This window comes from Molothrus aeneus, chromosome 2 (genome assembly GCF_037042795.1).
Source record: "Molothrus aeneus isolate 106 chromosome 2, BPBGC_Maene_1.0, whole genome shotgun sequence".
Taxonomy (NCBI): Eukaryota; Metazoa; Chordata; class Aves; order Passeriformes; family Icteridae; genus Molothrus; species Molothrus aeneus.
Window position 1 is genome coordinate 116,261,006 of NC_089647.1, and position 143,277 is coordinate 116,404,282.

General features: G+C 46.5%; 4 protein-coding genes across 6 annotated transcripts; 2 read left to right on the forward strand and 2 right to left on the reverse strand.

Moving 5' to 3' along the window:
* Positions 1-18,882: 18,882 nt before the first annotated feature.
* On the reverse strand, positions 18,883-36,952 carry KCNE1 (potassium voltage-gated channel subfamily E regulatory subunit 1). Its single transcript, XM_066545574.1, has 2 exons — positions 36,925-36,952; positions 18,883-19,537 (listed from the first exon to the last, which is right to left on the reverse strand). Exon 2 carries the CDS (start codon positions 19,497-19,499, stop codon positions 19,119-19,121), a length of 381 nt encoding a protein of 126 aa, XP_066401671.1. The 5' UTR covers positions 19,500-19,537; positions 36,925-36,952; the 3' UTR covers positions 18,883-19,118.
* Positions 36,953-43,825: 6,873 nt separating this feature from the next.
* RCAN1 (regulator of calcineurin 1) lies at positions 43,826-92,155 on the reverse strand. Of its 3 annotated transcripts, XR_010783224.1 has the most exons (5): positions 91,894-92,155; positions 54,505-54,678; positions 49,618-49,777; positions 46,436-47,179; positions 46,295-46,393 (listed from the first exon to the last, which is right to left on the reverse strand). XR_010783224.1 is itself a non-coding variant. In XM_066545573.1 (4 exons), the coding sequence occupies exons 1-4, from the start codon at positions 92,152-92,154 to the stop codon at positions 46,076-46,078; spliced, it is 759 nt and encodes a 252-aa protein (XP_066401670.1). In that variant the 5' UTR covers position 92,155; the 3' UTR covers positions 43,826-46,075. The 3 variants fall into 3 exon arrangements, 2 of the variants coding, with proteins under 2 accessions (XP_066401670.1, XP_066401669.1); XM_066545573.1 differs by lacking the exons at positions 46,295-46,393; positions 46,436-47,179 and adding an exon at positions 43,826-46,239; XM_066545572.1 differs by having other exon boundaries at positions 46,287-47,179.
* A 15,723-nt stretch (positions 92,156-107,878) lies between these two features.
* LOC136571426 (collagen, type I, alpha 1a-like) lies at positions 107,879-110,566 on the forward strand. The gene has a single exon (XM_066571803.1). It carries the CDS (start codon positions 107,879-107,881, stop codon positions 110,564-110,566), a length of 2,688 nt encoding a protein of 895 aa, XP_066427900.1.
* LOC136571350 (chloride intracellular channel protein 6-like) lies at positions 110,261-139,120 on the forward strand. Its single transcript, XM_066571723.1, has 6 exons — positions 110,261-110,503; positions 130,208-130,317; positions 130,927-131,052; positions 132,835-132,941; positions 134,500-134,681; positions 137,810-139,120. Exons 2-6 carry the CDS (start codon positions 130,262-130,264, stop codon positions 137,969-137,971), a joined length of 633 nt encoding a protein of 210 aa, XP_066427820.1. The 5' UTR covers positions 110,261-110,503; positions 130,208-130,261; the 3' UTR covers positions 137,972-139,120.
* The last annotated feature ends 4,157 nt before the right edge of the window (positions 139,121-143,277 follow it).

Below are 143,277 nucleotides of genomic sequence, written 5' to 3' on the forward strand. Positions count from 1 at the left end.
TCGCTGTGTTTGGATGCACCAGAGGCATCACAGAATTGTGGAACAGCCTGAGCTGGACAGGAGTCATGGGGATCATTGTATCCCACTCCCAGGAATTCCCTGAGCTGGGAAGGAGCCATCAGGACCATTGAATCCCCTTCCCTTCCTTGCCCAGACCCCCAGGAATTCCCTGAGCTGGAAAGGAGCCATCAGGATCATTGAATTCAGCTCCCAGGGATTCCCAGAGCCGGGAAAGAGCCATCAGAATCACTGAATTCAATTCCCAGGAATTCCCTGCGCTGGGAAAGAGCCACCAGGATCACTGAATCCAGCTCCCAGGGATTCCCAGAGCCAGGAAGGAACCATCAGGATCCTTGAATCCCCCTCCCTTCCCTGCCCAGACCCCCAGGAGCTGCCCCTGTCCCTGCTCAGGGCACACCTCCAGCCCTGCTTCACCTTCTGGAGAAAGGATGGGCAAAGAAAGTAGCCAGGAATAGGAAAGAGGATGCTGGATGAGGCGAGCTCGCTATCTGAGCTCCCATCTCCTGCCCCAAGCCCTTCCAGCCTGTTCTGCCAGCCAGGCAGGGGTGTTTGACCAGCTCAGTTCCACCCCTTGCCCTGCCAAATCCCCTCCAGGAGCAGCACAAACCCCGGGCAGCCCTTGCAACACCCCGGGTTTAGCTGGGATTTGGAGCACAAACAGCTCCTGGCCTCGGGTTCCTCGTGCCAGCACCTCAGCTGCCTTTTCCTGGGAAGCAGGAGGGAGAGCTGGGTCCCACAGCAGCCAGGAGCCTTTGGGAAGCAGCAGCAGCAGTTCAATTTGTGCATTTAAACAGCAGCAGTTGCATTTGTACATTTGACTGCTGCACTTACATTTGTACATTTAAACAGCAGCAGTTACATTTGTACATTTGACTGCTGCACTTACATTTGTACATTTGCAGTGGTTAAATTCAGACACGTTCCTAAATCTGCCTGTTAAGGGACTCAGCTCTTTTTTTTTTTGTTGTTCCCCCATGTCAAATCTCCTCTGGAGAGCACACAGAGCTTTGAAAGTCTCAACAGCTCCTGAGCGAGCTCCACCTTTGGCTAACAAATGCAGAAATGGAGAGAAAATCAGAAGCAGGAGGTGCTGTTTGGAGTAGAGGAGAGCTGAGGGCTCCAGGGGGAAGGAGAGGCCTGGGAAAGCTCCTCTTTCCTGGATAACCCCGGTGCTGCCAGGCTGAGGGAGCTGTGGACAGCTAAATCCCAGATTTTGGGGCAAAATGTGGTGGTGAGAGGCTTAAACCATTCCCAAGAGCCAAACCCCAGCTCTGGGGTTTGGAAAATCCACTTGGTGCCACAGGATCCCAGGATCACCAGGGTGGGAAGGGACCTCCAGGATCACCCAGTGCCACCCCAGCCCCACCAGCATCACCCCAGTCCCTGTCCCCAAGGCCACATCCAGACTGCTCTGGGACAATTCCAGGGACTCCAAACCTCCCTGGGCAGCTCAGCCCAAGGCCTGACCACTCTGTGAGGGAAAAAAAATTGTTTCTAATTTCTGATCTGAGCCTGCCCTGGTGCCATTTGAGGCCATTTCCTCTCATTTTTTCCCTGCCTCTCCTGTCAGGAGCTGTGCAGAGCACTGAGGTCCCCCCTGAGCCCCCTTTGCTCCAAGCTGAGCCCCTTTCCCAGCTCCCTCAGGAGTTTTCCAGCCCCTTCCCAGCTCCACTCCCTGCCCAGCCCCTCCAGGTCCTCTCTGAATTGAGAGTTTCAAACTCTTCCCTGGATTTGACGGTTCTTTTGCCTTGGAAACCAATAGAAAGTCCACTGGAAATGCAGAAGGACAAACATGGGTGACAATCCATGGGAGTGCTGGCCCTTGAGACCCTGCACAAGGTGGGGGGATGAGAGGTTTGGGGGGTTTGTTTCACTGGGAATTTTCCTGATTCCCTGGGAGAGACACAGAATCCATGAGTCCAACCTGCCCTGGAGAGGAGTTTGATTGTTAATTAAGGACTGTGATTAGTGCCATCCTCTAACTGGTGACCTGAAAAGGGTGTGAGGGTGGACTCCTCCCCAGCCATTCCTGGGAAAAACCTGCAGGATTCCTCCTTGTCCTCAGCAGGGCAGCACAGTGGGGATCCCAATCCTCCAGCAGGGATCCCACATCCTCCAGAGCTGTGGATTTTTGGGGTTTTTTTCTGCCAAGGTCAGGATTCAATGTGTGAGAGGGTATTTCTTGTTGGCACTCAGATGTTGATCAGTTCTTATCTCTGTCACAGCCTCACAAACCCTGAGTTCTGCAGCACTTCACTCCAACAAACTAAAAATGGAGCCCTGTCTCTCTCTCCAAGGCCTTTGAAGGATAAAATGTCCAAATTAAGAAATGGCACCTCAATTATTTTCACTTTTAACCCAATACCCAACCATCTGTGCCTGCAATGGGGACTTTTTTATCCAATGACACAAAACCACCCAAACCCATGGAGAAGAAGGTGAAGAAAAAGGAGAAGAAGAAGGAGCAGCCTCCACCCTAAACCCTCCATCTTGCTTTCTATCTATTCCTGTATTCTAACAGTATATTATTATATCTATTACTGTATTCTAAACCCTTAAACTCTATGGGAAAACCATGTTCACTCTCTTGTGAAGATTAAAAAGTTTAATAAAGGCTGATAGGAGATAAGGACCACAGAGCAAAGGTTGTTACACCAGGTGTATTTTGGCCTTAGCCAAGAGCACACTGGTATTTTTGGGGATATTCCTTAAGTGCTTGTTTCATTATGTTATCTTGCTGTATATTTATAGATTTTATGTACAGTAAACCTTTTCTTCACTCTTAGATTACATGTCTCAAGAGTTGTTTAGGATGGCTCCTCTCTAGGTCTGCCTGTTTAGAGTATGCATATTATTCGGTTGTGGTTTTAGTCTGTTCTTATCACTTCCAGTTTCTAGGCCTTAGTCTGCACTGTCTTCAGATGGTGAGTGTTAATAGTCAGCATATTTGCAGCAAGTGTTCTCATTTTATGTTTAGTGGATGTTATCTAAGTAGACATTTTAATACAAGCAGAGCTATTTCATTACTATGTCCAAGCTTAATTAATAACAGAAATAAAAAAGATATATTTATAACAAAGTTACTTTAACACCACACATATAAAATCCATTTTAATATCTGCGAAAAGCCAATATTATAATAAGTATCTATAACACTCTGAGTTTCTCACCCTGTGATATCACACACTTCTATTCAAACTCCACCCCTACAATCCCAGTTCTGCCATTCCATTCTGGAAGCTTCTCCAGGCCCTCAGGTCAGTGCAGTGTTCTCTTGGGGGGTCAGTGCCTGGCAGCACAGAAAGTCTGGAATTCTCAATATCCAGGGTTCCAACACCATCCAGCTGCCACTCTTAGGGCTGAGGGTGAAGGAGCTGGGGTGGTGCAGGATTTCCAGGGGGAGGGTGGGAATTCTGGGAGTGTGGAATGAGGAAGATTTCATGTTGGAACCCAGGGCACAGGGAATATTTCTCTGCCTGTTTTGACAAGTCCTGGCGCCCAGGAGAACCCTGCTTTTAACCTTCATCCGTGGAGAAAGCTTCCAAGCCTTTGGGATGAATTGGAATCCCTGTGTGTGAAATAGACAGTGGTAGAGTTTATCACAGGGTGAAAAACTCAGAGTTTTGGGTTTTTGGTGTGGAGGTGGGTAGGAGACAAGATGGAGGATTTGGGGCACTGTCTGACCTCCTTCCTGTTCCTCATCTGCTCCATTTTCTGCAGTGTTGGGGGCAAAGGGGGATTGGTTAGAAAGAGCCACAATGCAGAGGTTGCATCAACCAACAAATAACTAGTTATTGGAAGAAAAGTAGACATAAAATACTTTCTAAAAGCTAATTGAACAACATGGCTTTAGAAGACCTTCAGCCTGTGTGTCTGGTGACTTTTGGTTCCTTCTCTTTATACACTAAGTCTGAGATGCACAGGAGTACTAAACTACTGATAAGAGAAAAATAAACAACAACCTGAAGCCCAAAACCCAAAAGTCCTGTTTGCCTCTCAATTCTGGCCCAGAACTTTTTGGGTGTCTCCCCATCAGGGGTAGGGATAGGGGTTTTCACAGATTTCCTTCCATTCCAGTTTTCCTTCATCTTCCTCAGCCTCTGTGCTGATGATCCAGAGGGACATGAAAGTTTCCTCAGTTTTCCCTGCATTTCAGTGGAGTTGTAAGGAAGTTTCCTTCTCTTCATTTTATCCTTCAGAAAATGCTCTGGAGCTCTGATGCCCTTTCAGAAGCTGGGGCTCAGGAAATGGGGCTTTGGTGAGGAACAAAACTGGAGGCAAAACCTGGAGCCACAGCCATGTCCCCCTGAGTGTCCCCATCCCTCCTCCAGCCACACCCTGGGCTTCTCCAGAGCAACGGGGGAATGGCTTTGGAGCAGCAATGCCAGGGTGGTAAGAAATAAACCTGGCAGTCTTCCAGTGATGGCAAATCAACTGGGAAGTTTCCATCAGTTTTGTGGGACACAGGCCAGGGCACAGCTGAGGATTTGGTTCCTTTATTCCTGAAATTCCATTTTTTTTTAAAGGCAAGGAAACAATCAAGCAAGGCTGTTTTAGTCCTATTTTGTGGGAAATAGATTTATAGAATATATTATAAATTTGAATTATGAATTCAGAATTTTCTATTTATAGAGAATTCTATTTATAGAAAATTCTGAAAGCCTAACAAAAGACTCACATAATATACATCTGTATACAAACATTCAGACAAGAAATGCTAACTGAGAAATACCATAAAATAAGACAAACATTGTTGAAAGAAAAATGAAACTAAAAAGGAGTTTCAAAAGATAGCCTTACAAATAAAACTAAATACTTTAAAGAACTAAAACTGTGCAAGATACATTGTCGTAAGACCCACAAAGAGTAATTTTAAAGAATTAGCTTTAAAACAATTATAGCATAATATAACAGAAGCTAATAAACCAAGAAACACTTACAGTGTATTGTAATTAAAAAATAGTTAACTTCTGATTGTAGTAAATTACAACATCTATATTGCCTCACCCTTCTCATAAAACTCAAAATGGAATAAAAATTTTAAAAACACCTCTCAGATGGGGTAACCTCTCAGTTACCCCATCTCTAAATAATAATAATAATTAAAAAAAAAATTTAGCCACTATTTTTGCCCAAATATTGGATTTTAAAGCATGATAACCCTGGATGGGCTTGGTGGAATTGCCCTCATCTCTGTGTCCCCTCTCCCAGGACACCTGGAAGCACAGGCAGGACATGACCAAAGCCCTTTGAGATCCCAAAAGGCAGGAATGAGGAGGATCAGGGATGGATGAGCTCCAGCTTGGAGCATTTCCCAGCCCCACTCTCCTCCCAGCTTGTGGAGTATTTTTTTCCCAAATATTGGATTTTAAAGCATCAAAACCCTGGGTGGTTGTGGTGGGAATGGCCCTGATCTCTGTCCCCTCTTCCAGGAGCAAGGACACCATGAAGTACAGGCAGGACATGAGCAAAGCCCTTTGAAATCCCAAAAGGCAGGAATGAGGAGGATCAGGGATGGATGAGCTCCAGGCTGGAGCATTTCCCAGCCCCACTCTCCTCCCAGCTTGTGGACTATTAAATATTTTGCCCAAATATTGGATTTTAAGTCATCAAAACCCCCAATGGCTTTGGTGGGGATTGATCTCTATGTCCCCTCCTCCAGCAGTGAGGACCCCTGGAAGCACAGGCAGGACATGACCAAAGCCCTTTGAGATCCCAAAAACAGGAATTAAGAGGATAAGGGATGGATGAGCTCCAGCTTGGAGCATTTCCCAGCCCCACTCTCCTCCCAGCTCGTGGAGTATTTTTTGCCCAAATATTGGATTTTAAAGCATCAAAACCCTGGGTGGGCTTGGTGGAATTGCCCTCATCTCTGTGTCCCCTCTCCCAGGACACCTGGAAGCACAGGCAGGACATGAGCAAAGCCCTTTGAAATCCCAAAAGGCAGGAATGAGGAGGATCAGGGATGGATGAGCTCCAGGCTGGAGCATTTCCCAGCCCCACTCTCCTCCCAGCTTGTTTTCCTCACTCCCAGCCCCGGGACACACAAGCTGGATCGTGTCTGACATTTCCTGTCGAGCCAGGGCTGGCGGCGCGGAGGAAATGGGATGCAGGAATGTCTGGATGTGGCAGCTGTGACACTGCCAGCGGGGATGTGACACCGCTCACGTGAGCGGCCATCGGTCACCGGGGACAGCGGCCCCAGGGCTCGGCCACAGGTGGATCCCTGCACGTTATCCCTGGGACTCCTCCCAAAAAATCTGGGTCATGCCCTGGCAGGTGTTTGCTGAGAGAATGAGCCATGCCAAGGCTGGGGTGCTGAGGGATGACCCTTCCCAGCATTCCTCCTCTTCCTCCTCCTCCAAAGTGTCTTGGAGGCAGAAGCCTTGAGGATCATCCCATTCCCATGGCAGGGACACCTTTCCTATCCCAGGTTGCTCCAAGCCCTGTCCAAGCTGGCCTTGGACACTTCCAGGGGGATGTTGTGGGAGGTGTTTGCTGCAGGAATGAGCCATTCCCAAGGCTGAGGGATGACCCTTCCCAGCATTCCTCCTCTTCCTCCTCTTCTTCGAGGCAGAAGCCTTGAGGATCATCCCATTCCCTATGAGCACGGACATTCCCATGGGCAGGAACATCTTTCCCTATCCCAGGTTGCTCCAAGCTGGCCTTGGACACTTCCAGGGGGATATTTTGGGAGGCGTTTGCTGCAGGAATGAGCCATGCCAAGGCTGGGGTGCTGAGGGATGACCCTTCCCCAGCATTCCTCCTCTTCCTCCTCATCCTCCTCCTCCAAAGCATCCTGGAGGCAGAAGCCTTGAGGATCATCCCATTCCCATGGGCAGGGACACCTTTCCCTATCCCAGGTTGCTCCAAGCCCCATCCCACACTTCCAGGGGGATTTTTTGGGGCTGTAGACAGTTATGCAAGAGCTGGGGGAGATTTGTTAGAGCCCAGGGATATTTTGCATGGAAAATCCCTTCCCAGGACCCTTCTTGGGCAGGGGAGGATCTGTCCTGTCCTTCTCCGTGGTGTCAGTGCTGGCTGAGCCACCTTGGCTTCCCAGGAGGTGCCAGCTTGGCCAGGGCTTGGAGCACCCTGGGATGGCCCTGCCCATGGCAGCAGGGTTGGAAATGAAGGATCTTTAGTGTCCCTTCCAGCCCAAAGCATTCCAGGATTCCAGGGATGGTCCCAGTGCTGGTCAGACCCACTCATGGATCCCATTCCCAGGTTCCCAGGCCTGGCTCTGTGGCCTGTTTGTGTCTCCCCACACTCAGTGTGGGTGTGAGGAAAAGCACCTCTGAATCTTCCAGGATTTGTACAAAACCCTCCCTCAGCCTGATCCTGCCCCAGGGAACAGCTTGGGGCTGCTTTTCCTACAGGAGCCCAAGATATTCCCAATATTCCTCCTCAGCAAGAGGAGAACTCTGGAAAACTCCTTGCACAGGAGCACATCCCATGAAAAAAAGAGTTTGTGTGAGCCAGAGGGGAAAAGAGATGGTATTGGGCATTGTACAGTGAGGGATTCTGATGATAGAAGTCCCAGAAATTCAGTTTCTCTTTCTTTCTTTCTTTCTTTCTTTCTTTCTTTCTTTCTTTCTTTCTTTCTTTCTTTCTTTCTTTCTTTCTTTCTTTCTTTCTTTCTTTCTTTCTTTCTTTCTTTCTTTCTTTCTTTCTTTCTTTCTTTCTTTCTTTCTTTCTTTCTTTCTTTCTTTCTTTTTCTTCTTTTCCTTCCTTCCTTCCTTCCTTCCTTCCTTCCTTCCTTCCTTCCTTCCTTCCTTCCTTCCTTCCTTCCTTCCTTCCTTCCTTCCTTTTTTTTCCAAGCTTTTCCAGCATTTTTCCCATCATGATTGCCTCTGAATGAATTCAGCTTTCTCACCACCCCACTGGGACAGGGCTCTCCAGGACTGACCTCCACAGATTTTGCTGCTTTCCTGCCATTCTCAGACTCTCCCTTTGCCACAAAATTCCATTTTTTGACGCTGCTGTGACCCCATGGGCAGCTGGGCATTTCTAAATCCACAGGGATTGGGAACAGCTGGATGGGACCTGCCCAGAAAGGCCCAGAAATGGAATCAGGAGGTGCCAGCAGAGCAGGGATATTTGGGATCTGGGAAGAGATCTGGGTATCCCTGGGCCAGGCCTGGCTGGGCTGTCCCTGTTGTCCCTGACACTGGAATTCCTGGGTTCCTCTTGCCCCTCTCCTGAAGATTTCCAGGTGAAATGGCTTCACCTGAGCCACCTGCCCTGGGATTTACTGAGTTTCCCCAGATGCAGCTGGTGTGCTCCCTGCAGGAGGTGCAGCCTCATCCTCCTCCTGGAATGGGGAATTTATTGGAATAAACCCATTAAGTTTATGGAATAAACCCACAAACACATCTGATAAACACAGCAGGTTGGGACAGCTCTTTTCTCCTTTTTGAAAATCTCACAGGCAACTTAATTCTCTGCAAATCCCTGAAAAATCCCACATCACCAGGAGGCTGCCAGGGCCTGTCCTGTCCCATAGGACGAGCTCCAGCCCATGTCTCATCCCAGTTTAATCCCTGCTTCATCCCATCCCCATCCCAGCCCCATCCCATCCCCATCCCAGCCCCATCCCCATCCCAGCCCCATCCCCATCCCATCCCTATCCCAGTCCATCCCATCCCCATCCCATCCCTATCCCAGTCCATCCCATCCCCATCCCATCCCTATCCCAGTCCCATCCCATCCCCATCCCATCCCCATCCCAGCCCCATCCCCATCCCATCCCAGCCCCATCCCTGTCTCATCCCATCCCATCCCATTCCCATCCCATCCCCATCCCATCCCCATCCCTGTCTCATCCCATCCCATCCTAGCCCCCTCCCAGTCCCATCCCATCCCATCCCATCCCATCCCATCCCATCCCATCCCAGCCCCATCCCATCCCATCCCATCCCTGCTCCCTGTCACATGCAGGCTCCACGTCAGCGCCTGGCTCAGAGCCACATCCAGCTTCTGCCACTCCTGCCTCAGCCCTGGCAGCAAAACTCTGCATTTCACCCTTCAATTGTGCCTGGGGAGCAACCAGAAAACAATTCCATCACGAAATCCCCATTTCTGTGGCCTGGTGTTCACGTTTTGGGCTGGGCTCCAGGCACACGAGCCCGGTGTCACCTCCCGGGCAGAATGGAGGCAGCTGCCACTCCCATCCTGTGCTTCACATCCTGTTTCCAGCACAGGCTGCACATTAAGGAGCCCGTGGCCAAGACAACATCACGCTGGGACAGCTGAGCCAGCAGTGGTGGCAGCTGGGGACACCAAGGGGACGGGAGGTGGCTGCTGGGGACAGCAGAGGAGGAGCGGTGCTGTCCCCACAGGAGGAAAACTGAGCATCAGAGACTGGCACTGAAGAGCTGATAAAAGCTGGAAATGCCCATGGAACTTCTCCAAGAGCTTTGGAGCTCCTGTGTTTCACTGCTGGGTGTGGGAACCCAGGAAATTCCTGCGGCTGCCCTGGAGGGCTCCAGACCCTGCCCTGGGGGCTCAGAGACCCTGGCACACAGCCCAAGACCCCCCTGTGCCTTTGATTTAACCCTTGGAAAAAACAATTATCAACCTTTATATGAAAGATTACGAGCCATGAAAGTTTAAGTAGAATGACAGTGAATTTGTCACAGGGTGAAAAATAGATTTTGGGGCTTTCAGAATGGGGGTTTAGGGGGCAAGATGGAGGGATCTGGGCATGTCCAGCCTTCCTCCTTCTTCTTGTCCTGCATCTTCTGATGTGATTTGGCACTTTTGGATTGGTTTAGAGTGAAAGCTCACTGTCTAACACAGGGGATAGGTATTGGGAAGTTATTGTAAATAATGTACATGAAGTTTTTAGTATAAAAAGATAACACCAGAGTGCCTCTGTCTGGCCTGCTGAACAGACCTCAGCTAGACAGGAGAAAGAATTTTATAGATAAGGAACAATAAACAACGTTGATACTGAGAACTGAAGAGCTCTGACTCCTTCTTTGATCGCCAGGCTGGGAAAAGAGACTTTGTGACACATCCTGGGGCCACTGTGAGCAGCAGAGACCCCGAGAGCTGGGAGCCATCAGGGGTCAGAGGAGGGGCACGAGGAGGGCACGGCGTGGGAAAGGCTCTGCCCTGTCCCCACAGCCGTGGTGGCTCTTCAGGGCTGTGATGAGCTCCTCCAAACCCTCCTGGAGCTGCCAGGATCAGCACAGAATCCCAGAATGTGACAGCTGGAAGGGACCTTCAGACCATCTCATCCCACCCCACCTGATACAGGGGTCTCTTTGAGCCAGGTCTTACAAACTCTTGGAGGTCTATTTCACACCCAAGACAGCTCAGCTACCTCAGAAGGCTGAAAATCAGCAGGATGGCTTTTGTGGTAGTGTTGGAAACAAAAAGGTTTTAATAAGATATTAATTATTAGAAAAATATTCATTGATATTAGTAAATATGCAATAGTAATATAATAATATTTTATAAATTTATATATAATATAATGTAATATAATGTAATATAATATATTAAATTTATATAATACATAAAATATATATAATATATAAATATAAATAATATATAAATAAATATATAATATAAATATAAATATAAATATAAATATAAATAATATATAAATATATAATATATAATATATTATATATTATATATTATATATTATATATAAAATAATATATAATATAGTGTGTATAGAAATATTATATATATAATTTTATATATAATTTATTTATAATTATATAATATATAAATTTATGAAAATATAAATAATATTTTACACTATCATAAATTACTAAATTATTAATAGGCCATTAATAAAATTTTTTAAATGGTAATTATGAAAATGATTAATGAATACATTATTGTTAAAATAATAAAACTCTTTACAGAGAAAAACCCAAGCCAGGTGCAAGGGGCCCTCCTGCCCCTGGTAAAACACCTCACAAAAGCCATTGGTTTCTTTGTTCTTCCTTTTCTAGTTAATTGCTCAGGTGGGGCTTTTTGACTCCTGTCCAATTAGCTATCCTTAACTTTGAGCTGAAGTCCCCCAGGCCTATGGGATGTCCTTTCACCTCACTGAGGAGAGAAACTTTTGAGTTTATTTTTTTTTAAGGGAACAAAGGATAGCTTTGTCACTCTGTTAACAGGGGGCACATTCCTGCACCCACCCTGGGCATTTCTAAATCCACAGGGATTGGGAACAGCTGGATGGGACCTGCCCAGAAAGGCCCAGAAATGGAATCAGGAGGTGCCAGAAAAGCAGGGATATTTGGGATCTGGGAAGAGATCTGGGTGTCCCTGGGCCAGGCCTGGCTGGGCTGTCCCTGTTGTCCCTGACACTGGAATTCCTGGGTTCCTCTTGCCCCTCTCCTGAAGATTTCCAGGTGAAATGGCTTCACCTGAGCCACCTGCCCTGGGATTTACTGAGTTTCCCCAGATGCAGCTGGTGTGCTCCCTGCAGGAGGTGCAGCCTCATCCTCCTCCTGGAATGGGGAATTTATTGGAATAAACCCATTAAGTTTATGGAATAAACCCACAAACACATCTGATAAACACAGCAGGTTGGGACAGCTCTTTTCTCCTTTTTGAAAATCTCACAGGCAACTTAATTCTCTGCAAATCTCTAAAAAATGCCAGTGGATAAATGAAGAGGAGAAGCTGGAGCAGGGAATGCTCTGCCTTTGTTGGTTCCCACTGAAGGAAATTCAGGAGGGCAGAGGAAACCTGCCCAGAGTGGAGAAAAAAAGGATCCTTCAGAGCTCCTGGTGATGTCTCCATTTCAGTGACTCCTGGGAGTGGAAATGAGGAGCAAAACACACATGGAAAAATCCAGGAGAGGCTGTTGAATGTGCAGAGGTTGGATTAAATGATTTTTTATTAAATAAAGACTGTTTCTATCGCCTGTGCTGTGCACTGAGCTGTGCAGCCCCTCTGGGACTGGGATCAGGAACAAATCATGGAATATCCTGGGAAGGGACCTCAGGGATTGAATCCAAGCCCTGGCCCTGCCCAGACCTCCCAAAAATCCCATCTGGGCATCCCTGGCAGTGGTGTCTAAATGCTCCTGGAGCTCTGGCATGAACCAGGCTGTTTCTCAGCTTCTTACTTTTATTCAAAATGCCTTTTATTCTGGCACAATCCCTTTCTCCAGGTCAGGATGTGGATGGGAAAACAGCTGGGCCAGTGGTGAAGAGAGAGATCTCCCTTTTTCTGAGGGAAAACCAGAAATAGGAGAACAGAGATTTTGGGTGTCAACCCTGCCCTGGGTAAATCCCTGAGTGATGTCCATGTTGATTTTCCTACTCCTGCACCACAAAATTTGCATATTAAGGTGAAAAAAATAAAAATATGGGGAGGACTTGATGTTTTATCCCTCAGGGTCCCACCCAGCCCCAAGTCCCTGGGAATGGGAATGCTGGGGGGAGTTCCAGAGTTGGAAAGGGAAGGATCTGCCTGCAGGGTCAGTATGAGATTCCTGTTTGCAGCCTTTTCCCAGCTCCCTTTGGCAGTGTTGGGTGGGAGCACAAAAGAAAGCCTTGAGAGAACACTGCCAGGACAAAAAGTGCTGGAAGTCCCTGAAGCTGCCTGGATGAAGAGCAGAGGCTGGAGGTTCAGGTGCACAGCAGCTGCTGGATCCATGCTGCCCTGACAGATCCCTGCTGCCACTGGAGCTGCAGCTCACCAGGGGAAAGGAAATGGAGCTCAGGATCCATTGTTGGGAATAATGGGAGAGATCCTCCAGATAGGGCTGGGGAGAGGGAGCTCCTGGAGCTGCAGGGAAACCTGGAGGAGGATGAGCATGGAAATGGTGGGAGACAGAGGAGACAGAGGTGGTGGGGCTGTGCCAGAGGAGCATTCCCTGGGGAAAAGCTTGGGATCAATCCCCAGGGTTAAGTCACAGAATTCCAGGCTGGCTTGGGTTGGGAGGGACCTTAAAGCTCATCCCATTCCAGCACAAACCATGGGCAGGGATACCTCCCACTGTCCCAGGCTGCTCCAATGTCCCCAGTGTCCAGCCTGGCCTTGGGCACTGCCAGGGATCCAGGGATGGAATTCCATGCCAGCCCTGCCCACCCTGCCAGGGAACAATTCCTCATTGCCAAGATCCCACCCAGCCCTGCCCTCTGGCACTGGCAGCCATTCCCTGGGTGCTGTCCCTGCATGCCCTGGAAATTGTCTCTCTCCAGCTTTCCTGGGGCTCCTCCAGGCCCTGCAAGGCCACCCTGAGCTCAGCCCAAAGCTTCTCCTGTGCAGGTGAACAATCCCAGCTGTGCCAGCCTTTCCTCCCAGCAGAGCTGCTCCATCCCTCTGCCCATCCTGGAGCCTCCTCTGGGCTCTCTGCAGCAGCTCCAGCTCCTCCCAGGGCTGGGGCAGCTCTGCAGGTGGGAAATCACCTGAGGGGACACAGGGACACAATTCCAATCCCTCTCCTGATCCCATCTGGGGCTCAGCCCAGGGAACGGGGGGCTCTGGGCTGGGGCAGGTCCAGCTCTCCCAGGGCTGCTCCATCTGCTCATCCCAGCCTGGATTGATCCCAAATGTGATATATGTTATCCAGTAATCTGTGCTAAAGGGAATTAAAACCACAGCATCTTGTGTACCGAGTGTTGAGCAACAAGCAGTAATAGGCTACATGATAAAGAATGGAGATTCAAACACCAGGAGGACACTGGCTCCAGGGGTGGATATTTCCAGGGATTTCTTTCCATCTAACAAGACCCCAGCAGGAGGCATTTTGAGAGCCAGAGTGTGTCTGGCATTTTGAGTTTATGCCAGAAAGTTTTCGCCTGACAGGATTCCAGGAATTATCCACCAATTCCGGGAAATGCGGCAGCAAGAAAGAAAAACCTATGATAGGATGCTAAAATATGCTAATGAAGGGCCCCTTCCGGAGCCCAAAAGACTGTATAAAATGGACCCCTTCAAAATGACATTTTGGAGATGGTCTAAGTTTGGAAAGACAGGTGCCTGTAAGGAAGGCAGGAGCCTCCCCTGACATGGAGAAAATGAACCCCCTCCCACTCTGAATTGTTATAAATTGTAAATTAAGGGACCCTCAGGCAACAAAAATTATGGGAGCAGGAAATAACAGTTCTTTAACAGGGAAGAAAATAAAAGGATAAAATAAACAATGCAGTAAACCAAAACAACAGTGCCAGAGTCAGAACCCAGCCTGACACCCTGTGGGTCAGGCTGTTGGCAGCAGAACCATTGGAATTGTGGCTCAGCCCTCCTGCAGTGTCAGGGGTGGTTCTGCTGGAGCAGAGATCCTGGAGAAGGGTGGAGTCTCTTCCTCTGAAGATCCAGAGGAAGAAAGAGGCAGCTGCTGCTCCTCTGGGGAATCCAGTGCAGAAGCCGTGCTGGTGTTCCAGAATCTCCAGATTATATCCAGGCAGGAATGCTTGGCTCCTCCCTCTGGGCTCACATCTCCCAATGGGATGCTGCAGTTCTTATCAGCCATGCAGGGACATTCAATGGCTGTTATCAGCAGGTGTCCCCTCCCAAGGGAGGAGTGATTGTGAGCACTCAGAGAGAGATAAGGCAAACTGCCCACTTGACAAGAGACAACTGGCATACAGATGGGAATAAACACATCTTGCCTTGCAGTCTGGAACAGAGACCCACAGGGACTTTGGTGTGATAGAGGCCAAATCCTGAATCCCTCCAACCCTGATTGCCTGGCTCAGAGTCAAATCAATTCCTTGTGGCTTTTTCCAAATTTTCCACTTTGATAATTTAATTAATTTCCTTAATTATTAAATTTGTAGTATTCATTTATAACACGGGGGTTGCCCTGACCCAAGTGCAGCCCCTGGGCTGGTTAAACCTCAGCAGATTCCCACTTGTGGAGCTGGTTCAGGTCCCTCTGTCCAGCTCCTGCCGCATTCCTGGTGCCCTCCCACAGCTCCTGACCAGCTTTGTGCTGCTCCCTGCAGCCATTCCTTGGGAAAGGCTCCCTGGAGCCCTCACGTGCCCAGCCGAGGGCTCCAGCCGGATCAGGACACTGGGGACCGAGTTTGGGGCAGTGATAACAATGTGTAAAACTGAAACAGGATGCCAGAGAAATATTACACGAGATAAGGGCGGTTATCAGCTGTAAAGAATGTTCTGCTGGCTTCTGATTGCTCCTATCTTCTATTTTTATCAGTTTCCTCCTGCTTGTCTCTGAACAAGTTTCCAGGTTTAGCAGGTCTGACCCAGCCAGCTGCAAATAAAGATAGCCCTGATAACTGCAAATGGCACAGGGCAGCTGGCTCACAGAGCCTTTGCTGGGAAGGATTTTCCAGCTGGACTGTTCAATCCCAGGGGTTTCATCTCCTGATATAGGATCCCCTTGAGCCAGGTCTTATAAGCTTTTGGAGATTTATATCACACCCAAGATAGCTCAGCTACCTTAGAAGGCATAAAATCAGCAGGATGGGTTCTGTGGCAGTGTTGGAAACAGAAAAGTTTTAATAAAAGGCAAAATAACAAAACTCTTTACAGAGAAAAACTGAGCTAGGTGCAAGAGGTTCTTGCTCCTGGTAAAACACCTCACAAAAGCCTTTGGTTTCTTTGTTCTCTTCTTTTTCTAGTAAATTGCTTAGGCGGGACTTTTTGGCTCTTTGTCCAGTTGGCTCTCCTTGAGTTTGAGGTGAAGTCCCCAAAGTCCTATGAGATGTCTTTTCACCTAATTGAGGAGAGAAACTTCTGGGCTTTTTTTCCTTTTTAAGGAGACAAAGGAGAGTTTTGTGACTCCATCAACAGAGGGCACATTGCTACAATCTCCCATCCCTGCAGCTCTGAAGATTTCTGCTGCTAAAATAAAACCCCGCCTGCTGTGGGTGCAAGTTCTCCATGGGATGGGAAATAAGAGCTTGGAGTTCTCCAGGGTGGGGAGGGCAAAGGCTGAGCCCTCAATCCCAGCAGGTGAGAGCTGCCCCAGAGAAGCACAGATTGGCTTCCCTGGCTCAGGAGATGAACTCCTGGAGTAATTCATGGGATGGGCTTCCCTCAGTGTTGGCCTCACCTTTCCTTCCAGCTGGAATTGGCACCTGGCTGTCCCAAACTGAGCCTCACAGCTCCGTGTGAGTGGAATTCTTGTGGGCAGGCAGAGACAGGCTTTGAACTGACAGGAGGATTGGGGTGGAGACTGGGATGGCCCAGGGATCCATTCAGCCCCAGCTGCTCTGGGAATTCTATTCCAGGGCCTGCCCACCCTGCCAGGGAACAATTCCTCATTCCCAAGATCCCATCTAATCCTACTTTGAAGCCATTCCCTGGGTGCTGTCCCTGCAGGCCTTGTCCCCAGTCCCTCTGCAGCTCTCCTGGAGCCCCTTCAGGCCCTGCCAGGGGCTCTGAGCTCTGCCTGGAGCTTCTCCCCAGCCTGGCTCCAGAGCCCTCAGAACATCCCCATGGCTTCCTCTGCACTCACTCCAACACTCCCATGGCTTTTTGCAGGCCCGCTGTCACTCCATGGAGCTGGAGGTGCCCCCCAGGCCTGGCTGCCCTGGGCAGGGAGCCGTGCCCAGCTGGCACCCGAGCCAGAATGGCCCTGGGGCCTGCAAGCCCCGGGAGCCAGCTCCAGGTGGGCAATTCCCCGCTGATATTTTGGTGTTTGTGCAGCTCTGGGTGCTCTGGGAGAGGCCCCAGCAGCCGCCTGGCCCTGGTTAATCGGGTGGAGAGAGGGGACGGGTGAGTGGGTGCCCGCTGGGGAGGATCTGCCCTGAGCCTGTGGAACAGGAACAAAACAACAGCTGAGGCCATGAGCAGGGCTTGAAATTCACATTTTATTGCTCTGTACAAGTGAAAAAACCAGAGAGGGGAAGAGAAGTCCAGGATTGAAAGGTGCAAGCCCTCAGTGGGAATCCACCACAGGCACCCAGAGGTGAGGGTGACACAGCAAGGCTCCTCTCCTTTTTAATTTTAGTTAAATAAAAAGGCAGAGCTGCTAAAAGGAAAAAAAATGGGGTGCAGTTAATGCTGAGCATCACCCTCCTCACAAATAATCCCCCTGGAGCTATGAAAATAAAATTACCCAAAATCCCTGAAAATACCTAGGGTGGAGGGAGAGCTTCACTCCAAGGGTTTAATGCCATTAAATGTTTTCATGAATTGAAGGTTTTAACTAATTAAAGTGTTTCATGTCATTAAAGGCAATTTTTGGTGCGAGTTTAAGCCAAGTCCAAGGTTCTGGCTCTGTAAATCCTCTCCCAGGGCAAGTCCTAAACAGTGAGATCCCAAAAGAGCAGCACCCAAGCTGAGAAACCAACATTTTTCCAGAGCTGGGATTGGGTTTTCATTCTTCCAGAGGAAAAAGTGTCTGGGATGATTAAGTTGCTGGAGATTTCCCAAGCTGCTCCAGACACCAAAATCATGGATATTGTCCTCAGCTTAATGGTAGACACTATATAAATATAATTTTAAAAAACCAACCCTGAGTTTTGAGAGTCCTGAGTGCTCTGGGAACACAGACAGGGCTGGAATATTGCTTGGATGGAAGTGCAGTGTTAAAGAGGTGCCTGGAAAAGGGCTCAGCTGGGATTGCCTCCCTCTCCAAGCTCTCTGCCCTCACCTTGCCTTGGAAGCAGCTGCTCTGCTCCTCTCCCCAGCCTCCCCCAGTCTCTTTCCTCTCCAGCAGCTAAAAATGGGATTTGGGTCTGCAGGGCAGGAATAAAACCCCCACTCCTGCCCAGAGTGTCGCTTCCTTCACTCCAAGCTGGCAGAGCTGTTCTTTTAGGGAGCACAATGCCCAGGGGAGATGGATTTCTCCTCTCACTGGCAGGGGAATGTTGGTGCCACAGCAGCTGAATTTGGCTGCCCTGTCCCTCCTGTGGAGGAGGAAAAAAGGAGGGAAGGGCAGGAAAACCTTCCTGGATTTTGTGGGGGATCCTTGGATGGACACCTGGGAGCTGCTCATGGAATCTGAGATAAGCACAGACAGCACCTTTGGGTGATTAAACAGCAAAAATTATGGAATTTTCTTCCCACAGTGGAAATTCCCTTCCCAACCAGGGGCTGGCACTTGGGGCTCGTGCAATAATTAATTGGGATTGAAATTTGGGAGTGTTCCCCACATCCATGGCACAGAGCCACTCTTTGCACGTGGATTTTGCTGCCAGGATCAAGCCCCATCCATAGGAAGGAAATTAAATTGACTGGTCCCAGCAAGAGCAGTCTGGCAGACCTGCTAGGAATCAGAATCCTGGAATCACTGAGGTTGGAAAAGCCCTCCCAGACCTTTGAGTCCAGCCCTTAACCCAACACTGACCATGTCCCCAAGTGCCACACCTATCACAGTCACTAAAGTCCCTCCAAAGTCTGTGTTCTTCCATGGAGATATTTTTCAGACAAAAAATTTGGAATCTTTTCCTAATATTTTATCAGTAAGAGGGGCATGATTCTGAAGGAAACAGGTTAGCACAGCACTGTACAAGTTATTAAATCATTATTCTAACCTGGACAAAAATGCAAATGAAATCTTTCAGCTGCTGTTTTTTGGGAGAATTTGGTCTCTCTAGAAAATGATTGTCTAAGCCGTGCTTGGCAATTAACACCTCTGCCCTGTGTTTGGTTCTAATTAGGCCCTAATTAGGCTCTAATTTCACACCAGCAACATCAAGATTTGCTTTTTGGAGAATCAGAGAATCCCAGAATGGGTTGGGTTGGAAGGGAGATCAAATCCATCCCATTCCCATGGCAGGGACACCTCCCACTGTCCCAGGTGCTCCCAGCCCCAGTGCCCAGCCTGGCCTTGGGCCCAGCCAGGGATCCAGGGGCAGCCCCAGCTGCTCTGGGCACCCTGTGCCAGGGCAGATTCATTCCCAAGATCCCATCCATCCCTGCCCTGTGAGGGATGAGGCCCTGGCACAGGAGGTGAAGCTGATGAGTCCGTGGTGCTCCATGCGATCCCCGATGTTGCCTCACGGTGATTCCCACACGATGGCCATGCCAGGCTCTGGGGCAGCACTGGCATCTCCCAGATCCATCAGCTTCACCAGCACTGCTCCTACAGCCTGGCCAGCCCCTGTGGCTCTGCACAAGGACCAGCAGCTCCCCTGGCCCACAGCAGGCCCCGCTTACATCGTCCCCGCGCCGCGCTCCATCCTTGTCCCCTTTCCCTAGGAAGATTTCTCCTCAGGGATCTTCCTGGATGGCTGCTCCACGGCCAGCTGGTTCTCCAGGACACAGCAGAGCTTGTAACTCTCGAGGATCTTGGCCTGGAGGTACTCCCTGTCCTTCCTGTGCCAGGCGTCCGTGGCGATGTAGGTGTTGTAGGGGTCGCGGGGCCCCTCGAGGCGCCGCGCCCGCAGGTTGGTCACCATCACCCCCACGCTGAAGAAGCCAAAGAGCCCCAGCATCAGCAGCACGTAGATGATGGCCAGGCTGTCGCTGGCGCTGCTCTCCTGGGGAGGAGCGGAGCTGTTGGAGCGTTCCAGGCACTCCTGGAGCAGTTTGGAGAGGAGCAGGTTCAGGGCCGTGGTGTTCGACAGCGCCAGCATTTGGGATTTCTGTCCTTGGCAATTCTTCCTTACTTTGGCTGGAAAAGGATAAAAGTCAGGGGGTGGCATCAGATAAATGTTGGATTCAGCTCTTTTCTGACCCAGAGTGTTTTAAAACACTTCTCTTTTCTGAGAGGTGTTTTAAAAACCTTTATTCCATTTTCTGTCTCATGAGAAGGGTGAGACAATACAGATGTTATAATTCACAATCAGAGAAGCCATTTCCTAATTACACTACACTATAAATGTTTCTTGGCCTATCACCTTTAGCCACACCTTTAGCCCAAAGCCAATCATCTAAAATTACCCCTTATGGGTCCCACTACATTTTGTCTTTCATAGTTCTGTTTCTCCAAACTACCCAGTCTTATTTGCAAGGCCATCCTCTGAAACTTGTTTCCAGCTCCATTTCTCTCTCAGCAATGTCTGTCCTGTTCCATGGCATTTCTAAGTCAGCATTTCTTATCTCAAGGTTTGCATACAGGTGCACACTGTGTGAGCCTTCTGTCAGGCTTTGAGATTTCTCCACAAATCCATTTCCCACATTTCCCCCTCTCTCTTGAACAGAAAAAACTTCTTTGATGAATCCCACAGATAAAGATGGGATTTCCTCTGTCTCCCTTTCCTGGTTCCCCTCCTCAGTGAGGGATTTGAGAGCCTGGGTGTGATGCCTTAATTTTAGCTTTCATATTTTTCAGGTTCTATGCTGCTTTAGTGTGTAGCTCTGAGCTTCAAGTGTGAGTCAGTTCTCTTCACAGGGCAGGGAGACAGAGCAATCCTTTTCCAGCTTGTACAAGGACAACTGGTACAAGCTCCAGGCCCAAAAAGGGTAAACAAGGGAGAATTGAAGAGAGAAAAACAAGATATAAACAACAGAGAATTGGAGAGAGAAAAACAAGCAGGGTGGGACTGCAGGGGCTAAAGCTGGAATGGGACAATGAACTGCAAGATGCAAATGGAGCAGAACTGATCCCAGGGACAGACCCCGTGCCCGGCCATGCATTTTGGGGCCATTTTGGTTCATCTTGGGTGCAGCCCTGGCTGGGCTCTGGTGCTGCCCAAGGTGGATCCATGGAGACCTTTAAATAAATATCTATAAAAATATTTATTAAAATGTATTTTAATAAATTATTAAATTTTATTGCTGAATTATTACATATATTATAATATTATAATATTAAATTTATATAATTTAATATTTTACTATATATTTTAATATTAAATATATACATTTATATTTAAATATATATTTTATATTATATATTATATATAAAATATAAAATTATAATATATTAAATGATGTCATAATAATTTATTACTAAATTATAGTTTATTTAATCTTTATTATTTTAATAAATCCCTGCTTTATTCTTTAGCTCTGCCCAGTCTCTGCTCTGGGTCAGCGTGCACAAGGCATCAGTTCAGTGTGGAGAGCTCCTCTCATCTCCCACCTGCAACCAGCCAGGGCTGAGTCCATTCCCAGCAGCACCTCCAAGAGCCCCTGGGGCTGCACAGCTGCTCTGTGCTGGTGTGGGGCTGGCTCAGATCTCACCCCGAGCTCCCTGCTGCTGTTTGGGGTTCAGGACTCCCTCCTGAACCCCCCAGCAGGAGGAGGGTCCCAGCCAGGGGGACAGTTCCAATCTCTGCTCTGGGACAGGGACAGCACCAGGGAGGGGCTGGGGCTGTGCCTGGAGGGATTTAGGTTGGATTTTAGGGCAAGGTTCTTGCCCAGAGGGTGCTGGCACTGCCCAGGCTGCCCAGGGAATGGGCACGGCCCCAAGGCTGCCACAGCTCCAGGAGCAGGAGATGGGGACGCCCAGAAGCTTCTGGAAGGCCAAAGCCTCCCAGGCACAGCCTCTGCTCTGCCAGTCTCACACAGGAGGCCCAAGGGTCCTTTTCCTTTTCCAATCCAGCTGTAAATCACTTAATGAGAGGAATTCTGTCAGCACTGCATTCCCAAATCCTCAGCAGCCAGGCAACATCAAATCATAAAATCATTTTGGAGTTGGAAGGGACCTCAAAGTTCATCTTGTTCCACCTCTGCCATGGCAGGGACACCTCCCACTGTCCCAGGCTGCTCCAAGCCCCAGTGTCCAGCCTGGCCTTGGGGATCCAGGGATGGAATTCCATGCCAGCCCTGCCCCCCCTGCCAGGAACAATTCCTCATTGCCAAGATCCCACCCAGCCCTGCCCTCTGGCACTGGCAGCCATTCCCTGGGTGCTGTCCCTGCATCCCCTGGAAATTGTCTCTCTCCAGCTTTCCTGGGGCTCCTCCAGGCCCTGCAAGGCCACCCTGAGCTCAGCCCAAAGCTTCTCCTGTGAACAGTCCCAGCCATGCCAGCCTTTCCTCATCCATGACTGACAGCCCAGAGTCTGGAAAAGGAACATCCCAATGTCCCTGGACCACCTGAATGGGGCATTGTCACTCAAGGTGACCTTGGCACCCCTGCGTGGCTCTCAGGGCTTCCCAGAGCTGTAAATCCACAGGAGCAGCTCAGCAAATCCTTCTCCAGAACACTGAGCCATTGTTGTGTGGGGATTTGGAGGAGGAAGTTCCTCAGAACCATTTCGAGTCCATGCAGGCTGAAAGGGGCAGGAGTGACACCTGTGGCAGGGCATGGTGGCAGCTCAGGGAGCTTTCCCAGGAGCTCTGCATGGGAGGGAGCTCGGCTGGGAATGACCCTGCAGGAACAGCAGGTACCTGGAGCCTTCCTGGGCTTTGTTTATGCCTTGCTGGGGAATAAATCTGCACAAGGAGCTGCTGAAAGAGAGGGACAGAGCCAGGGCTCTGCTCTTGTCCCCAGTGTCCCTCAGGAGGAGAACGTTTCCCTGGAGTATTCACAGCCAAGGGAGCACAGCTCCTGCAGGCATGGAGGGGGGCACACACAGGACAGGTCACATTAATTAATTGTTAATTAATGACCCCTCGTGCTGATTTTCACTGTGAACTCTTTGTCTGAGCACTCACGGGTCTGAGGCTGAGAAATTCAGCACAGGGTGGGGAATTCTCGTGGAATCCTGGAATGGTTTGGGATGAGAGGGACCTCAGAGCCCACCCAGTGCCACCCCTGCCATGGCAGGGACACCTCCCACTGCCCCAGGCTGCTCCAGCCCCAGGGTCCAGCCTGGAACTGAACATTCCAGGGATCCAGAGATGGAATTCCATGCCAGCCCTGCCCACCCTGCCAGGGAACAATTCCTCATTGCCAAGATCCCATCCAGCCCTGCCCTCTGGCACTGGCAGCCATTCCCTGGCTCCTGCCCCTCCAGGCCTTGGGAATTTTCTCTCTCCAGGTTTTTGCAGTTCCATCCCAGGCCAGGTTGGACACTGGGGACATTGGAGCAGCCTGGGACAGTGGGAGGTGTCCCTGCCATGGCAGGGGTGGCACTGGGTGGACTCTGAGCTCCCTCCCAACCCAACCCAGTCTGGGATTCTGTGATTTTATGGCCTGGCCCTGATCCCTGCAGCCCTGGGCTGCCAGAGCTGCCAAAGCCACCCCAGGGTTCTGAGCCCAGCTGGGTGTGCAGAGGCCAAGGGAGGCTCTGGAGAGCTCCTGGTGCCTCCCTGGGAGCTGAGGCCATGGGAATGCCACAGCAGAGCTGCAGAGTGGCTTTGGACTCCAAACACAGGGAATTGCAGCTGGATCTGGCACCTCATGGAGCTGCTGCCAGCTGTGGGGATGGCAGGGCTGACTGGCACCCCCTGACTGGCACTGGCTGCTCCCCAGCAAAGGCACAGCACAAGGTTCTGTGTGCTCCAAAGGGGCTGGATCCTGCTCCCACAGCCTGGATAATGATCCCAGAGCCTGGATCCTGATCCCATAGCCTGGATAATGATCCCTGAACCTGGATCCTGCTCCCAGAACCTGGATAATGATCCCTGAACCTGGATCCTGATCCCATAGCCTGGATCCTGCTCCCAGAGCCTGGATCCTGCTCCTTGAACCTGGATCCTGCTCCCAGTGGAGGGCACCCAGCCCAGTGGGCACCTTCAGCTCCAGCCCAGCCCTTCCTGCCCTGTCTGGGCTGGGCTGATCTCCAGGTGCTGCCAGAGGCTGCTGCTGCCACCAGAGTTTAAATGGGAAAAGGGAATTTTCTGTCCTGGAATGCACCTAAAATCTGTGACCCTCAGCTTTGGAGCTCAACAGGAATTTTGTCCTCGAGCACTGGGAGGAGCTGCAGAGAGCCCAGAGGAGGCTCCAGGATGGGCAGAGGGATGGAGCAGCTCTGCTGGGAGGAAAGGCTGGCACAGCTGGGATTGTTCACCTGCACAGGAGAAGCTTTGGGCTGAGCTCAGGGTGGCCTTGCAGGGCCTGGAGGAGCCCCAGGAAAGCTGGAGAGAGACAATTTCCAGGGCATGCAGGGACAGCACACAGGGAATGGCTCCCAACTGGTATATTGCCATTCCAGTCCCTCATTTCCCTGTGATGGAAATGAGGGGCTGGGATGGAATTCCACCCCTGGATCCCTGGCAGTGCCCAAGGCCAGGTTGGACACTGGGGCTGGAGCAGCCTGGGACAGTGGGAGGTGTCCCAGGGGTGGCACTGGGTGGGCTTTGAGGTCCCTCCCAGCCCAAACTATTCCAGGATTCCATAAAAACTGACTCTTGGCTGCCTCTGTTTCTCCTCCCTGCTTTTGAAACTTTTTGAAACTCCCTGAAGTTTCAATGTGATTTTTATCTCACAAACAGAGCTGGATGTGCAGTGACAGATTTTAGCAGCGTTTTCTCAGCTCTCCCACATCAGAGTGCCCCTATTTCCATTTCCACCAAGCAAACATCTCCAGCCCTCTCTCCTATTGCTGCCAAAAGCATCAGCAGCCAGCCCCAGAAAGCCAGGCAGCTTAGAGGAACACTCACCTTTAGAAAACGCAGCTTTATCACCATTTCCTGTGGTTTGGTGACACAGAAACAAAGCCTGTGCTGCTCTCCGAGCAAAAATCCGCTCAGCACATCTCCCACCTCCCAGACTCTCTGCCTCCCAAACGCCCTGGTGCTCCTGCAGAGCCATGAAGGATCCAGTGACCTCCCTGGCTTGTTTCCCTGCCATTCCTTCAGGGATGAGTGGCTCTGACACCGTCCCCATTGCACAAGGGAGCCCCATTTCCTCACCCCACTGCCGGGAATTTTGCAACCCAGGGCAGCATCCGGGGCACTGCTCCTGCCCCAGCTGGCAGGGAGGGAGAGAGGGAGAGGTGCTGCAGGGAGGGATCTGCAGCTCTGGGCTCTGCAAACACCTCCTGCAGCCCCACCTGGCTGGGAGAGCCTCCCCTGCCTGCCCTGGCCCGTCCTTCCCTGCTCACGCTGGCAGCACCACCGCAGCTCCTGGCGTGGCTTGAGTTAAAGGGCAGCACCTGTGCAGTGGGGGGCATGGAATTGTCCCCACATCCCACTGAATTGTCCCCAAACCCCCACTGAATTGTCCCCAAAAACCCCCAGTGAATTGTCCCCAAACCTCCACTGAATTGTCCCCAAACCCCCACTGAATTGTCCCCAAAAACCCCCAGTGAATTGTCCCCAAACCCCCACTTTTCTCTGCTCACAAGCCAAAAATTCAGTTTTCTTGCAATAGCATGTAGATAACAGCATATAGATATCCCATCCCATTATCCCATCCCATCCCCTCCCATTATCCCATCCCATCCCATCCCATTATCCCATCCCATCCCAATCTCTCCCATCCCATCCCAAGCTGAAGATGAATCCAACCCCATCCCATCAATCCCATCCCAACTCATCCCATCCAACCACATTGGGCACTGAATTGTCCCCAAACCCCCACTTTTCTCTGCTCACAAGGCAGAAATTCAGATTTCTTGTACACAGCATGTAGATAACAGCATATAGATATCCCATCCTATTATCCCATCCCAATCTCAATCCAATCCCATCCACCCCAATCTCTCCCATCCCATCCCAAGCTGAAGATGAATCGAACCCCATCCCATCAATCCCATCCCAACTCATCCCATACAACCTCATTGGGCACTGAATTGTCCCCAAACCCCCACGGATTTGTCCCCAAATCCCCACTGAATTGTCCCCAAACCACCACTTTTCTCTGCTCACAAGGCAGAAATTCAGATTTCTTGCAATAGCATGTAGATAACAGCATATAGATATCCCATCCCATTATCCCATCCCATCCCATCCCATCCCAAGCTGAAGATAAATCCAACCCCATCCCATGAATCCCATCCAACCTCACTGGGCACTGAATTGTCCCCAAACCCCCAGTGAGCTGTCCCCAAAGCCCCACTTTTCTCTGCTCACAAGGCAGAAATTCAGATTTCTCGCACACAGCCTGCAGATATCCCGCTATTCCAGGGTGGAACCCCATCACTCCTCCCTGATCCCACCCATCCCGGCGAATCCCGGGCTGCAGCAACCTCGGGGAGCGAACCCGGCAGGGCTGGAGCAGCGACCAAAGCCCGGCAGGGCAGCCCGGCTCTGCTCCTCCATGGGTTCGGCTCTGCCCATTCCCGGCTCCTGCCCATTCCCATTTTCCCCAGCCCCGCTCCCGTCCCGGGTGCCCGGACACACCTGGGGGCTCCAGCCCCTCCTGGGCAAGGAGGAGATGCCACCCGGGGGTGGCTCTGGGGCTGAGCTGGCTCTGGCTGCTGCTGCCACCAGCCCGCTGCCACTGTCCCGTCCTGGCACGGAGAGCAGGGAAAAGCCGGGCTGGGAGGAGGAGGAGGAGGAGGAGGAGGAGGAGGGAAGGAGGGAGGGCAGCAGAGCCGTGCCCGGGCAGGTGCCCAGGTGGGAGGTGCTGAGGGGGCACCGCAGCTCCTGGCAGGGGAAATGTGCAGCCAGAGCAGCACGGGAGAGAGGGAACCCTGGAATTCCCGAGTGGGAATGACCCAGAGGGAACCCCCAGTGCCAGCCCTGCCCTGCCCAGACCCCAGCAAGCCCAGCCTGGGCATCCCTGGCAGCGCTGGCCAAAGGCTCCTGGAGCTGTGGCAGCCTCGGGGCCGTGCCCATTCCCTGGGCAGTGCCAGCACCCTCTGGGCAAGAACCTTGCCCTAAAACCCAACCTAAATCCCTCCAGGCACAGCCCCAGCCCCTCCCTGTGTGCTGCACCCCTGGGAGCTCTGAGCTCAGGCTGCTCCAGGAGGGCTCCGGGGCTGGGACATTCCCAGAGGTGCTGCCTTGGCCCCTGGCACTCCCCGAGCTCCATCCCCCTGGAATATTGCACATTTTGGGCTGGCAGGAGGAAGGGGGGGGTCATTTCAGGGCTCCCCTCAAACACCTCCCTGGAGGGAGCACTGGCTCCCTGCAGCCACCCCCAAAACCTCAAAAACCACCCCAAATCTCACCCTGTGCTTCCCACGGGAGGGAGAAGCTCTGTGGTCACCGCTGAGCCACGGGGAGCTCACCAGTGCCCACCTGGGAGCTACAAAATGAATTTGTCAGCGCTGAAAGATCCATCTGAGCTCCTGCAGAGGATGCTGCTGCTGTGGGGTGACATCCCCGCAGCATTCCCATCCCTTGGGGTGACAAACATCCCCTCAGCATTCCCATCCCATCCCATCCCATCCCATGGGGTGCCATCCCCTCAGCATTCCCATCCCATCCATGGGGTGCCATCCCCTCAGCATTCCCATCCCATCCATGGGGTGACATCCCCGCAGCGTTCCCATTCCATGGGGTGCCATCCCCTCAGCATTCCCATTCCATGGGGTGACAAACATCCCCTCAGCATTCCCATTCCATGGGGTGACAAACATCCCCTGAGCATTCCCATCTCATCCCATCCCATCCCATCCCATCCATGGCGTGACATCCCCTCAGCATTCCCATCCCATGGCGTGTCGTCCCCTCAGCATTCCTGGGCCAGGGCACATCCCAGTCCATCCCATCCCATGGCCCTGGCAGGGACAGGGGCCCCCAGATCCTCATCAGCTGCAGTAAACAGGGATGGGATGGGATTTATGGGATAAGATGGGGTGGGATGGAACAATGGGATGGGATGGATAGGAATGGATTGGATGGGATTGGATTGAGACTGGGATTGGGATTGGGATTGGGATTGGGATTGGGACTGGAATTGGGACTGGGACTGGGATTGGGATTGGGATGGGATTGATGGGATGTGGTTGGATGGGATGGGTTGGGATGGGATCAATGGGATAGGGTTGGATTCATATTAAATTTGGGATGGATGGGATTGGATTGAGATTGGGATGGGATGGGATGGGATGGGGTGGGGTTGGATTGAGATTGGGATGGGATGGATTGGATGGAGATTGGGATGGGGATTGGGATAGGGGTGGGGTGGGATAAAATGGGATGGGATTGGATTCAGATTCAGATTGGGATGGGGTGGGTTGGGAGGGATTGGGATGGATTGGATTGAGATTGGGATTGGGATGGGATGGAATTGATTTGGATGGGGTGGGTTGGGATGGGATTGATGGGATGGGTGGGATTGGATGGGATGGGATGGGATTAGATTCAGATTCAGATTGGGATGGGATGGGTTGGGAAGGATTGGGATGAGATTGAATTGAGATTGGGATTGGGATTGGGATTAGGATTGGGATTGGGACAATGGGATGGTATGGGATGGGACAATGGGATGGGATGGGATGATGGGATGGGATGGCCTCTCCTTTCCTGACACTCTTTGCCAGCTGCTGTTGCCTGGGCAGCAGCTGGGGAGAGGAATTGAGGTGGTGATGGAGGCACCAATTTAAGCAAATGGATGAAAATGTCTCAGCATTTCCTTGCTGCCCACTTTCCCAGACCTTTATTGCATTTACCCTCAGGGTGAGGGTGCAGCCCCTGCTTCCCCTGCCTGAGCTGTTGCTGCATCTCAGTGAGGGAGCAGCCTGTGGGATTCATTTCCTACACTGGCACAAATCTCTGGTGCAATTTGCCTTTCTGCCGGCTCAGTTTCCCCCTCCAGGGCAGCCCAGTTCTCCCCTGCCCCTGGGTGTGATGGTGTTCACAGAGGTCCCAGGAGGAGGGAAGAGATGAGGATCTGACTCCATGTTTCAGAAGGCTTGATTTATTATTTTATGATATATATTATATTAAGACTATACTAAAAGAATAGAAGAAAGGATTTCATCAGAAGGCTGGCTAAGAATAGAAAAAGAATGATAAAAGTTTGTGGCTCAGATTCTGTGTCCGAGCCAGCTGGGCTGTGATTGGTCATTAATTAGAAACAACCACATGAGCCCAATCCCAGATGCTCCTGTTGCATTCCACAGCAGCAGATAACCATTGTCACATTTTGTTCCTGAGGCCTCTCAGCTTCTCAGGAGGAAAAATCCTAAGGAAAGGATTTTTCATAAAAGATGTCTGTGACACCTGGGAACCTGGAGCAGGATCTGATCCTCTTGTTCTCACAGCTCCCAGGGAATTCCCCCTTCTAGGTGAATTTCAAAGCCTGGCAAAGGAGCAGGGGGGCCAAGGAAGAGGGAGAAGCTGAAGGGGTGGCCCAGGCTCAGGAGGAGTCACAAGGGGAGGAGATTTCCTTCCCCGGACCATGGCACCAGTTTGAGGCCAAGCACGGCCACCAAAACCCTGGGATGTGAGGAAATGCTGTGCCTGAGTGTTTGAACTCCCCAAATGACTGAAAGGTGCCCAGAGTTTAACCCAGCCCAGGAGCATCACCAGGAAAAGCTGTGGGAGGACAGGCTGGGGCTGGTTAGGGAAAGTGCACTTGTGGATAAATCCATTTGAGGAAATAAATGGGTGACATCAGCAAGGCAGGAGGCTCAGAAATGGGGCTAGGGCAGCAAAGGCTCCCTCTGGGGCGGCCACAGTGAGCTGGATCCAGGAGAGATCCATGAGGGAGGAGGAGGAAGGGGAGGAGGAGGAGGGTGTGGGTGGTCAGTGACAGCACAGTCAGGCCCTGCTTCCTCCTCGTGGGGGAAATCTGGGACAAAATCTGATCCTGCCACTGCCTGGGCCAGCCTGACTCTTCCCTGAGTGCCTGGGAACGGGGGTGGGACAGGAGCAAGGATCTGGGATGGCAGATGTGAAAAGTGCATCTTAGATGGCTCTGTGCAGAGATTTACTGTATGCATTTTGTTGTGTTGATTAGTAGTCCTGTATTAACACTTTAACAAGTATATTTATATTTATAATTATTATATATATAATATATTAAATATAATATAATTATTAATTATTATTTATAACTATGTAAATTATATATTTATATATTTATATATATTTATATATAAATATATTTATATATAAGAATGAATTATTATATCTAAATTATATATAATTATATTATATATAATAATGAATTATATATAAATAATTATTTATAATATTTTATATATATAAGCAATTATTATATATAATATATTTATAAATATATATAATAATTATAAATATATTTATAACATTTTAATTTTCATGGGATGGTAAATGCAGTTTTGTAGTTAAAGGTAACTTTTGTAGTTAAAATAGGAACTATGTATGTGGGATATTTTTTTAAGAAAGGAATGAGGTACTTGCACCAGACAGCAGCCACAGGACACCTGAATCTTTCAGAGAAAGAGAATTTATTGCCCCATTATCAGGAGAAATGAACTTCTTCCTGCCTCACTCAGCCATGATGACACCGTCAGGGTTCAGAGGAAGCAGCTGACACTGCCCAGCCAGAATCCTGAGTTTGAATGGAATTTATGCATCATGTGTGAGGTGTAGGAATATGCAACAGGCTGTTGCTTTTTAGGGTTAATCCTCTGGTAATGTGGGGCCTTTTTCGGGCTCGTGCTGCCCAGAAAAGGTACCTGGATGTCTGTAACTCTTTGTTTCTATTGTCTCATATTGTCCTAATCCAGATTGTCCAAATTATTATTACTCTGATTATAGTGCTATTGTTATAACCATTTTGTTACTATTAAACTTTTAAAATTTTAAAAACAAGTGATTGGCGTTTTTCACAATTGGCAGAGGGTTGGGGATGGCAGAGGTGGCCGTGCCAGGGCAGGGAGCTGTGGGGACAGGCCAGGCCCAAGGAGGGCACTGGGGCCATTCCTTGTGCCCTTCTGCCAGGGCAGGGCTCTGGTGTCCCCCAGGCAGCTCTGGGGTCACCTTCCCATCCCACAGGACACAGGGAGGGGGCAGAGGATGCCTGGGGAGGAGGGAACCCCTCTGTGGGGACAGGGGGGCTCTGCTGAGCTCCGGTGCCATCCCAGCTCCATTCCTGGGGCAGCGAGGGAAATCCCAGCCCAGGGAGGAGCTGGAGCTGCTGCAGAGAGCCCAGAGGAGGCTCCAGGATGAGCAGAGGGATGGAGCAGCTCTGCTGGGAGGAAAGGCTGGCACAGCTGGGATTGTTCACCTGCACAGGAGAAGCTTTGGGCTGAGCTCAGGGTGGCCTTGCAGGGCCTGCAGGAGCCCCAGGAAAGCTGGAGAGAGACAATTTCCAGGGCATGCAGGGACAGCACCCAGGGAATGGCTTCACACTGAAAAACTACAGGTTTAGATCAGACATAAGGAACAATTTCCTCCCTGGCAGGGTGGGCAGGGGCTGGGATGGAATTCCCAGAGCAGCTGGGGCTGCCCCTGCATCCCTGGCAGTGCCCAAGGCCAGGCTGGGCACTGGGGACAGTGGGAGGTGTCCCTGCCATGGCTGGGGTAGATTGGGATGAGCTTTAAGTTCCCTCCCAACCCAAATCCAGATTTCATCATTTCTGGTCTGATTCCCTCTGCCTTCCCCTTGTGATTTGAATTCCATCCCCTCAGGACTCTCTCCCTGTGTCCAGGTTCCTTCCAGAGCCATCCCTGGAAGGTGATCCCTGTCCAAACCCAGCTGGGAATGGCTGCCAGTGCCAGAGGGCAGGGCTGGGTGGGATCTTGGCAATGAGGAATTGTTCCCTGGCAGGGTGGGCAGGGCTGGCATGGAATTCCATCCCTGGATCCCTGGCAGTGCCCAAGGCCAGGCTGGACACTGGGGCTTGGAGCAGCCTGGGACAGTGGGAGGTGTCCCTGCTATGGAATAGGATGATCTTTAAGGTCATTTCCAAACCTTTTAGGCCATTTTAATTCATTCTCTGAGGTCTCAGAGCCTGTGTGGGCCCCAGTCCCCTCCCAGTGCCAGCAGTGTCACCTCCAGCCCAGGCAGGGCTGTGTCTCCACCAGCGCAGATCCATTGTTCCAGAAGCAAATCTGTAACTTCTATTTGACTTTAGGGGGCCTTGACAGCACCTGTGACTGGGAGATTATTATTTAATATATTTTTTAAGAGCTCCAACTCGGTGTAGGAATCCTCTTTGCCCTCCTGGATCTGTCAGTAGGCACAGATTTCATTTTGCCCAGGCCAATGACGAGCTGTGGAGTGATGGGATCCCTCAGGAAGTTTTCTCTGGAAGGTGATAAAGGACATTTCCCAGCACAGGGTCTTGCAGATCTCTTGAAACTGCATTCCTGGAAGCCTTTGGGTTTTAAATCAGCCTCATTTTTGTTTTGAGGAAAGAAATACTGAAATAAGAATGGGGAGCAGACACTTTAAATTTAAATACACTTTAAAGTGTATTTGACTTTAACTTTAAAGTTAAAATATACTTTATTCTTTCAATGAATTTTCCCTTTTCCTTGAAGAAGCTGCTGCTGTGGCCCTTGCACAGGAACAGATGAGGTCTAAAATGTTTCTGTGCAAGTCTTTATCTGTGGCATGGTAACCCCTGAAAACCAGGGAGAAGGAGCAGAGCTGTACAAACCCTCCCTGGCAGAGTTCTCTGGGCTCCTGAGCAGGAGGGAGGGAGAAATACCTCAGAATTCATTCAATAATTCAGAATTAATTCAGGAATAATTTGGTTTCTGGCCCCACAGTGCCCCGAGCTGGGCCCAGCTCTGCTCCCTTGGCCCAGCCCAGGGGACAGGAGGTGGCCAGGTCCTTCTCCAGCTCCATCCCCACCCCAAGTGTGTCCCCCCATGAGAGAGCTCTGCTGCCAAAGGCCATGGCCAGCCCCTTTGGGATCTGGCACCTCCAGCTCAGCCCAAACCCTGCAGAGATAATTTTGGATTGAGGTTTTCCAAGGATGGAAAGTCCTACAAAGGATGGCCAAGGGGGGGACGTAATTCACTTGCTGCTATCCCAGCATTAATTAATTAATTAATTAATTAATTAATTACAACCCCAAAGCCCGAAAAACAAGGGATTGGAGCACCTGGCCCCCCTCTCTGCATGATCTCTGCCAGGATCCAGAGCTTCCCTTGGCAGCAGCAGCGAGGCCACAGCTCAGGGATGCAGCAAATGCACTGGAGCTGGGATTTCCTGCAGCTGGGCAAACTGGCTGCACTCTGCAGCCTGCCACTGAAATGCAGCTTAGAGTGGGGAAAAAAAACCCCACAGTGTTAAATTAAAAATGTGCTGATGGCTGCAGCTTTGGAAGGGGCTGGATGGGGAGGCTTCCAACCCCAGAGCCATTGAATCCCATTAAATTCAGGAATTTAATGCAGGAATTCCTGTACTGCAGAGGAGCTCTGAGCCCTCAGCAGAGGCACAGGGACTGGAGAGTTGGTTTTGGTGAGGATGGTTCAGATGGGGCACCACCAATCACCACTCACAGATTCAGTGACCAGACAGAGGAAATTAGGATTAGTGCTGACCCAGATTGGAGTTTATTGTTCCCAGGGGTGCTGGGCGGGTTCCTCCCCTGAGGCACAAACTCACCCCCACTGGCACAGGGTGCCCAGAGCAGCTGGGGCTGCCCCTGCATCCCTGGCAGTGCCCAAGGCCAGGCTGGGCACTGGGGACAGTGGGAGGTGTCCCTGCCATGGCAGGGGTGGCTCTGGGTGGGCTCTGGGGTCCCTCCCAGCCCAAACCATTCCAGGATTCTGGGATCCCCTGTGAGGTTATGGGGGTTATCAGCTCCCACAGGCTGAGCAGAGGGAGGAAGGTGAGAGCCTGGATCCCAGACTCAAACAGACATCCCAGGAGCAAACAGAAGCCCAGAATGGGCTGGGTTGGAAGGGACCTTAAAGATGATTTTGTCCCAGCCCTGCCATGGCAGGGACACCTCCCACGGGCCCAGGCTGCTCCAAGCCCCAGTGTCCAACCTGAATCACATCCCTTGGGGTTGGTTCATCCTCCCAGCATTTAAAGTACTGAAAGCCTGACCTGTTTGATCTCCTTTGATCCTTCAGCAAAAATATCATGGAACCTTTGGATTTTCCTCCACAGAATCCAACCACCCCAGAGGGCATTTTGTACCCCCCTTTTTATCAGCAGATCCCAGAACCCCCAAATCCCTGAGGATTCTGGCCCAGCCCTGCCAGCCCATGCAGTGCCAGCTGTGCCCCATGGGCACCTTGTCCCCAGCCCAGAGCACTCAGTGCCACCTGCAGGGGACACCTGCAGGGCTGGATGTTCCCTGGGCAGCTCTTCCCAAGGCCTGAGCTCCCTTTCCATGGGCAAATTCCTCCCAGCACACTGAGAAGCAGGGATGTTCTATGGTCAGAAACCAATTTTCATGGTGGCATTGTCAGAAGAATGAAAGATCCAAGATTCCCCCATGGTGCAGGAAAAAGGATCTGTCCAAAGATCCCCTCCAAGCTCCCAGGAATTTGCACCAAATTCGCTGAGGAATGTCAGGAGGGGAGGGTCCTCCATGCACAAGGAAGAACCTCAAAAATACCTCAAATTCAGGAAAAGAGCCTCCTGTCCTGAGAAGCAAAACTGGGAAAGGTTTTTGTGTTACGCTGAAGCTGAAGCTCTCTGCCCACACCACCCTCAGCACGTGAGCCCCAGCCTTGCCTCCCTTATCAAGGAAGTTTTTCAGAGGCAGCAGCAGCCCTGAGTAATTTCTTTATCTCATTTCCTCTTCTTTACAAGTGCCTGTGTTTTGGTGTGGGGCCCAGATAAGCTTTTCTCTCCAGGCAGCCCCTGTGTGTCTTCCTGCTGGGCTGGTTTTGCCCTGAGCACACACGGACAGGGCAGCAGCAGCTGATTCCCAATTCCCACCCTTCCCACACCTTGGGCGCTCCTGCTCCAGTGATTCCCAGTGGAATGAGAGGGTCAGGAGTTCTCCTGGATGTGCAGCTACACCCCTGCAGCCCTCACTGGATAACTGCTGTGGATTTGTGTAAAAACAGATTTGCTCATCCCTCCTTACCCCAATTTTCCATGGATTTAACCATTTTAGGATTTAACCATTTGAGGATTTAACCATTTGAGGAGGAGCAAATTCATTCCAAGCGTGCTATGAGTGAAGTCAAACCTCATTCATGGTCCCCAGGCAGAGCCAGAACTGTTGGAATTGCTCCCAAAATCCCTTTCTGAGCAGCAGCAGAGGAGCCAGGCCATGGGATTGGGAATGGTTTGGTTTGGGGGGGATTTAGGGACCATCCAATTCCATGGGTAGGATTTCCACTATCCCAGCTTGTTCCAGCCTGGCCTTGGACACTTCTCCTGGACCTTTGGAAGGTGCCCACCATGGTGGGGTGGCAGTGGATGGGCTGTAAGGTTCCTGCCAGGATTCCCATCCTGGGATTCCAGGGCCATTCCCTGGCCAGCACACGGGCTCAGGGCAGTGTTTGTGTGGCCTCTCTGCTCGCCTGTGTGGGCTGAGCTGGTGCAGATGCACTCAGCATTGAAATCCTTACCTGGAGCAGCACCTGCCTGAGGAGGGGAACACTGAGCCCTTGTCCCAGGCAAATCCTTCTCTTCCCTCTCCAGGTCAGCACCGTGGAACTTCCCCGAGGCTGGAGAAGACCTCCAAGGCTGGGCCCAGGCTGCTCCTCCTCAGCTCCTGCTGCACTAAAAACTGCCAGGGCTGAGGTGTGGGAGAGGTGCAGGAAGTGCTGATGGTGATGATAATAAATTGATTTTGGAGTGATCATCTGCCTTCAGTGTCTGAGGAAGGACAGAGACAAGGACAGAGGGACAGAGACAGAGACAAAGGGACAGAGACAGAGACAGAGGGACAGAGACAAGGACAGAGGGACAGAGAGACAGGGACAGAGACAGGGACAGAGGGACAGAGACAGAGACAGACAGAGCTCCCTGCAGTGCCCAAGGCTGCAGCTGCCCCTGCCAACACCTGGCACTGCTCAAATTGGAACTTTTTACCTTAAAACTCATCTCCTCCACCCCTGCCATGGCAGGGACACCTTCCACTGTCCCAGGCTGCTCCCAGCCTGGCCTGGGACACTTCCAAGAATGGGGCAACCACAGCCTTTCGAAGCTCTCTGAACTTCAGAGCTCCTTCCTTCTCCTGAGCTTTCTGCTGCACTTTGCATGACTGATAAATGTGTTTTCCTTTCTTTTTTTCTTTTATGGCTGAAGAGAAAAAAATGGACAGTATAGGGAGGGGTTGGGGTTTAGGGCTCTACTGGAAATGTTGTGGATCATCAGAGCTCCAGGGGGAACTCGTGGAAGATTTCCAGTTCCTGAAGGGGCTCAGGAGGGCTGGAGAGGGACTTTTGACAAGGAGATGGAGTGTCAGGAGAAGGAATTTGATATTAGGGGGAAATTGTTCCCTGGCAGGGTGGGCAGGGGCTGGGCTGGAATTCCCAGAGCAGCTGGGGCTGCCCCTGCATCCCTGGCAGTGCCCAAGGCCAGGCTGGGCACTGGGGACAGTGGGAGGTGTCCCTGCCATGGCAGGGGTGGCTCTGGGTGAGCTCTAATGTCCCTTCCAGCTCAGCAATTCCATAACCCTGTGATTACCCCACCATGCCATTCCTAATGCCATGACTAAATTATTTACTAATTTTAAGCCTCCTTTGTTTGTTCCACACAAGGAAATGGAAAAAGTGAATTCCTGTTGATCAACCCCTCTGCCAGATCCAGCACATTATTCCTTTTGTTTGGAAAGTTTTGTTTCCAAACACCATCCATTAATCAAGGCCCAGTAATGCAGCACTTTGTCCATCCAAATATTTTCCAGCAGATCTCACCAGGGGGATGTTCTTTATCCTGCTGTTATGACCAGCTGCACTCCCATCAAAAAGCTCAGCGTGGCATCACCTTCTAACCCAAACTGAAACAAATCAATGGGATTCTTGCTCCATTTAGGAGCTTTAACCACCTGTGAGCATCACAGGAGTGCTCTGGGCAGTGGGGAGCACTGGGAATGATGAGGGGCTGGGAGCTGGGGGAGCACTCGAATCCTTTGCCTTGATGCTGGTGTTTGTTTGGAATTCTCCTCCACCCAGCTCTGTTAAAGCTGAGCTTTAACATCCTCAGTGCTTCCCATCCTTCACTAAATGTAATAAAGCTTCTGATGGCAAATTAATTAAACACGTTGACAGCTGTGATTTAATTGTGGGGGATGAGGGAACCTCTTGGAAAGAGTCAAAGAGAGGTGCCCCTCAAAGTGGAGCTTTCCAGGGCAAAGCAGTGGCTGGAAAGCAAAGCCTCTGTTTGCTCCACTGCACTTGAAGTCCGAAATTCACTCCTTTTTTTCCCACACAACAGAAAAACATCCCATGGGATTTTTTTTTTCTTTTGAATCTCACCCAAAAATTCACGTTTGGTGTGAGAGGGACCTTAAATTCCATCCCATTCCAGCCCTTCCACTCTGCCAGGTTGTTCCAATCCCTGTCCAAGCCAGCCTTGCAGGGGTGTCCATCCACGATCTGGGGGCTGCTCATCACACCAGCCAATGAACCAGGACACAAAACTGCCTAAAATACCAAAAACAAACCTGAAATAATCAAGGAATCAACACTGCAGTTTAATTAAAGCTGCAACATCCAAGTTCTCCAGTGGGTTTGGATCACAGAATGGGTTGGGTTGGGTTGGGTTTGGGGTTAGATTTTTTTTAAAAAACTGAGATCAAAACCAAATTATCTGCAAATGTGGCTTTTACAGGGCCAAAGGATCACCAGGGTTGGAAGAGACCTTCAAAATCCCCCAGCAGCACCAGCATCAACCCAAGGGCCACATCCTGAACACTCCCAGAGGCTCCAGCACCTCCCTGGGCAGCTCATCCCGAGGCCCGACCACTCTTCCAGGGACAAACACCCTGGAATATCCAATCTGCACCTCTGTGAGCTCCCAACACCACCTGGAGAGCACAGATCCCGTCTGTGGTGCCTGGGCCAGGCCTCCAGCAGCCACCCCTGGCCAGGTGTGTCCAGCCAGGGCTGCTTTTCCTTTCAAGCTGTGCCAGGATCTCCCTCCATGCCCCAAACAGCCACTGGCCAACAAAGCAAATGCACTCAGGGCAAAGTCAGTGCAAATAATTGGGGAGTTTTCTGCAGTTCAAAAGGAGGAGGAGGAGGAGGAGGATTGCTTCCTCCCCAGCTCCACCCACAGCAAACCCAGCACAAAAGGCTTCTGTTCTGTCTCCCAAAGAAAAATCCCCTGGCATTTCACTTTGATTGATGATACACAATAAACTGAGGCAGGAACCCAGTGCATGTGTTGGGTTGGAGCACAGGGACTCCAAACATGGATCCTGCCCCATTCCTGGGGCTGCCCATGCCCAAGGACCCTGGAACCAGCCCAGGGAGGAGCTGGAGCTGCTGCAGAGAGCCCAGAGGAGGCTCCAGGATGGGCAGAGGGATGGAGCAGCTCTGCTGGGAGGAAAGGCTGGCACAGCTGGGATTGTTCACCTGCACAGGAGAAGCTTTGGGCTGAGCTCAGGGTGGCCTTGCAGGGCCTGGAGGAGCCCCAGGAAAGCTGGAGAGAGACAATTTCCAGGGGATGCAGGGGCAGCACCCAGGGAATGGCTTCACACTGAAAAATTACAGGTTTAGATCAGACATGAGGAACAATTTCCTCCCTGGCAGGGTGGGCAGGGGCTGGGATGGAATTCCCAGAGCAGCTGGGGCTGCCCCTGCATCCCTGGCAGTGCCCAAGGCCAGGCTGGGCACTGGGGACAGTGGGAGGTGTCCCTGCCATGGCAGGGGTGGCACTGGGTGGGCTCTGAGGTCCTTCCCAACCCAAATAATTCCATGATTCCATTATTGTCCCTGGCCTGATGCTGAGATCCCCTGCAGTGGGACCTCTCCCCATGGTTCCTGTCCCAGTCCCTCTGAGTGGAGCTGCTTTGCTGGTGCAGGGTTTGAGGGATTGCTGGTGCAGGATCTGAGGGATTGGTGGTACAGAATTTGAGGGATTGGTGGTGCAGGATTTGAGGGATTGGTGGTGCAGGATTTGAGGGATTGGTGGTGCAGGATTTGAGGGATTGGTGGTACAGAATTTGAGGGATTGGTGGTGCAGGGTTTGAGGGATTGGTGGTACAGAATTTGAGGGATTGGTGGTGCAGGGTTTGAGGGATTGCTGGTGCAGGGTTTGAGGGATTGGTGGTGCAGGATTTGAGGGATTGCTGGTGCAGGGTTTGAGGGATTGGTGGTGCAGGGTTTGAGGGATTGGTGGTACAGAATTTGAGGGATTGGTGGTGCAGGGTTTGAGGGATTGGTGGTGCAGGGTTTGAGGGATTGGTGGTACAGAATTTGAGGGATTGGTGGTGCAGGATTTGCTGCTCCCTCTGGCAGCCACTCATCCCATGGGAAATGGAGATGTTTGGAAGCCAAGGAAGCAGCACCTGCAGAGGGCAGAGCCCTGGGGGCAGCCAGGCTGGGAGCCTGGCATTCCCAGGGGCAGGATCCAGGATTTTGCAGTGCCAGCACTGGGGTTTGTGGCAGCTGATGGCACCAAAGCAGCCCCAAATCCCCCCTGGGCAGGAGGTGGCCTGTCCCTGGAGCGTCCCTGGGATGCAGGGAGCTGTTATCCTGTGGGGATGGAGCAAACCCTGCCCCTGTGTGCCTGTCCTGGTGCCCAGCAGGCAGGCTGGGCCGTGCTGGAGCAGCCCTGGGCACTCAGCAGGACAAAAGGAGGCGTTCAGGGCCGAGGACACGCTGGCAGCGCTGCCCACTCGCTCTGTCCCCGTTCTGCCACCAGAAAGGGCTTCCCAGAGCTCCCATCAGCCCTGGCTGCCCTGGAGCACAGAAATGGATCTCCAGCAGGATTTCGTGTCCAAAGTGCTCTGGTAAAGAGCTCTGAGAGCTTTCCCCGTGCCAGGGAGGCGGGAGCTGAGCCAAGGGCTGGGGTTGTGCCTGTGCCACCCCACAGGAGCTCAGGGATTTGTCCTTCCTGGCCTCTTTATCCCCCTCAGCTGAGTGTCTCTGCTCACACTGCAGCTCTTGAGACAGATTGGTTTTGCTGGAGCCTGATGTTTGCCGAGGAAAAGCATCACTGTGAGCTTTGGTGGACAATTAATCGGTGTTCAATTCGTCCTCCCCTCCTGCTCCTCCAGCCCCCTCTGGAATCATCTCTCCCATTCCAACATTTCCTCAGCTGCTCTTCCCGACCTCAGGAGCTGCAGGAACAAGCAGGGAACTCAAGAAGCTGCCAGGAAAGTTCTGTCCAGCCCAGTCATTTCTCAAATGTGAATTTGAGAGGCTGCGTGTGAACCGCTGAGAGCAGGTGGAGGATGTGAGGAGCTCACACAGGAACAGAACTCCTGGGGGAGGGAATTGCAGGATCCTCCTGTTGTCACTCTGAGGGTCAGAGCTGCTGCCTGGCAGGACAGGGACTGTCCTGGAGGCAAATGAGGCACTTGTGTCACCACTGGGAAGGAGTTTTGCTTCTTGTTAGAGAGGAAAAACCTGCAGGGGAAAATGTGAATTTTAATTGCATTTCCAGTCTGTGTAAGGTGGCTCTGGCTGAACAAGGCACTGCCCAAGATGTCCCATCCTGTGTTTCCTGGATCCCAGAACCCCCAAATCCCTGGGGCTGGCCCAGCCCTGCCAGCCCATGCAGTGCCAGCTGTGCCCCATGGGCACCTTGTCCCCAGCCCAGAGCACTCAGTGCCACCTGCAGGGGACACCTGCAGGGCTGGGCACTGCAAAGCTCCCTGGGCAGCCCCTGCCAAGGCCTGAGCTCCCTTTCCATGGGCAAATTGCTGCTGCTGTCCAAGCTGAGCCTGCCCTGGCCCAGCCTGAGGCCGTTCCCTCAGGGAATCTTCCAGAAGAACACGGGGCTGCTGTACCCACCAGGAAAGCCTGGATGAGCCCCAGCTCTTCACTCTCAAGTCTCAGACAACACGAAAAATATCCACATTATATCAAAACCCTAATTAAAACCCACCCAAGAGAAGCCCCAGGCAATTGGCTGAGTAACCCTCCCCTCTCCAGGAGCTCAGCTCTGGGAGCTCCTCCTCACAGGGCAGCACAATGGAGACTCTGACCCGGCTTTAATGCCAGGGCAGTGGGGCTGGGGCAGCTCCAGCCCAGCATCCCTGCACATCCCAGCAGCTCCTGGGATTCAGGAGGCAGCCTCAGCAGCCAGGGTCTGTCCAGCAGATTAAAAAGCAGGTGCAGCACATGGTAATCCCTCTGCCAAACTGGGACTGTGTGGGAGAGGCATTCAGCAAGAACTTCCCATGCCTTGGCAGCATGTGGAGCCATCCAGGCCCCCACAGCCTTCCAGGGAAGGCACTGGCACAGCTTTGGGGAAGGTTGTGCTGCTGAGAAGGAAAAGCTGCTTTTTATGGCAAGTCCTGCATTTTCCCACTCAAATAACATCAATAAATGCAGCATTACTTTACTTACAAAGGCTCAACCCAGCATGGTTCAGCTCCTAGAAAAGGTCAAAAAAAAAAAATCCATGCTGCTGTTAAAGGCACTTAAGAGAATCCCAGGATTGGGCTGGGAGGGATTTTCAGGATCATTTTCATGTCCCACAGGCAGGGACACCTCCCACTGTCCCCAGTGCCCAGCCTGGCCCTGGGCACTGCCAGGGATCCAGGGGCAGCCCCAGCTGCTCTGGGAATTCCATCCCAGCCCTGCCCACCCTGCCAGGGAACAATTCCTGATTCCCAAAATCCCATCCAGCCCTGCCCGCCTTCAATTTAAAGCCATTCCCTGTGTCCTGGCACTCTCTGCCCGTGTACAAAATTCCTCTCCCTCCTTTTCAGAGCCCCCTTCAGGCTCTGGGATGGGCTCTGAGCTCTCCCAGGAGTCTCCTCCAGGCTCTTCCCATCAGCCTGACAGCGACTCCCAGCAGGGAATTATTTGGGTGAACTCTCTGTAAATCCCACACACCCTGGGGATTGGGATCACTTCTCCAGAGCCACAAGTGGCACCCAAGATTTCCCTTTTCCATCTGGATCCAGCCACTTTTCTCTGTGGGTGGCCCCAGGTGTTCCTTCAAAGAGAAGGGATTTCCAAAGGGAAATGCAGAACAGCAGTTTGTAAAGGTGGGAGCATAAAATCCTGGAATGCAGGGATGTCAGAGATCTTCTCCAACATCTGCTGAGGGGATGGGAGCCAGAGCTGGTTTCATTCAGGATGAAGCCATTGTTGGGTATTTAGCTCCACCTATGGGCACCTCCTTGTGCCTCTGGAAATCCTTCAGATTCAGCCACTCGGTCCCACTTCAAGGCTCTAATCCCAGATTTTCAGGGTGGGAAGAGCCCTTCAGGAGCATCCAGGCCCACGCCAGCAGCACCAGCATCACCCCAAGGCCACATCCAGACTCCTCCTGGCACTCCCAGGGACAGTGACCCCAAACCTCCCTGGGCAGCTCTGACCCAAACACCCCACAGATTTTAAGAGGGGCATGAAAAAAGAAATTCCTTTCAGAAACTTTCACAAAGGAAAATCATTAACTTGATTTATCTTAAATGGTGCAGGAAGCTTTGATCTCCAGCACTGGGCATCCACCAGGGTGCCAAGAGGATGCCCCAAGCTCTTCTCAGTGGTGCCAAGGAATGGGACCAGAGGGATGGGCAGGGATCGATGGGCAGCAATTCCCTGCACAGGGGGCACAACTTCTGCCCTGGCAGTGCCCAGCCCTGAGCAGAGACCAGGGGGGCTCTGGGGGCTGCTCCCTGGGACATTCCAGAGCCACCTGGACACAGCCCTGTGCCCTGAGCTCATTCCAGTGAAGGGAAATTTTCTTTCCCCATCTCCAACCTGAGCAATCTCCCCTGGTGCAATTCCAGCCCATTTCCTCTCCTCCTTTCCCTGCCCCTCCTGTCAGGGAGTTCTGGAGAGCACTGAGGTCCCCCCTGAGCCTCCTCTTGTCCATTCCAACGCCCCCAGCTCCCTCAGCTGCTCCTCCCAGGATGTGTTTTCCAGCCATTTCCAAAGGAAGTCCAAACAAAAGGAATTCCTGGCAGGAAAACACACACACAACACTCAACACGACAAAGCCTGGAATGTGACAGTTCCCTGTTATCAATGGAAATTTTGTCAGGGAAGATAAATCCAGCCCTGCCAGCTCCATCCTGTCCCCTGTCATTGGAGTCACCTCTGTGCTCCTGCCTCACTGCCTGTAGCACTGAAAATTTGGTATTCATTGAAAGTTTAGTGTCAAAATGTTCTTTACCAGTGTCTTGGGGCATGTCTTCATCACTGTTTTGTCTTTCCAGATCCAATGATGAATTATTAAAAGCATTAGCAAGGAATAATTGTCTGGAAAATGTTTCTGAAGTGTGTTGGGCAAGGCAGGATAAAAGCAAAAAGGAAGAACTTGTGTTCCCCAAGCCAAGCCAGAAGCAGAACTTGAGCAGGCAGGTGATGAAGCCATGGGCAAAATCCCTGCTGGAATTGTTCAGAGATGGTTCAAAAATTGTTCAAAGGCTCCAGAGCTCTGCAGTTCATTCCTTCCCCACGCCTGCCAAGTGTGGGCTGAAGAACCTTCTGATGGACCGAAGCACCTTCTGATGGACTGGGCCAGGGTCAAACAGCAAAGTTTCCACCCTTGGGGCTGCTCTGGGAAAAAAACTGATTAAAAACCAACTTTGGTCCTTTTGAGGTCACTGCCTTCACCTCTTTAACGAGGCAGGGCTTTAATTGGGCACCAGAAATTCCTTTTTGCCATCAGAGGACTTCCATCTCTTCCCACAGCAAAACTTTCACGGTTTCCCTTAATTCCTCTTGCAGCAAAAGGACTTAAAGTTATCAGGTAAAACCATTTAACACTGATGTATTTCTGTATTCCAGGAGCTTCAGAAATCATGGGATGGTTTGGGATGGAGGGACCCTAAAGCTCATCTCACTCCACCTCCCACCATCCCAGGCTGCTCCAAGCCCCGTCCAACCTGACCCTGGACACTTCCAGGGGTGGGGAATCCAGAACCTCTCTGCAAACAACCCCAAATTATTCATTTTCAATAGAAATATTTCATGTATTATGAATGCACAGGGATTATTCTGGAGCAGGAAGATGCTGATACCTTTATTAGGAACTTGAGGCTCAGAAGAATCAGGTTTGGAACATCGCCCCAGGGTTTTACTCATGAGCAGATTCTCCCATGTGAGGTCATGCAATTCTGTGAAGGTTGGAAACCTTTTCAAGGCATCATTTAAGAGGGCCTGGCACAACATTCTGCCCCTTTGGAAGCTGAAAGTTCCCATTCTGGTGCTGAACTTGGAGTGGCTCTGTGCAGAAAACACCAGGACATTTACAAGAAGACAACAAAATATTTTAATTTCAATCTGCCCCGTGCTATCCAAGTGTATAAAATACCAACTAAGCATCCATTGGAACATTACAAAAATAACCAGAAAAAGCAAGCAGCACACTGGAGTCATGAGGACAGGAGGTGGCAGATCCAACCAGGAACACACTGAGAGCATTCCAAGATTTCCATAGCTCCCACCTCAGGCAGGGGTCAGGTATTATTAAAATGACAAAAGTCAGGTTTATTGATGGTTTGAATTGAAAAGCAGCTCTGCTTTTGGAGGGAACCCAGCAGCAGCCACCTGGGTTTCGACTGCCAAAGTCATGCTTTGATTTTTCATGGAAGAAGGACGGGACAGGAATTATTCCCAGTGTTTTGAACTGAATGTGGTGAGACACAAAGTCCAGCAGTCGTTTGAGAAACATGGAAAAGCCTTGGAAAGGCTTCAAGGCAGTTGTGGCAAACCTACAAAGTTTTTCTCCATGAATTCCTTTCTTTTGGGTGTTGAATGCAGCACGTGGAGCTGAGGGTAACCCAAAATAATCTGATTTTCCTGTGTGTCCAGCTCCAGCAATCCATGGAATCAGCTCTTCTCAACAGCTCCCATGGAGCCAGGGCCACCCAGACACCAGAGCCAGGCTTTGTTCCAGTTCCCAGGGAATGACAATCCAAGCTAGAGCAGGAAATTCAGTATATTCCTGGTCTCCAGGCCCACATTTGCATTCCAGTCAGGAATTCCAGGCCTTCCAGAACACCCTGTTTCCCTGCACCGTGGCCTGGAATGGCTGCACTCTTTTTAAAACAAATATTATTTAAAAAACCAAGGTGTCAACCAGGAATTTCAATCAACATTTGCTTCAATCTCTTCTCACACCAACTGTGGCAAGAGCAAACCAGGAGAGAGCCACAGTTTGAGTCCTAAAAACACAATGAGAGGTTCCAACATCCCTTTTCCAAGACCCCAAGTGGCATTTCCTAGGGATAGCAATTCCTGTCTCCTCCCAAAAAATCCTGACCCCTGTTTCAAGGTGAGGATCTCCAGTTTAAAAAACAGTATTAAAATATTTCTGCCATCTTTCTTCTTTAAAATTTGCATTTAGGAGCCTTTAAACACTGCCATAAAAAAGCCCTAAAGCTTCTCCCACATATTCCCATTGCTTAAATCAGCATTCCTTGGCATTAAGCATTTCATCCCAGCTGAGTTTGGAAGCAAAGCTCAGAAAGTTTGGATTTTTTGATATCCAAAACCAGTAGAAAAAGATCCAAGTGTGCAGCTTGGAGTAGGAATGGACAAGGAAAAGGCACTCCAGCTCTCCTCACTGCTTCCTGGGTGGAATTTTCCAATCCCAAGCAAATCTTTACTCACCAAAAATGCAGATTCAAGTTTCTCCATCAGTTTTTTTTTTTTTCCCACTGGAAAAATCCCCCTGCTTTGAATATGCACCATCAGCATTATTTGAGTCCTTTTTTCCCCCCCTCGAGTCAAAGCTCCCAAACAAATCCTATTGGAGATATAAATTACCCAAACTTAAAATAATTTAAAATCCACGTATTCCAACAACTCTCCTATTGCACGTTTTTCCACTGCTTTGCCAGGTAAAACCCTCTGCAGGAATTCCAAAGGTTAAAATTTTAAAAGCACAACTTCCAGAGCACCAAAAGCAGGTGCTGGAAGAATTGGATCCTGCTGGAAAACGAGTGCCAATAAAACCAAATATAAATATATCATGTATGTACACATCCAGGAGGAATTCTGGGATGCTGAGATAATAAATACTTTGAAACAATTCCCAGATTTCCAGAAATTTGGGAGAAACTCTAGAAAAGAAAGCAAATTACTTGAGAAGACCAAGAAGAAACATGCACAAAACCTAGTGTAAGAAAAAGGGTTAAATTCCCAAAATTCCCATCATCTCTCCAACCCTGTCATCCCAAGGTTTTCCAAACACCCATCAGGGGTGTCACAACAAGGAACCGTCCCCCAGAATCAGCCCAGTTTGTCCCCATAATGTCCCCTTCTCCCATCCTTTGTTCCCAGCACGTGGGGATTCCCTCAGCACAGGGATCAACACTCAGAACTGAGCAGGGAATTCCTTTATCTGCGGCAAACCTGGAATTCTCCTCCCGCAGCTGCTGCGGCCGTGCCCCCGCAGCCGGGCACTTCTCCACTGCAAATCCTTGGAAAAATCCTTGGGAAAAATCCTTGGAAGGGCGGATTTCCTCCGCCAGGAGCGGCGGCCGGGCTGGGCTCAGCTCAGGGAGGCGGGGCTGTAGTCGGGCCGGCGGGTCTGGATGATTTTGGGTTTGGGCTTTTTGGGCTCCTCCTCGGCCTCGCCCTCCTGGTCGCTCTCACACACGTGGACAACCACGCTGGGGGTGGTGGCCGTGGCAGCGTGCAGCTCGTACTTGTCCCCTGAGGGGGGAAAAATGGGAATAAAAATGGGAATTCCTGAGGAAAGGGCACCTGGGGGATTTCCAGAGGGGATTTAGGGGGGGAATTCCTGAGGAAATGGGACATGGTGAATTTCAATGAGGTTTTTAGTGAGGAATTTCTGAGGAAAGGGCACCTGGGGACTGCTCCATGTGGGGAACTCCTGAGGAAAGGGCACCTGGGGGCTTTTCCATGTGGGGAATTCCTGAGGAAAGGGCACCTGAGGGGGTTTTAATGGCGCTTTTAGGTGGGGTATTCCTTAGGAAATGTCACCTGGGGGCTTTTCCATGGGGGAAATCCCTGAGGAGATGTCACATGGGGGCCTTTCCATGTGGGGAACTCTTGAGGAAAGGGCAGCTGGGGGGTTTTTAATGGGGGTTTTAGGTGGGGAATTCCTGAGGAAAGGGCACCTGAGGGGGTTTTAATGGGATTTTTAGGTGGGGTGTTCCTGAGGAAATGTCACTTGAGGGCTTTTCCAGGGGATTTTTAGGTGGGGTATTCCTGAGGAAAGGGCACCTGGGGGCTCTTCCATGGGGATTTAGGTAGGGAATTCCTGAGGAAATGGGACATGGTGACTTTTTAATGGGGTTTTTAGGTGGGGTATTCCTTAGGAAATGTCACCTGGGGGCTTTTCCAGGGGGGAAATCCCTGAGGAAATGTCACATGGGGGCCTTTCCATGTGGAGAACTCTTGAGGAAAGGGCAGCTGGGAGGGTTTTAATGGGGTTTTTAGGCGGGGTATTCCTGAGGAAAGGGCACCTGGGAGCTTTTCCAGGGGGTTTTTAGGGAGAGAATTCTTGAGGAAATTTGGGGTTTGGGCTTTTTGGGCTCCTCCTCGGCCTCGCCCTCCTGGTCGCTCTCACACACGTGGACAACCACGCTGGGGGTGGTGGCCGTGGCAGTGTGGAGCTCGTACTTGTCCCCTGAGGGGGGAAAAATGGGAATAAAAATGGGAATTCCTGAGGAAAGGGCACCTGGAGGGGTTTTAATGGGGTTTGTAGGTGGGGAATTCCTGAGGAAATGGGACGTGGTGAATTTCAATGAGGTTTTTAGTGAGGAATTTCTGAGGAAAGGTCACCTGGGGACTGCTCCATGTGGGGAACTCCTGAGGAAAGGGCACCTGGGGGCTTTTCCATGTGGGGAATTCCTGAGGAAAGGGCACCTGGAGGATTTCCAGAGGGGATTTAGGGGGGGAATTCCTGAGGAAATGGGACATGGTGACTTTTTAATGGGGTTTTTAGGTGGCGTATTCCTTAGGAAATGTCACCTGGGGGCTTTTCCAGGGGGCAAATCCCTGAGATGTCACCTGTGGGCTTTTCCATCTGGGGTATTCCTGAGGAAAGGGAACCTGGGAGCTTTTCCAGGGGTTTTTTAGGGGGGGAATTCTTGAGGAAATGGGACATGGTGACTTTTTAATGGGGTTTTTAGTAAGGAATTTCTGAGGAAATGTCACCTGGGGGCTTTTCCATGTGGGGAATTCCTGAGGAAAGGGCACCTGGGGGGATTTTAATGGGGTTTTTAAGTGGGGTATTCCTGAGGAAAGGGCACCTGCGGGCTTCTCCAGAGGGGATTTCTGGAGGGAATTGCTGAGGAAAGAGGACATGGTGACTTTTTAGTGGGGTTTTTAGGTGGGGAATTCCTGAGGAAAGGTCACCTGGGGGCTTTTCCATGGTGGAGAATTCCTGAGGAGATGGGACATGGTGACTTTTCAATGGGTTTTTTTAGAAAATGTGACATGGTGATTTTTCAGGGAGGAGAATTCCTTAGGAAATGGAACATGGTGAATTTTTAATAAGGTTTTTAGGTGGGGAATTCCTTAGGAAATGGAACTTGGTTACTCTTTAATGGGGTTTTTAGGTGGGAAAACTCCATAGGAAATGCTCAGTAACAGGGGAAAATGACCAATTTTTAATGCTTGGAAAGGCCTAAAATATTTGTTTTAAAGTTTCTTTTTTGTTTTCATAAAATTTGGAAGGAAAACTTGGAGTAAAGGAACAGCAGCATGGAGCAGCTCTGAACTCCCACAAAAACTGAGGCTGCTGTGTTATTTATTCATCTTTTAGTTATTTATTCCAAGTGTTCCATCAAAAACAACTTCTGCTTCCAAAATCCATTGTAGGGAAATAAAACCTCTGATAAAAACATTTCATAATAAATTATTAAATTTATCATGACATAATAAAATATTATATTATTAATATAATATATATTATTAATATATAATAATAAATATTTTAAGAATATTTAATTAGGAGGATTCTTGATGGGAAGTTTTAAATCCCAACATGCAGGAGCTCAAAGTTGTGCCCTGCCCTTTTCTCCATCCTTTACAATTGCCTAAGTTTGGAGGTGAACAGGAATTTAAAAAATCCTCCAGTAAAATGAATCTGACACAGTTTTCATTCTCTTGAATCTTATTAATGAGAATAATTATTCTCATATAATAAGAGTAATTTAATTCTGTTCAATGTTATTAAATGTGACCATTTTTCTCTCCCCTAAAATTAATAATACTGCCCCAAAGAGGTTAAATCTGAGCTGGATTTAAGATTAATTTGCACCAATTCTCATGGATAAGTTGTATAAAATATGGGAGAAAAGGGAAATCCAGGGATATGATCATTAATCACTGGGGAAAGGAGGGGCAGGCATTTATCCCTTTGAAATTCCAAGGAATTTTAGGCTCATACTGACAATTCCTCCTACATTCAGTAGCAGTTTTCTCCTCTGAGGAAAACAGAAATGAAAATAAGTATAAATGAAAATAAGCAGAAAATATAAATAGAAAGAAAAATAAAGAAAATAGAATTAGAAATTAAAAAAATAAATAGAAATAGAAAATAAGTATAGAAAGAAAATATAAATAGGAATAAAAATAAATGGAAATAAAATATAAACAGAAATAAAATAAAAATGGAAATAAAAAGAAATAGAACTAAAATATAAATAGAAATTAAAATAAACAAATAAAATATAAATAGAAATTAAAATAAACAAATTAAATATAAATAGAAATAAAATTAATGGAATAAAAATAAAAACAAAATAGAAATAGAAATAAAATATAAATGGAAATAGAAAGAAATAGAACTACAATGTAAATAGAAAGAAAATATAAATAGAACTAAAATATAAATAGAAAGAAAAACAAAGAGAAAATGTAAATAGAACTAAAAATAAATAGAAATAAAACAAAATAGAAACAGAAATAAAAATAAACAGAAAGAAAATATAAATAGAAAGAAAAACAAATAGAAAGAAAAAATAAAGAGAAATAAAAATTTCTTGGGAAAGTTTTAGAAATCTGGGAAGTTTTGAGGTGTTTTCCTCCACCAAAATTCTGGTTTTTCCACCTTCTTACCTGGTCCTAGCTTGGAAATTGCATATAAAAGGTCGTAGTTAATGACTGGAGTGGCATCCTCCACTTGTTTCCAGTCCACAGGAGGAGAGGCAGGAGGGGAGATCAGGAACTGCTTGTCTGGGTTTGGGGGGGCCAGGTGGGAGCTCCCGATGTGCAAAGTCTGCAAGAGAAACCAGAGAATCCCAAAGTGTCCCTGCATCCCTGAATTCCTGAATGCTGCATTCCTATATCCCTGCATCCCTGAATGCCTGAATGCTGCATTCCTATATCCCTGCATCCCTGAATTCCTGAATCCCTGCACCCCTGAATGCCCAAATCCCTGCATCCCTGAATTCCTGAATCCCTGCACCCCTGAACGCCAAATCCCTGCATCCCTGAATGCCCAAATCCCTGCATCCCTGAATTCCTGAATCCCTGAATACCTGCACCCCTGAATGCCCAAATCCCTGCATCCCTGAATTCCTGAATCCCAGCACCCCTGAACGCCAAATCCCTGCATCCCTGAATTCCTGAATCCCTGAATACCTGCACCCCTGAATGCCCAAATCCCTGCATCCCTGAATTCCTGAATCTCTGCATCCCTGCATGCCTGAACCCCTGAATGCCTGCACCCCTCAATCCCCAAATTTCTGCATTCCTGCACCCCTCAATCCCTGCATTCCTGCACCCCTCCATCCCTTATCCCTGCATGCCTGCAACCTTGAATGGCTGCACCCCTGCATGCCTGAATCCCTGCATCCCTCAATCCCCAAACTCCTGCATCCCTGAATCTCTGCACTGTTGGGGAAGATGAAACAGGAAAGCCTTATCAATATGATTGTCTGGTAAAAGATTGTGAGAACATGGAAACTATAAGTGAGATTGAAATGAAAGCAAGCTTTGAGATCCCTCAGTTACTGAACAACTGGAAAACAATGGTGTGGCCACTGAAGGTGATCCCCTTTTGATGGAACAACACCCTCTGCTTGCAGACAGCTCCAGGGGTCAGAGCAGACCCTGCAGCTTGGCAGAGGGGCCCAAAGAGGAGTTTGTAGGGTTTAAAATGTAACACAGTGTGGAAATGTAATGATTCTTATAGGCTGTATGGAAATGCTATGGGATTTGTATCTTGTACTAGATTAGTAGAATATTCAACACAGATTTATGGTATTGGAATGGGAACCTCGCCCTCTTACCTTTTTACTCTCTCATCCTCTCTCCCCCTCTCTTCTCTCAGGCCTGCTCTGAGCTGTGTCTGGCAGCTCCAGCAGGGCCCTGCCCCCAGGCCCTTTGCAATAAACCCCAAGTTCCAGCCCTGGCTGCAGGGATCTCTCATCTCCATCCATCCCAACCATCCTACCCCCTGATGCTCCTACACTGCACCCCTGCATTCCTCAATCCCTGCACCCCTGCATCCTTTCATCCCTGTATCCCTGCACCCCATAATCCCTGCACCCCATAATCCCTGCATCCTTTCATCCCTGTATCCCTGCACCCCGTAATCCCTGCATCCTTTCATCCCTGCATCCCCTCATCCCGGGGCTGTCGTGCCCTGCCCGGCACTCAGGGTGGCAGCACCAGCCAGGGCACAGCTCTGAGGGAAATTCCAACGGGATGTTCTTCCCTGAAAACCAAACCTCTGCCCTTCCACACCTCCAGGACACAGCTCTGAGGGAAATTCCACTGGGATGTTCTTTCCTGAAAACCAAACCTCTGCCCTTCCACACCTCCAGCAGGACAGGGCCTCTAAGGCCTCGTGACAAATGGTGCTGGGAGTCATCCTCAAAAGTGGGAGTGGAGAGAATTCCAGCAGGGATAAAAATAATCTGGATCATGGGGGGCATCCAACACTTCTGGATTTGTTTTCCCACTCAATTTTCAGAGGGAAAAGCAGCTGGAAAAGCAGCTGGAAAAGCAGCCTGATTGCCAGAGCCCAAGAGCAGGGAGCTCCAGAGCTGCTCAGGGGGAAATCCCCAAGACTGGGATGGGCAGGGAGAGCCTGGAATGGGCAGCTCTGAGCCAGGAATGTGCAGCTCCAGAGGCTGGAATGTGCAGCTACAACCCGGGAATGGGCAGATCCAGAGCCTGGAATGGGCAGATCCAACCCTGGAATGGGCAGACCCAGAGCCTGGAATGGGCACAGCCAGCCCCTGGAATGGGCACATCCAGCCCTGGAATGGGCACAGCCAGAGCCTGGAATGGGCACAGCCAGCCCCTGGAATGGACAGACCCAGAGCCTGAAATGGGCACATCCAGCCCCTGAAATGGGCACATCCAGCCCTGGAATGGGCACAGCCAGCCCCTGGAATGGGCACATCCAGCCCCTGAAATGGGCACAGCCAGCCCCTGGAATGGGCACATCCAGAGCCTGGAATGGGCACAGCCAGCCCCTGGAATGGGCACATCCAGCCCCTGGAATGGGCACATCCAGCCCTGGAATGGGCACAGCCAGCCCCTGGAATGGGCACATCCAGCCCTGGAATGGGCACAGCCAGCCCCTGGAATGGGCACATCCAGCCCCTGAAATGGGCACAGCCAGCCCCTGGAATGGGCACATCCAGAGCCTGGAATGGGCACAGCCAGCCCCTGGAATGGGCACATCCAGCCCCTGGAATGGGCACAGCCAGCCCCTGGAATGGGCACAGCCAGCCCCTGGAATGGGCACAGCCAGCCCCTGGAATGGGCACAGCCAGCCCCTGGAATGGGCACAGCCAGCCCCTGAAATGGGCACATCCACACCCTGGAATGGGCACAGCCAGCCCCTGGAATGGGCACAGCCAGCCCCTGGAATGGGCACAGCCAGAGCCTGAAATGGGCACATCCAGCCCTGGAATGGGCACATCCAGCCCCTGGAATGGGCACAGCCAGCCCCTGGAATGGGCACAGCCAGAGCCTGGAATGGGCACAGCCAGAGCCTGGAATGGGCACATCCAGAGTCTGGAATGGGCACAGCCAGAGCCTGGAATGGGCACATCCAGCCCCTGGAATGGGCAGATCCAACCCTGGAATGGGCACAGCCAGCCCCTGGAATGGGCACAGCCAGCCCCTGGAATGGGCACATCCAGCCCCTGGAATGGGCACAGCCAGAGCCTGGAATGGGCACATCCAGAGTCTGGAATGGGCACAGCCAGAGCCTGGAATGGGCACAGCCAGCCCCTGGAATGGGCACATCCAGCCCCTGAAATGGGCACATCCAGCCCTGGAATGGGCACATCCAGCCCTGGAATGGGCACAGCCAGCCCCTGGAATGGGCACATCCAGCCCCTGAAATGGGCACAGCCAGCCCCTGGAATGGGCACATCCAGAGCCTGGAATGGGCACAGCCAGCCCCTGGAATGGGCACATCCAGCCCTTGGAATGGGCACATCCAGCCCTGGAATGGGCACAGCCAGCCCCTGGAATGGGCACATCCAGCCCTGGAATGGGCACAGCCAGCCCCTGGAATGGGCACAGCCAGCCCCTGAAATGGGCACAGCCAGCCCCTGGAATGGGCACATCCAGAGCCTGGAATGGGCACAGCCAGCCCCTGGAATGGGCACAGCCAGCCCCTGGAATGGGCACATCCAGCCCCTGGAATGGGCACAGCCAGCCCCTGGAATGGGCACAGCCAGCCCCTGGAATGGGCACAGCCAGCCCCTGGAATGGGCACATCCACACCCTGGAATGGGCACAGCCAGCCCCTGGAATGGGCACAGCCAGCCCCTGGAATGGGCACAGCCAGAGCCTGAAATGGGCACATCCAGCCCTGGAATGGGCACATCCAGCCCCTGGAATGGGCACAGCCAGCCCCTGGAATGGGCACAGCCAGAGCCTGGAATGGGCACAGCCAGAGCCTGGAATGGGCACATCCAGAGTCTGGAATGGGCACAGCCAGAGCCTGGAATGGGCACATCCAGCCCCTGGAATGGGCAGATCCAACCCTGGAATGGGCACAGCCAGCCCCTGGAATGGGCACAGCCAGCCCCTGGAATGGGCACATCCAGCCCCTGGAATGGGCACAGCCAGAGCCTGGAATGGGCACATCCAGAGTCTGGAATGGGCACAGCCAGAGCCTGGAATGGGCACAGCCAGCCCCTGGAATGGGCACATCCAGCCCCTGAAATGGGCACATCCAGCCCTGGAATGGGCACATCCAGCCCCTGGAATGGGCACATCCACACCCTGGAATGGGCACAGCCAGAGCCTGGAATGGGCACAGCCAGCCCCTGGAATGGGCACATCCAGCCCCTGGAATGGGCACAGCCAGCCCCTGGAATGGGCACAGCCAGCCCCTGGAATGGGCACATCCAGCCCCTGGAATGGGCACAGCCAGCCCCTGGAATGGGCACAGCCAGCCCCTGGAATGGGCACAGCCAGCCCCTGGAATGGGCACATCCAGCCCTGGAATGGGCACATCCACACCCTGGATCCCCCAGGGACTCCCTGGGTGCTGGCAGAGGAGCCTCCCCCAGCCCTTTAAATTCTTGGAATGTTCTCATTCCCATCCAAGGTTATCAAAAAAAGGGAAATATCAACAGCCTCTAAATGTGTGGAGCTCTGGAACAGCCCTGGATTCTCTAATTAATCTGACAAAAAAAGACCATGAAGGAATTCTGGGATGCTGGGATAATAAATACTTTGAAACAATTCCCAGATTTCCAGAAATTTGGGAGAAACTCTAGAAAAGAAAGCAAATGACTTGAGAAGACCAAGAAGAAACATGCACAAAACCCAGTGTAAAAAAAGGGTTAAGTTCCCAAAATTCCCATCATCTTTCCAACCCTTTTATCCCAAACCCAAAATTTAACCCCAAATTTGGGGTTTTCCAGCTTGGAAAAAGAAATCCTCCACATCAGCTGGAGGACTGATGGGAGTCAGAACAAGGAAAGCTTTAATGCCCCAAGGATAATCCCAACAAGCTTTTTTTACCTGAGCAAAATAGAGTCTGAGCTCTTTTCCAAGGAATTCTGTCTTGTCCAGCTGGATCCTGGCATCTGCTGCAGACAAAGGGTTGCTGAAGTTTATTCTCACTCTTTTGAAGCTCTTGAAATACTGGAAGGTGAGGTCCCTGTCATAGGGCCGGAACAGGGATTCAAACTTGGCCTGGAGAGAGAGGAGCAGAAGAGAAAATCAGCATTAAACGCTAATAAAGAAATTAATTTTAAATGAGAAGTTATTCATAAGGGCAAACTACCACTCTTGAATGCTGATTATTGTAACAGCTTTGTTTATTTTCCTTTTTCTTTCTAGAATGAAGTTTTCTACCTTATCCCTTACTTCTCTGTATCCTCAAAATACATCATTATTATTATTATTGATAAATGATATTATCACTTATTATATTATTATCAGAAATTAATGTTGGACCAAACACTCTAATTTAGCTACAGAAGACATTGAAATGTTTCTTAGAAAATTAATACCCAAAAACCTTGAAAAGAAAACTCTGCCAAGCCTTTGCCCAAATGTGCAAATTTCAATGGAACCACCACAAGTTCTCACAGAGAAACATAAAAAAAATCCTGATTTTCAAGCTAAATGTGATTTTCTGCAGTGACTCAGCACAAAGAATGAAGTCCATGAAGATCTCCTGCTTTCCTGCTATTTTAAATTTAATTTATGGAAAGTGCTTCCAGTGTCCCTGCAGGATTCCAGGCCAAGAGAGACACAAGAGGAGGCTCTGGAGCTGCCAGGCCCTTCCCAAGGCTTTTATTCCAATGGATTCAAACTGGGGAAATTTCCAGGTATTTTCTCTCCCTAAAAGCTTCCCAGAAACTCAGGATAAAGCCACAATAAACATCATTCCATTGAGGGCTTTTTTACTACAATATTTTGAATTAGTAGGAGGAAAAAAGCAGGGAAATTACGTAAGAAGGCAGAAATTAATTCAGAATTTCATCTTCCTCCATGAGAAGCTCCACTTCACACACTCACCACAGCTGGGTATAAAACCATTCCATTCAAAGGGATTTTAAAATCAGAGCTGTTCTGCTTCTGCAACTTGTGCAGAATGAGCTCTGAAACAGGAGCAGGACCCTCCCCACACAGAGCTGGAGTTTGGGAGCCTCAGAGCTGAGATGGAACCATGGAAAATACACCCAAAAATTCCATTTCCAAGTTCTCATTCTGTATTTAAAGAGAGAGAGATCTGGGGTTTGGGGTTTTTTTGTGTTGGTCTGGGGTTTTTTAATATTTATTTATTTATTTATATGATTACAGAGCTCAGAAATGTCACTTTATCACTATGACACTTTAAAAAAAAAAGTTATTTTTGTCCTTAAGGTATCTTAGCAGTAACAGCTCACTGTATCAGGACTGATAAGTACTTTATATTCTTTTATATGTACATTATTATTTATTTCATATTGCAAATCAGCTAAATACAGATCCAAGAGGATTTCTTATAGTTTTACCAGGAAAAAAAAAAATCCCAGGAGAAGTATCAAATGGATTAAAAATTCATTGATCTTGCTACCAAAATCAGTAAAGGAAGAGCAGCATGGAGCAGCTCTGAACTCCCACACAAACTGAGGCTGCTGTGTTATTTATTCATTTATTTACTTATTTATTCCAAGTGTTCCATCAAAAACAACCTCTGCTTCCAAAACCCATTGCAGGGAAATAAAACCTCTGATAAAAACATTTCATAATAAATTATTAAGAATATTTAATGAGGATTCCTGACGGGAAGTTTTAACTCCCAACATGCGGGAGCTCAAAGTTGTGCCCTGCCCTTTTCTCCAAAACCAGGATTACAGAATTCACAGGATCACAAGGCTGGAAGAGACCTTCAAGGCCACTGAGCCCAACCTGTTCTGTCCCCGGACACCTCCCCTGAACCCTGGCACATCCAGGCTTCGTTAAACACACCCAGGGACGGGGACTCCACCTCCTCCCTGGGCAGCCATTCCAGAACTGATTGAATATTTGCTGAAAATTCAGAATACATCACACAGTCCAAGAAGTCTGGAGGGAAACTTGAGACAATTTTTCCAACCACAGAGAGCTAAAACAGAATAATTCCCAGAGTTGGAATCATTCCCATCAGAGCAGCCTGCTGCAGGCTCCCAAGCTCCAAGACTTTTATGGCAAACTGTCCCTGGCACATTTTCTGAACAATCCCTTCACCTGGATTCTTCTCCTGGGAAGCTGAGAAGCCTCAGAGAAAAAGGAAAACAATAATTATCTCCTTTGCTTCTCCTGTGTTTGCTGCTTTGGAACGTGGCTGGAGATTGTTTATCCAACAGGTGAATTGTTTTTACTTTATAACCAATCACAGTCAGGCTGGGTCAGGACTCTGAGGAGTCAGCCACGAGTTTTTAATTAGTATCTTGTTAAGCCTTCTGTCTGTATCCTTTCTCTGTTCTTTAGTACAGTTTTAGTATAGCATTCTTTAATATAATGGAATATAATGGAATGGAATATAATGGAATATAATAGAATTAGTATAACAGATTTAATATAATATAATAGAATGAGTACAACAGAATTAATATAATTAATATAACGTAATAATAAATCAGCCTTCTAAGAACATGGATTCAGGTTCTCAATTCTCCTCTGTCCTGGGACCCAGCAAACACCACAGCAAACTGCAGAGTGCAAGCAGCCCCTCCGGAGTGGAGCTGCCAGAAAAACCCCAAAAACCCAAACCTACCCTGGTTTCTGGCTGGGTGAAGAGCTGCCCATCGGCCACGAGTTTTTAATTAGTATCTTGTTAAGCCTTTGTCTGTATCCTTTCTCTGTTCTTTAGTATGGTTTTAGTATAGCATTCTTTAATATAATAGAATGTAATATAATGGAATGGAATGGAATACAATGGAATGGAATGGAATAGAATTAATATAATAGAATTAATAAATATAATAGAATTAATATAATAATAAATCAGCCTTCTAAGAACATGGATTCAAGTTCTCAATTCTCCTCTGTCCTGGGACCCAGCAAACACCACAGCAAACTGCAGAGTGCAAGCAGCCCCTCCGGAGTGGAGCTGCCAGAAAGACCCCAAAAACCCAAACCTACCCTGGTTTCTGGCTGGGTGAAGAGCTGCCCATCGGCCAGGCAGGCGATGAGCGAGCCGAAGCTGTAGTGGAAGTTACGGAAATGCATTTTTGGGGCCGGCCCCCGGCGATCCCGCAGCGATCGCGGCTGCTCGGGAGCCGCGGCTGCCGCTCGCAGCGCTTATAAAGCAAAGCACAGCAGAGCCAGCCCAGCCCCTGGTGACAGAAAAGCTCTCAGAGCATCCTGTGGGTGACAGCGAATTCCTGAGCATGCTTGGGAACACAATGTAAGCGGCACTGGAAAGAGGTGACGTCAGTAATTAGTCAGCTTCCCTCTGCTAATTACCGGGAGCATGGAAAATGCGGCTGAGCCGAGCAGGGCAGCTGCTGCCCGGGCTCTTGCAGCATAGTTTCCACTGGCAGTAATTCCATGCAGCTCCCACTCCACGCATGGAAAATGTTCCTGCCTTGGCAGAATGCTCCAGGAATGGGCTGGGGAGAGGGCAGCAGGAAAAATGTCTGATTCTGACGCTCCGGGGATGGGACAGAAATCCCTCAGCTCATTCTTGTTCCACTCAAGAGCCACAGGTGGAAACTCTCTGGGAATGGGGAGAAGGCAGCAGGAAAAATCTGATTCTGATTCTGTGGGGATGGGACACAAATCCCCCAGACTGGTTCTTGTTCCACCAACAGCCACAGGTGGAAATGCTCCAGGAATGGGAAGGAGGCAGCAGGAAAAATGTCGGATTCTGATTCTGTGGGGATGGGACACAAATCCCTGAACTCACTTCTTGTTCCACTGAAGAGCCAAAGGTGGAAACGTTCTGGGAATGGGCTGGGGAGAAGGCAGCAGGAAAATGCCTGATTCTGATGCTCTGGGGATGGGACACAAATCCCTCAGCTCTTGTTCAGCTCAGTTCTTGTTCCACCAAACAGCCACAGGTGGAAACGTTCTGGGAATGGGCTGCACTGAAGGCAGCAGGGAAAATGCTCTGATTCTCTGGGGATGGGACACAAATCCCTCAGCTTGGTTCTTGTTCCACTCAGCAGCCACAGGTGGAAACATCACCCTGTGTTAAAGGAAAATGCTCCTGCCTTGGCAGGACGCTCCAGGAATGGGCTGGGGAGAAGGCAGCAGGAAAAAATGTCTGATTCTGATGCTCTGGGGGTGGGAAACAAACCCCTCAGCTCTTGTTCAGTTCAGTTCTTGTTCCACCAAACAGCCACAGGTGGAAACGCTCCGGGAATGGGCTGGGGAGAAGGCAGCAGGAAAAATGCTCTGGTTCTGATCTTCTGGGGATGGGACACAAATCCCTGAGCTCAGTTCTCGTTCCACCAACCAGCCACAGGTGGAAATGCAGAGATGGATTTGGGGAAATATTTTCCTGCCATCACAAGGAGGATTCGTTTGGAAGCTTCTTCAAAGCAGCTCTGTGCATTAATTACAGCTCTTGCCTTATTAAACCCTTTCCCAGCCCCACTGAGCAGGGAGGGTTTCTCAGGGCTTGCTTTGTGCTTTTTTTCCTACCAGGAGCCTGCTCAGCAATCTGGGGCCAGGGTTCTTCCAGAACCTGAGACACAGCAGCAGGGAGCAGCTGTGCAACCTGAATTCCTGACAGGTTCTGGGACACCTGAACCCCAAAGCCTTTCCCAAAAAGCAGCACAGAACATGGGTTTTTGTGGGGGTTTTGTGGTCTTTTCTTGTGGATTTTTTTTTTTTTAAAGCAAGAACCTCTATAAAAAGCTCATCACCATTTCAAGTAATTAATGAAGTTTACACTGAAGCTTTCACAAGCTATTTGAAACTCTCCCATGCACTGCAGCTCCAAAATTATAACACAGTCAAAATCTTAAGTGCCTTCAGTTCATTCTGGTTTAACACAGGGCTATGACAGAAGCACCAAGTTTTAGGGAATACCTGCAAACAATGCACAGTGCTAAGTTTAAAACCTGATTTCACCACGATTTAACTACACAAAACTTTTCACATGAAGACCATTCTCCATTTTTAGGGGGTCTACTTGCTAAATCCCCATTTAAAGTCCAACTCTCTGCTGTTCTTAGGTTACCTCAGTGTAAAAGTCACCATAGCATGAAAAGAATACTTAATACAATTTTTTAGAACCTTTTCTTATAAGGCATCACTTAAAAACCCCAGGATCACTGAAATTAGAAAAGCACTTCAAGACTCTCAAGTGCCACCTGTGCCTGAATCATCACCCACCTTGTCCCCAGCCCTGAGGGCCACATCCAGACATTCCTGGGACACCTGCAGGGATGGGGACTCCAAACCCCCCTGGGCAGCCCCTGCCAAGGCCTGAGCACCTTTTCTGGGAAGAATGGGATGAATTCCATCAGTGGGGATGGGGTGAGAGATCCCACACAGAAATCCAGGATTCACAGAGCCCAGGAAACCACTCTGAGCACATCCCAAATCCCGTCCCTGACCTGGAATTTCTGTCAGGTACCCTCAGTCCTGGGGATGTGGAAGGAGCAGGTGTGACTGCACAAAGCAGAGGTCAGGATGCTCACCTGGAAAGAATGGCCATGACTCACCTGAGCACAGAGCAAACAGGCTGCCCACATGCCAGGGAACTGCAGCTCCTGAGAAGAAAGCAGAGCAGGTTCCTGCTCCAAGCTGGCACAGCCTCGGGTCACTGCAGCACCTCTGGGGACATTTCTGTCCCTGGAGCTCATAAGGAGTAAAACAGAAAAAACCTCTCTGATTGCCCTCCTCAAGGCCAGCTGGACATTGCTGAGAGCCAGGGAAAATGACTGCAGAAGCCACCCCTGAATGAGAACTTTGTCAGCTAATCCAGGACTGGAGCCTGGCTAGGAACAACCAAGTGGGTCTGAGAAATGCAAACACTTCACAAAAGAGTTTTTTCACTGTGTTCTCCAGATTTAAATGAAACATTTAAGTTCTACTGACACACACAGTGTTTTTAACTTGGCTTTTTAACACCCCAAAGAATCACTTGTAGTATGGTGCACTTTGTCACTATCATCATTGTTTTTTTGACATGGTTGTGTCCTAAATAATGGAATCACAAAAAGGTTTGGGTTGAAGGGACATTAAAATCACCCAGTGCCACCCCTGCCATGGCAGGGACACCTCCCACTGTCCCCAGTGCCCAGCCTGGCCTTGGGCACTGCCAGGGATGCAGGGCCTGCCCACCCTGCCAGGGAACAATTCCCAAGATCCCACCCAGCCCTGGCCTCCTCCAGCTCAGGCCAGGTCTCTCAGTGTATTAAATAAACCACTTGGAGTTATTAATACCAAACTCAAGCACTTTATCAAAAGGAAAAGCCCCAATTCCCACTGCCCCTGGTGCAGAAGAGCTGTTTGGGGCAGTGGAGCCCTGAGATGATGTGGAAACCACAAGACAAAGTTACAAAAGCCCCAGTGCCCAACATGAGTGCTGCAATGTTCCCTCCTGGAAGGTTTGGTACGCACAGCAAACAACCCTGGCTGGGACAGGACATTGCAACACCTCAGGAGTCCTGGATTTGATGTTCTGATATTATCCCAGGGCAGCTTTTCTGCTCCCTTATCTCCTTTCGGAGAGTTTGCTGCTTCCTGTCCTCTCTTTGAGACAGAACAAGGGCAAAATCACCAGCCCAGGGAGGAGCTGGAGCTGCTGCAGAGAGCCCAGAGGAGGCTCCAGGATGGGCAGAGGGATGGAGCAGCTCTGCTGGGAGGAAAGGCTGGCACAGCTGGGAGTGTTCACCTGCACAGGAGAAGCTTTGGGCTGAGCTCAGGGTGGCCTTGCAGGGCCTGGAGGAGCCCCAGGAAAGCTGGAGAGAGACAATTTCCAGGGCATGCAGGGACAGCACCCAGGGAATGGCCTCACACTGAAAAATTACAGGTTTAGATCAGACATGAGGAACAATTTCCTCCCTGTGAGGGTGGGCAGGGGCTGGGATGGAATTCCCAGAGCAGCTGGGGCTGCCCCTGCATCCCTGGCAGTGCCCAAGGCCAGGCTGGGCACTGGGGACAGTGGGAGGTGTCCCTGCCATGGCAGGGCTGGCACTGGGTGGGCTCTGAGGTCCTTCCCACCCAGACCATTCCATGGTTCCCTGGTGCTGCTGCACTTTGGGAATGAAGGCAAAGGGCTCAGAGCAGTGGGACAGGACAGCAGGGGCACCTCCACCTCCTCAGCTTTCACCTTTGCCTTGGGAGCTGCAGATTCCAGGGCTCACATTCTGGAAGTTGAGCTCTAAAACTGCACACAAGGTGCTCAATCAAAACCTAAAGAGCTCCCAAACACCAAGAGCACCCCAGAGATCCTCCAGCACTGCCCAAGGACAGAAATGTGTCAGAGTCCTTTCTGGGGGGCTGGAAGGACAATCAGAGAGTCCAATAAATAGATGAAATAGTGGGAACACAGAAGGACTGAGGGCCATAATTTGCTCCCCAACTTCATCTCCACATGCAGTGGAACAGGCAAGGCCCAGAATTGAAGGAAGTGAGGCCACAGAAGCAGAAATCAGGCACAAGTCACCAAAAGTGCCAATAACTCCACCAGCAAAGTGAACAAGCAGAGAAGGGAAATGAATGTGAAGTTAAATATGTTGGGAATTCTCTAAGTTGACAGAATTACCCCCAAGAGCCATAAACCAGAACAATCCAGTCCATTCTCCCTCCTCCCTGGCAGGTTTTACAGCTGCCCTTGGAGGTGCTCTCTGTGTAATCCCTGCACTCCCACTCCAGACCTGCTGCTCTTTTCCTATCAACACGCAGCTTCTATTCCTGTCTCCATGTTAATTATCCTGCCCCAGCCCTTCCTCAGGACAGGGATAAACATCTTTGAGTTATCTACAATGAAAATCACACTGGGTTCATTTTCCTGGCACAGCCTTACTCTCATTTTACTGGCTAAAAATGAATCCACATTCCCAACCACTCCCCTGCTCCCGACAAAAATAAAATAGCCCCAAAACAAAAATCATAAATTCCCAGGCTGGTTTGGGTTGGGAGGGACCTCAAAGCCCACCCAGTGCCACCCCTGCCATGGCAGGGACACCTCCCACTGGCCCAGGCTGCTCCAGCCCCAGAGTCCAACCTGGAACTGAACATTCCAGGGATCACAGCTGCTCTGGGCACCTGTGCCAGGGGCTCACTGCCCTCAGAGCGAAGAATTTCTTCCTAAAATTTCTGTAACATGAATACTGGGTGATAATTCTGCCTCCCTTCTCCTCCCTGTGTTTGTGACCTGGGTGTGCTTGGCATTGGAAAAATTTACAGGGCTAAGTCAGAGGCTTGAGTGGGTGTGGAGCTATGCCAGGCATGGTCTGTGCCAGGCTCCCAGAGGAATCTGGGGAGAAAACTGTCCTAAAGTGGGACTGGTCTGTTCTATTTCATGAGAAATCCTGTCAGACTTGCAGGAAGAAATCCTGCCCAGGTTTCCTTCCAGACACCTTTTCCACAGCAGCTGGGGCTGCCCCTGCATCCCTGGCAGTGCCCAAGGCCAGGCTGGGCACTGGGGACAGTGGGAGGTGTCCCTGCCATGGCAGAAGGGCAACACTAAATCATCTTTAAGGTCCCTTCCAACTTAAACCATTCTGTAATTCTGTGACAACTCCTGCTTTGTGGTTATAAAATGCTGTGTTTTAAAGCTACATATTCCAAGTTGTATTTTCTGCATTCCTCAGAAAGATTAAGTGAAATAAATCCATTCCTCCAGCAAGGAAATCATCTGCACAAACCAATAAATCCATTCCTCCAGCAGGGAAATCATCTGCACAAACCAATTTGTTAAGGAGCTCAGAAGCCTGTGGGGTCTCAGAATGAACTGCACAAGGAGCATGTGCAGACTTATTTACAGTAAAGCAATCAGAGCACAGCAACACAAGGCCACAAAAGGGTTTTCCCAATGGCAGCATGCCCTGCTGGAGCCAAGCAATGCCCACAGCCCACGGCAAAGGGGCAGCTCCTGTGCCCAGCTGTGCCCCAGCAAACAGCAGGGCTCACTCAGTGCAGGGGTTTCACCCCTCAGTGCCCAATCTTTGTGCAGTTTGAGCAGCTGGAAGGATCTGATTCCATGGAATTGAAGGCTGGGACTGCTGGGGTTCACCCCTGAGCTTCACTGCAGCATCAGCCTCATTACACGGCTGAGACAACTGAACATGGCAAAGCTCTGTACAGCCAGCAGCAGGCAAAGATTTCTCTGGCCCAGAGGAAAAAAACATCTTTAAAACCTGTTAAAAACTTTCTAGCATATTGCTAAAGCTCACAGACAATTGTTCCAACCAATCACTGAAAGCACACGTACACCTGCTGCACACAATGCCTGCTTGACTTCTTTTTATTAACAACACAAAACTCCATTGTTAAGTTTAAAACCTTCTACTGTCTTTTCAAGCATATTTTTCTGCAGTCTGAAGGCCTATCTTAGCCAAGCCTAAAACTCAAGCTACTCTTTCATGTTCTTGCTTGTTGTACTGTTGTAACTTCTCTGCTGTCAGGCTTTGCAGCTGGCTCTGAGTGCTCTGCTCTTTCTGTTTCTGCCAGAATGTGAATTTCTGCCAGAATGTGAATTGTTTTCACAGCTTCCTGAAAGTCTCCTTACCTTCCCTGTGTTCCCCACAACCTGCCTGGGCTCCACCCAATTATCTGAGTGCTCCTCTCAAAGGAGGAGCCCCTGGTTCTAAAACTCCAGCACTGGGCAATTCTGAGATCTTTTCAAAAATACAGACTGCTAGAAATATCTATCTGAGCATTAATTCAGCACAATGAGCACTGCCCAATGGTACCAGAGATATAAACTCAGCTGACAATGAAAATTGAAAACCACGTGTCTGGGGTGCAGTGGCACCTCTGGTTTAGGCTTCCAGCCATTCCAGGGAAATCTCCTGTTCCAAACAGAAGCAGAGGAATGAGTGCCCATCCTCTAAGATGTCAGGCAAACCCACAGGAAAGCCAGGGGAAAGTTATGAGGATTCTGCACCTTAAGACACAAGACTCAAAGTCAAAACTCAAACACTTTCTAGACCTCAAGTTACAGAGGGATAAATGTCAGTGAGTTTGTAAAAAACTCTGCCTATTTCTACTGTCTTTATTTCTGTTTAAACTCATTAACTGCTTTACTCTCATTCCAAAATTATCTCCAGATAATGTATTTATAGTAGAAAAAGCACATTATGAAACACCTTTTGCAGTAATTGGGTTGGGAGATTAGAAAAGGGAAGGAGAAAGTTCTGGCAAAGTCAATCCAGGAAACATTTCCTTCACCATAGAGAGAGAATTTGGGTCCAGAACATCAAAACAGCCTTCAAGAAGATGCTTTTTAAAAGTCCATGAAAATTCCTGAGGAGGACTGTTCAGCAATAATAAATATAATTAATCCATGAGATGTTGGGGTGAGAGAAAATAAACAGCCAAAGACAACAGAAAAAGCCAAAGATGACAAGAAACCACAACAGAAGTAATCAAGAACATCCCCATGGCCAGCTGCAGTTTCAGGGCTGGTTTTTATTTCTAATTATGGCAGAAAGGAGGAAAGAAGGCAACAGGACAAGAGTCCAGTGTCCAGCTCACCACAGAAGCTGTGCACAGGCCACCCCAGGAAAAGCAAACTCTGCAAAGGGAAGGGCAGGAAATCCTCCAACAGCTCCTCTGCAGCTTGCTGAAGGCTCCTCTAAATATAGCTGCCTATATAAATCCTTCCTCAGAGTGGAGTGAAAAAAGGGGAAGAGGTGGAAATTCTCCAAAGATCACCTCTCTTTGTCAGGAACTATAAAAGGACAAGGGCTTTGAAAACAAAATGGGTTAATAGGGCATTTTTCATACTGGAGAAAAACTATTTCCAGCAGAATTGAAGGAAGTGATTCGTTAAAAATGCTCCTGCAGCCCCCAATGCAAAAAGAGGTTTCTCCCAAGCACTGGGTAACAATGAAATGAAGGAAGCATGGGAGACTCCTACCACTGCAACCAGGAAAAATCAGCTCCACTCTGACCTTTTCAAGGTTATTTCTTTGAATTAATAGCTCAAAGGGGAAAAAACCCATCTAGACAGTAATTAACAGCTCTGTGGAGCTGCAGGATGAAATCATTCAAGTCAGAAAGAAGGGACATGTTCAAACACATCACTCCTGAAGCAAAAAGGGGCTTTGGGTCATTTTGAGTGAGGGGGCACCTTCTGCATGAAGATCTGGCTGTTTTATGGAGGGGGAGCAGCTGTAAAGTTATTTATAAGTGAGACTGAGCAGAGGGAGAGGTGCAGGACAGGGCACAAGCTCCCAGTGGCATTCCTGCATTCCTGGAGCGTGTCCTGCCTGCTCTGCCAGGGAGCACAGCTGGAGCACAGCTGGAGCCCTGCACAGCACCAGGGCTGGGCTGGGCCAGAGCCACCTCTGGGGACCGAGCAGGGACCACACTGCACAGGAATTTAACCCAGAGCTGCTGAAATCCTGACAGGGCCACAAGGAGAACCCTGAGCAGCCCAAACATGGAGGGATGGGAAATGGGAGCTCCCACAAACACAGCCAGGCTGTGACAGCTCCTGAGGGAGGATGGGGGTGAAAGGGACAGGAACAAAACCTCAGGAATCCCAAAATCCCCAAATCCCCGGGGCTGGCCCAGCCCTGCCAGCCCATGCAGTGCCAGCTGTGCCCCATGGGCACCTTGTCCCCAGCCCAGAGCACTCAGTGCCACCTGCAGGGGACACCTGCAGGGCTGGGCACTGCAAAGCTCCCTGGGCAGCCCCTGCCAAGGCCTGAGCTCCCTTTCCATGGGCAAATTGCTGCTGCTGTCCAAGCTGAGCCTGCCCTGGCCCAGCCTGAGGCCGTTCCCTCTGCTCCTGTCCCTGTTCCCTGGGAGCAGAGCCCGACCCCCCCGGCTGTGCCCTCCTGGCAGGGACTTGTGCAGAGCCACAAGGGCCCCTGAGCCTCCTTTGCTCCAGCCCCAGCCCCTGCCCAGCTCCCTCAGGGATTCTGCAGCCCCTGCCCAGCTCCCTCAGGGATTCTGCAGCCCCTGCCCAGCTCCCTCAGGGATTCTCCAGCCCCTGCCCAGCTCCCTCAGGGATTCTCCAGCCCCTGCCCAGCTCCCTCAGGGATTCTGCAGCCCCTGCCCAGCTCCCTCAGGGATTCTGCAGCCCCTGCCCAGCTCCCTCAGGGATTCTCCAGCCCCTGCCCAGCTCCCTCAGGGATTCTCCAGCCCCTGCCCAGCTGTTCTTCTCCCAAGCACAGAGTTCCAGCTGTGCCCCCACAAGGGTCCCCCTAAAAAATTTCCCTAATTCTCCCCAAATGATCCAGCAGTGCCACAATCCAGCCCCACAGCTGACAGGGCTTTGCTCAAACCCCATCCAATGGTAGCCAGGGTGCTCAGAGCTGCCCCAGATCCAGATGTTCCCACAGGAAGCACATCCCTCCCCAGTTCCTGCCTTGCAGCAGCAGCACAGCATAAATGAGATCCAGAACACTGACCCCAAACGTGGCTCATGGTTAAAACAGCCCAGTGCCAACCAGCTGAGATCAGCTTTGCTCTCGTGTATGAGCACTGATGAGGACACAACAGGAGAGGAGCTCTCAGAAGTTCAGTTCTGGGCTGGTTGTGGAAGGCTGGGATCCAGATTCAGATTCCAGAATCCAAAGGAGCCACAAGAACCATGGAGAGAGACAATTTCCAGGGGATGCAGGGACAGCACACAGGGAATGGCCTGAAGCTGGAGGGCAGGGATGGATGAGATTTTGGGAATTGTTCCCTGGCAGGGTGGGCAGGGGCTGGGTTGGAATTCCAGCCCTGGATCCCTGGCAGTGCCCAAGGCCAGGTTGGGCACTGGGGACAGTGGAGCACCTGGGACAGTGGGAGGTGTCCCTGCCATGGCAGGGGTGGCTCTGGGCGGGCTCTGAGGCCCAACTCAAACCATCCCATAATTCCATAACACTGTATGTCTTTGTGGCATTCACATTCTCTAAACAGACAGAGACACAATTCTCTCTCCCAGGATTTTCCTGGGGAAGGCAGTGAGAACCTCAGAGAAGAAGAGGAAACAATTCTTACCTCTAGTCCCTGCTCCTGTTGTTTTGCACACATGGAATGTGTTACAGAAATTGTTCACCTGAAGTAATTTTCAATTAGACACAGGTGAAAGTTGTTTTGATTGATTAGCCAGTCACTCAAAGCTGTGTCTGACTGTCTGGAGACAGTCACAAGTTTTTCTTTAGTATAATATAGTATCTTTTTATTATAATTATAATTATAATTATAATGTAATATTAATGTAATAGAATATAGTTTTAATAAAGTGATTGTTCAGCATTCTGAATCACAGAGTCAGAGCACATTATTCATTGCATGGAGAATGCCCTGATATGGTAAATCTCCAAAATATTTATCTGTGGAAGAGGTTTTACAGGAACTGCTGTGAGCCACACAGAAGTTTGATCAGAGGATCCGTGTCTACCCCTGAAAGAATTTCCTACCAAGGTCATTGACACAGAAACCAAGAAAGAAGGAGAAATAAGAGAAACCTGAGAAACCTGCACCTGCCCGTTGCAATGAGCACTTTGTCTTTCCTGAGCAATGAGTAAAATGTAAGCTTAGGAGTTTTGTGAGAATATATAAAAACCATCCCTGCTAGAATAAAACCAGCTCTGAAGCCTTCTGAAAATGGAATGTTGCTTTCTATTGTCTCCATCACAACTACAACATATATCCACTTCATAATCCATATATCCACTTTCTCAGGCAAGAAAGAAGGGATGTTCAAACACACCACTCCTGAAGCAAAGAGGGGCTTTGGATCATTATTTCTTGAGTGAAACCTTCATCATGTTAGAGTAAGAGCCTGATGTCAGCATCCCAGTCTTTTAAATATTCCTTGAGGATAAAACAATATCTCTTTGGCCTGCTGGCTTGATGACACACACACACTGATCACCACAGCAGCACCAAAAGGCAGGTGGAAATTGTAGCTCAAGATGAATCCATCTTCACTGAAACTTTTCTGAGACCAAAGAAGTCAAGATATTTTTACCTCACTCTGTACATTCCAGATAACGAAGGAGGTAAAGATAAAAGGTCAGTACAGAGAAAAAAAAAAGTAAAAGGAATGAATCTGTGTCAGCCTGTCTGTATTCCCTACTCAACATCTCAATCTAGAGTCAATCAGTGCCTATTAAAGGTTCAGGTAAAGCAATTAAAGAAGCCAAATTACTTTTTCTTTGAGCAACCAAGGCTTTGCTTCCAAATCTGTTCTGAAAGTCAAAGGGGCTGGAGCGTGTCCAGGGCAGGGAACGGAGCTGGGCAGGGGCTGGAGAATCCCTGAGGGAGCTGGGCAGGGGCTGGGGAATCCCTGAGGGAGCTGGGCAGGGGCTGCAGAATCCCTGAGGGAGCTGGGCAGGGGCTGGGGAATCCCTGAGGGAGCTGGGCAGGGGCTGGGGAATCCCTGAGGGAGCTGGGCAGGGGCTGCAGAATCCCTGAGGGAGCTGGGCAGGGGCTGCAGAATCCCTGAGGGAGCTGGGCAGGGGCTGCAGAATCCCTGAGGGAGCTGGGCAGGGGCTGCAGAATCCCTGAGGGAGCTGGGCAGGGGCTGGAGAATCCCTGAGGGAGCTGGGCAGGGGCTGCAGAATCCCTGAGGGAGCTGGGCAGGGGCTGCAGAATCCCTGAGGGAGCTGGGCAGGGGCTGCAGAATCCCTGAGGGAGCTGGGCAGGGGCTGGGGCTGGAGCAAAGGAGGCTCAGGGGCCCTTGTGGCTCTGCACAAGTCCCTGCCAGGAGGGCACAGCCGGGGGGGTCGGGCTCTGCTCCCAGGGAACAGGGACAGGAGCAGAGGGAACGGCCTCAGGCTGGGCCAGGGCAGGCTCAGGTTGGACAGCAGCAGCAATTTGCCCATGGAAAGGGAGCTCAGGCCTTGGCAGGGGCTGCCCAGGGAGCTTTGCAGTGCCCAGCCCTGCAGGTGTCCCCTGCAGGTGGCACTGAGTGCTCTGGGCTGGGGACAAGGTGCCCATGGGGCACAGCTGGCACTGCATGGGCTGGCAGGGCTGGGCCAGCCCCGGGGATCTGGGGATTTTGGGATTCCCTGAGGTTTGTTCCTGTCCCTTTCTCCCCCATCCTCCCTCAGGAGCTGTCACAGCCAGGGGGGTCAGGCTGTGCTCCAGGAACAGGAGAGGGAACAGCCTCAAGCTGGGCCAGGGAGTTTTCCCTCCTGAATTTCACCTGCATTTTCCATCAGAAGGCCTTCAAATTCTGCAGGCTGGAGTTTCCCCAGCAGAGCTGCTCCCTCCTCAAGGCTCATGGAATTAAACAGGCAGCACTGCCCTGAACCTGTATCTACTCCCCCCAGAACAGCCAAATGCCACCTTTATCCAGGAGTCTCTTGGTAGCCCCTGCTCTGAGGCTGCTCCTCAGGTGTTCCAGATGGTTTTTGGGAATTTGGTGTGGCCTTAGAGCCAGGATAACCCCAGGTGTGATTCCATGGGTGAAGGAACAGTCTGGTCACTGTGCACACACAAAGCTGGGGAATGGTCTGGACAGGCAGATTTTCCTCAGGGCATCTCCACAACCTGTGAGACAATTTTGTTTATGATTTAATCCCAAACTGCTCTGGGTCAGGAGGGACCTCAGAGCCCACCCAGTGCCACCCATGCCATGGCACGGACGCCTCCCACTGTCCCCAGTGCCCAGCCTGGCCTTGGGCACTGCCAGGGATGCAGGGGCAGCCCCAGCTGCTCTGGGCACCCTCCCCACCCTGCCAGGCAAGGATTTTTTCCTAATTCCATTCTAAACTTTCCCTCCATCAGTTTGAAGCCATCAGGTCTTGTCTTGTCACCACAAACTGTTGTAAAAACCTCTTGAAAGTTCCAATCTTATTTCTTCCTCCTTCATTTCAAATTCTCACCTTTTCCAGGTGAGAATTCCTGCTTTAATCCACAATACTATTCCAGGGCTGTGAATTGCCAACCCAGGCCTGCTCCCATTTCACTTCCTGTTTTTCTGCATCTCAATTCAACAGCTGTTCCTGGGATAGAATAAAGAAAATCTTCCAGAAGTCTTCCTGCATCTATTGCTGTTATTTCAAAAGGAGAATAAAGAAGAATCCTGGGCTATCCTGAGCGGAAGGGACCCCCAGGATCACTGATGCAGGCCCTGGCCCTGCCTGGGGCTGTGTGTCCTCCCAGCACAAAGCTGCAGTGCTCAGGGAGCCCCATGGAAATGGGGCTGGGCAGCACCTGGGAGGCTCCTGGGAAGGCAATTCCTGAATTCCCACTGCAGCCACTCCACAAGGACTCCACTGAAGGATTAAAAAAAGATTCAAATAAACCCCTGATGATTTTTTAATGCAAATTCCAACTGCAGTGCCAAGAAGGAGCTGTTTTTCCTGAAGACTTACAGGATACATTTGAATAGCTTCAAATGGATGAGCTGGTGTCATTTTTGCATTAGGAGATCCAAATATATTCAAATCAAATATGCAGAGTTGTGCTCTGCCACACAAGGGCCATTTACAGATTCCATGGGCCACAGTTTTCCAGCCACCCATCTGCAAAATAAATACCTGCAGTGTGCTTCTTCCATGCTTGGAAAAATCTATGATTTACACTCCCATTTCCAAGCATTAAACACTGAATTCCTGTTCACTGAGTGGGCACTTGGAAATTCCACTACAGACTAGCTGAGTAACCACCAACCTCATTTAGAAAGCTTTTGAATGTGGGAAATCTATTCCAAAATGTAAAGGCTTTTTCCAACATGTTTCCCCTCCTGCTGGGAATACACTCAAATGATCCAGAGTAAATTAATGATGATTTTGCCTTCATTTTGGGAACTCAAAAGGAAATAAACATTTTCAGACAGTATTTCATGGCAAATGTTTTTCTATTCATCTAAAAATAAAATCATTCCATTTGGAAAAACATTCCAACACCTGTGCCATCCAGGATTTCCAACCAAACCTGCTGAGACAAGAATAGAACCCTCTAAGGAAAATGCAGAAATCTCTCTGCTTTGTTCAAAAATTGGTATTTTGGAAGAAAGGAATGTGAGCTGAGGAATTATCATGCTCATTTATCCTTAATCCACTGAAAGGGAAGGAAAATGTCCCTTCAAGGGCTTTCTCCAAGTCATCCTGAGAGACATTCCCCCAAATCATCAGAGAGCAGCCAAATATTGGAATGTCTGGAGCCTCTTAGAAATTCCCAGCAGGAAAAAGGGTTAAAGGACAAGGGAGAAATGCAAAGTGTATTTGGCAGAGGCTGCAGGCTTTGGGTTTTAATAACCAAGCACCAAAAGTGACAGGAAGAATTCCAAAAGCCTCTCTGGGGTATTGCAAAGTGGATACAAACTGTGGAGAAATAAAAATCCCAAGGGACGGAGGCGTGCAGTGAGAGGCTCAGGCTCAGCTCTGAGGGGTCCTGAATGGCTGAACCTTTAAAATGGCTTCAGGTGGTCAAAAATGGCTTCAGGTGGATTTAAGGGGAAGTGAGGCATCACCCACTTTCCCAGGGAATTCAAGGTGTTTAAGCACCATTCCTTTACTCTGCTCTCCTCCCAAAGCAGGAGCTGAGCAGGGCAGTTCAGAAGAGCTGAACACAGAACAAAGGCAGCAGCTTTCATTTATTAATCACAAAAATTCAACCTATTCCCCCTGGCCTGGCTGCTTTAATCCAGAGTATTCCATGCATGAGCTGTTCCCACAGGAACAGAAACCACCAGCACCAAACCCAAGCCACAGCAAACCAAAACACCCAAACACATCCCAACTTCCTCTGCAGCTCCCTGAAAGCCCTGGCTGCACCACCTTTGGCAGAGGCAGCTCTTGGCAAAGGAGTGGGAGCTGCAGAAAATGGGATTTGTCAGGCATTCAATATTCAGCTTCACATCTCTGACAGATAGAGCAGCTCTTTCCAAAGCAGCTCTTTCCTTCCAAAGCCCAGGAGCCGCCCCAGACATTTGGATCCACAGCCCACTCCCAAAAATTCCCCCAGGATTCACTCCAAGAACGCTGAAAGCTGCAATCCCTGGCCCTCCTCACATTTTTGGTGGAATTTCTGGTTTCTTTAAGCCCTGTAACAGCAGAATAATGAACACAGATCACGTTAAAACCATGGGAAGGAGTGGGAAAACCATGGAGGTTCTCCCACTATGCCAGGGATTTGCAGGGGCAAAGCAGAAACTGGAGATAATGACACTGATAACATGAAATAATGAATTCATTACCAACCAGAAAAGAAATATTTGGCCAATTTACTGCCTGGGAGGACACCATTCACTGCCAGTTCCTCCCCAACCCCCTTGATTATGCCAGCAGGAAAATTCAGGGAGAGAAGGGAAATTCAGAGAAAAGCCCTTCTGGCTGGTATTAAATGTTATCTTTATTTCAAAATAAGCATTTTTAGAAATGAGCAGCAATTTTTCACTTGCTCTTTTGATGAGAGCTTTTGCCAGTGGGTGTCCCATGATCTGTACAGAATCATGGGAAGCTGCCCCATTTCCTGATAGGCAAAGGGTGCCCACTGCAGCCTTTCTTTGACTAATTCCTTCCACTGCCTTTTCCAGAAGTGATTCATGGCTGCACTCAGCTTTCCTGGAAGACATTTCTCAAAGTCTGCAAGGTATGGAAAGCAGGATATTCTCCTGGGCTGGCTTCTAACTGGCAATCTTTGTGCCTCTCCCTCTTTAGAGACAAACAGCAGTTTTAGTAACTTCATTCTATCAACTCTGATTTAATTCTTTTTCCCCTAAATATCAGAAGAAAACAAAACTTATACATATCTTTCACCCTATTCCCTGTGTGTCCTCATTTCTTAGAACTCCAGCCTTAGAAGCCTAAAAACCAGGTGCCTTTTTTATTATTTCATTTAAAGGAAATTCAGAAAGAGCCTCCCTGAACACTTGTATCACCTGGTAAATTTTGTTCTATTCTTGGAAGTCACAACACTACAAAGAGTTGTTTTACCTTGAGGGACTGTGAAATAATTACAAGTTCCCTGAGACTCCATGGCTGACTGGCTCCTAAAATCCCTCAGGTGTCACTTAAACCCAAGACACAGCAGTGAGAGCAGCTCAGACCTGCTCCAAGTCCTGCTGAGCCTCTGATCCAGCTGAGTCTGGAGGGTGCTGCATAAATAAACCTTCAAAGCAGCTCCCAGGCCCCTCATCCCCTCCCATTTTCCACAAGAAATGTGAGGGACCTTTGACTCCCATGCAGATCAGCTGTGGGGATACCAAAGCTCCCTGGGACATTTTCCACACTGATTGTACCTGGGCTGCTGCAATTCCACAGCAAACAAATTCAGCTCTCTGTGCCCAGAGCAGCTGGGGCTGCCCCTGCATCCCTGGCAGTGCCCAAGGCCAGGCTGGGCACTGGGGACAGTGGGAGGTGTCCCTGCCATGGCAGGGGTGGCACTGCTGGGATTTGAGGTCCCTTCCATCCCAACCCATTCCATGATTCTGTGATTCATTCCAAGACCAGAACAGGTTTCCAGTGTTGTAAAATGTTCCAAGTGAAGGTCAAATAATAAATCTGAGGGTGATAACACATTTGGAGGGAATTCCTAAGGTAAAGAATCCCAGACTGGGTTGGGAGGGACCTCAAAGCCCACCCAGTGCCACCCCTGCCATGGCAGGGACACCTCCCACTGTCCCAGGCTGCTCCAATGTCCCCAGTGTCCAGCCTGGCCTTGGGGATCCAGGGATGGAATTCCATGCCAGCCCAGCCCACCCTGCCAGGGAACAATTCCTCATTGCCAAGATCCCACCCAGCCCTGCCCTCTGGCACTGGCAGCCATTCCCTGGGTGCTGTCCCTGCATGCCCTGGAAATTGTCTCTCTCCAGCTTTCCTGGGGCTCCTCCAGGCCCTGCAAGGCCACCCTGAGCTCAGCCCAAAGCTTCTCCTGTGCAGGTGAACAATCCCAGCTGTGCCAGCCTTTCCTCCCAGCAGAGCTGCTCCATCCCTCTGCCCATCCTGGAGCCTCCTCTGGGCTCTCTGCAGCAGCTCCAGCTCTCCCCAGACTGTCTCAGAATTTCTGTTTATTGCTTTTCTCAGCCCCCAGCCCTGTTTTGGAAACTCCCCCCACTCCTTTTTCCCCATGGGGGCAGAAAGGGCCCAAAGCTCCCAGGAGGGCTCAGCCCTGAGCTATTCCTGGTGTGTCTGCAGCTGGTGCCACACTCTCCAAGGTATTTCTGAGGAACCTCATTAAGCTCCAGCAGCAGCAATGTTCCAGTCAAAGGAAAAACCTCTGCTGTGTGCTCAGCCCCCAGCAAACTCTGCCAGCAGGACTGTGCCCTGTGAGCAGCTGAGCCTTATCATTTTTTCCAGATGAACTGGGTTCTGATTGAAGTACTCCTCTAAAAAGCTTGGAGTGTTTTAATGTGCTCAAGTGTTCTCCATAAGAACGGCCTGGCCATGACTGTGAGCCCCTTTTGGCAGGCAGAGTTTCACAAACTCTATTTTGTATTTTTAGGCGCCACAAACCAATCACTTGTCAAAGTGATCTGATCCAACTGCCTCTACCTTGATAGTGCCTGAAGCCAGCTCAGAAAATCCCAGCTGACATTTCCAACCTGCCCAGCAGAGCAAGGGAAGAGCTTAAACAGCATTTCCAGTTCCACCTTCTGCAACCCCCACCTTGCAGCAAGGGCTGAAATGCCAAATTGGAGTCTTCAAATCAGCATTTGCAAGGCAAAGCCCTCATCAGGACAGGCAGCAACAAAGGGAGACTCAAATAACTGGGGGGGAGAGAGATTAAACAATAATTTGCAAATACATGAAATAAATACAGTCAGAGCTCATTAGTGAATTTGGTGTCCCACATCCAATCTATTTTAAAAAATAAAAGATTCTTCACTTCCAGGCTGACCTGATTGGGTTGACACATGAAAATCTTTCAGCATTTCTTTGCTCATGGTGGTTGTGTTTAGATTTTTGGATGCAGCTCTTTTCCCCACACCCTCATGGTCTGTCATGCTGCAGGTGGATTTTGTTCTCCTCTCCCTCAGCTCTCACAGGATCCTTTCCCTTGGGCTGAGAGTTTTTCCTTGGGCAGTTTTTAAGGATAAAATGAGGGGAACTGCTCTGCTATGATGATGATGATGAAACCACCAGCACCAAACACTGAACTGGGGCAGTTTAAACCAGGCTTAGGACAGGATGACACAAAAGGAGGATTGAACTCTGCTTTCCAATTTACAATCGCTGAGTGATCAACACCTCATTCCTGTCACTCCATCTGCTTCTCCTAGAACCAAGGATTTTTTACCTTTATTTCTTCAGGAGGTTTTTTTTATTTTTACCTTTTACAGCATCATTACTCACCAAGGCACTGGAAAAGGATGGATCTACTACAAATAACTGCAGGAGCTGATGAACAGTGAGAAATAAACACCTCTCAAAAATAGCCCCCACTGGCAGCATTTGCTTCCCAGCCCAAAGTGGTCCCTAAATAGCAGCAAGCCAGGTCCCAGCTCCTCCTCATGGCCCTGAATTCCACAGCACGATGGGGCTGGATTTCACTCTTAATTTACTCCCTGCAGCTCCACAGAATCCACCAGAGCCAGCCACTAAAATCATCTCCATTTCACCCCGATCCACTCCTCCACACAGGGCCAGCACACAGGGAATGGCCTCAACTGCAGGGGCAGGGAGGGATGGGATTCTGGGAATTGGGAATTTGGGGCTGGGATGGAATTCCCAGAGCAGCTGGGGCTGTCCCTGGACCCCTGGCAGTGCCCAAGGCCAGGCTGGACACTGGGGACAGTGGGAGGTGGCACTGGGACCATCTTTGATGTCCCTTCCATTCCAAACCATTCTGACTCCATTCAATAAAAACTTCATGGGACTCCCAGCCATGCCCAAGAATTATTCAGCTGCTCATTATTTTATACTGCTCCATTCATTCACTCTGATTAACCAACATTTTGCAGCCATTTTGTGCTTCCCACACCCCTTCAGGACTGTATCATCTGTGGGGTCACAGGTTTAGGATTTTTTTTTTGCTTTTCCTGTTTAACTGCCATTTCTGTAAAGTAAAAAAAAAATTATATAAAAAATTCTAACAGGTAAGGCAGCTGTCCCTGAAGTGTTTTCCTAAATTTTTATGGTGTTTTTCAGCTGTGCCACTGAGTGAAGATGTGACATAATCCCACTGGAGCAGGATGAGAAAGACTTCTGTACTTAACAATTTATTATCATGAAAAATGCAGCTGTATTATGCCAAAACCATGACTTGAGGGAGAGCACAGATAAGGATGAGAACAGCAGGTGGTTTTGGGGTTGTTTTCATTTCTAGTTCCTTCTAACACGACAGCAGCATTGGTTGAACTCAAATATTCAAGATATCATCCCAGGCAAGCAGAAGCTACGTGTGCATCCTCTGACACATCCTCTGTGACTAAGGGAAAAACAAAAGGAAACAAAAATTCAACCTGAACGCAGGAGGCTCTGGAAAACAACAGGAGCCGGTCAGAGCAGGCTGGAATTTCTGTGATCTTTCATTTTCCACTGCACTCACAGAGGCAAGAATGGAAGAGAAACTTCAAAAATGTTTTCTAAGAATGTTCTGGGAGGGGAGGAAAAAACTCAAAGCAATTACAAGAAGTTTCTGCATTTCAAAGAACAAAACAAGTGCACCTGGAATTTTCAAAAGGATTTCAAAAGCACTCCTAAAATCATGGAATGGTTTGGTTGGAAGAGGCTTTAAAGATCATCTAATTCCAACCTACTAATTCCTTCCACTATCCCATCCAAACCCCTGATAAAATAATAAAATATAATAAAAGATTTTATTATTTTTATATAATTTTATAATAAAAATGTAACTTTTATAATATATAAAAGTTATATTTTATATAGAATTATAAAAAATAATATTTATATATTTATATATTTATAAATTTATATTTATAAATATATAAATATTTATATTTTTATATCTTTATACACTGAACTGGGGCAGTTTAAACCAGGCTTATAAATATATAAATATAATTATATATTTATAAAGTATAAATTTATATTATAAATTTATAAATATATACATATAATTTATATATAAATTATATCTATATATTTATATATATTTATATATTTATATATTTATATTTTATATATACTTTATATATATACTTTCTATATATTATAATATAAATATAAATATATATTTATATAATATATAAATATATAAATATCTAAACATATAAATATATAAATATATAAATATATATATATATATATGTACGTACATGTATATATTTTATAACTTTTATATAATAAAAGGAGCCACAGAAGAGGCTGGAATTTAACCCAAATCTCCTGCATTTTTGGTGAGGTTAATGCCTGACACACTGTAATTATCTTAGCCATTAATTAGTGCCACACTGGCATTTCAAGCTGTTAAGATACATAACAACAGAGCTCTGAGGATGCATTTTATTTCTTTCTTTATTCATATGGCAAGAATCCACCTGTTTTGATTAAAGGGGCAAAAAAAGGCAGCATCAGAAAATAAATTTCTGAAGATATTTTAAATTTCTCAATATTCCAGGCAGTGATTTTTGTCTTAGGAACCCCCACTTGCTGAAAGCCAACACAGTTGTGCATCTGCTACCAAATTCAGCCAGAGAAATGTCTGGAGGTGCCTCTTTGCCAGCAGGGGAGATGCAACATCCCTGCAGATACAACATCCCTGCAGATAGAACAGATAGAACATCCCTGCAGATACAACATCCCTGCAGATAGAACAGATAGAACATCCCTGCAGACACAACATCCCTGCAGATAGAACATCCCTGCAGATAGAACATCCCTGCAGATAGAACAGATAGAACATCCCTGCAGATACAACATCCCTGCAGATAGAACAGATAGAACATCCCTGCAGATACAACATCCCTGCAGATAGAACAGATAGAACATCCCTGCAGATACAACATCCCTGCAGATAGAACAGATAGAACATCCCTGCAGATACAACATCCCTGCAGATAGAACAGATAGAACATCCCTGCAGACACAACATCCCTGCAGATAGAACATCCCTGCAGATAGAACATCCCTGCAGATAGAACATCCCTGCAGATAGAACAGATAGAACATCCCTGCAGATACAACATCCCTGCAGATAGAACAGATAGAACATCCCTGCAGACACAACATCCCTGCAGATAGAACAGATAGAACATCCCTGCAGATACAACATCCCTGTAGATAGAACAGATAGAACATCCCTGCAGATAGAACAGATAGAACATCCCTGCAGATAGAACAGATAGAACATCCCTGCAGATACAACATCCCTTCAGATAGAACAAATACAACATCCCTGCAGATACAACATCCCTGCAGATACAACATCCCTGCAGATACAACATCCCTGCAGATACAACATCCCTGCAGATAGAACAGATACAACATCCCTGAAGATAGAACAGATAGAACATCCCTGCAGATAGAACATCCCTGCAGATAGAACATCCCTGCAGATGATAGAACATCCCTGCAGATAGAACAGATAGAACATCCCTGCAGACAGAACATCCCTGCAGATGATAGAACATCCCTGCAGATGACAGAACATCCCTGCAGATGACAGAACATCCCTGCAGATACAACATCCCTGCAGATACAACATCCCTGCAGATGACAGAACATCCCTGCAGACACAACATCCCTGCAGACACAACATCCCTGCAGACACAACATCCCTGCAGAGCAGTGGGTAAGGCCAGAACTGCACTCTGGCAGCTGAGGAAGGAACAATTAAAGACCAGCCTCTCCTGACAGCACCTCCTGTGGAGCTTTCCTGCACTTCAGCTGCTCTGAGCTTTGTGTTGGGACAGATCCCTGGAAAACTTCCAGAATTGGCTTGATTTGTACCTTACACAGATTCTAAGCCTTCCCCAAGGGGAGAACACCCCATGATGTGGGGATTTGTTTGTGGTGGGCTGGTTTTGCAGAGGCCCTGCTGATCTCAGCTGCCCTGAGCTGATTTCTGTGTGTTCCACAACCCCAGGCAGGAGCTGCTCATTCTTTCCACTGCCTGTGCCTGCAGCTGCTGCATCCTGGAGCCCCAGGAAAATTCAACCTTTCCTCAGAGTTTCCATGAGCCAGGCAATGCTGGCTCCCAGCTGGAGGGCACCTGGCACAAGGGCCAAGGAATCCTGCACAGGAATGGCCAAAAACACCCAGGAATGGGGAAAAGACCCAGGGACTGGACAAAAACACCCAGGAATGGGTAAAACACCCAGGGACTGGACAAAAACACCCCAGGGACTGGAAAAAAACACCCCAGGAATAGCCAAAAACACCCAGGAATGGGAAAAACACCCAGGGACTGGACAAAAACACCCCAGGAATGGGAAAAACCAACCCAGGAATGGGCAAAACACCCCAGGGATGGGCAAAAACAACCCAGGGATGGGCAAAACCAACCCAGGGATGGGCAAAACCAACCCAGGGATGGGGAAAAACACCCCAGGAATGGGAAAAGCCAACCCAGGGATGGGAAAAACCAACCCAGGAATGGGAAAAAACAGCCCAGGAATGGGAAAAAACAGCCCAGGAATGGGAAAAACCAGCCCAGGAATGGGAAAAACCAGCCCAGGAATGGGAAAAACCAACCCAGGAATGGGCAAAACCAACCCAGGAATGGGGAAAAACACCCCAGGGATGAGCAAAAACAACCCAGGAATGGGGAAAAACCAACCCAGGAATGGGCAAAAACACCCCAGGAATGGGAAAAACCAACCCAGGAATGGGAAAAACACCCCAGGAATGGGGAAAACCAACCCAGGAATGGGAAAACCAACCCAGGAATGGGAAAAACCAACCCAGGAATGGGAAAAACCAACCCAGGAATGGGGGAAAACAGCCCAGGGATGGGAAAAACACCCCAGGGATGGGAAAAACCAACCCAGGAATGGGAAAACCAACCCAGGAATGGGAAAAACCAACCCAGGGATGGGAAAAAACCAACCCAGGAATGGGCAAAAGCAACCTAGGAATGGGGAAAAACAGCCCAGGAATGGGGAAAAACCAACCCAGGGATGGGAAAAAACACCCCAGGAATGGGAAAAACCAACCCAGGAATGGGAAAAACCAACCCAGGAATGGGGAAAAACAGCCCAGGAATGGGGAAAACAGCCCAGGGATGGGCAAAACCAACCCAGGAGTTCCCACTGATTCCCCCTCCAAAAGCTGTGGTTGCCACCAGAAACCCTTTCTTAGAATTTAACATCACAACCTGCAACAAATGGACATTTTAATTCTTATTTCATCACCTTTTTCCACAGTCATGGACATTTTAATTCTTATTTCATCATCTTTTCCATAGTAATGGACATTCTAATTCTTATTTCATCATCATTTTCCACAGTAATGGACATTTTAATTCTTATTTTCTCTGTCCACAGTAATGGACATTTTAATTCTTATTTCATCACCTTTTTCCACAGTCATGGACATTTTAATTCTTATTTCCTATGTCCATAGTATTGGACACTTTAATTCTTATCTCATCTTCTTTTTCCACAGTAACAGAAATTTTAGTTCTGATTTACTTTTTCCACAGCAATGGACATTTTAATTCTTATTTCCTATGTCCATAGTAATGGGCATTTTAATTCCTATTTCCTATTTCCATAGTATTGGATATTTTAATTCTTATTTCATCTTATTTTTCCACAGCTATGGACATTTTAATTCCTATTTCCTATTTCCATAGTATTGGACATTTTAATTCTTATTTCATCTTATTTTTCCACAGTAATGGACATTTTAATTCTTATTTCCTATTTCCATAGTAGTGGATATTTTAATTCTTATTTCACCTTCTATTTCCACAATAATGGACATTTTACTTCTTTTCTATTTCCATGGACACATTCCTACTGCAGCTCTCAGGAATTATCAACAATTCTACAGTGAAATACTCAGAGATGGGAGTTGTTAAAGAATTTAATAATATTACCTCCCTTGTTTGGTGATCAGAAAATTTTTAATTTAATTTTTAATTCCAAACCCACAGAAGTGTTCTGTTTAACTACATGGATTATGAATGGGGGGAAACACCAACAGGAAAGAAATCCATTTATGGGAACAACAGAGCCTGGCTCTTGTGGCACCTCAGAGCCTCCTCCCTCCAGGACACAGAGGAACAATTCTCCTCCTGCCTTCCAGCCAGCCCTTCCTGGGAAACAGCCTCCGTGTTAACAGGCCTCCACACAACCAGCCACTTGTTTTAAACCAGGACCAAACCTTCAGGAAGTTTCCAGAATGGTTTTCAGTCCACGCAAGAAAATGAAGTCAGTTTGGTTGACTTGGCTGCATCTAAAAGTCAAAAAGTTGCATTTTATGGGGGTTTTAATGATTGTTTTAAAAATTGATACTAAAAATTTGATAAATCAATTCATCAAATTTTTATAATAAATTTAAATCAAAGGAACTCAAATCCAACTCCTGAGAGCTCAAAAACCAAGAGTTCTTTGCCAGCACCAAAATAACTCCAAGGAAAACCTCCAAAAGCAAAATCCCAGCCAGCTCCTCACTTGTGAGCCTCTGAAAATCTGCCCAGGGGAGAGGGAAGTTACATCTGAATAAATGAAATTCACTGAGCAGGGACAGCTCTGCTTCTGTGAGCGACCAATCAGTGAGTGCCATAATTAATGAAGTTAATTCTGCTTCCCTCTGGCAGGAAGAGAGCAAAGGTCCAGAGCAGGGTCTGGGGGTGATTCTGATTTAGGACATTTCACATCCTAAATCCCTGTGCTGGCAGCCACCACTCTCCAACCTCCTCATTTTTAACAGCAGCATCCCCCAACACTTCAGGACAATGACTTCCACAGATTAATTATGCATTACACCCACAACAAACCAAAATGTAAATGGTATTTTAGAGCTCTGTTCCAACTTCAGGTTCACTGAACACAGCCCATACTCAATCACTGCCAGCACATTTCTGTATTTAAAGAGGAAACAAAGAGCCCCTGGTCAGAACAAGAGATAAAACCCCAATGAAAACTTTCCCAAATGGCCACTGAGGAAAGAGCTTCATAAATACAGAAACCACAACCAAACCCCAGCATTAAAGCAAACCCAGGCAGCTCAGGTGTCCCTGGGGCTGGAGCATCCCTGGGGTCCCTTCCAACCCAACCCATCCCAACCCAACCCAACCCAACCCAACCCAACCCAGGAGTTTCTGTTTGCACACAGGAACAACCCCCAGACTCCACTGGAATTTCTGATTAGCCATTAAAGAACTATAGAAGCAAACATAAAACCCCCAAAAACCCAGAAGCACTAAAAACTTCAATTAAATATATGTCACAATTCAATAGATGCATTTGCTGCATGGATTTTTTTATTATTTCCCTCATCTTGTGTTCTCCTGACTTCCTATTATGACACCAAGTCATGTTATTTATTAATAATCAATATTAGTTATAAATGTATGAACACAGCTTATTAAAACTTGAATAAACTACTGACTGAACTACTTCAGCAATAAACTGTCACAGAATGAAATCCTTGCTGCTATAATTTAGTCCTGCTCTGCATGGGACAGTTCAGTCCCTGCTGATATTAAGAATTATTTAATGCTGATGTTACTGAGGGGTGTTTGGGCTGAGTTTCAAGGCAGTCTCACCTCTAAAGCAATGAAAATGCAAACCCAGGCAGCCCAGGTGTCCCTGGAGCTGGAGCATCCCGGGGTCCCTTCCAACCCAACCCATCCCAACCCATCCCAACCCATCCCAACCCATCCCAGGAGTTTCTGTTTGCACACAGGAACAACCCCCAGACTCCAGTGGAATTTCTGATTAGGCATTAAAGAACTACAGAAGCAAAAAAAAAAAAACCCAGAAGCACTAAAAATACTGTCACAATTCAATAAATGTATTTGCTGCATTGTTTCTTAATTATTTCCCTCATCTGCAGTTCTCCTGACCTTCTGTTATGACACCAGGTAATGTTATTTATTAATAATCAGTATTAGTTATAAATGTATGAACACAGCTTATTAAAACTTCTACTGACTGAACTACTTCAGCAATAAACTGTCACAGAATGAAATCCTTGCTGCTAAAATGATTTTTATAATTTAGTCCTGCTCTGCATGGGACAGTTCAGTCACTGCTGATAATAATAAATAAAAAAGAAATTAAAAAGTGACTGCTGATAATAAAAAATAAAAAATACCTGGTTGTGCATTTTGGGGCCATTTTGGTTCATCTTGGGTGCAGCCCTGGCTGGGCGCTGGTGCTGCCCAAGGTGCATCCATGGAGGCCTTAGAATAAATCTTTATTAAAAGATTCAGTTTTTATTCTTTATTTTTAATCTTTATTCTTTACTTTATATTCTTTATTTTATATTCCTTATTCTTTATTTTATATTCCTTATTTTTATTCTTTATTTTTAATCTTTCTTTTTATTCTTTATTCTTTATTTTATATTCCTTATTCTTTATTTTTATTCTTTATTTTTAATCTTTCTTTTTATTCTTTACTCTTTATTTTATATTTATTATTCTTTATTTTTACTCTTTATTTTTATTCTTTATTCTTTATTTTTATTCTTGATTCTTGATTTTATATTCTTTATTCTTTCTTTTTAATCTTTCTTTTTAATCTTGATTCTTGATTTTATATTCTTTATTCTTTCTTTTTAATCTTTCTTTTTATTCTTTCTTTTTATTCTTTCTTTTTATTCTTTCTTTTTAATCCTTATTTTTAATCTTTATTCTTTATTAAAAGATTTATTACATTTTATCTTAATAAACCATTACAATTTATTATTAAAATTTTAAATTTCTTACACCATTATAATATAATAACATATCACGTAAGTTCTGTGGTGTCATAATAATTTATCACTAAATTTTTATTAAATCTTTATTATTTGAATAAATCCCTGCTTCATTTCTCAGTTCTGCTGTGGCTCAGCCGTCCCAAGGCACCAGCAATATTCTAGCTCCAATATCCTAGCTCCAAGAGTATTCCTAGCCCAAATATCCTAGCTCCAATATTCCTAGCTCCAATATCCTAGCTCCAATATCCTAGCTCCAATATTCCTAGCCCCAATATCCTAGCTCCAATATCCCAGCTCCAATATCCCAGCTCCAATATCCTAGCTCCAAGAGTATTCCTAGCTCCAATATTCCTAGCTCCAATATCCTAGCTCCAATATTTCTATCCCCAATATTCTAGCTCCAATAATATTTCTACCTCCAATATTTCTACCTCCAATATTTCTACCTCCAATATTTTGTTAATATCTCCAACAATATTTCTATCTCCAATAATATTTTTATCTCCAATATTTTGTCAACATCTCCAACAATATTTCTATCTCCAATATTTCTATCTCCAATATTTTGTCAACATCTCCAATAATATTTCTATCTCCAATATTTCTATCTCCAATATTTTGTCAACATCTCCAATAATATTTCTATCTCCAATATTTCTATCTCCAATATTTTGTCAACATCTCCAATAATATTTCTATCTCCAATATTTCTATCTCCAATATTTTGTTAATATCTCCAACAATATTTCTATCTCCAATAATATTTCTATCTCCAATATTTTCTTAATATCTCCAATAATATTTCTATCTCCAATATTTTGTTAACATCTCCAATAATATTTTCCCTCCAATATTTCTATCTCCAATATTTTGTTAATATCTCCAACAATATTTTTATTTCCAATACTTCTACCTCCAATATTTTGTTAATATCTCAAAAAATATGTTTATCTCCAATATTTCTATCTCCAATATTTCGTTAACATCTCCAATAATATTTTTATTTTCAATATTTCTATCTCCAATATTTTGTTAATATCTCCAATAATATTTTTATCTCGAATATTTTGTTAATATCTCCAATAATATTTTTATCTCCAATATTTTGTTAACATCTCCCAATAATATTTTTATCTCCAATAATATTTCTATCTCCAATATTTTGTTAACATCTCCAATAATATTTCTATCTCCAATATTTCTATCTCCAATATTTTGTTAATATCTCCAATAATATTTTTATCTCCAATATTTTGTTAACATCTCCAATAATATGTTCATCTCCAATATTTCTATCTCCAATATTTTGTTAATATCTCCAACATCAAAGCTATTCATGAGAATTTTACAACACTGATTTTCTAGGTTCAGGTATTTTTGAGACAACCAACAACCATCTTGTGCAACAAGAGTGATTTGAATATTTAAATCAATAAATATTAAATATTTCCAATTTTTTTCTGCCTATAAAAGTATTTGGATTGTCTGCTTGAAGCACTGATCAGCCAAAAATTGGCAAAAAATTGACCAAAAAAATTGGGGTTAAAAGGTCCAAAAAAAAAAACCAACCCAGGAATGGGGAGAAATTCCTGTGGGAAAAGGGAAAAATTTGAATTAAATTCTGATTTTTGGACCTGAAAATTGGCAAAATATTCCCAAATATCCAAAAAAAATTCCCAAAAATTCCCCAAAAAAATTCCCAAAAATTCCCCAAAAAAATTCCCAAAAATTCCCCAAAAAAATTCCCAAAAATTCCCCAAAAAAATCTGAGGACTTGAATAAGTGGAATTTTGACACAGAAATAATTCTTCTGGAGACCTCCAGAAGATATGTGTGTGATATAATCCTCAAGCTGCTCAAAGAATAGAACTTCCAGAAGTGCTATTGAAAAACTTTTCCTAATGGAAGGTTCCTCATTTTCTTGTCATGATTTTAGTGTCCAAAGTCAATCCAGCTCACTGAGATGTGATTTTAAACCACACTCTTAACCCTGAGCTTTCTTTGGAAACCAGAAGCATTGAAATCTATAAACACTGTCCCAAAAAAAGAGAATTTTTTTGGCAGAGAAAGAATGAAAACCATCAAAATACATGCAGGTGCCAATAATGAAATTGGATATTCCCATTGGGGAAACTTTGCCAAGAGCAGAGCTGTGGTCACAAAAATCTATAAATGTAAAACCGCTTTTTTTGGGGGGGGGAAATCTACTTTTAAAATGTTTTCTTTTTAATGGGATCTAAGAAGCTTAAAAAACGTGAAGTAAAAGGATTACAAGGCATGTGGCAGAGGCAGGAAGAGATTAGCAGAAAATGGAGATTATTTGTTAGGAAATGCTGCTGAGAAACCTGCTCAGCTCCCTGCCAGGCACAAGGAGTTCCTGCAATACCTGCCAAGCCCTAATGCACCTGCTGGTTATCCCAGAGCCTCCAAGGCAACCCAAATCCCGAATAAATGTCCTTAATACAGAGCTTTATTTCCAGCTGAGCCCACACGAGGCTTGCAGCACTGCCAGGACGCCAAAGTGCAGGAAAGCAGAGTTTGGGAGCTGCACTTCCAGGGTGCTGCTGCTGCTCGCCTCGCTGGGTTTGTCTGCAAGCACAAATATTCCAGATAATTCTTTTTAAGAAATGATACATTTAGTGATACATTTTTAATACATGAGAAATTTAATGCATTCCAGATGTTTCTTTTTAAGAAATGATTGCACAGAGAATTGTTCCCAGCCAGCCCTGGGGTTACTGAGGACACAGCTCAGCTCCAGCTCCGAGTGCGCTTCCTGCAGGATGAATTCCTGTAAAAATTCCCTTTTCCCAGAGAAAAGCTGCTCCCATGCATTTCCTGCAGGATGAATTCCTGTAAAAATTCCCTTTTCCCAGAGAAAAGCTGCTCCCATGCATTTCCTGCAGGATGAATTTCTGTAAAAATTCCCTTTTCCCAGAGAAAAGCTGCTCCCATGCATTTCCTGCAGGATGAATTCCTGTAAAAATTCCCTTTTCCCAGAGAAAAGCTGCTCCCATGCATTTCCTGCAGGATGAATTCCTGTAAAAATTCCCTTTTCCCAGAGAAAAGCTGCTCCTATGCTGCTCCCATGCATTTCCTGCAGGATGAATCTCTGCAATAATTCCCTTTTCCCAGAGAAAAGCTGCTCCCATGCATTTCCTGCAGGATGAATTTCTGTAATAATTCACCTTTCCCAGAGAAAAGCTGCTCCCATGCATTTCCTGCAGGATGAATTTCTGCAATAATTCCCTTTTCCCAGAGAAAAGCTGCTCCCATGCATTTCCTGCAGGATGGATTTCTGCAATAATTCCCTTTTCCCAGAGAAAAGCTGCTCCCATGCATTTCCTGCAGGGTGAATTTCTGCAATAATTCCCTTTTCCCAGAGAAAAGCTGCTCCCATGGCAGAGCTGCCTGCTCTCAGCTTCTCTGGCAATTTTAGTTGTTGTTAATTATGGAGAACTCGCTGCCATGCTCATTAATTGGCAAAAATCAGCAGATTAAGGTAATTATCACAGAGCCATTGAAGGTGGAAGTGGCTTTCCCAGCAGAACCATCATGGAAACAGGACAAAATATGGTCTAAAATATGGAAATGGATTTAAAATGTGATTTTTAAACACCTAAAATGTCCCCAAGTGCCACATCCAACCACCTCTGGAACACTCCCAGAGATGGAGACTCCAGCAAAAACCAAACCAAAGGCTCAGAAACTTCTCCAAATCAAAATCTCAGAAACATTTTCAAGGAATTGAAGGGAAAATTGTCTCGGTCCAAAATCTCTCCTAGGCCTAAAGCCAGTGATTTTCTGAGCAATGAAATTCCCTGGAGGAACAATTTGTGCTCCTCTGTGCCCACAGGGAAGGGAAATGGAAACTGGATTTGGGTTTTTGGTTAAGGTTGGCATTGAATGTGTGAGATGGATTTTGTGTTTAGTAGGTTTTATTTCTATTACAGTTTCCCAAACTGTCAATGTTATAATACTTTATTTTCATTAATTAAAAATGGAGCTGTATTTCTATAAGGGTTTTAAGGATAAATTGTTTAATTAAGAAATTGTACTTTAAGGGGAAATGGAAACTGGATTTGGGGTTTTTGGTTAAGGTTGGGATTAAATGTGTGAGATGGGATTTTGTGTTTAGTAGTTTTCATTTCTATCACAGTTATTACATTATAGTTAATATTTATATTTAAAACCGTGAGTTTTATAGTATTTTATTTTCATTAATTAAAAATGGAGCTGTATTTTTAAAAAGGCTTCAAGGATAAATTGTTTAATTAAGAAATTATACTTAAATTATTTTTACTTTTAACTTATTACTAACTACTTGTGGTTTGTAATGTGGATTTTTTTAATTACATAATATTACTTGTGAAGAAGGATTAGTTTCTGTTTAAAACTCTTCTCTTGTTTTATATATATTATTATATATTCAAACTTTAAACTCTAATTTTTCTACTATGTGATACAACACACTTCTATTTAAACAACACACTTCTAATTTTAGTTCTATTGTTTAATTTTAATAAATTAAATAAATTAAATTAATTAAATTAAAAATAATAAAATAATAAATAATAAATAATTAAATTATATATATTATATATATTATTATATATTTTATATATATAATAAATAATTAAATAGTAATAAATAATTAAATAATTAAATAAATAATAGATTAATAATTAAATTAAATAAATAAATAAAATTAAATAAATTATTGTTTGATTTTAATAAATTAAATAAACCATTTTAAATAATAAATTTCATTTAATTTTAATTAATGACATAATTTTAAAATAATAAATTTATTCAATTTTTTTATTATTTAATTTTGGAAGTCTTCCTCCCACCTTTAGGTCAAATGCAGTGTTCTCTTGGGGGTCAGTGTTTGTCAGCACACAAATCTGAAATTCTCAGTTCCCAGGGATCCAAGCAGGCAGAAATGAAATTATTTCACTTTTCAGCCTTGCTGTGCCCGTGTCAGAATTGTGGAATCCCCAGGGAGGTCTGACACATCCCTGGGGATGACAGGAGCCAGGGAAATCCTTCACCTGCACAAATCCCATCCAAACCCTGAGGGGCCTCTACTGCCAGAAAACAGCCCTTAAAATGGAATATCCCAGCAAGAACATGGAAAACCACAAAAACCTAATTGGAAATTGTTTACTGATACATTTTCTTAAATAAATGAGTACACAGTTTGAAAACAAAAATTCAAGAATTACAATCCCTCAAGCACACAGTCAACACTGAAGCTACCAAAAGCTGCAGATCCAATGTAAAAAGCAGTCCAGAAAATCCCAATTTTCAATTTTTTAAAGTAATTTGCCAACTTGAAGATGAGAAAAAAAAGGGTTTTGTCTGAGGTAATTTCCTGTACTTCAATAGAAAGAAAAAACTCCAGAACTGAAAGGAATTCCTGAACTGTGCTTTAGAAAACTCGAGAGTAAGTGCTTAGGTAAATTTAAAGTTTTTTTTACTCAGGAAGATTTTGGGGCTGGCATTAAGAAACTGGTCATGAAGTATTTTTATTTCTTCTGAGAATAAACTGCCATTGACAGGAAGAACTGACAGGAAGGTCTGGTTTTGAGAGACTGCTCACAAACCATTTAAAACTTCTGATTTCTCAACTGGGATTACCTACAGCTCAATAAAAACCATTAAAAATCTGAAAAGGAGAAAGAAGAGGAATGTGCAGGCAGCACTTGCAGAACAGATCTTGGCTGGGGAGGGACAGAACAGGAACAGTTACCAGGGGCTGTCCTGTCTCACCTTTGATTGGATCAACCCTCCTCAAATAGGGCAATCCAGGATTAGTTATTAGGGGGCCATGAAGGGGGGAAAATCCCATTTAACTGGAGAGAAAAAATCCCATTTAACTGGAGAGAAAAGGTATTTTAGGAGTGTGTTACACCTGCTGGGAAAAGCAGAGTGCTCACAGAGTAGAACCAACCAAACCCAGCAAAATTCAGAATATTTACAAACACTGGGTGAGGATCCCTTCATCAGCACCAAACTCCACAGCTCTGCTGCACAAGTTGGAATTTTCTGGGTGTATTCTACACCAAACCAAAGGAATTTTCTTAAAGTTCACCCCCTAACCAAGTGCAGCCTTTTAAAATTACCTTGGAATCCTTCTCAAGTGGTCCAGTGACATTTCAGTGTGAGCACATCACCCCACACACCTGAGGGACAAAATTCCTGCATTCCCTTGGACACCAAAACCACCAAATGCTCTGCAGAACTGGACAAACCATGGCACAATGCAGCATTTCCCTCATTTTTAATAGAACTTTGTTTTTCTTACATCATCCAAATGCTGAGGGCACCTCTGACACCTCCAAAATCTGGGATTCAGCCTCAGGGCCTCGTTCCACTTTCTCTCTCTGCACCTTCCTGACATTTGGCCAACAAAATAAATTAAAAACATGGCCAGTCCATGTGGGTTCTTAAAAATGTCACTTTTTGCCAGCTTTCAAGAGTTATCAGCTCTTGCCAGCTCTGTAACTTGATAAAATGAAGCTAAATTATGTATTTCAGTGCTGCAATTCAGTGACCACAGACAACTGAACTGATTTTTCATCTATTAAAAGTCTGCATGCACCTACCTTCCAAGGACCTCCACCTGGCTTAAGTTTTGTGTTACTTCTAAAACTTTGAGACTTTTCTTCCCACCTGGAGACAGATATTTATTCAAGTTCAAGGCAGTTCTCCCATTCTTTACCTTAGAAATGTAATTTATGCAGGATCTGTACATGGTGAAGACAACACAGTTTATGCTGAGATGATGAGACTCAAATTCATTTGTTACCACTGCCCAACCTTTCATTTGTTACCACTGCCCAACCTTTCAAGTCCATTCTGTTTAATTCAAATCTGTTTAAAAACTAAGCATCACCTTCAGGATGAAAGGGTTTGATAGCAGAAACAAGAAAAAAAAGAATAAAACCACAACAGCAGGTGCTCCAAACACCACCTTAAGCACAAAGCTCAGGCTAGGGGCGTCCAGGGATATTTGATTTCATTTCTGTTTCATGCAGAGCTTCACCCTGGGCTACAGATTCACGAATCAAAGGAATGAAGCTAAAATAGCTGCTGGTGTTGAAAGTCCCACGGAATCATGTGGAATCACCAAGGTTTGGGCACCATGCAGTGCCAGCTGTGCCCCGTGGGCACCTTGTCCCCAGCCCAGAGCACTCAGTGCCACCTGCAGGGGACACCTGCAGGGCTGGGCACTGCAAAGCTCCCTGGGCAGCCCCTGCCAAGGCCTGAGCTCCCTTTCCATGGGCAAATTGCTGCTGCTGTCCAAGCTGAGCCTGCCCTGGCCCAGCCTGAGGCCGTTCCCTCCGCTCCCGGAGCAGAGTCCGGCCCCTCCTGGCTCCACCCTCAGAGCGGGCTCAGCTCAGCCCGGCTCGGGACGCGGCTCTCGGCAGGACCGAGGGGACGGGCGGGACACGCAGCCACAGCCTCGCCCCCTCATCCCCTCGCTCCCCCGAGGTTCTCTCGCACAGCGAACCGCGGCAGCCCCGGCCCCGCACCCCGCGCCCCCCTCACGGCTCCCGGCCCGCCTCACCCGGCACGGGCCGTCCTGGAAGACGCGCGGGTCCAGGTTGCAGGCGATGGTGGCGGTGGGCAGATCGCGCAGCGCCACCGCCTCCATCTCGCGGTCAACGAAGCTCCACTCCGCGTCCGCCTCCTCTTCCTCCTCCCCTTCCTCCTCGTCTTCCCCGGGCGGCAGCGGCTGCTGGAGCGGCGGCTCCTCCATGGCCGGAGGCGAGCGGAGGCGGCAGCAGCGACGTCGCTGAGGCGGCTTCTCCCATCCCCCGCCCGCCATCTTGTTTCCTTCGCCCCCGCCCCGCAGCAGCCAATCGGAAGCCGCCACCGCCCCCACCGCGGGCCGTGTCAGCCAATCGGAAGCCGCCGCCGCTGCGGCAACAGGTGGCGCGTGAGGCCGCGTCCGCCATGTTGGGCGAGGGCAGCGCCGTGAGGGAGCGGCTGAGCTCCCACCCACAAAATCAACTATATATGTATAAAATATACTATATTTACCATCCGCACTGTATATTTAGTATATATTGTGCATGTAATACACGTGCGCCCCATATATACTGTACTATAGCTGAAAATTTACCATATAATATACCATATTATTTACCAAATAATATACCATATATTGTTATATGGTATATTATATTACAATATCATATGTTATTATTATATACCATATATGTTATAATTATAATTATACTATCATATATATTATAATACCATACATTACTATACCATATCTAATTTACCATATCATTTTCCATATAATATACCATATATATATATACCCTATAGTGTGTGTGTACGGTCTTTATAATATTTTTCTATATTATATATAATATATAAAAAATATTCTGTGTAGGCTATGCTGTATGTCTGTGTGGTATATATCTAATATACAGTATTTAAAAAGGTGCTTTATGTAACAATATACTGTGTGTATATGTGGGAATATAAATAATATGCAGTATATATAACACATATAAAATATGCTGTATATAATAATATATTGTATGCATATGTATTTTTATATATAAATTACTCTATATAATGCTTTATTATTGCTCCAGAGAGAAAGACATGAGCTCCATGTCCCATCCCTGGAAGTGTTCAAGGCCAGGTTGGATGGTCTATAACATAAATGTCAAATATTTATATCAAAATGCCACGTGAATATAAAAATTCCTCACTCAAAGACTTACAAGTCAGCTGACAATTGCCACTGTGTATTACAATTCACTAATCTGCCTTACAATTCACTAAGCTGACCCAGCCTTGGTGTGCTTGGCTGGTTAGTCTGACCTAAGAGACCTAGGCAAATATTTTTATTACATTTTTAATATTTCATTGTATACATGCCTGTATATATATAAAATATTTTATATAATATTATGCCTCTATTTATTTTTATCTATATGTAGCACCACATTCCAGGGGAAGGCCCAAGCTTCAAAAGTCACAGAGATTTTTATGAAGTTATTGGTTTTTTATTGTTATTGTTTTTTAATGAAGGTATTTTTTATGAAGTTACTGGTTTTTATTAAATTATTGGTTTTTTATGAAGTTATTCTTTATGAAGGTTTTTTAATAAAGTCATTGTATTGTTATTGAAGTTTTTTTATGCAGTTATTTTCTGAAGGTATTTTATGCAGTTATTTTATGAAGTTATTTTTTCTGAAATTATTGCATCTCCAAACATCCCACTCCTAATTTCTTCAGTCTCTCTGATTGGTTTGGATTTAAGTCTTTATTTGACACTTTTTTGGAGGGATAAACTGAATCAAAGATGGTTTTATGGTCACTTGGGCTGAGTGACATAAAATCTTCATCCTCTCACATGCAGGGAAATGGTCTCTTAAAAGAAAATAACTTCTCTGAGCAACCCCAGGTGTTTAATGCTAAATCCAGCCAAAATAAAGCCAATTTTAACCATATATTTTTATTTTTGCCAGAGCTGGTTCCTGACAGGCTGGTGATATTTTCCCCTCTGAGGAGCATCTCTGGATTCCCTGCAGCCCCCTGGAGAAATCCCACCCGAGGAATTTCCACCTGAAATCCGCTGTTCCACAGAATTCCAAAAATCCAGAAGCAAAACCTGGCAGCGAGAACTCCCCGTCCCTGCAGTCTGGCCGGAAAACCACCGGGAAATATTCACAATAAGCACAAGGTGGTTGTGGCAGTTCAGGTGGCAGATTTGAAGGGGAAAAGGCGTTATTAATTGCATTTTATGTTATTAATTGTATTTGATGGAATTAATTGGAGCTGGGATCGTGCCCTGCAGGGCTCCAGGGCCAAAGGACCTCTCTGCCCTAAGAGCTTCAAAGTTTGAAGCATTAATTCAGCCACAGACATCAGAAATAAATAAATAAACAAACCCGAATCTCCCTAATCTGCAGATTTCATTGTTCAGCCTTTCTTTTTTCCTAGGAAGGGAACGCGACGGCCGCTTTTGACTGGAAGAGGTGGCGAGAGAGGGGAAAAGAGGAATTTCCCCGCAATGTTTGGGGCCAATTTGAGTGTAAGTGAGGGTGATTAACGCTGATGATTAACGCTGATGATTAACGCTGATGATTTCCCCGCGGGAAAAGGGAATGGCCGCTGGAGCGGGGCCAGGGGAGGTTCCCAGCACTGCCACCTCCATCTAGCGGCCGTGGAACGCCCGGGCCAGGAGGGATTTCACTGCAGGGACCTGCCCCAAAAATCCGCGCTTGGACTGGGAAAGCCGGCTGGCTACAGCGGAATGAAATAGAATCAAATGAAATAGGATAAAATAGAAAACAGAAAGTGAAATAAAATAAAATAGAATAAAATAAAATAAATAAAATAAAAAATATAAAATATATAAAATATATAAAATATAAAATATAAAATATAAAATATAAAATATAAAATGAAATACAATAAAATAAAATAGAATAAAATAAAATAAATAAAATATAAAATATAAAATGAAATACAATAAAATAAAATATAAAATATTAAAATGATATGAAATAAATAAAATAAAATCAGAGGAAAGAAACTACAAATAAAATATAAAATAAAAAAATTAAATAGAATAGAATAAAATAAAATAAAGTATATTTAAAAATAGAATAAAATGAAATGAAATCAAATATAAAATAAGATATAAAATGAAATGAAATAAAATTAAATATAAAATATAAAATGAAATGAAATAAAATAAAATAGAATAAAATCAGGAAATAAAATACAAAGTAAAATATAAAATAAAAATTTAAATAGAATAGAATAAAATAAAATAAAGTATATTAAAAATAGAATAAAATTATATGAAATAAAATATAAAATGAAATTAAATTAAATAGAATAAAATGAAATAAAATATAAAATGAAATGAAATAAAATAGAATAAAATTAAATATAAAATATAAAATGAAACAAAAAAAAATAGAATAAAATCAGAGGAAATAAAATACAAAGTAAAATATAAAATAAAATAAAAAATTAAATAGAATAGAATAAAATAAAATAAAGTATATTAAAAATAAAATAAAATTAAATTAAATTAAATATAAAATAAGATAAAATGAAATGAAATGAAATAAAATGAAATAAAATAAAATATAAAATATAAAATAAAATCAGAGGAAATAAAATACAAAGTAAAATATAAAATAAAATAAAATAAGAAATAGAATAGAGTAAAATAAAATAAAGTATATTAAAAAATAAAATAGAATAAAATTAAATTAAATATAAAATATAAAATGAAATAAAATAAAATAAAATAGAATAAAATAAAATATAAAATTAAATAAAATCAGAGGAAATAAAATACAAAGTAAAATATAAAATAAAATAAAAAATTAAATAAAATATAATAAAATAAAGATATTAAAAAATAAAATAGAATAAAATGAAATAAAATATAAAATAAGATATGAAATTTAATGAAATAAAAGAAATAGAATAAAACAAAATGAAATAAAACAACAAATAAAATGAAATCAAAACAAAATAGGATAAAATAAAATTGAATAAAATATAAGATATAAAAGAAAATAAAAAATAAAATGAAATAAAATATAAAATAAAATTTAATATAAAAGGAAATGAAATTAAATAAAATATAAAATATAATGAAATGAAAATAAATAAAATAGAATAAAATAAAATTAAATAAAATATAAAGTGAAATAAAATATGAAATAAAATAATATATTGGTTATCATTCAACAGAGAAAGAATGAACATCACAGAATCCCAGAATTATCAAGGTGAGAAGAAACCTTTAAGATCACCCAGCAGCACCACTCTTGTCCCCAAGGGCCACACCCAGACACCCCTGGGACACTCCCAGGGACAGGGACAGTGACCCCAAACCTCCCTGGGCAGCTCATTCCTACCCTGACCACTCTGTCCATTGAATTTTTGTGTCAAATCCAACCTGAACCTTTAGCTTGTGCATTTTGCTTTAAAAAGTCATCAGATATTTTCAGGCACTGCAGCTGCAAATAGTGAATGTAAATGGTGAATTCCTTGAATGCTGTTGATAAAAACACCAGCAAATATTAAAATAGTGATCTATTCAAAAAATTCAAAAGTGATCTATTAAAAAATTAAAAAAAAGAAAACAACAAAAAAGAGACAATCTGGTGAACATTTTCCACCTGAAATCTGCTGTTCCACAGAATTCAAAAAATTCAGAAGCAAAACCTGGCAGCAAGAAATTCCTGTCCCTGCAGCCTGTGTTGTTTTAAGATGAACATTTTCCTGGGAAGAGGTCTGGACCAGGTGTGAAAGCATTTTCAGCAGCTTTAGGAGGAAAAAAGAGCCACTCCTGAGATGTTTTCAGGGCTGGATGTGCTCAGCTGAGCACAAAGAATAGTGAGGAGAGGCTGCAGCTAAACGTGGAGCACTGGGAGAGTTCTGGTCACAGAACAAGAACAAACGGCCCCAGTGATTAAACAGATTACAGCAAGAAACAAAACATAACTTTACAACATTTAGCGTCAGAATAAGCCTTTAAACGAGGCTGGGGATTTCCTTTGGGTCTGTTTTCTTTTGGAGGGCACCTGTTGTGCTCAAAGTGAGGTTAAATTAAAGGATTGGGATTTTGGGGACTTTATAAACTCCCCTTGAGTGTCTGCCTTGTGCTGGAGAGGCTCAGACCGCTGTGTGTGGGAGGCTCGTGGGGGGAAAAACCTGTCTGAGAGAAAGGAGCCCAGAGGGGCTGCTTGGCACAGGAAAAGCACCTCAAAAAGTGGCGCATTTTACCTCAAAAAGTAAAAGGGAGACACTGCTGAAGATGATTTTTAGTGAAATATCCCAGGACCTGAGGTGTCAGGAGGGACGCAGCGAGCAGGAGGCAAAGCCCTTTGGGCAGCCTGGGAAGGAGCCACTGACTGGAAAGGTCAAACTGCACTTGGGAAAAGCAGGAGTTGTTCCAGAGCAGGGCAGGATCACAGATAATGGAATGGGTTGGGTTGGGAGGGACCTTAAAATTCATCCAGATCCATGGCAGGGACACCTCCCACTGTCCCAGGCTGCTCCAGCCTGGCCTTGGGCACTGCCAGGGATGCAGGGGCAGCCCCAGCTGCTCTGGGCAATCGTTTCCAGGGCCTCCTCACCCTCACAGCCAGGAATTCCTTCCCAAAACCCAAACTCCATCCCCTGGAAATTGTCTCTCTCCAGCTTTCCTGGGGCTCCTCCAGGCCCTGCAAGGCCACCCTGAGCTCAGCCCAAAGCTTCTCCTGTGCAGGTGAACAATCCCAGCTGTGCCAGCCTTTCCTCCCAGCAGAGCTGCTCCATCCCTCTGCCCATCCTGGAGCCTCCTCTGGGCTCTCTGCAGCAGCTCCAGCTCCTCCCTGGGCTGGGCCCAGGCCTGGGGCAGCTCTGCAGGTGGGAAATCACCTGAGGAGGCACAGGGGCACAATCCCAATCCCAGCCCCAATCCCAATCCCAGCCCCAATCCCAATCCCAACCCCAACCCCAATCCCATTCCAATCCCCATCCCAATCCCAGCCCCAATCCAATCCCAATCCCAACCCCAATGTCATTCCCAATCCCAATCCCAGCCCCAATCCCACCCCAATCCCCATCCCAATCCCAACCCCAATGTCATTCCCAACCCCAATCCCAGCCCCAATCCCATCCCAGTCCCAATCCCAGTCCCTTCCCCGCTGTTCCCAGGGCAGGGTTGGAGACCAGAACCCCCAGAGCTGCTCCCAGTCCGTGCTCCTGGCTGGGATTGTCCCAAGGCAGGAGCAGCCCCTGGCACTGGGACTTGTAGAACTTCCTGAGGTCCTTTCTAATCAAAGATGGAAATAAAACACCATGAAACAAATTAAATAAAATATAAATTAAGGAAAAATTAAACAAAACCAGCACAGTGGAGTTCAGTGTTTTATGGCAGGGATTTGCCTCAAAAAAAATCCGTGTTTTGCAAGAAAAATGAATGAAATGAAACGAAATTAAATTAAATTAAATTAAATAATAAAAATTAAAATAAAATACAATATTAAAATAAAATAAAATATTGGTTATAAATGGAGAACTTCTAATGAAAGACAGAAATAAAACACTGCTTAACAAAACCAGCACAGAGTAGGTCAGAGTTTTATGGCAGCGATCTGCCTCAAAAAATTCACACTTTGCAAGGGAAATGTGTCTGGCTGAAATAAAAAAAATAAAATAAATTAAATTAAATTAAAATAAAATAAAATAAAATAAAATAAAATAAAATAAAATAAAATAAAATAAAATAATAAAATATTGGTTATAAATGGAGAACTTCTAATGAAAGACAGAAATAAAACACTGTTTAACAAAACCAGCACAGTGGAGTTCAGAGTTTCATGGCAGGGATCTGCCTGACAAAATCCACGTTTCACAAGGGAAATGTAGCTGGCTGAAATAAAATAAAATAATAATAAAAAATAAAATAAAATAATAAAAAATAAAATAAAATAGTAACATGAAATAAAATGAAGTAAAACAAAATAACATAAATAAAATAAAATAAAATAAAATAAAATAAAATATAAAATGAAAGAAAAGAAAATATTGGTTTTAACTAAATGGAGAACTTCTAATGAAAGATTGAAGTAAAACTGCATGAAACAAAGCCAGCGCAGTAGAGTTCAGTTTTATGGCAGGGATTTGCCTCAAAACATCTATGTTTCACAAGGGAAATATAGGTGGCTGAAATGAAATGAAATGAAATAAAATGAAATAAAATAAAATAAAACATTAAAATGAAATAAATTAAATAAAATCTATAAAATAAAATTTAAAAATTAAAAATTAAATTAAATTAAATTAAATTAAAATGAAAATAAAAATAAAATAAAATAAAATAAAATAACATATGAGTTATAACTAAATGGAGAACTTCTAGTGAAAGATGGAAATAAAATGCTGTTTAACAAAACCAGGACAGTGGAATTCAGAGTTTCATGGCAGAGATCTGCCTCAAAAAATCCACATTTCACAAGGGAAATGGAGCTGGCTAAAATGCAATAAAATGCAATAAAAAATAAATAAAATTAAAATTAAATTAAATTAAATTACAAAATCAATAAAAAATGGTTTTAAATTGAGAACTTCTAATGAAAGCTGGCAATAAAAGGCCGTGTAACAAAACCAGCCCAGCCCAGTTCAGTGATCCCTTGGAGGTTTTTTTTATGGTTTTTTTTGTTTTGTTTTGTTTTGGGGTTTTTTGGTTTGTTTGGGTTTTTTTTTTAATTCTTTTCTTTCTTTCAGAGCAATCAGTAACAGCCCCAGTTACTGATTTACAGCAGGGCTCGGTCATGGGTGCTGTGGGACAAACGGGTTTGTCAGGCAGAGCTGCTGAGAGGGAATAATAAAATAAATGTGACAACATTTCAGCAAAACCTCTGCAGAGCTGTGGGGAGAAAGAGCAAGGCTGGGGCCCTAATCCTGGGAAAAGGAAAATCCTTGAGAAGGAAGGTAAAGACAAGAAAAAGAGGGGAATGGGAAAGTGAGAGAAGAAAATGGAAGAAAAGAAATATTGAAAAGAAAAAGAGGAAAATTAAAAAGAAAGGAAAAGGAAAGGGAAGGGAAGGAGAAAAAGAGAAGGGAAAAAAGGAAAGGAAAGGAAAGGAAAGGAAAGGAAAGGAAAGGAAAGGAAAGGAAAGGAAAGGAAAGGAAAGGAAAGGAAAGGAAAAAGGAAAAAGGAAAAAGGAAAAAAAGACAAGAAAAAGAGAAATAAAGGGAAAGGAAAAGAAAAAGAGAAAAAGAGAAAGACAAAAAGAAGGAGAAACAAAAGGAAAAAGGAAAAGAGAAAGAGAGAAAAGAAAGAAAGAAAGAAAGAAAGAAAGAAAGAAAGAAAGAAAGAAAGAAAGAAAGAAAGAAAGAAAGAAAGAAAGAAAGAAAGAAAGAAAGAAAGAAAGAAAGAAAGAAAGAAAGAAAGAAAGAAAGAAAGAAAGAAGGAAAGAAAGAAAGAAAGAAGGAAAGAAGGAAAGAAAGACAAAAAAAGAGAAAAAATTAAAAAGGAAAAAAAGAGAAAATAAAAAAGAAAAAGAAAGGGAAAAGGCAAAAGGAAAGGATTGTGGCATAACCTGCATGAAAATAAAATAAAATGGTCATTATGAATAAGACAAATTCTCATTGTGCCTCTTGATTGCACGTGTCACATTCTTCTACATCAGCAACTCAAATATTTACATTGCTGCTTTGAAATATTCCAGGTTTTATTTCCAAAATCCATAATTATCACAAATTCCCCGAGGTGGGAAGAGCCCTTCAGGATGATCCAGCATCACCCCTGAACCCCAACAGTTCCCTTAAAAGACATATTAAACATAAAAGTTCCCTGAGTTTTGCAAAGAAGAATTGGAATAAAAGCCAGGATCAAGCGGCAATGGTGCAGAATGGAGGGAAAAATTAAAACCTGTGAAAGATGAAATGAAATTGAAAACAAGAATATTAAAAGAAAAATCAAATTAACTGTGATTAGGGGTTATATTCTGATAAACAGGCACAATAAACCAGGAAACATTTGAAATAAATGTTGATGAAGTAGGGGTTAAAATAATAGAGTTCAAGACAATCTGGACGCTTTATTTAAAGTGAACAAAATCTCTGGGAGCTTCCAAGAGCTTGGAGTTTTTCCCAGGCTCCCAGTAAAATGCTCGGCTGGATCTAATAAAAGCTCGCTAACGAATTTTGTGGAGCACTGTGAGAAAAGCAGCGTTTGTTAGCCGGAAAACTCGAGCTGATTTCATTAATTATTATTATTTCATTAATTCCGAGCGTGAAGGTGTCCCGGGCACCGGGCTCAGTTTTATTCGCAGTTTTGTTTTAAGGGCTGGTTTTCGTTTGCCTGGAGCAGGTGAAACGCAGCTGAGGTCGGAGTCATTTTCCACACTCACCTCCCCAGTTCCAGGAGGAGGAAGAGGAAGAGGAGGAGGAGGAGGAGGAGGAGGCAGTAATGAAATCACAGCTCCTCGATGAGCCTGGCAAAGGCGCTCAGCTTGCAACACCGAGCGATCCCCCGAGCAAGGAGGGATTTGGAGCTGGGGGTCCCTTCCTAAGGCAGGAGAGGAATTCGGGAATTCAGGAATTCAGGAATTCAGGAATTCAGGAATTCAGGAATTCAGGAAAAGCCTCTGGAAGCGATGGGAGGAGGGAATTCAGAGCAGGGAGCTCGGCAGGGATTTCCCGAGCAGAATCAAAAGCCTGGAGTTGTCCAGAAGGAGCCAACACGCGGTTCCAGGGCAGTCACCAGGACTTTGCTGCTTCTCAAATTCCAAATTTAATCCCAAACCACGATTTGATTGAATTAGACTCAAAAACAATATATAATGTCTGGTTTTTACCTTGGCTTCATTATTCCTATTGCTTCATTATAACAGTGCTGCTTAACCAAAAGAAAAGGAAAATCGATTATTCTTTTGGACAATGAGCAGGTTCAAAGTACTTGAATACAGCCAAAATGACGGAGTTTGATTTCTTTGCGAGCTTTGTTGCTGTTTTTCAACATATTCTGGAATGATTTTTTCAGAATTTAACTCCGGGCTGCTCCTGTGGGACGCCGGGAATTCAGGAATTGAGTAAAAACAGAAGGAGGAGTGGGACTCGGCATGAAGGAGCCTCTCCTCCTTCCTTCCGCTCGCTCATCCTCATTTCTGGGGGGGATTTCGGGGTTTCTGTGCTGCCCAGCCCAGCAGCCGGGATTCCCCTGGACATTCCTGCCTTTTTCCCGAGCCCCCGGAGCAGCTGGGCAGGGCCGGGAATCGGGCAGGGATTGCCCCAGATGGGCTCAGCACAGATGGCACCCCCGCAACCCGCCGGGATTTCTACCAGGACATCCCTCCTCCTCCTCCTCCTCCTTTCCTCTGAACGCCCTCCCAGCCACCAGACGATGGAATTTCACACCGGGAAAATTAAGGAACCCGGGGACAAACGTAACAAACGTCCATGTATTCTGAAAGCGGGAAAAAATTCTAATTAATTTTGATTCTAAAAAACTCCAATAGAATTCTTTCACTTGCAGCTTTGTCCTTCCCACAGTTAAAATAACATTTTAAAGAGGATATAGAACTGGCTTATACACAAATAAAGGGGTCTGGGGTTATTTTTTCCATCTCAAAATGTATTAATATTCGGTATTAGTATATAAACATTGATAATACTGCATTCATATTCTTATATAGATTTTTTTATGCCACAAGTTATTGGAAGTTTTATGCCACAAGTAACTCTTGTCTCCAGCCAGGCAGTTTGTACCTGTCTGTGTTTACCCTGACAAATCCCTCCATCCATCCCCTGCTGGGGACACCCAGTTTAATTCCACCCCTTTTCTGAAGCCTCGACTTCCTTCTAATTCCCAGTGCAAAAAATCAGGAGCAAAAGGAGGGGTTTTTTTCCTTATCTCTGTCTGCAAAAAAAAAATTACAACTTTGGTCTGCAGTGGGAAGGAAAAGGAGTTACAATAATCCGAGCAAGTCCTAATTAAAACCCCCCAGGGATAAAAGTTGTTCCCACCAGACTGCGAGGGGATCTTCGGTGGTGGCTGAAGTCTGACATCTGCGAGCATCAATTAATTAATTAATTAATACCTCCACTCATCCTTTAATAAAGAAGTGTGCGCTAATCCTCCTCGTAGCCGAGCTCCGAAAATCAAATTTATTAGCCAAAGGCTGTTTTAGGAACAGATGGGGTGTAAAGAGCTTGATGGAACGGGTGGAGAGCGAGAGATTAATTAATTAATTGTTAAGTAATTGAGTGACGAGTGCGGGGAGCAAGAAATGCAAAGCCCCGGGATGCCGCTGGGACAGATCTGAGTTTAACAATTCTGCATTCCCAAAACTCCTTTGGGAAACCGGAGGGTGACAAGGGACCTCTCCACCTGTGCCCGGCTCTGTCTGTCCCCGCTTCCCCCTCCGTCCCGATGCCCTCACAAGCTCAGTTCCAGCAAAACGACAAAACTCGAGAGAGAGAGAGAGCCCAGAGAGATCCCTAACAAGTTATTCCTGCCGTGATTGCATCGAGCACTCCGCCTGAATTTTGCGTCCTACAAAGAGAATTAGCGGCTGGCTGGGGGAGCTGCTAGTCCTCAGCTCTGTCTTTGTAAGGCTCCCGAGAATGTTTAACGAGTTAATCTTTTGTTAGGCTCAAACCCCGCGCCGATGTTCGCCAGCAGGCACGGCTTAGCACTGGAAGGGATTTTTGTTGGTTTTTTGGTCTGGTTATCACTGAAAGGGTTTGGGCTTTGTTGGCCTTGAAATCTTCACCTTGTGAGAACTGAAAGCAGGGGACAGGTAAATAAAGGAAAACAGGATTGTGTGTTAATGGGTAAGCTGCGCAGGGAACGGGACAGGCAGGCAGCTCTGCTGTGGCTCCATCTGATCAGCAGCACACAAATCCTGGGTCAGACTGGGAACCTGAGCCAAACCTGACACAAACCCAGAGGAGCTGGGCAAGAACCCAAAACATTCAATCACCCAAAGGAGCTGTGTGAGAACACAAAATATTGATGGACACAAAGGAGATGTGTGAGAAGCCAAAATATTGACAAACCCAAAGGAGCTGTGTTAGAACCCAAAACGTTCAATCACCCAAAGGAGCTGGGCGAGAACCCAAAATACTGATGGGCCCAAAGGAGCTGTGTGAGAACCCAAAACGTTCAGTCACCCAAAGGAGCTGTGTGAGAGCCCAAAATATTGATGGGCCCAAAGGAGATGTGTGAGAACCCAAAATATTGACAAACCCAAAGGAGCTGTGCAAGAACCCAAAATATTCAATCACTCAAAGGAGTTCTGCAAAAACCCAAAATATTTAATCACCCAAAGGAGCTGTGCAAAAGCCCAAAATATTGATGGGCCCAAAGGAGCTGTTCAAGAACCCAAAATATTCAGTCACCCAAAGAAACTGTGCAAGAGCCCAAAATATTGATGGGCCCAAAGGAGGTGTCGTCTAAGAACCCAAAATGTTCAATCACTCAAAGGAGTTGTGCAAGAGCCCAAAATATTGACAAACCCAAAGGAGCTGTGTGAGAGTCCAAAACATTGATGGACCCAAAGGAGATGTGTAAGAACCCAAAATATTCAATCACCCAAAGGAGTTCTGCAAAATCCCAAAATATTGACAAACCCAAAGGAGCTGTATAAGAACCCAAAATATTTAATCACCCAAAGGAGTTCTGCAAAAACCCAAAATATTTAATCACCCAAAGGAGCTGTGTAAGAACCCCAAGCACTTCATCACCCAAAAGAGCTGTGCAAGAACCCAAAATATTGATGGACCCAAAGAAACTGTGCAAGAACCCAAAATATTGACAAACCCAAAGGAGGTGTCTAAGAACCCAAAATGTTCAATCACTCAAAGGAGCTGTGCAACAACCCAAAACATTCAATCATCCAAAGGAGCTGTGTGAGAGCCCAAAACATTGATGGATCCAAAGCAGGTGTGTAAGAACCAAAAATATTGACAAACCCAGAGGAGCTGTATAAGAACCCAAAATATTCAATCACACAAAGGAGTTCTGCAAAATCCCAAAATATTGACAAACCCAAAGGAGCTGTATAAGAACCCAAAATATTTAATCACCCAAAGGAGTTCTGCAAAAACCCAAAATATTTAATCACCCAAAGGAGCTGTGTAAGAATCTAAAATACTGATGGACTCAAAGGAGATGTGTAAGAACCTAAACCATTTAATCACCCAAAGGATTTGTGTAAGAGCCCCAAACATTTCATCACCCAAAGGAGCTGTTTAAGCTGCAGGGAGCCTGAGCAGGCTCTGCCCCAGGGAGCTCCAGAGGGATCCTCCTGTCCCAGCCCATCCAGAGCAAAGCTGAGCTCACGGGGCCTCAAGGGCTTCTCAAGGCTGCAGCCAAGGACAGGATCCATGGAATTGTGGAATATCCGAGTTGGAAGGGACCGACAGGGTCACAGTGCAGCTCCTGGCCCTGCACAGACACCCCAGCAGTGCCCTGTGCCTGGGAGCAGTGTCCAGAAATGTCACCTCCTGCCTCACCCACACCCAGTTCCACAAAATTCCACCACTGCCCTGAAGGCTCCACTGTGGAATCCCGAGGGGAGCCCTGTCCTCCCAGCAGTGCCCTGCCCTGGAGATGTCAGGCAGAGCTCTGGGCTGGGCTCTCACAGCTGAGAGCCTTGTGAGGTGGGACTTGTGTGACACCTGGGGACACCTGGGGACGCAGGGAGGAGCTGGAGCTGCTGCAGAGAGCCCAGAGGAGGCTCCAGGATGGGCAGAGGGATGGAGCAGCTCTGCTGGGAGGAAAGGCTGGCACAGCTGGGATTGTTCACCTGCACAGGAGAAGCTTTGGGCTGAGCTCAGGGTGGCCTTGCAGGGCCTGCAGGAGCCCCAGGAAAGCTGGAGAGAGACAATTTCCAGGGCATGCAGGGACAGCACCCAGGGAATGGCTGCCAGTGCCAGAGGGCAGGGCAGGAAGAGTAATTCCTTTTCCTCCAGGAATTGCTGCTGGGTTTGCCCTTCCTGGAAAAGCAAATTAAAGCAGGCACTGAAAGTCCCTCAGAATATTCGGTTTGAGGTGCAAAAAATATTTGTGGGTTTTGCTGTGGTCTCCCAGAAAAAGATCCTGCCTCATATATTCCTCCTGTAGATATGCTTCATAAAAAACTATATTTAGGCATATACACACCAACATCTTCCTCTTTATTGTCTGCACACGCACATTTACTATTCAGGCCAAAACAGTAACTGCAGCTGTGAGAAATGGATTTGTAAAGAATTTTCAAAAATTTAAAAAATAAAAAAAAACTCAACTGAGATAAGGTGTGCTGGCTTAGGAAGGCCATGAATATTGGGAATTGGGAATTGTTCCCTGGCAGGGTGGGCAGGGCTGGGATGGAATTCCCAGAGCAGCTGGGGCTGCCCCTGCATCCCTGGCAGTGCCCAAGGCCAGGCTGGGCACTGGGGACAGTGGGAGGTGTCCCTGCCATGGCAGGGATGATCTGTAATGTCCCCTCTGACCCAAACCCTTCTGGCATTCTCTGACATGTCCAACCTTCAGGCCGAGGTGAAGAGCCCTTCAGCAAAGGTGAGGATGAATATCCAGTATCATCTCTGCAGAGGTTACCGAGTTGTGTCATTCTACTGCTACCAAACCCCATAAGAGATAGGGGAGATAATCGCCTCGGGATGGTTCCACCTGCAAGACCTCCACTGGCAGCTGCTGAGTTCCTGCTCCTAAATCCTCATGACCCTCTGTTCCTAAATCTTCCAGGAACGTTCCTTCTGAGCACAGCTGCCTCCATTCTTCTGTCTCACTTGGGATGCACCTCCGGGCGAGCATCCAAGAGCTGCAGGATTGTTCACTGCTTTGGCTGTTCGTGTTTTATCGGGGCAGAATGTTGGACCTGCTGCGTTGATTTGTTCTGTAGCATTTCCCTGCTCCTGTCGGCTGCATCTTCCCCCTTCACACCCTTTCCAACCCCCTGGATTCTATCCCTGCTCTGCTCCCTCTCAAATATAAAAAGTGGGTTTATATACTCAAATATAAAAAGTGTATATACAAATATACACACTTTATATATATATATATATATATATATACTATTTGTATGTATACAAAAGTATATATACAAAAACTGTTTAACTGCTGGGGTTTTTTAATTAGGATACCTCACTCCGGTCAGCCAACTGTGCCTCCACTGTTCTGTCTGCACCTCGAAAATCAGGATTATTTTCCTCATCCGAAGGAAAAGTTCTGACTTCTTTCGCAGCAGCTGCCGGCTCTGCCCAGGACACGGCGTTTCTCACCCCATTAAAATGCAAACTCGCAGAGGATCCTCGCACATGAATGAAAATCACTTGAAAGCATGCGAATCCAGGTGTTTATTTCTTTACACAGAGCGTTGTGTTGTTCCCTTTAACAACTTTCGCGAGCTGATAAGGACACATTTCCCTTTTTAACAACCTTTGGAGCAGCCCGAAGCGGCTCATCCGTGTTTTTAACAAACCGTGCGGGACCGTGGGGGCTGTGCCGGGCCCGAGCATCAGCAGCGGTGTGGGTGCTCGGAGGGTTCCTTCCTACAGCTGGTTTGGGAAATGAGGCCAGCAGAGCCTCAGCCGCGCCTGCCCGCAGGTGTGAGCCAGCCTGGGGACAGCAGTGCCAGGGACTGGGAGCAGCAGCCGAGGGGCAAAGCAGGGCACGAACGGGGCTCGGGGTGCGAGGGGACCCCCGAGCAGGTGTGGGCAACACACACAAACACAGCAGAGATTTTGGGCCACTCTGCAAAGGCTCCGGTGCCTGCGGGCGGGGGTGGCAGCGCTCGGTGCGCCGTGGTCCCGCTCCACAGCGCGGCTGGGCAAGGGCAGTGCCCGGAGCGGTGGGACGGGACGGGGCAGGGGCCGTGCCCAGGCAGGGGCAGTGCCCGGAGCGGGGCAGGGGCAGTGCCCGGAGCGGGGCAGGCGGAGGGAGGAGCGCGGCCCCGGCCCCGCGCAGGCACCGCCCCCGTTCCCCGGCCGTGCCCGGCGCTGCTCCGCGGCCGCTCCGCTGCTCCGGCTCGTCCCGCGCTCACGGCGGTCCCGGCATGGCGGAGAGCCCGGGGCGGCCCCCGGAGAGCAGCGATGTCCCGCGGGAGGGAGGCGAGGACGGGGCGGCGGCGGGGACTCGGCCCGGGCTGTGCCCCGAGGGGGCGGCCGAGCCCCCGGACGGGCCCGCGGAGCGGCCGCGGCTGAGCGCGGAGGGGGCGCCGGAGCCGCCCGGGGACAGCGGCTCCCCCGAGAGCCCGGGGACAGCGAGCGGGGACAGCCCGGGGACACCGAGCGGGGACAGCCCGGGGCACGAGGGGCGGCCAGGCGGGGAGCCGGGGGTGATGGACGGGCCCGAGGCGGGCAGGGCAGAGCCCGAGGGAGAGGCGGGGGCAGCGGCGGAGCCTGAGGGAGCAGCGCCGGGGGGGATGGAGCCCGAGGACGCGGCTGAGAGCCCGGCGGGGATGGCGCAGGAAGAGGCAGCCCCGGCAGCGACAGAGCCCGAGGACGGAGCCGCAGCCCCGGCAGGGACGGAGCCCGAGGGCGCAGGGGTTGCTCCGACGGGGACGGAGCCCGAAAAAGCAGCACCGGCGGGGACGGAGCCTGAGGGAGAGGCGGTGGCACCGGCGGGGACGGAGCCCCAGGTGAGAGAGGCGGTGAGGGAGGAAGGTCCGGCGGAGAGAGAGCCCCAGGAGGCGGCCACGACTGTCCCGGCAGAAGCAGAGCCTGAGGAGGCTGCGGCGACAGCCCCGGTGGGAACAGAGCCTGGGGAAGGAGAGGGGACAACCCCGGTGGGGACAGAGCCCGGGGAAGGAGAGGGGACATCGCCATCGAGGACAGAGCCCAGGGGAGCACAGGCAACAGCCCCGGTGGGGACAGAGTCCGGGGAAGCTCAGGCGACAAACCCGGTGGGGACAGAGCCCGGGGAAGGAGAGGGGACATCGCCATCGAGGACAGAGTCCGGGGAAGCACAGGCGACAGCCCCGGTAGGGACAGAGCCCGGGGGAGCACAGGCGACAGCCCTGGTGGGGACAGAGTCTGGGGAAGCAGAGGGGACATCGCCATCGAGGACAGAGCTCGGAGTGGCGGTGGGACAGGCGGGCCCAGAGGGGACAGAGCCCGAGGAGGATGTCGCGACAGCCCCGTCCGGGACAGATCCCGAGGAAGCTCCGAGGGAGGAAGTCCCGCCGGGGACAGTCCCTGAAGATGCGGTGCAAGAGGCAGCCCCGACGGGGAGAGAGCCTGAGGAGGCCGTGGGGACAGCTCCAGCGGGGACAGTCCCCGAGGATGAAGTGCGGGAGGAGGCCCCAGCGGGGACAGTTCCCGAGGAGGCGGTGCAGGAGGAAGCCCCGTCTGATGTGACAATTCCCAAGGATGAAGGGCAGGAGGCAGCCCCGGCTGGAGTGCCAGCTCTGGAGGATGAGGTGCAGGAGGCAGCCCCGGCTGCTGTGACGGTCCCCGAAGAGGCGTTGGGGACAGTCCCTAAGGATGAGCTGCAGGAAGCAGCTCCGGCTGGGACAGTTCCCGAGGAGGGGGCGGCCCCGCTGGGGAGAGTCCCTGAGTGTGAGGGGCAGGAGGCAGCTCAGGCAGGGACAATCTCTGAGGAGGTGCTGGCGACAGTCCCCAAGGATGTGGTGCAGGAGAGAGCTCCAGCAGGGACAGTGCCTAAGGATGAGGTGCAGGAGGAAGCCCCGGCAGGGACAGTCCCCGAGGAGGCGCTGGGGGCAATCCCCAAGGATGAGGAGCAGGAGGCAGCCCCGGGTGATGTGACAATTCCCAAGGATGAAGTGCAGGAGGCGGTCCCGGTTTCTGGGACAGTCACCGAGGAGGTGTTGGGGACAATCCCCAGGGATGTGGTGCGAGAGACAGCTCCAGCAGGGACAGTCCCCGAGGAGGCGCTGGGGACAATCCCCAAGGATGCGGTGCAGGAGGCAGCTCCAGCAGGGACAGTCCCCAAGGATGAAGTGCAGGAGGCAGCCCCAGATGATGTGACAGTCCCCAAGGATGCCTTCCTGGCAGGTACAGTCCCTGAGGATGCGGTGCAGGCGGCAGCCCCGGATGATGTGACAGTTCCCAAGGATGAGGTGCAGGAGGCAGCTCCAGCAGGGACAATCCCCAAGGATGAAGTGCAGGAGGCAGCCCCAGATGATGTGACAGTCTCTGAGGATTCGGTCCTGGCAGGGACAGTCCCCGAGGATGCTGTCCCGGGTGATGGGACAGTTCCCGGGGGTGCTGTCCCAGGTGATGGGACAGTCCCCGAGGGTGCTGTCCCAGGTGATGTGACAGTCCCTGAGGATGCTGTCCCGGGTGATGGGCCAGTCCCCGAGGATGCTGTCCCAGGTGATGTGACAGTCCCCGAGGATGCTGTCCCAGCAGGGACGGTCCCTGCAGAGGGCAGCGCGGAGGCTCCCGAGAGCCGCGGGGCAGCACAGGTGGCCTTGCCCGGCTGTCCCCCGTCCCCGGGCGGCCCCGGTGGCGAGGCGGAGGCAGAGGCGGAGCGGGGACCACCAGCCCCGGCAGGGACGGGAGCCCCGGGCCCCGAGAGCAGCTGGGATCGGAGCCTGAACGGGGAGCGGGAGCGGGAGCAGCTCCGGGAGGACGGGACGGGCTCGCCAGGCGCCCTGGAGGAGGAGGAGGAGGATGAGGATGAGAAGCAGGACCACGACATCTCCCTCTTCGTCAAGGTAAGGGTGAGGGGCTGCCGGGGAATCTCCGCAGGGAATCTCCCCTTCCTGATAATGTTCTGAGAAACATCAGCCTCAGGAAGAACCCCCTGGAAGAACAAAACACCAGAATTCCCTGGAGGCTTTCACTGGGTGCTCCCTGATTTCCATTAGCCCGTGGAACAATATAATTTATTTCCTTTAGGTAACAATTCCCATTACCCCAGGTGTTCCAAAGGAACCTGTGGGGAGGAATTTGAGGGTGGCAGGTGCAGGGCCAGCCTGGCTAAGGTGATCTGGTCATTAAAGCCCGATGTAAACTTGTCTCTGCCGCCTCATTCCTTCAGGAATCGCTGGCACGAGGAGCTCTCAGTGGATTTTCAGATCTCCAAAATGCAGGGAGAGGGGCTCTCCTCACAGGGGCTGGGAGGGAAGAACCTGGGAAATGTCATTTCAAATGCAATGCTGGGATTTTCTATTTTCTAACATGAATTACAGGTGACATTTAGAGAATTGTCCCAAATTTTGGCAAGGCTGAACTCACAGTCAGTAAAGAGCATCCCTTGGAATTGTCCAGTTTGTGTTTGTTTGAAGGGAAGGTTTGGGTAACAGGGGAATAGGGGGGAAAAAAAAAGGAGGGGAAAACTAAATTGATTTTTGATATTTTATTGAGTAGAGCTTTAGATCTTTCTATCCTGTGCCTGGAATCCCACCAAAATCCCTGGGATTTGGCATGGGAATAGCAGCCATCCACAGAAGCTTTATAGATGGGGATTTTTGGTGTGTAGGGAGCATCTGGAGGTGATTTCTTCCCTCTTCTCTGACCCCTCTGGACTAAAATGTGGAGCAGGGTGGGACAAACATAAAGCTGAGGAAATAAACCTGGGGAAGCAGAAGGCATTTGGGACCTTCTCCTCCACAAACCATCCCATCCTGTACCTCCTGAGCTGGCTGAGGCTGCTTCTGCCAGCCAGAATTCACAGTAAAATTAAAATTAAAATTAACATTAAAATTAACATTAAAATTAACATTAAAACTTGGTGCCTTCTACTTTATGGGAGGAAAACATGGCCAAAATGAGAGAGCAGCCTAGAGAACAAGAGCATTTGTTATGACTCTGTGGTCCCCAAATATTAGGATTAAACATGGGCTTTGGAAATCTTTGTGAATTCATAAAGGCAGAAGGAGAAGGGAGGAGCATTTTTGTGATGGGTTTCATATTGGTAATTTAAGAATGCCTAGAAAACAATCCAGCTGCTTTTCTAATTATTTCTGTATTACAAAGCTTGAGTATTTTACCTCACCTGGAGCTGGATTTTTGTAGTTGGGCTCAGATTAGTTTTTAGTCAGAGGCTGGCATGAGTTTCTCCAGGAAAAGGGAAAAAAATCCAACTGGAGAGCTCAGTGTCTCCCCAGGCACCAAAATGGCCGTGCCATGGTTTGATAGCACAACAGAAATACAGAGGAATATAAAAACAAACCCCAAAATGGGGGAAAATGCATAAAAAAAGAGCACAGGAACAGAACTGGAATAATCCTGGCAGTTCCCCTGCTGGGGAAGATTACCCCAGGCCAGGCCCACATTAAGATGTTGTGGCAGTGATCATACTCTGAGAACTCATCATCAGCCTCAGGAAGAACAAACCACCAGAATTCCCTGCAGGCTTTCACTGGGTGCTCCCTGATTTCCATTAGCTCATGGAACAATATAATTTATCTCCTTTAGGTAACAATACCCTTTATTCCAGGTATTTCAAAGGCAAATGTTCCCAAAGGTCACCCAGATACCCTCTTCTTGGGAATTCAGTGTCCCTGGTACCTTGTGCTCTCTGCTCCTCTAGGGCTTTTTTCCCCTTCTGTAGCCAAAGCTCTTTATTGATAAGAAAACTTCTGTAAATGTCAGAATTATTTTTTTTTACCATTTGAATATACTTGAACTCTCACTCAGATTCACTCCATTTATTTTTAAGCAATAGAAAATTTATTTAAGACTTAAGAGCTTATTTCTTAATTGAAATTTCTATCTAATTATTTATAGAGGGAAAACTCAACAGAATCACAGCTGCAGATTTCAGAATTCCAAAGATTCCCAAGGATTTCTCTGTACCACAAACATTTGGCCAAAGAGCCCAGCTGGAGCACAAGGCCTTGCTCATCTCCCTCAGTTTCAGGGTTAAATGGATTTTAGTCAAAGCTGGCCATGAGCACAAGGCAATAGATTTTATCCAAGGAAAAGCAGGGGGATTTATCCACTTTGGTGACATTCTTGGTCTCTCCATCATTTCTCTACATTCAGAGGATGATTTCATTCCCATCAGAGACAGAGGGATTTGGCTGCAGCAGAATTTCCCTGAGGTACCCTCGAGTGACTTTACACAGAGCAGTGCAGAGTCACAGAAAGGGCTGAAAAATTGGAAAGGAAAAGCTTTGCTGGGAGTACAGAAATGGGAACAACTGCATCCCTGCCCCCAGGGTCTGTGCCCAGCTGGAATGGCAAAGGGGGTTTCCTACCAAAAAAAATAAAAAATAATCTTCTTTTCTCTGATGTGATGAATCTGGGGCTTAAATGGAACTTAGATTATGAAGCAGCAACTGAATTTTGAGTGTTGTAGGTAAGAAATCTGTGGGCAGCAGGAGCTCAGCTCCCTGAACGCCCAGATGCATTTTCAGTGGAGTCTGGGCTGCACCTGGTGCTTGGTGTAAACATTGGAATTGTCACCACTGAGGAGGTGCTGGTGCTGAAAAATCTTGATTTTTCCTCCTCACTCAGGGTGTAACTGGGTAAGGTGAGTGTGGTGCACAGCCAGGAACTGTTGTGCTGTGTCCAAATGCAGGTGGGCAGCTCTTTATGGGCCTTTCTTGGTGCAGATTCACCACAGGAGCTCAGTGATCTCAATATATTATTTCAGTGATCTCAATAAGGGAAATTAAAGATTTCTGTGTGCAGAAACCTTGTCTGCAGCAGAAATTCCCTGCACTGCTCCTGAGATACCCTTGAGTGCCTTTAGACTCCCCGTAACTTGTGCAGAGTTACAGAAAGGGCTGTAAAATGAGAAAGGAAGAGCTTTGCTGGGAGTACAGGAATGGGAACAGCTGCATCCCTGCCTCCAGGGCCTGTGCCCAGCTGGAATGGCAATGGGGGTTCTGTTCCCTTTTGTTCCACCAGCAGCACACATGGGGGTTCTGCTCCCTTCTCCCCACTCCCTCTTCTTCTCCTTCCTGACCTCCACTCCTTGGACCTCAAGGTGCCACTTTAAAAACCCTGACATTTGTTTGTAAGTTGCTTCCCTCCACCATTCCTTTGGATATTTTCATTTGCATTTTAAGTGAGACTTCTGCTTTTTTAATTGAGGAGTTATTAAAACTTTGCGCTGGGGACAAGGAGGGCACGGGGCACAGCTGGGACTCCATGGGCTGGGAGGGCTTTTCCTATTGTATTTGGATTTGAGTTTCCTATTGTATTTCCTATTCCTATTGTATTTGGGTTTCCCCCAGATGGAGGAAGGAGTGATGAATCTGGCTCCATGTTCTCAGAAGGCTAATTTATTATTTTAAGATACTATATTATGTTAAAGAATTACATTATAATATAATTATAAATATAATATATTATAATATCATACTGTAATTATTAATATAATATAATACTATATATATTATATTATATTATATTATATTATATTATATTATATTATATTATATTATATTATATTATATTATATTATATTATATTATATTATATTATATTATATTATATTATATTATATTATATTATATTGTGAATACTAAAGAATATAGAAAGGATACTTACAGAAGGCTAAAAAGATAATAATGAAAACTTGTGACTCTCTCCAAAGTCCTGACACAGCTTGGCCCTGATTGGCCAGTGAGTAAAAATAATTCACTCAGAAGCAGAATCCAATGGAACAATCACCTGTGGGTCCAAACCTGTGATTGTCCAAACACATTCCAAAGGAGCAAAACACAGGAGAAGCAAATGGGATAAGAATTGTTTTCATTTTTCTCCGAGGTTTCTCAGCTTCCCAGGAGAAAAATCCTGGGGAAAAGGGATTTTCCCAGAGAGTGTGAATGCCACATTTTCCAGCCTCAGGGATCTGGGGATTCTGTGAGAGTTATCCCAGAAGAAAGAAACCCTAATGCCGGAGAGAGGCCCTGCCCTGGGGCAGCACAGGAGCAGCCCCGAGGCTGGAGGTGCCCAGAGCGGCTCCAGCCCCGGCTGCTCAGCCCTGAGCCCTGCGGGGCTGCCCAGCAGGAGCAGCAGAGCCCCAGAGCTGCTGCTCCAGGCCTGCCTGCGCTGCTCTGGGCTCTGTGGCTGCACAAAAAGCTCCAAAAGAGCATTTCTCCCAAGCCAGAGCAGGAAGTTGGCTCCTTTCCCGTGGGTATTTACCCTCTCACAGCTCCCTTTGAATGTTTTTTTCATGGCAATTCCAGGTTCCCTAAAGCAGCTTAGAGGAGCTGGCATTACAAATTCCATTCCTAACTCCCTGGGTTGTTGCTGGGTGCTCCATGAGCAGCAGCTTCTCTGGGGGTGGGAGTGAGGTGGGCTGCAATGTTCCTCCCAGCCCAAACCTTTCTGTGGTTCTGTGATTCCAGGAGGGGCTGAGGGAGCTGGGAAGGGGCTCAGCCTGGAGAAAAGGAGGCTCAGGGGGGACTTCCCTGGCAGGACGGGCAGTGAGGTGGGGCTGGACTCTGCTGCCCTTTCCCAAGAGGAAATGGCCCTAAATTGCACCAGGGGAGGCTCCCATTGGAGATTAGAAACATTTTTTCCCCCTAAGAGTGGTCAGGCCTTGGGCTGAGCTGCCCAGGGAGCTTTGGAGTCCCTGGAATTGTCCCAGAGGAGTCTGGATGTGGCCTTGGGGACAGGGACAGGGTTTGGGTTGGTGCTGGTGGGGCTGGGTGGCCCTAAAGGGCTCTTCCCACCTTGATGATTCTGGGATTTAGACAACTGACAGACCAACATCCTTTCCAGATTGGCATAAACCAACAGACAGAAATCAGTGATCAGAAATAGGAAGGTGCATCTAAGTTATTTTTGTACGATTTAGTTGGAATCACTGATTGGTTTGGGTTGGAAAGGGCCTCAAAGCCCATCCAGTGCCACCTCTGCCATGGCAGGGACACCTTCCACTATTCCAGATTGTTCCAAGCCCTGTCCAACCTGGCCCTGGACACTGCCAGGGATAAGGGAACCACAACCCCTTTGGGTTAACATTTCCTGGAATCATCCTTTGCCTGGAAGTGTTAAATCATCTCTGTGGAAGTGTTAAATAATCTCTGTGTTCCCCCAGGACTGTTCAGGCCTCAGGCCTCTGCTCATGCCCAGGGCCCATCTCTGTGCTTTGAAGGTTGGTTTTAGCACCACCCCCCCCCCCAAAAAAAAAAAAAAAAAAAAAAAAAAAAAAAGAAGGAAAGTCAAGGTCTTCAAAGCTTCCTGGCCCTATTCCTATTTTTACTTCCTCCCTGCAGTAAAGCCCCACACCATGTGTTCTGCTTTAAGCACAAGCTTAGAGTCACGTGCAGTGTAAGCCCCCGCTAAGCAGGGAGCCCTCTCCTGATCCAGGCCCAGCACTCAGCCTGGATTTGGGGCTGCCTGGAACCAGCAGAGTCTCCTGACAGATCAGCCAGTGCCAAATTCCACCCCTGGGGCCTCTGCTCCTGAATTTTGTCTTTGCACAAGCTTGCTCATATAAACAGCAGCACAGAGCAGACCAAGGGTGCAAGTTCTGCTTGGTGCTCTCAGCCCCTGCTTGGCTGAAATTCCACTTCAGCCCCCTCAGCTCCTGCTGAATTTCACTTGTCTGAAATTCCACTTCAGCCCCTAAATCCTGTGGGAGAGCCTCAGCTTTGCTCAGGAGCCTCTCTGGGGTGTCCCTGTGGATGTGGGACATGGCTCAGAGGTGGTCATGGTGGGACTGGGTGAGCTGGAAGGGTTTTTCCAAATATCTCATCATTTTGGGATGAGGGGATCATCCTGCAGCTCTGCCAGGGAGTTCTCACTCTGCCAAAAAATAACCAATTTTTTTGAGGTTTGATTGATTGTTACAGACCTATTTTTTTATGAAAAATCCTTTTGCTAGGATCTTTTCTCCTGAGAAGCTGAGAGGCCTCAGAAACAAAATGTAAACAATGGTTATCTGCTGCTGTGGAATGCAACAGGAGCATCTGGGATTGGGCTCATGTGGTTGTTTCTAATTAATGGCCAATCACAGTCAGCTGGCTCAGACTCTGGTCAGTCACAAGATTTTATTATCATTCCACTTCCATTCTATTCTTTGCTAGCTTTCTCATGAACTTCTTTCTTCTATTCTTTTAGTGTAGGTTTAATATATCAATATAATATAGTATAATATAATATAGTATAATATAATATAATATAATATAATATAATATAATATAATATAATATAATATAATATAATATAATATAATATAATATAATATAATATAATATAATATAATATAAATAATAAAATAATAAATCAGCCTTCTGAAACATGGAGTCAAAATTCTCATCTCTTCCCTCATCCTGGGATCCACAAACCACATATTGATGTTTTCTGTCGAGGAATAACAAACCAGTCTAGAGAACTCCTGGCATCCACAAATATAAAATATCAGAGTGTGGGGAGTGATGTTCTGGAAAGGGATTTGACCAATTGCTTGTAAAATATATCTGTACTAAAATAAAATTATTAAAAACATCAGGGGGAGCTTTGGAAAGGGCATTCTTTAAATAAAAATGTGTAGTAGGTGGTGTCCCTGCCCCTGGCAGAGGGTTGGAATGAGGTGATCTTTAAGGTCCTTCCAACCCAAACCATTCTCTGATTCCATGAGTACAATTTTTATGGAAATACCAGTGTGAGGCCTTTCCTCCAGTGTTGTGTGGGCCATGCAAATCTATCTTTATGACTCTTTCTTGGTTTAAATTCTGTCAAGCACACACAAGTGATAATGGAAGTTCTCAGTAAGCCCAGGATTTTTCAGGATACTTATTCCTGGTGATGCCACCTGGAATTGCAGTTTTTAACCGCAGAGAGCCTGTGGGAAACAGATTTATTTAAAAAATTTAAATTTTTAAAAAATTTTTCTGACCCCATCTCTGGGTCAGAAAAAAAAATCCAACAAATGACCCCTCTCCTTCAGAGCTGGGAAGGGGAATCAGGCAGAGAAAGGAAAATTAGAGTTTATGGAGGGGGAAGTGAAGCATGGAGACTTCTGAGTAATAAACTGAGTTTATTCCCTGTGTTTTCCCTGGGAAGGTCCTACAGATGAATTTTTCCCCCCCCTGAGGGTTTTGGGGCACTGCCCAGGGAATGGGCACAGCCCTGAGGCTGCCAGGGATGCCCAAGCTGGGCTTGGTGGGCTCTGGGCAGGGCAGGGCTGGCACTGGGGGATCCCTGCGGGTCCCTGCAGCTCAGGACAATCCCTGATTATTTAAAAATTAATTACTTGTCCTCCTGAGTCTGCTCAAGGGAATGCCCTGGGAAGGTGACCCAAAATCTCCTTGCTGAGATGACCAAATGTCCCCCTGTGCTAAGGCCCTGTGCGCATTTCCATTTGCAATCTGATTATTTCCTGATAAAAACTCAGCTCAAGGGGCTCTGTTCCAGTTGCTCTCAATGACAGCACTGTCTCAGCACTGGCAGTTTTAATTCCTTCCCAAAAATGCTGATTTTCTCCAAGAAAACACCTTCCACAGCCTGGCACTGCTGGTGCAGGCACAGGGACAAAGGTGGAATTTCCCTTTTTGCTTCATTTCTCTCCACATTTGAGCACATGTAAGAATATTGCAAATATTTAGAAGTGGAATTGTCAGAGACCAGAGCCTAAAAGCAGAATGGGAGCAGTGAAAGTGAAGCCTTCCCTGAGTTATTCAAATGGGCTAGTTATAAATGAGTTAAACATTGACTCAGATTTCAGAGAAATTCCCATTTGTGTCTTGGTCAATCATTGACATTTCCCTGCTGGCTGCTGTGGAAATGATTTTTAAAATTTTCTGTACTTTGTAAATACAGAAAAATCAGTTTTTTCATAATGGGGAAGATGAAACTCAAAACAGGCTCCAAATATACCCAAAATTCTTCAACATTTTCATAGGAATTGGAACTTACACTGGGAATGGAAATTCAGTTTTATTTCAACTTTTACATGTTCCTGGAGGGCACCTTCCCACTGCTGCTGACAGAGCTTATTTCATTCTTTCTATGTGGACGAAAACATCACATTTTATTCTATTTCTATTTGGACAAAAATATCACATTTTATTCTATTTCTATTCTATTTCATTTTTTCTATGTGGACGAAAACATCACATTTTATTCTATTTCTATTCTATTTTAGTCTTTCTATGTGGATCAAAACATCACAAATTATTCTGTTTCTATTCTATTTTATTCTTTCTATTTGGACCAAAACATCACAAATTATTTGAGGTGAAAAAAAAGTCCCCCACTCTTTCAATATTTCACTTTTACCTCTTGATTTAAATTAGGAATATCATTGGCAAAGTATTTTCTGCCTGAAGCTTCACAAAAGAGCTTCTTCATCTTCTTATTTCTTAGAATTCTTGAAGTATTCTTACTGTTCTTTAGTATTTCTTATTTATTTACTTATTGGTTTCCAGCACAAATCATATTATATTTATGAAATTATATTATACATATAATTTATATATATTGTTTTGTTGGTATGTATTGTAGACCATATATATGTAATAATTTAATACATTATTATTTAGTTTATTAATTCATTTTATAATTTGTTAGAATACATATACTATTTATATGTATTTTTATATTACATATAATTTATAATTTCAGTTTTAATGAATTTATTGCATATAATTTCTTACAAAGAATTAATACACATATAACATTGATATACATATCAATTTAGAAATATAATTTATAGTTTATATATATAATATATATAATTATACATAATTTATAGTTTACATACTATTTATTATTTATATTTATAGTTTACATACTATTTAGTATTTAGTATTTACATACTATTAATTACATATTTATTATATGTATTAATTATTAGATTACATAGCATGTACAATTTCAGTTTTTACTGAATTCATTACATATAATTTCTTACATAGAATTTATACACATAAATAAAATTGATATGCATATCAATTTAGAAATATAATTTATAGTTTATATATACATATATAATATATAACTGTATATAATTTATAGTTTACATACTATTTATATGTATTAATTATTATATTCCATAGAATTTATAATTTCAGTTTTTACTGGATTTATTACATGTAATTTCTTACACAGAATATATGTACATATATAAAATTGATATGCACATCAAATATATACATATACATATATAATATATAATTATATATAATTTATCATTTATATCCTTACTATTTATATGCATTAATTATTATATTCCATAGAATTTAGAAATTCAGTTTATACTGAATTTATTACATATAATTTCTTACAAAGAATTTATACACATATAAAATTGATATGCATATCAATTTAGAAATATAATTATATATAATTTATAGTTTACATACTATTTATTATTTAGTATTTAGTATTTAAATACTATTAATTACATTTTTATTACATATATTAATTATTATATTCAATAGAATTCATAATCTCAATTTTTAGTGAATTTATTACATATAATTTCTTACAAAGAATTTATACACATAAATAAAATTGATATGCATATCAATTTAGAAATATAATTTATAGTTTATATATATAATATATAATTATATATATTATAGTTTATATACATACTATTTATATGTATTGATTATTATATTAGACGTAATTTATAATTTCAGGTTTTACTGAATTTATTACATAGTATTTTTTACAAAGAATTTATATATACCTATATAAAATATGTAAAAATTTATATATACACATATATAAAATTGATATGGATATCAGTTTAGAAATATAATTTATAGTTTTTGTAAATATAGAAGTATATAGATAGTTTTTAATGTCATTTTTAATGCAGTATTTGTATTTAGCTTGGAGCAGCCCAGCAGTGTGGCAGGGTCAGTGTGAATGCAGTGTACAACAGGAAATCCCCTTTAATCCCCTTTCCCCAGCCCTGGAGCCCTTTTTCAGGAGCACAAACCCCTTTTGTTGCAGTAATTCCCTGCCAGGATCCCCGGGGGATGTGCGGGGTGGTTTTGTCCCCAGGCTGAGCTGGGATTAGGAGCAGCAGGGAGGGACAGAGCCCAAATTCCTGCCCAGGATAAAGGGTAAGAGCCTTTGGGCTGTGCTTGTGACCTGGGAGTGCTCCCAGAACATTCCTGTCAGGAAGGGAGCACCTGGAATGTTCTCTGCTCCCCCTCCATGGCCTTGGGCTGGAGAACAAACCCCTGCACACAGAATTCCCAGCACAGGAGGTTGGAATTGCTGCCGCAGACCCAAAGCACTGACCTGGAACTGAGTGCACCTGCCCTGCTTGAAGGGCTCAGGGTTTCTCCCACTCCTGCAAAGGCTTGGAAATAATCTTGAAAATCGAAATTAGGCTGGGGAAGGATGAAAGGAGTGATCAGAGCAGGCTGTGGGCACTCCCAGCGATGGGGCAGCCTCCCACCCTCACAAGGAGGAATTTCCTCCCGAGAGGAGACAAAAATTCATCATCTGCTGAAAAAGCAAACAAATGGTGGTGACTCCAATCACTGAGTGAGACACAAACCAGGGACAACCCAAAATGCAAATCAAAATTGCAAAATGGCAATTACCCTCCCTTTTGTAGAAGAAGGATGCTCCCAAATTGGGCAAGATTAATTGAAGCTCTGCTGAAGTGCAGCTCAAGTTTTTCAGACTTTCAGTGCACAATCTAATTTCCCATTTATTTTGCTATTTAATTTTCCCCCCATGCTCTGCTAAATCCTGTAGCTGCTGCAGTGGCTTTTAATGCAGGACTGGTGTAAGGAGACACATTTGAGAAAAGAAACCTGCAATTTGCATTTTGCCTTTGTAATTTCACTGGATTTTAGGGATTTAAAAAAAACTAAAACCCTGTAGAGAGCCATGGCTGTGGCTGGAAATTCCTGGGACACCATGAGGGGCCTGGCCCAAGGCAACAGCAGTGTTGTAAAATCACAGAACTTGTTCATTTTCCTCTTTTGTAGAGAGTGCTTTCACACATAAATTTAATCTTTAGTTTCCTAATTGTAAATAAGGTGAATATTAGTAAACCACAGTCTCTAAAAATGCAACACAAGAGATCTCACATTTTAATTTTTACCTGCACTCCCCTGCTTTTTGCTCACTTTACAGGATTCTCATTTAATAGTTCATTTATCACCTTTATCAGAACTGGAAGGGTGTAGAAATATTGGGCAGGTTTTAATATCAAAATCAAATTTAAATGGGCATTTGATCTAAGCAGCATGACTGAGTTTAGACCTTTTGTTTCTCATAATTTATAAAACAACTGGCCACTGGTAAAAAATTGAGTGCCATAAAGTTGCTTCTTAATGAAGGAGAATTTCCCCCTCTGCATCAAAAACGTTTAATGGCTTACAGAGTGATGAAGTTAATTTCTGCAGTAATTATTTACCCATGGGCAGTAAATAAAGCAGGGAGAGAAGAAAAGAGCCCTGAGGCACACAGGGGAGAGAGGGAGCTGGATCCAGAGGGAAAATCCTACCCTGGGAGAGTGGGAGGAGAATTCCCAAAAAATGAATGGAATAGAATAGAATAGAATAGAATAGAATAGAATAGAATAGAATAGAATAGAATAGAATAGAATAGAATAGAATTCCCAGAGCAGCTGGGGCTGCCCCTGCATCCCTGGCAGTGCCCAAGGCCAGGCTGGGCACTGGGGACAGTGGGAGGTGTCCCTGCCATGGCAGGGGTGGGAATGGGTGGGATTTGGGGTCCCTCCAACCCAAACCATTCCATAATTCTATGAAATTACAGCTTCAGCCTCATTGTGCTCTCTGTGGTCTAGAGAGAATTAGAATTTCCAGGTGGATGTCACCCCCTTGAGCTGTGAGCACTGCTCAGTGCATAAAAACAGGGCTGAGGGAGATATCCCATAAAAATCCAACATAAATAATATGTTAAAAATAATATGTTAAAAATATCCCATAAATAAATAATATGTTAAAAATATTCCATAACATAAATAATATCTCATAAATAAATAATAAATATCCCATAACATAAATAACTTTACGTCATAAATATCCCATAAATAAATAATATGTTAAAAATATCCCATAAATATATAATGTGTTAAAAATAATCCATAACATAAATAATATCCCATAAATAAATAATAAATATCCCATAACATAAATAACTTTATGTCATAAATATCCCATAAATAAATAATATGTTTAAAATATCCCATAAATATATAGTATGTTAAAAATATTCCATAACATAAATAATATCTCATAAATAAATAATAAATATCCCATAACATAAATAACTTTACATCATAAATATCCCATAAATAAATAATATGTTAAAAATATCCCATAAATATATAATGTGTTAAAAATAATCCATAACATAAATAATATGTTAAAATATCCCATAAATAAATGTTAAAAATATCCCACAACATAAATAATATCCCATAAATAAATAATAAATACCTCTTAACATAAATAACTTAAAGTCATAGATCTCCATAAATAAAATGTTAAAAATATCCCATAAACACTCAACATATCCAACTTTTTAAATCCTGGACATGGCCTGAGGATCAGGAGCATTCAAAGAACAATTTCCTGCTGAGAGCTTTGTTGAGCACACAAGTCATGAAACCTGAAATAAAATAATGGCAGGAGATTGATTCCAGCGCTGCATGAATGCAAGAATATCAAATCCCAGAAACCAAAACAGAATGGGAAGGCTTAAAAATGGAATTGTGGCTGTCAGGAGATCATCCATGGCTAGGATAAACATGGTGTAAAGTTAATTCCTGTCTGTGCAGGTGTAAAGTTAATTCCTTTTATCACCTTCAGTGTAAAGTTAATTCCCTTCATCACCTTCAGTGTAAAGTTAATTCTTTCCATCACCTTCAGTGTAAAGTTAATTCCCTTCATCACCTTCAGTGTAAAGTTAATTCCTTTTATCACCTTCAGTGTAAAGTTAATTCCCTTCATCACCTTCAGTATAAAGTTAATTCCTTTCTTTACTTTCAGTGTAAAGTTAATTCCTTTCTGTTCAGGCATAAATTTAATTCCTTTCTATGCAGATGTAAAGTTAATTCCTTTCTGTGCAGGTGTAAAGTTAATTCCTTTCATCACCTCCAGTGTGAAGTTAATTCCTTTCTTTACCTTCAGTGTAATGTAAATTCCTTTCTGTGCAGGTGTAAAGTTAATTCCTGTCATCACCTCCGGTGTAAAGTTAAAGATAATTTCTTTCTGTGCAAGTGTAAAGTTAAAGTTAATTCCTGTCTGTGCAGGTGTAAAGTTAATTCCTTCTATCACCTCCAGTGTAAAGTTAATTCATTTCTTTCTTTAATTCCCAATTTCTTCATTAATTCCTTTCTTCACCTCCAGTGTAAACTTAATTCTTTTCTCCACCTTCAGTGTAAAGTTAATTCCTTTCTTCACCTTCAGTATAAAGTTAATTCCTTTCTGTGCAGGTGTAAAGTTAAAGCTAATTCCTTTCTTCACTTTCAGTGTAATATTAATTCCTTTCTGTGCAGGTGTAAACTTAATTCCTTTTATCACCTTTAGTGTAAAGTTAATTCCTTTTATCACCTTTAGTGTAAAGTTAATTCCTTCCATCACCTTCACCTGCTCTCAGTTCTTTCCATCCTCTTTCCCCGGTGTCTCCTTTGGGTCAAAACCCTTTAATCCCCCCCGAGTTTTATTAAAACACTTCCAAAGATCCTCTGGCCTTCCCTCAGCCCTGCCCAGGGTCTGTGAACAGAATTTCTGTTTGATTTTAAGTGAGGAGAAGAATTTTCATTCCTTTTTTGTTCAGTACTGAGTTCATAGTGCCTGGATGCTGCTCTGAAGGTTTCTTGCCCCGTGTCCCTGAGGAGGAAGGAAACAACTTATAAATAATAATAATAACTAATAAATAATAGTAACTTATAAATAAATAATAGTAACTTAATTGGAGCAACCTGGGAGAGTGGAAGGTGCTTATTAAGTGAAAAAAATGAAGGGAAAATCCCTTTTTTTCTTTACCTGAAGGAGTGTGCAGCTGCTGTTTTCACCCCTCTCTTGTTGAACTTCCCTTTAGGGATGGCACACACAGCAAGAATCAACCCTGGAAGTGCCAAAAATACAATTTATCTGCAGAAATCACTAGCCACATTTTAATTTAAACATTTTTAGTTTTTATTTTTCCTGCTATTTGGCTGGGAAAATAAACAGCAGCTGAAATATCTGATTTTAGTGCTGGGTGTTGGTGGGTAGGCAGAGCTCTGGGGCTGCTGAAAAGCATTGGAATAATAAGTGGCAAAATTGGGACTTTGGCCCTGAAAATGAATTTTTAATTGCAGCTTCTGTATCTTAAAAATCTTAAAATTCAGCCTGGAACATTTCAAGCCCAGTAGGTGGCATCAAAAGGGTTCTGTAAAATTCAGCTTTTGGGTGTTTGGTCTCCACCCGAGGCCATGGAATAAAAACAGAGAAAATTCCAGGTGATCCCTTCCTGACAAATAGCTCTGGATTGGAGACGATCTGACCCAAATAGAACATAAAATTTTTATAAGAGTTGCATTGAATGGACAGAAATGAATGATAATTTTAATTTTTATGGCATTTTTTAACAGCAGTACGGTTGCCAGACATAAGCAATTTTGAGTTTTTAAAACCTTTTTTTTTATAGCCAGTATATATTTTAAAATATTTAATATTATATATTTTTATTAAATAATATAAATAGTATATATATAGAGAGAGATATATAAATAATAATATATTGTATTTATATTATATAAATATATTATTATATAAAATATATTGTTATAATATTTATATATAAATTATATCAATTTATAATATATATAAATTATTGTATATATTATAATAATTATAATATTTATACTTTATAATGGTTATAATATATAAATATATAAATATAATATTGTTGTATTTTTTAATATTGCTGAAACAGAAGTAAATTTGGTGGGGGGTTTTCAATGCTTTAATAATGTAGAAATCTGCAGAAACACTGCACAATCATCAGAAGTTTAAGAACCACTTTGTGTCCTACAGGAGTGGATGGGATGTTCTGTTCCTGGGATCACAGAGTGGTTTCTGCTGGGAAGAATATATATATATATATAATTTATATAAAATGATATCTAAAATTTAATACCAAATGAATGTAAAATAATATAAATTTTAATATAAAATTTAGGTAAATTTATATTCAACTACAATTTATTATTATATTAATTACATAAATGTATATAAATTAATTTATAGGTTAATTTATAAATTTATAAATTTAATAATATATATTTATATGTAAATTATATATATAATTTATAAATTAATATAATTTATAAATTTTATATAAAATATTTGTACACTTTTATATAAAATTTATATTACATGAAAGTAGATTTCTATAAAATTACGATTGATTAATTATTATATAAATCTATATAAATTTATATACTCGATATAATTTATATAAATTTATATACATTTTTTATAAATTTTTCATAAAAATAATATAAAATTTTATATAAAAATTAGGTAAATTTATATAAAATTACACTTGATTAATTATTAAATTAATTATTAATTTTATACAATTTTATCTAAATTTATATAATTTATATCACACAAGTGGTCGGTCCTTGGGCTGCGCTGCCAGGGAGGTTTGGAGTCCCTGGAATTGTCCCAGAGCAGTCTGGATGTGGCCTTGGGGACAGGGCTTGGGGTGATGCTGGTGGGGCTGGGTGGTGCTGAAAGGTTCTTCCTGCCTCAGGAATTCTGGGATCAGCCTGAGCTCCTGAGCCTGAGGATGAACCTGAATTTTTGGGATTCTGGGATTCTGAGCCTGAATTCTGAGCCTGAGCCTGAATTCTGGGATCAGCCTGAGCTCCTGAGCCTGAATTCCGGGATTCTGGGATTCTGGTTCTGGGATCAGCCTGAGTTCCTGAGCCTGAATTCCGGGATTCTGGGATTCTGATTCTGGGATCAGCCTGAGCTCCTGAGCCTGAATTCCGGGATTCTGGGATTCTGGGATTCTGATTCTGGGATCAGCCTGAGCTCCTGAGCCTGAATTCCGGGATTCTGGGATTCTGATTCTGATTCTGGGATCAGCCTGAGCTCCTGAGCCTGAATTCCGGGATTCTGGGATTCTGATTCTGATTCTGGGATCAGCCTGAGCTCCTGTGCTGGTGTCAGCAAAACCCCCTCAGGTTCTCCTGGCAGAGCTCCCAGCCCCGTGGGTGTCACGGAGCTCCAGGGCTGTCCCTGTCCCCTCCCTCTGTCTCTGAGCCCACCCTGGGCACAGCTGGTGCCTCGTGGTGCCCAGGGCACTCCAGGTGCCACCACAGCAGGACCCTGCTGCTCCTCAGGATGAACATATCCCTGCATCCTCAGCAGGACCCTGGGTCACCTCAGCTCTGCCATGGCTGGCTCAGCTGCCCCAAGCTCCTCAGTTCCTCTGATTTTTTCCACCCTCCAGGCCCCTTGGGGAGCAGGGTGCCCAGCACAGCCTGCCAGGCCCTGGCACTGGGTGCCTCTGGTGGTGTTCACAGGGCTCCCAGGATGAGGGAAGAGATGAGAATCTTGATTCCCTGTTTCAGAAGACTTTATTATTTATTATTTATTTATTTATTTATTTATTTATTTATTTATTTATTTATTTATTATTTTTATTTATTTATTTTATTTATTATTATTTTTATTTATTTATTATTTTATTATATGTATTATATTAAAAGAAAATTATACATTAAAACTATACTAAAGAATAGAAGAAAGGATTTCATCAGAAGGCTTGAAAGGAATACAAAGGAATTTGAATGATAATAAAATCCTGTGACTGACCAGAGAGTCTGAGCCAGCTGTGCTGTGATTGGCCATTAATTAAAAACAACCACAGAGACCAATCCCAGATGCTCCTGTTGCATCCCACAGCAGCAGATAACCATTGTTTACTTTTCATTTCTGAGGCCTCTCGGCTTCTCAGGAGAAAAAATCCTGGCAAAGGGATTTTTCAGAAAACACATCTGTGACAGGTGCCTGCAGAGGTTGTGGATTCTCCACTCCTGGCAGTGCCCAAGGCCAGCTTGGATGGAGTTTGGAGCAGCCTGGCACAGTGGGAGGTGTCCCTGCCATGGCAGGGGTGGCACTGGAGGCTTTGAGGTCCCTCCCAAGCCAAACCAGTGTGGGCTGGTGCTGGGTACACAGCTGGCAGCACAGCTGGGCAGGGGCAGCTCCTCCAGCTCCAGAGGTGCAGCTGGGAAGGAGCTGGGTCTTGGCTTCTCTTCTGCCTCTGTCAGGGTCAGGAGTGAAGCACTCCAGATGGCATTTCATGTTCAGACTCAGGTGTTTTTTAGTTCTTATCTGGATTACAAGCTGTGAGTTCTACTGCATTCTACTAACAACCTACAAAGTGGCTCACTATCTTTCTCTCCAAGGCTGTGGAGTCTTGAGTTCTTTTCACCAAGGTCAGGATTAAATGTGTGAGAGGGTATTTCTTGTTGGCACTCAGATGTTGATCAGTTCTTATCTCTGTCACAGCCTCACAAACCCTGAGTTCTGCTGCACTTCACTCCAACAAACTAAAAATGGAGCCCTGTCTCTCTCTCTATGAGGCCTTTGAAGGATAAACTGTCCAATTAAGAAATGACACCTCAATTATTTTCACTTTTAACCCAATACCCAACCACCCGTGCCTGCAATGGGGACTTTTTTATCCAATGACACAAAACCACCCAAACCCATGGAGAAGAAGGAGGAGAAGAAGAAGGAGCAGCCTCCACCCTAAACCCTCCATCTTGCTTTCTCTCTATTCCTGTATTCTAAACCCTTAAACTCTGAGTTTCCCACCCTGTGATATCACACACTTCTATTCAAACTCCACACCTTTAATCTCAGTTTTATTATTGAATTCTGGAAGCTTCTCCAGGCCCTCAGGTCAGTGCAGTGTTCTCTTGGGGATCAGTGCCTGGCAGCACAGAAAGTCTGGAATTCCCAGCAGCCAGGGTTCCAACAGGAAGGAGCTGGAGGCATCCAGATGCACCAGCCTGCTCCTCCACACAGGGCCTGTCCCCAGCAGTGTCCCCAGGCTGCTGCTCCTGCCCTGGGCGCAGCCTCAGGTCCCCATGAGACTCCTGCCCATTCCCAGCACCGAGGGGTCACCACGAGACTTTAACACCTGGCACCAGAGGCAGGATGAGACCAGATGGAGCTGTTGTGCATTAAAATGCACATTTTAATGCGTATCCTCCATTCCAAGCCCTGCTAGCAGCATTTCAGGCTCAATTTTCCAAGTTCCACAGCAGTTTTGTGTCTCCTGGCTGCAGAGCACTGCTCTGAGTGGGAGGAGAACCACAATGGCAGCTTTTGAGCAGCTCTCAGCTTTGCCACCTACAAAACAAGGCACTCCTGACAGAAACAAGGCTTTTCTAAGCCAGCAGTGCAGCTGGCCCAGCATTTTTGAGAGTTCTCATCCCCTGGCAGTGCTGGAGGCACTCCTGGTTTTCCCAGTGGTTGTGGAGCAGAGAGCAGAGGGGTTTCTCCAGGGAGGTTCCTCAGGTTCATAGGGAGAACCAGACAATTTATCCAGCCCCTGGCATGCATCCCTCCAGCTCCTGCCTGCCCCAGGCCAGGCCCTTTCTTCCAGACATTGAGCTCTTTGTGAAGGTGAGCACTGTGCAGTGTGTGTTTGTTTATGCAGGAGTTGTTGCTGTATTTGGGAAGATGAGCACTGTGCAGTGTGTTTGTTTATGGAGGAGTTTTTGCTGTATTTGGGATGGTGAGCACTGTGCAGTGTGTGTTTGTTTATGGAGGAGTTTTTGCTGTATTTGAGATTTGTTTGATAGCAGCACTTTGCAGTGTGTGTTTGTTTATGGAGGAGTTTTTGCTGTATTTGAGATTTGTTTGATAGCACTGAGTGAGGGAAAAAGGACAAACAGAACTGGTTTGATTCTGTGTTTTGTTGGCTTATAAGGGCTGCAAATCCTAATGAATTAACTTATTAACTGTGAGACACTTGGGTTTTAATACCTCTGCCCCTGATTTAATCTCAATTTTAAAGCTGTGCTTTAGGAGAATCTTAAAAATGAGCTTAAAGTGCTTTAGGAGAATGCTTAAAAATGAGACCCCTGCTCTCTTGCAGAGTTACACCAAGTCTCACTCAGCAGCATCTCTGCAAGACTTTGCCTCATTTTAACAAAGCCTCTTAACAAATTGCAACATAAATTACCTGGGAGCAACACTTCCTTGGCCACCTTCTCCAGGGCTCCCACAGCCCTTTAGGTTGAAATTCCAAATAAATTGATTTATTCTGCTTGTTCCCTTCAGTGCTTTAGACATCATATCTCTGTTTAGGCTGGTAAATATTTCTCTGTTCCTTTCCTGTGGTGATAAACTGATTTAACTCATTTTAATCTTGCAGTGACTTGTGCAGATTTATGCCCACATAGACAAATGAGGTGTAGGCTGTTTCCTCTGGAGAGATTGCTGTGATTTATACAGAGATGTGTTTATAATTTGTAATTTTTCCAATTGTAGGCTGGCAGTGATGGGGAAAGCATTGGGAACTGCCCGTTCTCCCAGCGCCTCTTTATGATCCTGTGGCTCAAAGGTGTCATTTTTAATGTCACCACCGTGGATCTGAAAAGGTGAGATTGTGACTTTTAATTCTGACATTTTACCTGTGTAGCACAACTTTCCCAAAACAGGGGATTTTAAAGGGGGACTCTTCTCTGCCAGGCTGGGAGAGCTGGGTGTGTCCAGCCTGGAGGAGAAACGGTTCTGAGGAGACCTTAAAGCTCCTTCCAGTGCCTCATAAAAAGGAGGGAGAGGGACTTTGGGGTGGTGTTCACAGGGGTCCCAGGACGAGGGAAGAGATGAGAATCTTAACTCCATGTTTCAGAAGGCTGATTAATTATTTTATGATATATATTATATTGAAAGAAAATGATATACTAACATTATACTAAAGAAAGAGAAAAGATTCATCAGAAGACTTGAAAGGAATAGAAAGGAATGAAAATAAAATCTTGTGACTGACCAGAGTCTGAGCCAGCTGGGCTGTGATTGGCCATTAATTAGAAACAACCACATGAGACCAATCCCAGATGCACCTGTTGCATCCCACAGCAGCAGATAACCATTGGTTACATTTTGTTCCTGAGGCCTCTCAGCTTCTCAGGAGAAAAGATCCTAGCAGAAGGATTTTTTATAAAATATGTCTGTGGCAGGACTTTTTATGGCTTTTCCTTTCCCAGAAAACCTGCAGACCTGCAGAACCTGGCCCCAGGCACCAACCCCCCGTTCATGACCTTTGATGGGGAGGTGAAGACCGACGTGAACAAGATTGAGGAGTTCCTGGAGGAGAAGCTGGCGCCGCCCCGGTACCGCATTCCCGACCCCTCAGGGCTGCACAGGGGGATCCTCCATCTCAGGGGGGACTCTGAAACACACCTGGGGCTGGGCTGTCCCCAGGCTGTCCCCAAGTCACGGCTGTGCTGCTCCCACTGCTGTCCTTCATCCCAAGCTCGCTGCTGGGGCATTCCCAGGGTGCGGAATCCATCCTGTGGAAACCTGACCTGCTCCTGCTCTGAGCTGGCCTCGTTTGAGGCTCCCCTCTTCACACCACACAGATCATGGTGCTCACTGGGTGCAGGCAGGGGGAGCTCAGGGTGACCTCACTGCTCTCTAAAACCACCTGGAGGACACTGCAGCGAGGTGGGGTCGGGCTCTTCTGCCACGTCCCGGGTGAAGGGATGAGAGGAAATGGCCTCAAGGGAGGTTCAGATTGGAGATGGGAAAAATGTGTTCCCTTCAGGAGTGGTCAGGTATTGGAATGAGTTGCCCACGGTGGATCACCATCTCTGGAAGGGTTCCAGTGATCTGGATGTGGCCCCTGGGGACATGGTTTGGGGTGGGGATGGTGGGACTGGATGGTGCTGAAGGTGTTTCCCAACCTGGTGGTTCTGGGATTCTGTCAAGCTGAGGGCAGTGAATGCCTCTGTTAGGAAAATTAATCCACAAACATCAGAGGTTTATGTCCAAACAGGAGCCAGAGGAGTCCTTTGACTTTATTCCAATAAAGGGAGAGACCATGGGCCATTCCCCTGGGATCTCTCAGTTTTTTTGGAGGACACAGCCTCCTTTTTATCCCAATTTCCCAGCCACGTTTCCCTTCTCTCTTTCCCCATTGGCTGAGGCACTTGAGAGGTTCAGATTTCCCAAAACACCTGATACCAGAGATTCCCCTCTAATGTATAACCCTCTCTTTTCATTTTGAATTCTTATGGAATTTAGGGGTTTTTCTTCCCCATTGTTTCTTTCCTCTTTCGATGTCTAATTTTGTTTATCAGCAAACCCAAAGTTCATTAGTAAAAGCAAATCTCTTTTTCCATTCATCAATCAGTGAAATCCTTCCCATAGTTTCTTTTATCTTCCAGAGCTGGATTTATCTACCAGCAGACCCAGAGCTGGTTTGTGAAGACCAATCCACTATTCCTCTCCCCTCAGTGCTGGGGCTCTTTCAGAGTGTCCACATGGGCCCACCAGGCTGCACATGAGGGTCTGAGTTTCAGATTCGTCCTCCCCCACCCCAGCAGCTCTTCCCACCTCACCCCAAACCCCTCTGTCCCTCTGTTGTCCCAGCATTGTGTCCCCTACCCCAGAGACCTTCTCTCCTCTGGGCTATCAGTCCTCTCCCTGTGCTCCCTTCTCAAGCAGCCAAACTTAAACCAGGGAAGCAGCTGCTTGCCTCCACTTTTCCCCATTTTTCTCCATCCCTGGCATGGCTGCTGCCAGCCTGCTGATGGCCCGAGTGGGCTGGGCCAGGAGCCCAAGGAGCAGCAGCTCCTGGGAGTGGGGATTTTCCCTCCACTCCTCCTCATGGCAGGATCCACTACCAGGCAGCTTCACCTCTGGAGGAGAAAGCCTGGGAGACACCCTGGGGTGTTTGGGCAGTGCTTGCAGCAATAGCCATCGTTTCCCATTGCCCTCAGGAAAAGATTATTTAGGTAGGGTTTAAAAGAAGTGATTTTTAGTTTAGGATGGTTCCCTTTGAGTCCTCTGTGGCTCTATGTGATCACCCTACAAATAAATGTGTATTAATTAGTGGAGACAAAACCAAAGGTTAATTGGCTCACTTCTTTTTGTTTCTCTGAACTTCTCAGGTACCCCAAACTTGCACCGAAGCACCCCGAGTCGAACTCTGCAGGAAATGATGTCTTTGCAAAATTCTCTGCATTTATAAAGAACCCAAGAAAAGATGCAAATGAAAGTAGGTGCTGCAGTCCTGTCATCGGCCCTGGGGAGGAGAAACCAGACCTGTGCAGTTGTAGGACACTGCTGGAGATGCCCCATTTCCAGCTCAGGTCAAACTGATATTCCAGAGGGTGTAAGCTCTGGAAATCCAGAGGGTGTAAGCTCTGGAAATCTGTGCCTGTTCCCTCTTTTAATGGAGGATTCCAAGAGCTGGTGAAAGCAGATCTGCTGTCACCATGGCAGCACCAATTCCAGCCTCTCCTCACTCCTTCAGCTCTGGGGTCTGCAAGGCTGCACCTTCCCCAGAGCTCTGCCAACAGCCCAGCCCTCTGGAAGTGAGGGATTCCCTATTTTCCATGAATAATGAGGACTCCAGCCATTGGCACATCCCCAAAGCAGGACCCTCATGACCACCATGAATGGGCCTAGGCTGGACGAAGCAGGGTGAGATGAAATGTTAGGGAGAAATCCTTTCTTGTGAGGGTGGTGAGGCCCTGGCACAGGTTGGTTGTGGTGTCCTCATCCCTGGCAGTGCCCAAGGCCAGGCTGGATGGGGCTGGGAGCAGCCTGGGACAGTGGAAGGTGTCCCTGCCATGGCAGGGGTGACACTGGATGAGCTTTGATGTCCCTCCCAACCCAAACCATTCCAGGATTCTGTCGGTGTCCTTCAGCTCTCAGGCCTGATCCTTGGGTTGGCTTTGAACACCCCCAAGTGGCATCCCAGGGAGCTGTGTGATGGTGTTCACAGGGGTTTTATGTTGAAGGAAGAGACGAGGGTCTGACTCCATATTTCAGAAGGCTGATTTATTATTTTATGATATATATCACATTAAACTACACTAAAAGAATAGAAGAAAATGTTTCATCTCAGAAGGCTGGCTAAGCTAAGAATACAAAGAATGATAACAAAGGCAGCTGTCCCAGACTCTCTGTCCGAGCCAGCTGTGCTGTGATTGGCCATTAATTAGAAACAACCACATGAGACCAATCCCAGATGCACCTGTTGCATTCCACAGCAGCACATAACCACTGTTTACATTTGTTCCTGAGGCTTCTCAGCTTCTCAGGAGGAAAAAACCCCAAGGAAAGGATTTTCATAAAAAGATGTCTGTGACAGACCTGCTGTTGCCACTCCAGCCTGGCTCTGAGCACCCCAGAGTGGCATCCCAGGACCTGCTGTTGCCACTCCAGCCTGGCTCTGAGCACCCCAGAGTGGCATCCCAGGACCTGCTGTTGCCACTCCAGCCTGGCTGCCCTGCCTTGGGCCAGCACTGGCCCCGTGGCTGCCCGGGCAGGAGTCAGTGTGAAGGCAGGGCCGGGCCATGGTGCCAAACCCCGCCCCACAGAGGGGTTTGAGGAGCCATTCCTGGTAACACAGCCCCAGGATGGTTTTTCCCAGAACTCCCTTTAGCTCCTTTATCCCAGCATTAAGGTTTAAGCCTGGGATCAAGGAATTGCAGGAGCTGGCACAGCCAGATGTCTGGGCGGGTGCCAGGAGACAGGATGCAGGAGTCGCTTGGTGTCACGGGGACCTTGGTACAGCCTTGAATGATCTTTTTATTGTCTTAACCCAGATTTGGAAAAATCTTTGCTTAAAGCCCTGAAGAAGCTGGACAACTATTTAAATAGCCCCCTGCCTGATGAAATCGATGCTTACAGCACGGAGGAGATCGCTGCTTCCAGCCGGAAATTCCTGGACGGAGATGAGCTCACTTTAGCAGATTGCAACCTCCTGCCAAAGCTCCACATCATCAAGGTTTGCATTTGCCTTTTTGGCCTCCTGGAGAGAAGGGAGGGAAGCACAGCAGCTCTGAAATCCTTCTCTAGATTGTGGAAACTTCCCCCAAAAAATTCCCTTGATGGGGAGATCCTTAAAAAGTTTTGTGCTAGGATTGAGAGATGGACGGGACTTCTGTTTCTTTGGTCTTCAGGTTGTTGTTCATTTTTCTCTTATCAATAGTTTAGTACTCCTCTGCATCTCAGACTTAGAGTATGAAGAGAAAGGCACCAAAAGTCACCAGCCACACAGGTGTAAGGTCTTTTAAAGTTATTTTGTTCAATTAGCTTTTAGAATGTATTTTATTTCTACCTCTCTACCTAAAATAATATGAATATATAACATTAACACCTAGTAACTAATTATTTGTCTGTTCACACAACATCTGATTGTGGCTCTTTCTAACCAATCCCCCTGTGCCCCCAACACTGCAGAAAATGGAGCAGATGAGAAACAAGAAGGAGGTCAGACAGTGCCCCAAATCCTCCATCTTGTCTCCTACCCACCTCCACACCAAAAACCCAAAACTCTTGAGTTTTTCACCCTGTGATAAACTTTACCACTGTCTATTTCACACACAGGGATTCCAACTCATCCCAAAGGCTTGGAAGCTTTCTCCACGGATGAAGGTTAAAAGCAGGGTTCTCCTGGGGGCCAGGTTAAAAGCAGTGTGTGTTCTCCTGGGGGTCAGGACTTCTCAGGACAGGCAGAGAAACATCCTCTGTGCCCTGGGTTCCAGCACTAGATGGCAGAGGGATCCTTTCTCTATTCTGGGGGCACTCCCAGGGACACTGAGGCCATTTCCTCACAGCCAGGGTGATCCTTACTTTGATGGCTGCAGGTCTGGAGGAGCTGTTTCCTATCTGTGCTGTGAGTGCAGTGCCTGAGCTTCTCCCAGCCACAGGGATGAGATGAGTGCTGGGTTCAGGGCTGCAGAGGTGTTCTCATCTGTGTTTCACATGCAAAATTCACATGAGCACAGCCAAGGAAGGCTACCTTGGATTGTCCATCCCCATTTCTGTCTCTGCCATGTTTAATTTCCAATTCTGACAGGGTGGCCTCCACCCAGTGCCTCCCAGGCAAGGCTCCCAGCCTCCTCTTGCAGGACTGTGGAGCATCCACACACACCTGAATGTGGAAACCCAGGGCACCAGGAATATTTCTGTGTCTGCTCTGGGGTGCCCTGACCCCCAGGGCAGCACTGACTCTGACCCTCATCCATGGAGAAAGTTTCCTAAACTCCAGAATAGACTGGAATCCACTAAGGTGTGAAATAGATTTTTATAGAGAGCAGTGCAGGTGCATCACTTGGTAAGACATTGAGGTTTTGGGGTTTTTAGTGTGTTGTGGATGGAAGCAAGATGGAGGGCACAGGGTGTTGTCCTGGGTTTCTTCTTCATGCTTCTTCATAGGTTTGGTGGCATTTTGTAATAGGGTGGAAAAGTCTGCATTGAGGGCTCTTTGGGATCAGTTATTGGGTTAAAAGGGAAAATAATCCAGGTGTCAGTTCTTCATTGGATAGTTTAGCTTTAAAAGACCTTGGCACAAGAGATTGTTGGCCATTTTTGTGGTGCTTTTCCAGTGCACTGAGCCTGGTGTGGACAGCGTGCAAAACTCTGGATAAAACTCTAATAAACAAGAACCTGAAGACTGAAAAAATCCAGTACATCTCTCTTTCCTGACACAGAACCACCCCAGGAGGGTCTCCCCCAACAGGGGAGCCCCCTGGGAGGGCCCAGCCAGAGTCCCAGAATTCAGGGAATCTGTGACAGGTACCCCAACACCTGAACAGCTCCAGTGGCCTGGGACTGGTGTTGTCACAGCCCAGAAGGCTGGAGAGGGGTTTTTCACAAGGGCATGGAGTGACAAGACAAGGGGGAATGGCCTTGAGCTGAAGGAGAGAAGGGTTAAATAGGGTGTTGGCAATGAGGAATTGTTCCCTGGCAGGGTGGGCAGGCCCTGGCACAGGGTGCCTAGAGCAGCTGGGGCTGCCCCTGCATCCCTGGCAGTGCCCAAGGCCAGGCTGGGCACTGGGGACAGTGGGAGGTGTCCCTGCCATGGCTGGGGTGGCACTGGGTGGGATTTAAGGTCCCTTCAACCCAAACCATTCTGTGATTCTGTGATTCTACTCTGCCAGGCTCTGGAAGAGAAATGACCACACTGGAATTTCACTGGTTTCAAACAACAAGGTCACTTCAGGAAGTTTCCTGTTAGACTCCCACTCTGTCGGAGGAAGAGGGGATCCAATTGTTTTCCAACACCTCCACAAGTGAAAACTTTGCCCAGCCATGTCCTGGCTGATCCTACTGCAGACAGCAGCCAGGGATGGGCCCTTTCCCACACTCAGGCACAGCAAACCTTGGGAAGCAGCCAAGGCCAGCATGGGGGAGAATCCCCTGGGGTCAGGGGGATGTCAGAGAGGGATGCAGGAGGAATGTCACACTGCCACATCACCCCTACTGCCTGCAGGCAGGGATCAGGGCTCAGCCAAGAGCTGTCTTCCCTGATCATTTGAAATTAAGGCTTTTAATTAATATTTTCTTATTTTTATTCATATTTTATTTCATATTTTTCATATTTTATTTTTAAATATTATTATATATTAATTAATATTTTCTTATTCTAATTCATATTTTTATTTCATATTTTTCATATTTTAATTCATATTTTCCCTTTTTTAAAATTCATATTTTTCATTTTTTTAATCATTTGTTTCTGTGAAATTTTTCAAGTTTATTCCTGTAGGTTTCAAGTTTATTCCTGTAGGTTTATTATGGTCATTCTGGCTTAAGTTTGCTGGGTTAACCTGTATCTCTTCCAGTTTGTTCTACTGGTCCCCATGGCTTTGCACATCTTAAGCAAGGTGTAGACAGAAATAGAGATTCAGACACAAAACAAGTCCTTTGCAGGGAGTTCAGCAACTTTCTCCACCCCATGTCTTCTTTTTATGTCTTTCCCTCTTCTTTGCCCTTGGTCACCAACAGCACCAGACTCACAACTGGAAATGAAAAATGGGCATAAGGAGTAGGCTTGGGATGTTTGGGGTTTTTGCAGATTATATGTGTAATGATGTTTTTCTTCTTTATTCTTTTTTCTTTTAATGAAAGGTCGTTGCAAAAAAATACCGAAATTTTCACTTCCCACCTGAAATGACAGGGATTTCCAGATACTTGAAAAATGCATATGCAAGAGATGAATTCACAAACACGTGCCCTGCTGACCAGGAGATTGAATATGCTTATTTGGATGTGGCAAAGAGAATGAAGTAACCTGAAGATGCCTCTGTTTATTGCTTCTGTGATGGACAACAGCCAAGCTGGAAACGCAAAAATCAGCAGAGATTCTGCAGTGTGATTTTAAGTTCTGCTATTGGCCAATCCTTTTATAATGATTGTATTGCATTATTTACTCCTTCTTAAATTAAGTGTGTGTGTGTGTTTGTGTGTCTTGCATGCTGGAAAGTTGGTTGTCCATTCCAAGGGAAAGGCATCCATCAATGGTAAGGGTTTGTAGGATTTAGGGGAGCTGTGTGGGTCACACACTTACAGCAGTACCACAGACTAAGTCACTGCATTTTGGCAAGAATTAGGCCTGTTTGAACACTTTGAACCTTTCATTAGTGCTGCCTCTGGTCTGTGCTTCACAGCTCTTGCCAAACTTCACCTTTGACTGGATGATTCCTCTCTGCTTCACTGCCCTGACCCAGCAGCCCCTGACTGACCCAGGGGAGAGCCCAACCTGCAGGTGGGACCACACCTGGTGTCCCCCAGGCCTATCCCCTGGGCTGGAGCCCCATGGGGCAGCTCCACCATGAACAATCCCATTTCCCATTGCAGGAGTCTCCTTTGGTGTGGAAAAGACAGAAAGAACGGAGAATTCCTGCCTTCCCTATTGTATTTGGGTTCCCCTCCAGATGAAGGAAGCAATGATGAATCTGACTCCATGTTCTCAGAAGGCTAATTTATCATTTTATGATACTATATTATATTAAAGAATACTATACTAAAACTATGCTAAAGAATACAGAAAAGATACAGACTGAATGCTAAAAAGATAATAATGAAAACTCGTGACTCTCTCCAGAGTCCCAACACAGCTAGGCCCTGGTTGGCCAATGAGTGAAAATAACTTACACCAGAAACCAATGAAACAATCACCTGTGGGTAAAAAAATCTCCAAACACATTCCACATGAGCACAACACAGGAGAATCAAATGAGATAAGAATTGTTTTCCTTTTTCTCTGAAGCTACTCGGCTTCCCAGGAGAAAAATCCTGGGCGAAGGGATTTTTCAGAGAATGTGAATGTGACACTTCCCCTCTGTCAGAGCTGCAGAAATCCTCAAACTTCCCTCCTGTGTCTCCCCCAGAGAGAACGCTGGCCTAGGGGCTCTCTGCTGATGGATTTTGGGCAAGGGAGGAGGGAGACACTTGGCTGTCACTGTGGGCAGAGGAAATGGGTGAACACCCAGCCCCAAATACTCATGTGGGTTTTGTCATCCTTCAGTGATTCTTACTTGGTTTTGGAAAGCTGAGAGGAGGAGGAGGAGAGGGCCTAAGAAAGGAACAATCCTTGGTGGATTCTCTGTATTTTCTACCTCTGTCGAGGTCAGGATTGAAGGCACTCGAGATGGTGTTTCATGTTTGGACTCAGGTGTTTATTGTTTCCTATCATTGCTACAGCCTCACAACCATGAGCTCTACAGCCTTTCATTAGCAAGGCATGAAATGGCGAACAATATCTTGTTACAAGGTCTTTTAAGACTAAACTATCCAATAAAGAAATTACACCTATTTTCCCTTTTAACCCAATAACTGATCCCAAAGAGCTGCAATGGGGACTTTTCTGACCAATTAGAAAATGCCACCCAAACCCATGGAGAAGAAGGAAGACAAAGGTGAAGAAGAACAAGCTATGTCCACCCTAAAACCTCCATCTTGCTTCAAATTTATTACTATATTATAAAACCCCAAACTCGAAGTTTTCTACCCTTTGATATTACACACTTGTAACCAACTATACACCTGTAATCCCTGTGCTATTAATTAATTTTGGAAGTCTTCTACACAGCTGCAGGTCAAATGCAGTGCTCTTCTGCGAGTCTGTGCCTTTCAGCACAGAAAGTTTAAAATTCTCAGCCTCCAGGACTCCAAGAATCCTTCTGTACCCCCTGCCAGGAGAGGACAGCTGGGAGGGGTCAGGCTCTGCTCCCAGGGAACAGGAACAGGACAAGGGGAAGCGGCCTCAGGCTGGGCCAGGGCAGGCTCAGCTTGGACAGCAGCAGCAATTTGCCCATGGAAAGGGAGCTCAGGCCTTGGCAGGGGCTGCCCAGGGAGCTTTGCAGTGCCCAGCCCTGCAGGTGTCCCCTGCAGGTGGCACTGAGTGCTCTGGGCTGGGGACAAGGTGCCCATGGGGCACAGCTGGCACTGCATGGGCTGGCAGGGCTGGGCCAGCCCCAGGGATTTGGGGATTCTGTGAGAGTTATCCCAGAAGAAAGAAACCCTAATGCCGGAGAGAGGCCCTGCCCTGGGGCAGCACAGGAGCAGCCCCGAGGCTGGAGGTGCCCAGAGCGGCTCCAGCCCCGGCTGCTCAGCCCTGAGCCCTGCGGGGCTGCCCAGCAGGAGCAGCAGAGCCCCAGAGCTGCTGCTCCAGGCCTGCCTGCGCTGCTCTGGGCTCTGTGGCTGCACAGCCCCGTGCAGCTGCTGCCCCAGGGATCTGTGGGAGCAGCACGGAGCTGCTGCTGCTGCTGCCCGGGCTGGGGCTGCAGCGGGGGAACCCCTCCCGCCCGGCCCGGGGCTGCTGCAGGCAGGCAGGGCTGCTGAGGAACAGCCCCGGCCGGGCTCCCGGGCCACGGGCAGCGTCCCAGCGGGGCTGTGCTGGCTCCGCTGTGGCGGCTGCACAGCCCCGCTGCCAAGGGCTCTCTCCCAGCACAGCTCTCTCTCAGCCGGCCTCAACGTGCGCCTTCAGTTCGCCTGCAGAGAGCAGCGCCAGCCCTGCCCTGCCCGCCCGGCCGGCAACTCTGCCGCTGGGCTGGGGCTGAGCACTCACTGCTCACAGGGGACTCCGGGGCACTGCCTGCGAAAATACATCGGCACCGCTGAGAGACTGCAAAGGAAACCTGGGCACTCTGCTCTTGTGCCTTTTTAGTAACTTCATTAGAAAACACACAGATTCTTAAATAATTGGAACAGCGTTCTTTATCTGGTAATTTCCTGGACATTATAATGTATGGTAATTAGAACTTATTGTATATTCATGTTTTTATATCATGAGCTGTAGTATAAATATACAATATGTACTAAATACTAAGTATGTTCTAACTTACCTATCCATTAAATGTTATCTTCACTTCTGTATTCTTAAATTATTCTTCCTATTCTTCTCATTCTACTCCTCTTCTTCCATAATAATTCTATTCTATTCTATTCTATTCTATTCTATTCTATTCTATTCTATTCTATTCTATTCTATTCTATTCTATTCTATTCTATTCCTCTTGATAATATTCTTCCTCACTGAATTTTGAAAATGTTCTCTATCCTGTTCCTCTTCTTTGCATTCTTCATCTCTTGCTTTTGTCTTCATCGTTTCGGTTCTCACTGAGCTGTCCTCAGTGGAAGATGCCATCAAGGTTGGTCCAGTGGACAGCACAAGTGACCGTGAGCTGTCCAAATTGGAAGAGGCCATCAAGCTCTTCCCAGGGGAAAACAGCAATGACAAGAAGCTGTCCCCAGTGGAAGGTGACAATGAGCTCCCAGTGGGAAATGGACACGAGAGAGTAGCAGGAGCTGGGATGGGGAGAAGACAAAAGATCCCATGAGGAGCTGTCCTTGGGTGAAGAGAAGCATGAAAAAGAGCTGTCCCAGGGGAACAGTGACAGTGACAAAGAGCTGTCCCAAGGGGTTAACTATGAGCATGAGAAGCTGTCCCCAGCAGATGTCACACACCAGACAGAGCTGTGGTGTGGGAAAGACTATGATGTCCAAGACATGTCCCCATGGGAAGAGGATGACAATAAACAGCTCTCCCATTGGAAAGAACATGAGGATGAAGAGCTCTGCAATTGGGAACAAGATGAGGATGAAGAGCTCTCCCATTGGAAAGAACACGAGGATGTAGAACTGTAGGGCTGGGGCTGTCCTGTGGCAGCGTGGCTGTAATATATGTTAGAAATAATTCATGCTCGAAAAGAATGTATTTTATAAAGATTGTGAAATCCAAAGGAGTCTCTGACCACAAGCAGCCTGAGAGGCAGACATCTATTCAAACTCTGAAATTCCTGAAGGCTGCAGGAAAACGATCAGCATTTAACTTGGATAATGATTGGCATTTAGCTTATGAATAGACCCGGCCAGCACGATGATCACTGCCATCCTGAGCCATCAGAAGATGCATAAGAGGGATCATTGCCCTGTTGATAGATTCGATCAAGATAGCAGAAGCCTTCAGAAAGATACATGTGAATACTCGACTTCCTGGGATTTGATCAATGCTAGCTATCAAGCAGGAAACGGAGATTGTCCAGCTCTGCACAGTGAAAGAACCAACTGTGAATATGCAGAGTTACAAAAGAAAATTGACCTCCTTTGCCTCAGGCACAATAAACTGTATAAAACATGCCCGCTAAAAGCAGCTCTTGTGAACAAGGAGGGGTCCGATGCGATAGAGGTTGGATCCAGGTTCACCCAGCGCCGAACCCGGGCTCGACACTGTCTCTTTGGCAGTGTGGTTTTGAGGTTTTGGGTATTTGGGTCACAGAAAAGGATAAAGAAATCTTTCAGCATTTTTGATAATTTGGCTTTCGATTGATCATTTATATAAGAGACCAAAGCCTCTCAGGGCTCTGGGCACAGCAGGGGCCAAAGGCCACAAGTGCGGGGCTGCTCCCAGCCAGTTCCTGGCTGCTCCGCTGATGTTGGGCTGCCGGGGGTGGCCCTTTGTGACACGGGCACACGGTGTCGGGGCCCTTTGTGATGTGGGACGTGCTGGTGGCCAGAGAGCCTTGTGACATCAGGGAGCCCGGCCCTGGCTGAGGGTGTCTAAGGGGCGCAGAGCCCTGCGGTGCCCAGTCACAGGAGAGCCGCTCTCTGTGCAGGAAGCAGCTCCCTGTGTCTGTCTGCGCTGGACGCCCACAGCGACAGAGGCCGACAGCGAGAGACAAGGACAGTGAGGAGGACAAAGGCAACTCCAACTCCCGGTCGCCAGCCCCTTGCCCAGCTGGCTGGAGGCCCCCAGCGGGCAGTGGTCGGGGACAGTGGGCAGGTCAGTCCTGCCCCTGTCACAGACTGAGGAGGAGGAGAAGCCCTTTGCCCAAGTGCACCGCGAGCTTTCCCAGTGGGAAGCTCTGCAAGAGAGGTATCCTAAAGAAGTGCTGAGAGTCCAAGAAATGTCCCAGCAGAGATCCAGGAGCAGCCAAGAGCTGTACCAATGCCAGGTATGTGTGAGAGTTGGGGAAGTTTCCCAGTGCAGAGGTAGGACACACCAAGAGTTCTATGAACAGAGAGAAACTGTCACAGTCCGGGAGCTGTAGCAGTGGGGAGAGTCCTCAGTGAGATGTAGCAAGAGGTGTGCGAGT

Excerpts from the sequence above, each read along its gene's own strand:
- KCNE1 (XM_066545574.1), bottom strand. The coding sequence starts at position 19,499 with ATGCTGGCGCTGTCGAACACCACGGCCCTGAACCTGCTCCTCTCCAAA.
- RCAN1 (XM_066545572.1), bottom strand. The coding sequence starts at position 92,154 with ATGGCGGGCGGGGGATGGGAGAAGCCGCCTCAGCGACGTCGCTGCTGC. Across the intron at positions 54,679-91,893 it reads TCCAGGACGGCCCGTGCCGG|GCCAAGTTTGAATCCCTGTT; the intron begins GTGAGGCGGGCC and ends CTCTCTCTCCAG. Across the intron at positions 47,180-49,617 it reads AATTTCCAAGCTAGGACCAG|GGGACAAGTACGAGCTCCAC; the intron begins GTAAGAAGGTGG and ends TTCCCCCCTCAG.
- LOC136571426 (XM_066571803.1), top strand. The coding sequence starts at position 107,879 with ATGGCGGAGAGCCCGGGGCGGCCCCCGGAGAGCAGCGATGTCCCGCGG.
- LOC136571350 (XM_066571723.1), top strand. The coding sequence starts at position 130,262 with ATGATCCTGTGGCTCAAAGGTGTCATTTTTAATGTCACCACCGTGGAT. Across the intron at positions 130,318-130,926 it reads ACCACCGTGGATCTGAAAAG|AAAACCTGCAGACCTGCAGA; the intron begins GTGAGATTGTGA and ends TTCCTTTCCCAG. Across the intron at positions 132,942-134,499 it reads AAGAAAAGATGCAAATGAAA|ATTTGGAAAAATCTTTGCTT; the intron begins GTAGGTGCTGCA and ends GTCTTAACCCAG.